The sequence below is a fragment of the Apteryx mantelli genome, chromosome 5, assembly GCF_036417845.1.
Source record: "Apteryx mantelli isolate bAptMan1 chromosome 5, bAptMan1.hap1, whole genome shotgun sequence".
Classification (NCBI taxonomy): domain Eukaryota; kingdom Metazoa; phylum Chordata; class Aves; order Apterygiformes; family Apterygidae; genus Apteryx; species Apteryx mantelli.
In genome coordinates, this window is record NC_089982.1 from 25,071,984 (window position 1) to 25,187,662 (window position 115,679).

General features: G+C 37.2%; 1 protein-coding gene across 10 annotated transcripts; it reads right to left on the reverse strand.

The window, feature by feature from the left end:
- Positions 1 to 6,429: 6,429 nt before the first annotated feature.
- On the reverse strand, positions 6,430 to 103,409 carry PRDM5 (PR/SET domain 5). 10 transcript variants are annotated; one of them, XR_010884365.1, is made up of 20 exons: positions 103,239 to 103,409; positions 97,768 to 97,851; positions 86,036 to 86,158; positions 73,317 to 73,500; positions 71,047 to 71,221; positions 69,718 to 69,810; positions 69,335 to 69,456; positions 65,394 to 65,473; positions 58,561 to 58,645; positions 57,089 to 57,246; positions 52,139 to 52,225; positions 50,563 to 50,656; positions 45,266 to 45,426; positions 41,181 to 41,274; positions 26,491 to 26,576; positions 20,860 to 20,979; positions 19,858 to 20,034; positions 19,609 to 19,732; positions 18,073 to 18,154; positions 13,296 to 13,407 (listed from the first exon to the last, which is right to left on the reverse strand). XR_010884365.1 is itself a non-coding variant. In XM_067297660.1 (17 exons), exons 1-17 carry the CDS (start codon positions 103,329 to 103,331, stop codon positions 6,860 to 6,862), a joined length of 1,989 nt encoding a protein of 662 aa, XP_067153761.1. In that variant the 5' UTR covers positions 103,332 to 103,409; the 3' UTR covers positions 6,430 to 6,859. The 10 variants fall into 10 exon arrangements, 6 of the variants coding, with proteins under 6 accessions (XP_067153761.1, XP_067153763.1, XP_067153764.1 ...); XR_010884364.1 differs by lacking the exon at positions 19,609 to 19,732; XR_010884366.1 differs by lacking the exons at positions 18,073 to 18,154; positions 19,609 to 19,732.
- Positions 103,410 to 115,679: the final 12,270 nt, after the last annotated feature.

A 115,679-nucleotide genomic window follows, 5' to 3' on the forward strand; every position in this document is an offset into this window, starting at 1 on the left:
AACAGGTTGCCCAGAGAGGTTGTGGAGTTTCCTTCTCTGGAGATATTCAAAACCCACCTGGCCGCGATCCTGTGCAACATGCTCTAGGTGACCCTGCTCGAGCAGGGGGGTTGGACTAGATGATCTCCAGAGGTCCCTTCCAACCTCAACCATTCTGTGATTCTGTGACACCTTCTTTTCTGAACCTTATGTTTGTTTCAGAAAGTGAAAAGGTCTCAATCTGTGGTTCTATTAAAATGTCTTCTCAGCTAAATCTAGTTTGTTGTATTTTTAAAGACAAACATTTCAACTCACTTCTAACTTACACTCAAGTGACTCTGTTGACTCAAAGAGGAACTGTTGTCCATCTACACTTACATTTGTTCTGAACTGGGTTCCTGATTACCAGGGCATCCTGTTAAGCAAAACCCTTAAGAATATAACTAAATCCTGGGATTTGCTTGAATTCCATTGATTTTAAGGAGTAGGCAGAGAATCAGACTTCAGAGCTCTAGAGAACCACAATCTCACCTTTTTAAGCTAGACTGTCTTTTATATATCTTATTAAAATGACAGTGTATGCATATGTATGCATATCTGTCTATGAAATGCTTGTGTGATCACATTGTTTCAAAAACCTAAGCAACAACTCTACTACTTTTCTTTTATTCGAACGGAAGAATAATGCCAAACAGCAGCTTTTCTATGGGCTAGCTGTTGGAAGGACCTCATGATCTGATGGACTAAACCCAAGATGTTGGCTTTTTCTTTCCTTCAGAAACATCCCATCTCAGATTTCTGTTGTACACAGCAAAAAAGTGATAGGTATCTAGATCATTTATCCAAATTAAATAGTTTCACTTTATACGTACCAGGCATTTCACGTACATTATTAACTTATACCACATAACTCACTTCTTAAAATCTTATTCCACTGAGGACACAGAAAGACCTAGAGCAACGAGAACCCTCTCAACATTCAGTTGATGCTGGTTACAACTGATCGTTGCATAGACAATGCAAAATGACTGTGTTAATCAGAATTTCATGACTGGTGAAACTGGTGAAAGCTCCTCTTTAAGACCATACTTCTTGATAACAAGCTCCTTGCACACTCCTACTGCACACTCATATCAAAGATTAACTGTCTTCAAGCTATAAAGCACTTGCCAGCACTTTCTAGAAGGGGCTACACACTCAGCATCAAAAGATATCACCCAATACATTTCTACCAATAAGTGAAACACTACATTGTTTTGGTTTTGTTCCTCCATTTTGCCATCTAGATTTTTCTGAGGTGATCAGGCCCAGGACACATGCAATGATGGAGATCCAATTATCAGGCAATGCCCCTTTCTTGCCTACCTCAGCTTGAATCCATGGAGAGAAATGACTCATCAAGCCTCTTTCCTTCTCTCTCCCACCTGTGACATGGGTGATTGTTTCCTCCTGGTTTCTTTCATCACTGGAGGGTGATGACAGTGTACATGTCATGCACAGCCTCTGATCACACTTCTGTTGTAATGTGAGACATAGCTGAGGTTAGCAGCTCAAAGATGAACGCTACTTCAACATAACAAATAGGGTATGGTGAAAGTGACACTTAGCATATCACCAAATGCTCTGCAAACACTGAGTTTGCTAGTATACCATTTGCCCATATTTACAGGATATTACAGATTCACTAACAGCTTACAAGAGAACGGGAAATAAAATAGATTTAAAAAACGGACAATAGCTATTTAACAAAATTAAGACTGGCAGTCCAAGGTTGAAATGTCAAACGAACGATTTTCCAAGTTGAAGAGACTGCTTATCAGTGACAGCTTTTCAGCTGTTACTGTGCATCCTTAAATTACTACATCTTCTTGATGTGCCATAGTATATATGAGATAAAAAAAAATAGGTTGACAGAATTCAAACATGTTCAATGAATACAGCTCTACAGCTATAATAATTATCATACTCTGAACTAGCACTGGCTTCCTGGGAAACTATTATCCACATTACATAGCCAAAAATTTATAGTCAGAGAAAATCACACCTATTCACAGCACTACCAATTACCTTTGGCCAGCAGAAGACAGTATTTGTATTGCCTCTGCCTAGGTTAGGGAGCTATTTGGGGCCTTTCAGCCTCTTTGCATCACCACCACCCTCCCCCTTCACCACAGGTATGTATGTGGGTGAATGTAGAGGAGTCTGCGCACTTCTGTTTCCTCAGAAGTTACTTGGCTATCTGTTCCTTATTTTTGGTAGAGAGAATTCCATTAAAAAACAACAGGCAGAGTGCAAATCTCACTGTGAGGAGAATTCCCGTACTTTTGTGCAATGAATATTTATATAACTGATTTTAAAATGTTTTAATATCACCTGAATATATACTGACAGCAGTACGCTGGACTCCTTCTTCCTTAAGAGTAATGCTTTAGAGGGAGTGATAATGCTATGTCTTTCAAACTATAATTCCCATGAGTGGCTGCCAACACAACTGACAGTTGAAGGTCCATTTGTGAATGATATTTAAACCAGACACAATAGACCAATGCATCTCAGATTACACTGCACAGAAGCCATGGCTTATAAAGCAGTATTTGAACCCCAGGCTGGACTACTGGATTTCAACTACAAAGGGCTGAAATCCTCCACTGGCACGTGTATGCCAGCACAATGACTTTCTTTATAAGGTGCCATGGTGCATGAAACAGAGAAGACAGCAACAGCAGGAGAAATTTCTTTCCCCTTCTAATTCAGAACAGTAAAAATGAAGGGGAAAAAAAAAAAAAAAGCTTTCAGCTTTAGATTCGGACAGTTCTTTTACTTCTCCCAGCCTTCAAGAAGGAAATATTTGTCTTTTCAGATAATAAGAAGGTTTTTCCTTGGTCAGAATACTCTTAATTTCTTCCCTAAAATTTGTGCATTTGCTGAAGTCATTGGTGGGAGGAAGGAAAGGAGGCAGAGAAAGTGGGGTTTGGGTTCTTTTTTGTTTTTTAATAAAGCTTGAGGTACCGAATCTAGCACTCAAACAACTCCACACAATAGTTTTATGATGTAATTTCTTCAGACCCTGAGAATAATTTGTATGATCACAAATTATGGCATCAGCTCTACAAAAAGTTAATTTTATGCACTGTGAACAGATCTTTGTAAGTTAAAATAAACTATAGTTAGAGGTCTTTGAAGAATAGTGGCATAGGTGCATATAAACACAAATTTAGAGCATAAAGGTTGCAATTTAAATCACAGACCAGAAACTTATATTCTTATAACAACATCACAAATTTACTCACAGAGCATACAAATACTCTGACTAAACTACGTACATATATTCAAATATAACAAAATAAAATGCCCAGTTCACGTGTTAACTTACCCTATTTTCTCCTTTTTCTTATTTCTGTTTAGGAGCTGCTGCTGCTGTAAACTAAAGGATAAATTAAGTCTGTCACAATCATACAGACAAAACAGATTTATAAAATATCATTTGTGCTTGCTAATGTTATCATATTAACGATTTGTAATAGCTTTTGGCTATATATCTGACCAGAACAGAAAGTGTAAGGAACAAGCGAGTTTGCAGCTGTTCCTAACATTAGCGATGGAGTTCTCTCCAAGAAGGGTTAACTGCAACAGAAAAATAAAGAGAACAAATCGAATGTTATGATCTGCAGAAAATTATACAATGCATGGAAAAAAATCACAGCCTTTTCAAATAGTTGGGTCTACATGTTATCTCAGTATTGACTATAGCTTTTCATGTCATCCTGCAAGGCATAACTTATTAAGGAAAAGTCAATATTTTAACTAAAGAAGATTTCTGTGACTTGCCATATTAAACAGTAAAGTGAAACAAACATATAAACACAAAAATCAGCATTTATCTTTTACCAGTAGGTTTCAATTTCCCATTTCTCAAAACTGGCTGAAGGGATTTTTCTCTGCCTTTTCCAAAGATCACACTGAGTGGGAGGCAGTTAATGGAAAGTTTTCCTCAAACTTTTTTAAAGAAAGCTATGATCAAATAGAAATATATTTCATAATGCTAAGTCTTTATTGCATATAAACTCAATTATACAGTTCACCATCATGAATCCAGTAATCTGGGTGACATTACTTCTCACTGCATGAAATAAAAGCACCTCTTGGAAAGAGCACAGCAGTTCTTGCAGTGAGAACACCTGCAGCTGCCAGGACAGGTGCTGGGTCTGTATTAGCTCAGGCACTGCTCTGTCACTGCTTTAGCTGGCAAGGTGAGTTCCTGGTGGACACGATTAGAAGAGTCACCACTTGGAACAAGGCTTCGATCTCCACATTATTTCCTGCACCGACTTCTTGTGTTTTCCATACAGGTCTTCAACCCACATGTTGACCCTGTCTATCCTTCGTTCTGTTGAAGGCATTAACAAGATCACAGATCCAGTTAGTTAAGGTGCCGCTATGGATTACATACAGCATGATTAATCTCAATACGTAAATTATAATTTATCCAGTAGTCATTTTAAAATAGGTAAATTCTCCTGTTCATGTACTGACTTTCAGCAGTTAGTGACTCTTCTCAAATACACTTCTCATTCCTGAACATTTAATAAAACTTCTTAGCAAAGATATTTGGGGAAAACTCTATGTAAAACACATACAATTACCCTTCGCCCCCTCCCCCCCTCCAAGGGATTTTGTTGTGTTTGGTGTTTTGGTGGGGGGGGAGGGGCGCTGTTTGTTTTTTGTTTTTTTAAGAGTACTGTCCCTCAAAAAGTGCTTAGAAAATTTTCACCTTTGAACTTTTTTCCTTTGTTTTTTTCCTGCTGTTCCCTATTATTTAGTTTGAATTGATTAGAGGGAAGAAGGAAAAATATAAAGAAAGAAAAGTAGAAGAAAATGTAATCTCAAATTTGCCATGACTAAATTCTTGCTTTTATTGTTGTCAAAACGGCAAAACAGAAAAAAGTCACCTTTGTAATGTTCCCAACACGTCAAAAAAAATCACCAATCTAATTCTCCTTGCAGATAATTAAGAATGTGTAGTTAAAAATCAAAATACCCCATGAGACATCTCAGTATATGGTACACATTGATTCTGCTACTTGAACAGTTTAACTTTATTAATTTTTATAATAATTGTAGCAATACATTAATTTAAAATTCTTTGGCCCTATAAGTATACTATTCTGATAAACTCTTTACCAAAAGCTCTCCAAAGAAGGAGAGGAAGCATATGAGATTCCAAACAGAAAGGAAGGAGGTTGAGGAAAAACCCTCATGTAGACCCTCTGAAATAGACCCTGTATTTACAATTACCCTCATTAGTGATAGGCTTTCTTTGGGTTCTGAGAGAAGTATAAAACATCATCTGCTTATTTTCTGGAAAAGTAATGGGTTTGGAATGAATTACTGCTGGGATCCAGTGTTGGGTCTCAAAATTGAACACATAACGTGTAGATGCCCATGCAGTAGAATGGGATCCAAACTACTGGTAGTGAAAGAAGTATAGGTTAAACACCAAATGTATCAATTGCTAGCCTCAGTTCCTCTAGGACTGAAAGTCTACCATGTGATAAACACATCAGTAGAAAGTCTACCAAGAAATAAACAGTAAGAATTATGCTGCTCACTTCAATGCAACTGGGCCCCTGTAGCAGTGCAGAAAGAAGCTGAATTTTTTTCACGTGAAAACTAGCAGAAGCAAGATGTGCTGTTACAAGTTCATTTTAAAAAACACTGAATGGTCCAAAATGAATGTAACATTGCAGTAATGACAAAGCCTTAATACAAACTGCAGATAACTCAGGAATTTCACATGCAATCACCCTTTTAAGTTACACTTTTAGTGTCCTTTTAGATAAAAATCTCTTAGTCATCTAATTGTGATACAAAGAGGACCTGTGGGAACTCTTTTTAAGAACTGTAGTAAATAACTCTTAATATGATATCTGAAAGAATTTGACTGTTCCTTAGTTGTAAAGCAGTATTTTTCCCAGTGCTCATTAACAGGAATAAGAAAACAAGGCTAATTAATCAGGATGAAAAAAACTAGGACGTCTGATTTGGCAGGAGGAAACACTCTGGAAACCAGCTGTTTACCAGGAAATCAAATACATGTTAACTAGACAACTGTAACTGCTCTGTAAGCCACTCTTAAAATTCCACTTGCCTTTCCAGTCACAATGACGAGTATGAATACAGTAGCTGAACTAAACTGCTCAAATTTTTCACTTCTGGCTTGTTTCATGTTACCAGAAGAAATTACATCCTTCTCAATGCTCATAGAGAAATTAAGGCAAAAGATTTCTGCAGCTTCTGTACCCATACCTTTTGGCATGCTGAGAACCAATTCAAGTCAAAAAGCTGTAAATAAAATGAGACAAAATTATGTTACAATAAAACATAGCATTAAGATCTGAATAAATACGCCTAGATGCAATCAGTAGTCAATCATAATGACAATAAATTCCGCACGGTTTCCAATTAAAGAATTTTTAATGGAGTCCTGAAGCTTAGATACAGAAATAGAGAGTTGCAGACAGCCAAGGGTTCAGTTGCAAAATGTCCAAACTTTCCAGGTAATGCCACCAATACCTATGTTTCTAAGGCTGCAAGTGAAGAGGTGAATTTTATTTAAACTTTTTTTTAATTAGGATAAAAGTGTCCCAAAGTTCTGTTATCTTCACCTTTTTATTTTCAAATTGATTTTTACTTCAGGTGATTTTTTTTTTTAATCCTCTAGTAGGATAAAAACAAAACAAAGCAGGAAAAATGATATGTGAATGCATTACAGTTGTTTCTCTTGACTGTGTTCACTAGTCAGGTGAGAAATCTGGAGTCTGTACATGTACAAATGGAGCACTTTGGAACACGAGAAATATTCTTCTTGCCCAAGCTGTAGTTAGCTGTCAGTTTCACCATGGACATTTTCCATGTGCACTTTGAGGTAATCGTTCCTTGTAAACTTCTTGTGGCAAAGCTGGCATTCTGCCATCGGGCGATTGGGGTTGTGAGTCAGCTTGTGTCGGATCAGCATTTTCTTCAGGCTGAAGGACAGATCACAAACCTAAGGCAGTTAAGACAAAAGAGCTTTTAAAACCTCAGTTGCATACAGTGCTAGTTATTTTACCTCACTGAGGCCACAGACACACATATTTGCAACACTTAATAAATGTATTAAGTCATTGGAAGAATAACTCCTTTACAGAATACTATGGATTATTAGTCTGTCTAGTATCTTTCAATGTCTTATGTTAAAAGTGGTACCACAGCCACAGGAAAAAAGAAAAAAAAAGAAAAAAAAGCTTCTTTCCTCAAAATATCAACACACTGAGGTGCCCTACTTGCATCAGCTTTTAAAAACACAGTATTCTATCTGGGATGCTGCAAAAATCATGACAAAACCACAAAACCTCTGCCAATTTGACCTCAAATGGAACGTTTCCTTCCTGACCTCCAGAAAGAGATCTGTGGGTGCCTAAAAAATCAGTTCACATTGCTCAGTTACGTGAGGGGAGGCGGGAGGGGAAGAGCAGCCATTTCTTCGGGGAAAAGAAGAGGAGTCACTTCTGAAGAGCAGACATTTCTTACACAAGTCCCTGTACCAAAGCCAAAGTGAAAAGTTAAGAATAGGTTCAGTCAAGAAACGTTAGAATGAAAAGTAAGAATGCAAATCTGTAGCCAAGATATCAAGTCATCTGAAATAGTGCAGTTACTGTCGCATTCAGCTTCCAGGTACATACTGTGTGCATGAATTTTCTTTTTCTTTTCTTTTTCTTTTTCTTTTTCTTTTTTTTAAGAAAGCATGCTCTTGATTTGACAAATGAAATAAGCAGTGCTCAAATAATTAGATAAAGAGGAACATCAACAGGCTTTGGATCTTAGAAGTCCAAGTTAATTTTAGACAAAAACATCTTCCATACAGAGGAAACTCAGAATTCAGCAGAATTGTTCATTGTTCATTCAGGACAATGAAGTTTTAAATTCATATTAGTATCAAACTTGCAATGAAAATGCTTGGTGATTACTCTCTGACTCCTTTTAAGAGAAAGACGGATCAATAGAGCAGACTATCCAAATAGATAATCTTGACCTGTAGTATGTATACTTTATGCCAATTAAGGCAAAACTGTACAATGTCCATAAAGAAAGAGGAAACAGCCAGAGGCAAGTTTTGTCCCCCAAATAATTTTCCCCCGGACATGAACACTGTATGTGCTGTTGCAATGGAACACTTCTGAATTTATGAGATGATGCAACACTGAGGACTTCCATACAGCAACTATAACTCACTTTTCTCCGTAAACTTACACCTAATTACCTCTCTCAGCCCCAAGCAACATATAGGCACCCTTTTACTATGCTACAGTGAAAGTTACTTACAGCATCCACTAGCCTCATCTTAACACTGCTTTTGTAAAGCACCATTTTCTATTCCTCTTTCACAGGACTCGCACAGTAAACTCATAACCTTTATTCAATCACAAGCACCACACTTGCTCACAAATCTCAGCATTTAAAAGCATCATCTATTTGTAAACACAGCATGTTTCCAGGAAGCCCATCATGGATATATACATATATAAAACGTGTGTTCTGTACATCTTACATACACCTCATAATTGCAATAACCAACATGAATACTGTCACAAATAGTATTCAAGATGTCAAATTGAACTTCCACTAAGCTGATTTCCAATAAATACCAATTGTACAGCAATAACTGCATATTATCATTGCAAAAGAGAAGGATAAATTGCTTACAGAAATACTCAAGGGACAGAAAATAAAAAGAGTCCATAGCACACACATTAAAATGTAGAATAGGATGGAAATGTCACAACTTAAGTCCATGAAACAAAAAGAACCACTCTAAGAGCCACTCAGAGCAAGCAGTGGGGAACAAAAAAGGGATTAAGAAACAGGGCAAATACAGCCTGAACCTTTTTCTGATAAATCCCCCCAGCCTTGGCAAATCAGTACTTTAGAAATTTCCTCAGTTAGAAGTTAAAATTGGATAGCTTTGTTTAAGCAGTTTTGGTGAAACTATAGCCTATGAATGTGTCTGATCTCTTTTCCAACCCATTTATACTTTTGGCTTCCATATTATCCTGATTAATTGTATGTTGTATGAAAAAAGTACTCTCTCTTCCTTGTTTTGAATGTGATGCTTCACGATTCCATATTTGTATCTTGTTCAAACACAAGAGCAAATGAACAGCAACTGTTCTCATGCAGAAGCCATTTTGCATCTCCGATTGTCCTTGTCATCCTGGAAGTTTCATATCATTTTTTAAAGATGGGATGAATATCTGCACATAGTATTCAAAATGCAGAAGCATTACTGTCTTGCACAGCAACACAAGGATGATCTACCTTTGATCTCGATTCTTTTCCTAATAAAACCTAATATTCTGCATTTTCTGATCAAAACCGAACACTGAGCTGACTTTTTCAGACAGTAAGTTCACAGTAGTTCCATCATCTCTTTCTTTAATAGTAATAACCTTTTTGTAGCTCATTGCATTTAAGTCTGTTTAAGGCATATAAGGCACCTAGCAGTAAATATCATCTCACATTTTATCATCCCTATTACTCAGCGTCACATGGTGCTATTGCTATCATTCATCATCAGTTTCAGGTAACCATACTGACTAACCAAACTTTGTCACCTTGCGATTCATTGCCCTTTCCACATCATTTACAAATGTTGAACAGCAAAGGCTCCAGCCAAAATCCCTGCACAATCCCCCTGTAACATCTTCTATTACAATATTCTTATCTTTTAACAGCTATTAACCCATAAGAAAATATTCCCATTTATCCCAAGACACTTTAGTTTCTTCAAGAGTTTTCAAAGACGCTGTCAAAAACTTTCTGAAAAATCTAAACACACTATATCAATGAGATTACTTTTCCCCACATTTTCACTGACTCCTTCAAAGGGCACTAACAAGTTTGGTGAAGCATGACTTTTCTCTGCATAGGCCAGACTGATTCCCTTCTATTTCAAAATGTTTGCATATTTACTAAGTGTTTTACTGATTTTTTCTACCAATTTACTCAAAACAGAAGCCAAATGTATTGCTCCTCAGTACCATGCACTCCTCCTAGATCCCTTTTTAAAAATTCTTACCACATTTGCCAACTTGTTTTTGTAATAAGACCATCTCAGGCAAGTAGCCAGCCAGACACTTCCCAGGTGTTTCTAAATCAGGGCATGCAATTCCAAAGCAATTCCTCTATTTTTAAAGTAAATGGCTTATAACAGTCATAAGAAACTTTTCTTTCATTTATAATGTTCATATAACAACTGGATTTAGTACAATGTGTCCTGCTTTTGCTTCAAGGCTCTAAAACATTCTACTACCTACCTTCTTCAAAAAGAACAGGGAAAGCATAGGATCATTATTTAAATATATGATACATCTTGTGCTGTGCTCATGCATAACAGTACTTTTTTTTTTTTTTTTTTAGGAGTTCACTTTGCATTTCAATTTTACAAGGCAGACGACGTTTTATGGATTTACAACCATCCTTGCTTATGTGCACTTGAACTCTAATCACTCTCTTCAAAATGATCAAAGTTTTGATGAAGGAGAGAGGATGAAGATAACCAACATTTAAAGGTAAGTGTAGGGTCAACTAAAGGCACCATGTAGGGAACATACTGCATTGGAAATAAACCAGGATAGGCAGTACCTGACCTTTCTGCCCCCAAAGAATAATCTGTTGTCTCTGAATTGACGTAAACAGCCTGGTCTTCAAAGAACAGAACACTAATATACTAACAAAAACAGTTGCGTTTCTGTTGAATTCACTTTCCTACACAGGTGATATATACTAGAAGATTCATCTTCTGATGAATCATCTTCTGCTGAAACATCATCTGGTAACATGCAATGTGAGAGACAGCTCTGAAGGAATGGTCTGCTCTGCCTAACATTTCCTATGCCTCTGGCATCCTCCAGACTGGAATTCAGTTGAGATAAAGAGTAATTATTGAAGAGAAACTTTCTGTGCTGTCCAACTATGTGTTACACAGGAGACCATTATAGGCACTTGGGCAACTGAGTAGTGTATGAATGAACAGTAAAGGCCAACTGCTGTGTGTCCAAACCCTGAAAAGCAGCAATCTCTGCAGTGTGCAGCTGGCAAAAGACAAGTGCTGAAGAGTAATTTTGGTGAAACAGGACATTAATCTAAAGTATAAAAAAATCTCCAGTAAGAGAAGGTACCTAGGAATTCTTAGAGAAAATACAGTTCCGAATAATGAGGAAAAGATAAATAGTCAAGCAGGAAAGTGAATTTACATGCCTCTCCTATTTTAAATTAAAGGAGGAAAAAAAGACCAAATATAACAAAACCCCCAAATTGGTCTCACAAAGCATATAGCAAATCTAAGACCAGACTAGTGACGTTACCTAAAACAGTGTGAGAAAAATTGTACTTAACTGCAAGCTAGCCAACAGCTGATAAACAGTACAGCAATCTTAAAGCTAGAAAGTTACTGACTATGATTTGGAATCAGAAGAATCCTCAGGTACTACCTACAGCCAGGCTGAGATTATTGCAAAAGAATATTGCAAATCTCCTGACTTGTACTTTAATAAAATTGCTACTATTGTATCTGAAATTATTCCTGAAATGAATATATTTTATTTTCAAAGAAATGTCACCAGAGTACTTTGTAAAAGTCAGATCAATTAATAGAACCTTGCAACTTTCATGCCAAATGGTTATTCTACTTTTGCATCTAATTTTGGAAATTTATGAACAAATTTACAACTGTTCAGACTGAGCCATCTAGGATATAACTGAAAACTGGAGGTCTTCTCAGGACTAATTTATGAAGAGCTAGACTCACAAAACAAAGAACTATACCAATTCTTACAACTGATGCCCTTCGCTAAACCCTTGACCAGCACCTTAAATTCTGGCAATTGATAATTCTGAATGACATTCTTTCCCAATAGTTTCTGCATATTTAGCCTTCCCACATACCCTTTAAAAGCTGTGAGATATACTGTATACAGGATGGGGCTTGCTAACTGCAAGGTACTTGGCAGTGATCTGTGAACTGTAATATGACATGCTGCATCTCACACTGCAAGCATATAAAGCATTAATGATTTCTTCACTGAACAATAAAAAACATATGAACAGATGCTGAAAAAAAACAGACCAGATTTCATTAAACAGAAACTGGAAATTCTGAATTCATATTTGAGTTACTCAACAGTAACAGAAGCATTCAGATTCCATGTAATGAATTAAATAACTTTTCCTGTATAGGCTAATCTCCAACCATTAACCTGTCATACAACTACAAGGGATCCCAATTGCCATGAATTCATACATTGCAACATCCAAATTGTATTAAGAATGGTGAAAATAACTCTTAAGGGATCTAAAACCATAAAATAAAAGTGTGTGCAATGCTCTTGGCAACTAAAAACGGTACATAAAATTCCCTGAATGGTCTTTCATTAGTTAGGCAATCAAAGACCGTAAGAGGTGCAACTTTATGCCACAGCCAAAAAGTGCAAGGACAATATTCTCATTGAAAATTAAGTCTTAATCCTGCACTGAAGTCAAGAAGACAAAGGGATAGATCAACTCACATCACACTGAAACGGCTTCTCTCCGGTGTGGGTTCGCATGTGCTCATCTAGGCCTCGCTTTTGACTGAAAGCCTTGTTGCACTCAGAACATTGGTACGGCTTTTCCTGTACGAAATGACAACAGTGAATGAAAGTGAGTGAAAGTGAGTCAACACAGAGCCCAAGTCATTAAGGGAGCGGAATTCCATGCTGGATGGTGCAAGTTTTATATTCTCTCTAAGGAATTACAGTCAGTGAAAACAACAGAAAATGAGTTTCAAATGATTAAGTGAAAGCTGGGAAAGCTGTGGCCTGACAGTTTCCACTTCAACACCACTTATGAATTAATTGTCTGTTCCAGTCTTTCAAACCCACCCATTTTGGGAGCCTGTTTTTCCATAACGTGAAAGGTACAAAAACATAACATTCCAATGCACTTTCCTTCATCCTCCATAAAAGCTTAAAGAAAAGTTAGATGTCTAAAAACCTCAGGCTTGTAAGCAGGTTTCCAAGCAGAGGGAGACGTGAGGGGAGGAAGTGGAGGGACAAGGAAAGCTTGTAGAAGAGAAAAACCTTACTTTGAAAAGTGGTGACAGAAGGTTAATCATATATTCATTGCAGAACCTCAAAAGTGGTGCAGATGGCAACCAAGCCATCTGTATTTTTATTAGAACTATTGGTTAGCAGCTACTGTAACACATGATGTTATAAGAGTTGCAAGCTCACTGACCTCAAATAAATAATTAGAGGTATGTATGGATAACCACTTATATAATGATTTTCTTCTTTTAAAGTTCTTCCTTAATATAGAAAGTTATACATAAGGTGTAATTCCTCCTTCATTCCACTAAAGTTATAAAAAACAACAGGGAAAAACACATTTAAACAGATTAATTAAATGTAAAATTTAATCTTACGGCATTGCACACTGTCTCCCTAAAGATTTTGATGCTCTAGAGGTACTGTTAAATTTTCAAAGTCAAATAACTATACTTCTTTCACACTACTTTTTTTCTGTGGTCTCTAATTCCATATTGCTTGAGTTCAAGAGATGTGTATTTTAGACAACAAAGTAAATAAGGTGGATTTTTTTTTACAAGATTAAATTAAAAGAAAGACTAAAAATCAATAGGCAATGAAAACGCTGCTTCCCTGAATTAACAAATAATAGGCATTATTCTTTATGATCTTTTGGGAGATACTGTGGGATCCAAGGATAAGTGGAAGTAAGAACTCGGGTTAGGTGTTGAAGCTATGAAGAAATTCTCTGGTTATCGTATGTCCCTATGGAGGGGACAACCAGGGCTCCATATATTGCTGAATCATGCCAGATACTCAGCATAAACCATACAAGTAATACAACGGACTCTTAATCAGTGCTGCACTGGGCTAAGTCCCAAGCTCTGTCTTTAGGGCAGCTCTTTGTAGTGTCCAGGGGTCTCAGCAGGAGTGAAGACTGGGCTCTGCATTTTGCAAGTCATTGTGGAGTGCCCTCGCAGGAGGTTTCCTAGAAAAGGCAGCATCATGGACACAAATGTCTCAACTTGTAGTGACAGGAATACTCTAGCCTGCCAGAACAAGGTCATAAGCTGTGCACATAGGGAAAAATATTTTTTCAGCAGTTTCAATTTTAGATGAGAGTAAGTTATGAGATAAAGTACATTTCAGTATGATGCAAGACAAATCTTTTTACTGACACAGGCTGAGTACACAGTGACCAGCTGTATATAATTAAAATGGTCTAAAGAGAAGCCAATAATGAGCTGTTCTGTGCAAGACTCTCCTTACTGAGCGTTTGTCTGCTTTGTGGCTTTTAATCATTATCTTAATTTTGTAATTTCCATGATCCTTCAATATAGAGGATAACAAAAATTTATTGTCAAACAATGATCTTTAAAAAATGATCACCTAAACTAAAAACTTTATGTCTAAGTGATTTTTGCTGGACTAAAACCTTCATAGAGCAGACCTGTAATTTTTAAGGAAATGTACGGACAACCCATATGAAAAGCAGGTTTCTGCAACACACCCTTAATTGGTTTTGCATTGTGGTTAACATAAGCCACATTTTCTATGAGTTCTCTGAAAACAATCTTTACTCTCTGTGTAGGTTGTTCCACAGAAAGTGCAAAGTAAAGTGTGTGATCTGTACATCTTAAACACCTATGAAAACATTCAGTATTGCAAACTGCACCAGCTGTACTTGCTTCCTTTTTACTGTCTTGTTCTACAAGGAACCGAAGAGTTAACTCTATTATAATTATCTTATCCATTTCAGAGTTAAATGAATGCCTCAGAGAGTTAAATGAATTCAGAGTTCAGTAATGCCTCAATTCCACTTTAGAGAAAGAGCTATAATAATCTCCGGGAAGCTAAAGTCACAAACCTGGGCTGGAATACCTTTCCCGAGGTTATATTCGGGTATTTGGTTGCTGTTATTTGTATTATTCTCTGTTGCAAAAAGGGCATCTAACCATCCTCTTGGCATTTATATTCGAATTCACATATGTAGTGCATGAAACATATCCAAAGCTGTCTTTGATCTAATTTTAGATCTCTTTACATCTGTATATTCCACTGACTTCAGCAGACGCAATTTTGATTCACATCAGACCCTTCTCCTCTCTCTCCACTAAGTTGCCTTCGTTCACATTCATGTCCATTACAGTAAAATCAGCAGAGTTGTCGGGGAAAAAACTTGGTCCTGAGTTTCTCTCAAGAGCTACAGGCTTTTGTTGGTTTCAAAGAAGACATCAACCTCAAAGACCAATTTCTTCAAAACAGAACATTCTGTGCTTTTTCTTTCCTCTTTCCATCCCCTGTCCCCTTTCCCCTCAAACTTAGTTTCCATTGCATTATACTAGTACTTGGAGAAGGCTACATTTGAAACACGGAAAAGAAGATGCCGGCTTGGCATAAACACCACTCCTGTACAGAAAATACAAATAAAAAGCCATAGCAACAAGTCTGAAAGACTATTAATGCCACTATAAAAAGACAATAGGTACATTGATGAGATTACAAGAAAGCTGGACAGATTTAAAACATGAAGCTAAGGAAAAAAACCTGCTAAATATCAACAAAACAGAAGGTCATTGGGAAGATCATGTATGTCTAACTTCAGAGGAGACTGCAACTGCTGGTACTATAAATCCATCCTCTGTTCAAAAAGCATCTGCCAGGCCATGGCTATGGTGACAGGAAAGCCAAAGGATTACATGTGTTTTCTTTTATTGATGATATAAGTGAGGAAGGGAGCAGGGAGAGTGAGAGAGACAGGATGTAGCTGATACTGAAGTGATTTAATATTATATTTTTAAGTAAATCAGTTATAAATAGAAATATGCAGATCGTGTTTTATAACCTTCTGGCCTCTAAGCTAAGAGCAGCCAACCCAGCTGGGACTCAGCACTCAGGAAGATGCTTGGCAATGGAACTGGCAGGCTAACTCCTAAGTTCCGGTCCTTGAAAAATTTTCGCTTCACTGTGTTAAAACATGAGAGGAATTCAACATTTTAACTGGTGTGACAAATAAAACGGTGCCTGCTCTCTAATACACACTTTCTCCTTGCCTTTGGATAGCTGAATCACAAACAACTACCTTGGATCCTACGCAAATAGTGCCTTGCATTAGAAAGCATCCAGAACAAGACCGATTCTCATGGACACTTAACGCCACCTTTAACAGATTGATAGACCATGTGTACAGGGTATGCTAACTATGGCAGATGGAAATACTTAAATGCAGAATATCTGAACTGCTAACTGCTGCTGCAGCTGCCTACATCTCCCCTAAGAAATATAAATACATTCCATGTATTAACTTAGGACTGGCATGCAGGGTTATTTGTGATAAACACGGTACAATTGATTACACAGGTCAAAACATGACTGATGTTGGTACAAGTATCTACAAATAGCCTTTTAAATATGAATTTGGAACTATTACACAGGCTCATCAGCAAAAGCAAAAAGAAAAACACCAGCTTGACACTACTGTCTCCAACAAACATAGTTCAAAATTCAAATAAATAAGAAAGAGTTAAGTTCTGGTAACTCATTCCAAGTTGGCAGGATCGAGTCAGCACTGGGTGAACCCATACTCAGGGGACCTTACTCTTTACTTTTTTGATTAAATTAATTTACTAAGTTGACTGCAGATTTACACTACTCAGAAAATAAGCTTGTTGACTACAGAAGCGTTATTCAATGATCCCTTTTGGCTTTAAGATTTTCATTGGCATACAGAGTAATTTAAAACCCCACAACTATCTAGGATCTAATCTTCTCTCTTATTATATTCATTTTTTAATTCCTACTGAATTCAGCAGATTTACTTCTGACTTATATCAGAGTTTCACATGGAATTGAGGGACAGTGGGGTAAGAAAGACAGCACAATACCTTCTAGAGTAAGGGCTGCTTATATAGATGATGTTTAAATTTACATTTCAGCCTTATAAAGACCATTAAGCTGATTAATATCAAGAAAACAATATCAGCAATATTTTCTGCTAGATAGCAACACACCCGCTGTTGAGAAGAGAGACCAATTTACTTAAGATCACAGATGGTGACAGTTAATGGAGTCCAGTTTTGTATTTAAGTGTGAAAAATATGAAAGAAGTAACAAGATGCTCTCTTAGTAATTGGAGGTTTTTTTGGAAGCTATGACAAGTGGCTCTCTCACAGACATAGGCCTACTTAAACGATCAGATTTGAATTAAATTATTGAAGTAATGTTGACGCAGAAAAACAAAAGTTGATGAAAATTTATAAGTCTACAGAAGTAGCAGGGTATTGAATCTTACAACAATTAAAATTCAATAAACAAGAGAAAGGCTGCTAATAAATCACTTTAGAAGTAAAAACTTTCAGACTTAAGAAGTAAAATATTTTTTAAAATATTTCCAGTGACTACAACAGGCACAGAAAGTTTCCTGCTGAAACAATTGTGAAAGGATTTTGGCAATTTTAAATAAAAATGACACTTTTGTTAAAAGTGTAAAAGTGTTTTTGTTAGAAAAGTTCACCATTATTTCAATTTGGGCTTTTCACTAGAAACCTGAAATTCTTATAAGAACATTTATAATGAATAAAGCATGAATCTTCACTGAAATGCCTGTCAGAAGAACTGCATTTCTTGAAAACTTCTAGGAAGTGCAGTAAATTGGACTTACTATACCAGTAACTTCCCATTTTCCACAGCAGTTCTGCCTATTTGCCACCAATAATTAATTGCAAAATTTTCTTTTTAACCATTGAAGTCATTTTTACCCCTAAGATTTAGTGAAGGAGGGTTATTTAATCAGCCATGATAAGAACTGAACACATGCTGATCTGTTCGTGAAAGAAGAACAATATCAATACAAAAAATGTTTTCCCTCTATCAGGGAAAGATGATCATCAGTCCACATTACATAAAAAAGAATGTGAAAAATATAGGTGCAGTGGGATTCAAACCTTCTATATTCTGTATACAAACAGAGATTTCACAAGCAAAGAAACCATACCACTGGCAAAATCATCATCTTCAGGTGGACAGATGTTTGGGAACTCACTTATGTCTCACCAATGGGGAAATATAGGGAGAATCTAATATTGAAAAAAAATTCAAAATTCAATCAACACCGCATATATTATTTCATAACAAACTGTCTTGTGCATAGAAGACCATATATTTTTATGGAGGGGGCAGGGAATGGCATGGTATGCTCTTTCTAGAACACATGATTTTTTTAAAGCTTTCTTAAACTCAAATAATCCCTAGGAAATACAGAACGAGGGAAATTATGACACAGTCTTCAATATTTTTCTTGCATTAAAGTTTTTTTTGTTCTTCTGGATTAAAAAATCCAGTTCCAAATGAGTGCTCTGAAGAGAGCTTTTCACTCAGGTCCAGGATGAGGACAGTTTGCTTCCCATACTATCCTGGCAAGCTAAAACACTGACTTGGAAGAAGAACCTTCGTAAAGGCTGTCTAGCTCCATGCTCATTCATTACTTATACTATTTCCAATGAATTCATTAATAAAAGTCCAAATTAACTCAGTCAGTTAACTCTTGCACATACTGCAGTCAGGCCTTGAGTCCTCAACTTCTAAGGATATCTTTACACCGAAGCCGCTCACGTGACTGTAGCCTGTGCAGACACTCAGTTGCTACTAAGAAACTAACTGTGGGATTAAGGAATTGAAGAGTAAGCTTCAAAATACACCCAATACTCAGGCCACTAGACCAGGCCAATCCTTGCATTATGGAGGCTGCACTGCTAAAGGTATCCAAGCTGCCTAGTTTAAAAGGAACTAGCAAGAATAAGAAGAAAAGCTTCTGAGACAGTATTGTGGGTATTGACAGCTTAAGTGTCCAGAAGCTACATAACATCAACAATCTATTAACCAGTTCCATGCAATATACATATATATAGGTAGCTATATAGGTAGATAGATATATCAATACTGGCCAAGCATTTCAAGTGTGGACAAATAAAGTTAGTTGCATAATTACAAAAATAGGTTTGGGGTTTGGGGAGAGGAAGGGGAGAGGGGAGTTGTTGTGGTGGGGTTTTTTTGTTTGTTTGTTTGTTTTTTTTAAATCAATGTATATCACTTGACCTGCTCTATTTCTTACAGAGTAGTCTCTGCACATTAGGCGTTTTTTTAAGCATGCTTAAACAGTGGCCTTTCAACCAGCAGAACTCAGATTTTTTAAACAAGCTACAAAAATGACATCTATTACACCTTCTAAGTATGAATATGAAAAATTTAATTCAAGTGATAAAAAAGCACTTGTAATGGCTTCTACTCTTACTGTTTTCCATCACTGCTATGTATAATCTGAAACTTAATGTAACAAAACTACATTTTCAGATGTAATGAAAACATTGATTTAACATCACAATAATTCTGGGCACATATATATATATGATTACTTTTAAAAACATTAACAATTATATTACAGTAAAATACAATAATTTTTTCTCCATGTTTAAGCTCAGAATATATAATATGGCAGGTGCTGAATAAAGCCTTAGGAAAAGCTGAAGTTTACTTCACTGTGAAGGTTGGAAATGTACATATATCTCTTCAAAGTTTTCATGGTTTGTAAATACATTTCATCAATAACTTCCATAAGTTTCTCATTTATGTTTCATTGAGCTGTTATATTTCTTCCTCTTCAGGGAAAAAAAAAAATCAAGCCATCACATCTACTTTTATAGAAGCAAATCAGCACTCAGGTGACATTTTAATACTAGGTAGTTGGTATTTTCTTACATTGTAAGTAGGGGTTTTGGCTTACCTTCTCTGTTTACTCCAGTGTTAGAGCTGACACCTGTGGCCACCCAGGTTGCACTCAGTTTAGCAGCTGCCAGACCTAAATCAACTTTCTACAATGGTTTTTCGAGCAGTCTTCCCTGATCCACAGGATCAGGTTTGGCACTTAATCCCACTGGTAAAATATATGTAGATTTCATCTCTGCAATGACATTTTCCTTGTTGAATGTCATATTATTACGTTTAAGCTACTTCACAATTTTCTGACCAAAAGACTGGAATGTTTTTTCGAGATATCTACAAGAATGGCCCATGAGAAAGGGTGCTATGGAAATGTTTTTTTCCACATTGATAGGCTTAATTGATTCAAAAATACTTTCTGGATTTATACTCTATTCTTTGAATAATTATGTTGCAGCAGGCATGCAAGAATAAACTTCAAAATAAAATGTAAGCGCAGGAAAGAATAAAGAAAGGAAAAAAATACAACACATTGTATTTTCCCATTACATAGTAATACATAGTGCTAAATCTTAAAATATTCAACTCTTAGAGATGATGCAGCAGAATATAGGTCCTTTGATATTTTATAATGAATTCTGTGTGCTATCTTAAATGTGTATTAAACTAAATTCTGAACCTCCTGTGAGCCAGGTATTCCAAATTCGAGATTCTCAATGACCCAATCCTTGATTGCAGGAACTGGTATAGTCACAGAGTGCTGGATTCATTGAACGAAAGCATTGCAAATGCTTCGCATTATCATTACATTACACAGATTTCTTATGTGGGGAAAAATGGGATATTATTTCAGTTTTCTAAGCAGCTATCCACAAGCATATGAAATGAAAAAGAAGTTACATTTCTTGTGCTAGGGAAGCCAGGAGATGCTGTTAATTAAGGACACCTGTCAGCTTTTGAGGTTCTATTTTTCTACCAAACCTTAAACACAAGTGAAAACTAACTCTATTTAGCATTATTTTTCAGCACAGCATGTATTAGAATACTGTCTTTTTCCTGATTTTACCTGACAGCTATAAACTGCCCTTTTAAGGAGAGCTGTGCACAGTCTGTCCTTTTCAGATGCTTGAAAGGGAAGAAAATCCTACTTAGGGATCTTGGATTCCAGGTGCTTCTTAAGTAAACTCTGAAAGGATATCAATAAAGGCAAGAGATAACAACATGGCGAAGCAACAAATCAGTCAGAATACCAAATATTACAGTTCATCATAATTTCAAGACTGAAAATTGCACAGTTTTCAAGAAGCTTCCATGCTTGTCTTACATTTGGCTAGTTTTGACCGGGAAGGAACCTGGATGGGCTGCGTTAGAACCAAAGGCAAGCTGAAACAGCACTAGAAACGGAAGGCCATCAAACCTTGATCCCTATCACAAACATCTTCAAGACCAGGAGCTTTCCTAAAAGCATCATTTCCACCTCTTTACATGTCACAATAGCCACAAACTGCCTCAGTACACATAGCAGACTCAAGATCTTGTGATCAAAGACCAGAAGCTCCCAAATGGCAATATATCTCCCAGCAAGAGAGTGGGAGTAATCAGGGCTTAGCCAAACTCTTGATCCCCTGCAAGCAGAAAGATGTCTTGATGATCCTTGGAAGTGGACAACTGGACAATATCCTACCATGACTCCCTTCTACAGAAGATGGAAGAGTCATTAACAATCTGGCATTTGGGGATTCTTCTTCTTGACTACAATGCTGGCAAACAGTTTAACCCTGGACATGTGGAATAAGACACAGTCAGGTCCAAAGAAGTCCACCTAATTTCCAGGACTGCTGGAAATAACAGTGGTAGCACACTCTAACAAACACCCTATTTCTAGTAGTGATTAGTATCAGAGGAATTTGACAAAAAAAGGAAAAAACAATACCCAATTTCCAGGAGATTCTGCTTGGCTCCTAAAAGTTGTTAGTACCTTCTCTGAATCATGAGATTAACTAATTCAGTAAAAAGTAAGGCTGGTGTAGCAATCACATGATAGGCAATACCCTTTCAATATTTTGTCCTGAAAAAACAGCAAATCAAACACCTGAAGAGAGAAATTGCTAGTCTGACTTTCTAGCTTTTCTTGTTCTTAGAACCAAGAGAAATATACCCTGGCAAATGCACTACACTTTTATTACCCAGTCTTTATTTTAGTCTTTGTTTAAATGGCCTAGGATCACAAAACAAGCTATAGTGAATTAGTATCACACTTAAGAGTTTCAAGTTATTCCTGCACAGGTATAATCTTTCTTCACTGGAAAAGTTCTTGCATAGTACAGTTAGCATACATTTACATTAGTCTTTTCATTCAGATTAGGAGCGCACTTTTGAAGCAAATCTCCCAAAATGTCCCCTTTTACTGTGCTTCAGCACACCTTTCAAAAACATTTTGGACTGCACAATGTGGATTCCTTTCCGACAAAATTAAACCAGAAGGTGTGTTCCAGGGAGCACTATTGTGCATTCAGTCTATAGGACCAGGCTACAGGTAATCTGCAGTAAAATCCTTGAAACACATACAGTATGAACATCGGATCCTCAGCACCAACTGTTTCACTCTACATATACTCCTACATAATGTATTGCATTACTTGTTAACATAGACATAGCCACAGGTTTCCAGAATGAAGCATCAGACCATGACTACCCTGAGCACCAGAGAGGTACTACAATGTGACTGGGTGCACTCTCTGCAAAATAAGACTTACACATGAATAGATCAGAATTTTCGCCTCAGCTGCTATTTCTCTTGGTTGAAGATCTAACTGCTCAAAGTGAGCAATACAGGTAATCAGAATTACCTACATGTATGTGAGGCTACCAACCTTTTAAGGTAAACCGCTTTAATCTCCTTAAGCCTTGATGACCTCTACAAAACTAGAGTAAGGGGAGAACCTGAACAAATGAGCAAGACTCCTGCTGAATCCTACCCCTCCCCTGTAACAGCGTCCTCCAGTCGGTAGCATACGCCTGCTTGAGAAGAATGAAACAGAAGTTAGGAGGAAAAAGAGTGAATACTTCAGACAATGACTACAGACCTGCCTGTTCCTAAACTACATGGCAGTAATTGTCAAAAGTTCTGCATCTCAGACAGTGGCAGAATTTGAACATTGTTACTGTCCCTGTGTTCAGAGAACCCTCAAGGCAAGTGGTCTTGATATTACAAAGCTATTTTATAACCGACATTAAGCAGTTTATTGTACTTAAGTCTTTCTTGTTTCCTGTATAATGATTTTCTGGATTTTCTTTACTTTTTTCTCTCTCTACATGCTAAGTTCAAAAATCTCACATAAACAACACCACACATACAAGGATCAATTATTTAAGTTTTTCAGTGTCTCTTAGTGAGATCTTGAATGACGACAGCTACATTCCCGACAAGCATCAAGCTACTATAAATATTAAATGAATATTCATACTTTTGCCAAACACTCAAGTGCTCTTGTAAATAATTTTTTCAATTTTCAGTAGTTTCTTCCCCACTTCTTTTCCTTCTTATTTCCTCCAAATACATCCAAACTCCTTTCACCACTCTGTTCTCTTTTATTTATGTATGAAATACACCACCTTAAATACATATTTATTTCCCTGTATTTGCACTAATATTTAGTCATTAGAACAATTAAACTAGAACTTATTATCCTATGATACTGTATGGACAATTCTCTGCAGAAGAACAGACTCATCATAACCATTCCCTCTGTCTTTAGTATCTGTCGAAGTTCACATTAAGCCTTGCAGATGTTAATAACATTTGTTAATACTGGTTATTTTTTTCTCTTTTTCTCCTATTAAGATACTAATTTTTAGCTATCCAGTTCTAAATACGGTGTTGAAGTGTGCAGAAGAGGGAAATTTGGAAGAAGCAAAATTATTAGCAACAGGCTTAGGTTCTCAAAACACACTAATAATGTTTTGATTCTTATTACTGCAAAGTAAAAAATATTTATTTGGGGATAAATGAATATAAAATGCCACTGACATGTAAATGAGCTTCACCGCGAAGCTTTGGAATGAAGAGTAGCACATAAACAGCATGAGAGCAAAAAGAATCAAAACCCCAAGCCAAGATCTCAAAATCATGTTGTACCTGCGTATTTTATTCATCTACCACAACTGTAAAGATTTCCAGTGACCTGCTTAACATACTCTCACACAGGAGAGAAAAAAAAAAAAAGTGAAATATGACCTGCTCATATCTAGATGATCACAGCACCTCAAGTACATGGAAAGCCTCATAATCACCTCTGGTGTGAACTAAGTTGTGTAGAAAATACCTCTTTTTTTTTTTTTGTAAGGATGATATTTTGACTAAAGACTACAATAGCACATTATCTGAGACAATTTATATCAAATTTTATCATGTTCTTATCACTACAGAATGTCTCTCTAATTATAATGCTTAAATATATTAACAAGAAATCGTCATTCTGTAAAATGCAGTTTCCTAACTCTTCCCTTTGCTATTGGCTGAATAACAAATCTGTTTGATTGAAGTGTTGTCCTGTCATTCATAACAAGTGTTTGAATGATTTTCTTTTTCATCCCATTCTCACACCAGTATAAGTCTTCAGTTTTTCCTTCTTTCAGCTCAACTTTATAAAAGCATTTTAGAGCCAGCTGGCAAATTTCAAAGATACTGTTTTCTGTGTTTACATATAACAGTGACAAAATGGAATAACATATGGGAATACATGTAAGCAGCAAGTTACATAAAAGAGATAGTAGCAAGCTGCCCGACAACAACAGTAAAAGAGCAAATTCTCTGCTAAGGTGTGCAGTTATGTTTCAGTGCATAGCTGAGAGCAAGAAACATAGCAAGACACTCCGCTAAAGAGCAACTCTTAAGTACTCTCTATTCATTGCAATTAAAATCTCTACTTTGAAATGACTTTAAGCACTCATAGATATGTTTGCCATCTAAAAAATAATTATCTGCACTATGTGGGTAATCAAGACTGACATATACACCTTCATTCTCAAGAAAAAAAACGTACAACCTTCTTCCACTGAAGTGTTGCATTTTGTAAGACTGTAGGATTTGCAGTCCTCCACTAAGTAAAGGCTATCAGTTAATTTGCTGCTGTTAAGCAATGAAGATAATGTTTGTAAAGTTCTCTAACCTCACTTACGAACATGCATTTTGGAACAAATTGTCACCTGGTGAAAAGCACTATAGTCAACAGAGATACATAAGCACAGGCACTGAAGGCCTGTTCTTACTGTTTTTCTCTCATTTTATCTACGGAGGATTTTTTGTACACTTATATTTTATGACAAATCCAGAAAAAATTAAACTTTACATTATTACAGACAGAGCTGATCCTCACTGATCACTCCTCCCACTCACAGCCATGTAGAACATATATGGTCATGAAATTTTTCCTGATGCAGCAACAGTAATGTGGGGCTACAGTAATAAAACAAAAGATTTTTTAGCACTTCTCGAAGTGATTTAACAGCTGGAAAGAGGGAGAAATAGCTAACATCATGGAACTAGCCATCTCCCAGTGAACCACCAGGAAGCATTACACAAACTACCAATTACTTCCAAACTAAAGTTTGGGGTATGATAGGTAACACTTTATCTATGACCCCCATAATACCCTGAAGACCTGGGTAGAATGGAAGAAACTTAAAGAACAGCTTTGAACTAAGTTTTTAATCTTTACTCAGTCAGCAGTAAGCTATTTCATGTGCATATTAGCATATGGAGACCACTAACTTCAATTCCACTTTCCCTATATCCTAACGGATAGGGAACATGATGGTGTGGCCTAAAGGCTGCCTTAACTTCTTCAAGCAGTTAAGAGCCCCCAAGGGATTACTGGTAGAGGCTATAATTTGCTTCTAACTTTTTCTTTTTTCCCCGATGGGGTGAATGGGGAAGCCAGAGGCAGGTAGGATAAAGAATGCTAGACTGGCTTTACTTTAGCTGGAGATTTCCCTTTACTAAGGGAATTCACAGCTGGCTGTTTAAAGGCAGCTTTCTGTCTCCTTGCTAGAAAGGAACAAGCAATAGTGGAGTAAGGCTGAGATCTCGCCTTTGTCCTCTAGTAAATGTACATACATGACAAGCCTTTTATTCTAAAATAAAGAACCTCTGTGATAACTGAGACTTGAAGTTCAAGAATCATCTTGGAGACATCTAAAACTTGCCTTTTATTTTGCCGTCACTTAATTCACCAAGTTGTTTTACAGCTTAATATTTGTCATCAGTTAATAAAGTACAGCCTCTACAAAAGCTCATGGTGACTGGATTTTAAGGAAACAGTAAAAAGCAAATCACTGGATATTCAGGTTTCAACAGTGAAGCCTTTATAGAATTGTTTTCTCACTGGAAGTTGCACACATTACTTATATCTATAGATAAACTTAGATTACAGGAAGAAATTAGTACTATTATTATTATTTTAACCTATAAGAAACTGAATAAATTAAAAATAGAAGGTCAGTAAGGGAGTCACAATTAGAATTTAACAGTTAATACCTAAAGTCTTTGCCTCTTGTTTTGAGGAGTATAACATATCTTGGTTGATGTAGCCTAATCTCTATATAAACAGCAGTTGTTTATTTTTCCCCACACACAATTCATAGACAAGTAACCATAAAAGCAAATAAACTACACTTACCCTTATGTAGGACTTACCCTTGTGTGAGTGCGAATATGCATCTTTAATCCATCATTCTTGCTGAAAGCTTTGTCACAGTAAGGACATTGGTAAGGACGCTCACCTGAAAGCAAGAAAAGTATCAGAATCTACTAATGCAGCCTTAGTACACGAAGGCCTCGCAGCATGTTATCTGTCAAACTGAGGTATATCTTTCTGACCTTGTCTTTATGCTCAGTTCAAATAAAAAGAAAGATCTGAGCACTAGTAAAATTACACAAAAATTCATGGCTGGATCAAAATATTACTCTTAGCTACTTGATTTTGTCCTAGCAAGGTATGAATACACACAGAGAGACATTAAAAAATACACTAACCTTTCCCTCCCACCCACAAACCACATTCTGTAGTGGCTTGCACATAGTCACTTTTATGGTTAGGCATTAACTGCTCCCAAATATTTCTCTTAATTCACATCTGGTCATTATTAGAGCCCTCTGGGTATCCAGAATCCAATTTAAACATAAAATACACTCTTTTTTAACGTTGTGTCTGACCTAAGTGTGTTAAAAGCTAGTTAATATCTTTCTATGAAAGTTTCAGCAACTTTTGTGTCATAATTTATGATTGAAATGAAAGCAGAAGGCTCCCAGCATCTCCCTTGCAGCATCTCATATCTTAAAGTTAGTTTAATGCTCCATTAAACTGGTGTCATTTAGCATTGATTTTGCTGATCTAACCAAACCCACATTAGTGTAATGGGAATACTGAGCCACGCACAACCATACAATGAAGAGTTTCTGAGCTAGTTCCATAATTTGTTAAAAGTTTTAAAGCTTTATAATTCCCCAAGGGCATTTTACTTTTGAACTTTTTAGGCAGTGTACCGGAATCTGACTCTAGTATCTACTCTTCCTGTATACAGAGCTTCAAGAACAAATATCAGATTGTTTCTATTTCAAAAACACAGTTCAACAAGTTAACATATAATAACTATTTTCCATGAACAAAATGGAATCTGTTCTACACAATCATATTGCTGAAGGGGTAACAAACCTTTATTTGAAAGTACAAGTTAAACAAAGCCCCTTCTACCAGTCAATGCTCAGAGTTCTGCCCATGAAAGAATCCTTGCATATATAGAGATATTTAGCATACTCTAAATGTCAGACAAACACTAATTAACACTGAAATTCAATCCCGGAAAATAGGTAAGCCAGTAAGATAATCTACATTTTACAGCTACGAAAACTTAAGACCTCTTTCACTGATAAGCCAAAGATCAGAGTGCAAGAGCGTCGCACTAACAGAGATCAGCATTTAAAGCTTCATGGTCCCTAATAACATGGACATTCATCTTGACTTGGAGAAAGGAAGCCTCATCCCTCTTCTCAGCTTTTCTTCAAATGAGGTGTTCCCTCCATGATTGCTCAGTGAACAGATACTGGATGTTTTGTTTCTTGGGAACAAAATGTCAAAGAATTGCAAAAAGTGGAGACTGCCTACAGAAACACTTCTTCAGAAGGACCCAACGTGAATTAAGTACAGCTGATACACTGGTAGTCACTGTCATACATAAAACTTCCATACAGTCACAGAGCATGCAGAGATTTGAGGGCAGTTGTCATTAGAGGATTACTCAAGCAGGGGATAAAAAACATTTTTTTTAGCAGAAGATTCTGCTCTTTTATTATTTAGATAAATCTGTTAATGACAGCAGCAAAAAAACTGCATAGTGAAGTACTTGTGAAATATGAATTTTTCCCTCTTGTACCCTGCCATCTCTCAGTAAGCAAAATTGTGTGAATTTGGCTTTTTTTGGACAATGACAATGATTACTGTGTCATAGTTGTGTTTTCAATGAGCCGCTTCACATCTGTTTGAAATGTGACATTATCTCTCATAACCCTTGCTGTCTTTAAACCATGCCTGCATCCTTCAAATACTCCAACAGTTGTCAGTGCTCAAACATTTAATTAATTCAGCTGACATTTTTATGTTTTAGGGCTTTTGAATGCAGAAAGCAAAGTTTTCAGTAGCTTGTAAGCAGATGAATGTTGACAAGTAGAGGTTGTACCCCCTTCTCCTCTTCTCTCTCCCCCCATCCCCAAATCTCTTTAAAGACAAAGTCTTCTGCGTTCAAGTGAAGGTTTTGAGTCTGTCTGAAATCTATTAACAATGTCCTTCAGAAATTAATCATGGAGATTATGATACTTGATGAATAAGGCCTCAACAGGTTTTGGCAGGTGCCAGTAGAGGGCAACACTATGACTTCAGATCAATATGTTATACCTGACCAAGACTGGCTTTGAGTAGCTATTTTGTACCACAGATTTGCAAAATTTTCCATTGTTCCAGAATTCTGGTTTACAATGTAACATAGGCTGTGAGCTCTGAGCTGACATTGATACCTGGTAACTTTGTATTTTTCTAAATTATACAACCAACTTCTCATGCCCTTGTGTTATTAGTAATTGTCAGTAAAACAACTTAAGGATGATCCCAAATAATTTCACTCTTGCTCTTATTTTTGGTTATTCTCTTTCAGCTAAACTTGTAGCCTGTAGTTTCCATGCCCAAAATATATGTAAGTGCCCTTGCACTTACATAAGCAAGTGCTTCTTTTGTGCTGTGAATCTTTTTTAAACGTATAACTTATCTTTCACCTCAAAGAGTTTTAGGGTTTTGCAAGATTAACTGTGGGCCATATAAGACAAATGTGTGCTTGCAACAGCCAAGTTCCTAGGATAAATTTCTTAGCCTCTTTGTAACCAGTCCAAAGATGAATTTGCGTCACTGTGTATGAAATATATGGATATTTATACACTTTCTTTGAATAAAAAATTATTTGTATTTTAAGATGAGCAAGAGTGAGACTCTCCTCATTTGACCTCAGCCATTTAAAAATAAGATGTCTGGTCTAAACTAGTTGTTCTGAATCTCACTGAAATCAAGGATGAAAGAAAGTTAGGATGAATTGCTCTCTGGAAAGGGCCTAACTTATTTGCCTGTCATAGAATGGAATGAACTGTCTTCCGTCAATGTCTCTTTTTCTCTATTTATTGTAGAAGGAGACTAGGCATCTAGTTCAGATTAGATGCCTAAACTTTTGGACAGCAAATTTTGACAAGATTAATACTATCCTACATGCTAACTTCTGTATCGCTGGTCAAAATTAATTTCTATTCTTGCTTTGGGCTAAACTAAGCAAACATTATTCATGCTACTAGTCAGCTGCTCATAAGAAGGACCCCAATTATAGATTGTTCAGTGAGACTACTTGGGAAGTAGGTGTTCCCCAATGGGAGTCTAACACAGTCTATCTCACTCTTAGTCCTACAAGATAAACATGAGCAGCAGTCCCTTTCTCTAATACTGCAATACGTAAACGGCATAAAACGACAAGAGAGAAAAACACAGACAGATTTGAAATAATGAATGTGAAATATATTCTTCCCACACATTTTCCATGGTTTGCTAAAGAGCAAAGTTTCATACAGGACTACTGCAATAGTCTAAAAATGAGAGGCTTTTGTACTATAAAGAAGAAGTGTCACTAAGAAAAACGGGAGAGCAAGTGCAATGTGATAAAAATTCTTAGGAAGGTAACATCACCCATCAGTGGTTTCACGTTTGTCTGCAATCAAGCAAAGACCATCAAAAATCAATTGTAAGCACTGGAATTCTAAACCAAGCTTCAGCTCAATTCACGCACAATATATACTCAGAGATTTCCAGATCTTCTCTGATCAGGAAAAGAATTGATCTGCTATGTTTGTGGAGAAGATTAAAAATAAGAATGACTAAGATGAGGAAATGACAGGGTGTTGCATTCTCTGATGACTGCTCAGGTCATGTATTTCTACCTATTTCTCTTGTCCCCACAAAAAGGAATTACTAAGCATCAAAAAAGAAAGCAAGCTATTTGCCCTATGACAAACTCAAATTTCTTCTAGATTTACTGATGGTCTCTATGCCTGATAACGTCATACTAAAGGAGGGAAGGCCTTGGGTAGACTCATTGATGCAAACAGGTACTGATTAACAGTTATGCTATTTGTACTCTGCACTTTCTGTTTGTTTGTTTGAAAGCAATAATAAATCCTTACCTGGGATATCATATTAAAGGGAATCAACTTATGGTCTTCTGAATATAATACCTTTTCTACTTCAGTCAATGGTAGGCTAAGTTTTCAAAAATGGTGTTATTTCACAAAGCAGTATTTTTTTAAATTTTGATTTATAACAAAGAAATATGGATACAGAGTGGGGGGTGAGGGGGAGAATCTTTTAACCTCCAAATACACTCCCAAGCCTTAATCCTGACACTTCACATTTGAAAAATATCTGAAAAAAGGTCTGACCTTCTTTGTTATTGCTTGCAACTCTGCCAGTAAACCACAGCTGAACAACAGGAACTGCACTCCTCGCTATGAACATTTCACCAGGCTTCCTACTTTAGTACAGTATCAACATCCAGTAGGCACATTAAGCACATCTTAATTTGACAGTCTGTCCAGTCAACACACCCAGAAGTAGTGTTGTGAATGCACCAAAAATAAGAACAATTTCTATCGTTAAAAATAGCAAAACATTCAAGTAACACAGTAGTAATAAATGCTATGATTATCCCCCAGTTACATCTGACTGTCACATCCCTGCTGTCCAAGAACAAATTGCTCAACACATTAATGGTCTTTCTGCACAAATATCTGCAAATAAGTAATCCTTAAATAAATTGCAGTGGATTTAATATAATTCAAAGTCTAGACATTCTACTTACAGATTTGATATGAATAAAAACAAAGCTTTTAACATAATAAAAATAAATTTAACCCTAATACAAGGATTAAAGCAATTCCATGATTGAAAACTATATGGGAACTTGATCTGAAAAGTAAGATGTCATGATAGAACTGATATTTCTTTTTTCAAGTGTTTACATATCTAGCTTGAGATTGTTCACAATACTTACTGGACCTTAATATAGCATAAAAAGTTAAATTTAAACACCAGATTCTTCCATTCCAGTTCAACTCAAAAAAACCCAACTTCCTCCAAGACACTTGCAATCAAAGGTGCAATAAGGCAATATTTACAGGGAGTTTGACATCTAGATTTCCCAAACTCCGATATCTCTGGGAGCAAAACAATTAAGAAACAAAATCAAATACTCATTATTAATTGCTCAAGATCTCCACTGCTATAGTCAGACATCTAAGAAAGAGGTGGAGACACAATAGTTCAAATTACTCATATGCGTTGCTATTTCCAAGATGTATTTTGCATTTCCTGTAGTCAATGACAGTTCTCAGTAGCTATTTAGCCACACACACACACACACACAAAAAAAAAAAAAAATCACAAAATCAGGTGGAAACCTGATATAAACACCAATCACCAATGTGATTACTTTTTTACCAATTTACCAATGTCATTACTTTGGAACAATGACCTCAAGTAAGATCAATGAAATACATACTTTACAGGTCATTAATACATTCCCATCAAATGAGACTAGGTGATTGCATTTTATGAACATGTAACAGAAAAGTCCTAACCTGAAGAGACTGCAAGAAGAGTCTGAAGAGAGCAACAGAAAGGGAAGCGGGCACAGAGAGGAGAGTCAAAAGCATGCAAAAGTATGAATCTGACGAACTATTACATTCAGCATAGGAAGCAGTCTCACAGAACTCTTTCAAACTATATATTGGCATTATTTCTACTTCATTCTGTTAAATTTGGAGTTAAATTTACCATCTCCATTTCCATGTGTCTTCCATTGTCACAGGTATGAAATTCTCAGTTGTGTATGTTAGCATTCATTTATGAATTATACAGCTTTCTGCATCTTTGTTGGAACTAAACTGATGTATTAAAGAATAAAGAATTTGAACTATACAGTGAAACTATCTTTTTTTTTTAATTTGTCTGTCTCAAGTGCTGGGTCATTTGGGGATTTAGCACAACAGGTCTAGGTCAACACTCACTGATATCAAAAAGACTTATCACAAACTGCACTGAACATCAGATCATGAAAAGGAATTATTTTCTTTCGTTTTAAGAAATTAATGGATAATTATGGCATTGTGGTCCCTGAAAATCTTCTACAGACCATTTGGCATCTTAGAAGATGATTTATAAATAAAAAAACCTGAATACATTTTTTTTAAGTCAATTTTCAGAAGGTTATGCTAAAGTACAACCCTGTTTAAACATCTAACCTGAGAGCATCCCAATATTGGTTCGAGGGGGAGAGTTGAAGAAGGGGAAATCCACCACCACAAACTCTGGTGAAAGGAAGACAGTTCTCCTGGGGAGGAATTTGGAAGCAAAAGGGCCATCTGGATCACACATGCAACACTCCATACCAGGTGATCAACAAGGCAGGGAAAGGGAACTGCAAGAGCCCTTTTTAGTCAGAGATAATCTGGGGTGATGACAGCACTCAACAGCAAGTAAGGATGGGCAAAAGGTTAACGGATAGGACAAAATTATAATCTGTGACATATGCTTTAGAACGTTATCTGTTCATATAGAGCATTTGACAACTTTACACATTTATCTTCTGCTGCTGTTGCTCCATATATGGAGCTCCCATCAAAGTAAAAAGAAAGTTTGTGCCCTTTACCATATAGAGATTCAGTTAGTGTGTTATACAAATATTTGCACAGCATCAAAGAAACACAAGTAAAATAAGATAGGCAGAACTGAATTTCTTCCAAATGAAATGAACTTCATAAGGAATTGAAATGAAGTTAAATAGGAATTTAAGGAGTCAGATGACTTCAACAGAACGTAAATTGGAAAATGCTAAAAAATGGATTATTGAGTAAAGATTAAATATTTACATTAAAAAAAAAATTTGGTAAATTACACCACCTGTGTGCTGTACAGCATGTCAAATAGACTTAGAGGAGACAGACATTTCTCTTCTTCAGAATTAGAAATTTTCTCCCTTGTGGAAGTGTCAGGTTTTTAGATACAGAGTAACATTTTCAAAAGTGTTTAGTATCGTAGGTCTCTTAAGCACTTTTATAATTTTAACGAGGGATTCTAGTAAGGGTAAATCATGGGACAGTGATCAAGAAGTCTGGCCAACTGCAGCAGCAAAATGCTCTCTGTCCAAGCCCCACCATTAATCTGGACTAGACAATAAACAGAGCGTTCTGCCCTGCACACAGCTCCAGCCTGCGTGCCTCATTTTCAACCATTAAAGTTACCACTCCAAATTTAGCAGTTTAGAAGGCACAGAAGTACCCACACAGGAATAGCTCCCTCAAGGCAAGAACTAAATAATGTCATGACTTGAAAGATAAAATACTTCTGGACTTCAGCTAAGACAAGATCCAGAAACACCAAATACACACGTAATTATATACTCCTAGTCAGCCAAATAAAGAAGTGAGATTCCTTGACTGGTCTGAGGAGAGTGGTCCTGCACAGGCTGTAACTGTTGCATGAGAGAAACGGAGGAACAGTACTCAGGTATGGGCCAGTTAGAGACATTTCTTACGCATTCTTCATTTTAACTGACATTCAAACTGGCAGACTTAAGGCAAGACATTATTTCTGCATTTGTTTTTCTTCACTGATGATTAATAACAGTAAGCCTGTGTATTGTGAATGCTTTCTAACTGAGATACAACACTTGTGTATTTTCCAGACACACGGGAGAACTAGGATTGCTTTTATGTGATTCAACCAAATGCATTTCCCATCCACTCCCAAGGGTCACATTTACCAAGAAAAAAAACTGAGTGCTATTCTTTTCAAAAGAAAAGAAATACAGATTGCTTTCACAAATTTTTTTAACCTCCTTTCTTGTAAGTACTTAGACATGCCTTATTCTTTGAGGCATGGAAGTGAAACTTTCATAGTTCAGAAGGTCTGTTTACCAGGAAGTACCTATCTGGTTTGACCTATAATCAAAATGTTTGTCCCATCTAGCCCATCACAAGCTTCATGATACAATGGTTTTACTTGTCTCTTACTGAAGGAACCATAAAGACTAGCAAGAGTCCTGCAAAATATAAAAGGTTATCTGAATTCTTATAGTGAAGTATGCACTACCATAATTAATTAGTTAGCCTCCCATCAGTTCTATAGTAGTATTAAAAATTTTAGTCACAAATAAAAACCCCACATGCTAACTTTAAAGAACAAAAAGGTTGATTCTTTGCATCTATCGGTGGAATGAAATGATTTTGTTTCCCCATGAAAGGAGCATTAAAACCTGCTACTTCAGTGAACCCAATGCTGAAACAAATCTTTTAAGCTATATACATTAATCAGTCAGTTAAGTGGTATAATTAATTTGATCTAAAGACGTCACCAGCATTCAAATAATCTATCCCTTATAAGAACATTTCTTCGTCATTCATGGAAGCAGACAACAAGAAGCTGACAGCTGCATGAAACTTCACAGGTACTTTTAAAGATTTAACTGTTGTCTCAAGATAAATAGGACAATGATATATAAACTGAAAGGTTTAGAAACGCAGAATCCTTACCTTTGAGGCCTTCTGCAAGCTTTTTTTTTTTTTTAGTTCAGTAGATAAAAGAGAGAGATTGTCTATAAGTTATTGAATAGAAAGAACTTATCTGTAGACATTAGCAAGCTGTTCATTGACTAGATACAGACACACTTTTGCACATACTTCATTGTGCTATGAGAGGAAGCTCCTTCAAGATTCCCTTTTATCTTTTTTTTTTTTTAAGTAGGAGAATATAAATAACTTGCAATGCAATTTGCCAGAAGATTTGCTAGACTGAGGAGCCCTGGATGTACATCTTTTCTTATGTGTACCAATGCACAGCTGCCTGTTAAGCTATTAAAATTTTGGAGACATATTTTTATACAGCAATAAACAGGAGTTACACTGTATATCAAGTCATGACTTTCTTCAACTATTTTAGTCTTTTATATTTATAGAGATGACAGAACTACTGTTAATACTCAAAGATTTTGATTATAACTCCACAATTAATATGTGGTTATTCAGAAGTTTTGACATGAGAATGATAAATTTGGATCTTAATTTTTACACAGCTGGGCTTTAAATATACATAAATTCCAAGTTCATCAAATCTTAGAAATGTAACCAAAATGGCAAAGTTCAGGCTATAATATTAGGTAGGAAGAGAAACATCTCAAGAAGGCAATCATCACCTAAAGCTATGTGGGATGAATATGGCAAAATGTTTTCACAAGCATATCAAAAAATATTTAATTGTGGAAGTGGAAACTGTGGGAAAAAGTAAGCTTAACTATATTGACATAAAGGATATAGAAGTCAAAGGTTTGAAGGCTTTTTACTATTTTAATGCAATTTCTTAGTATTTCCTTTTATTCATGTATATGGAAGTGAATTTAAAAAGAACTTTCTCAACTTTTTCTTAAAAAATAAGGATTTTTTTTCCACATAGCAGAGAGTATAATATGAAAGAACACCACATTAGGTCATAGCTTAACTAAAAAGGACATTAAATAAAAACATCAATATTTTTGGAAAATATTTAAGACAGATGTAAAGTCATAGTCATCTTATTGGCTTTGTATCAGGACCTTAACTAAGTGTGGTGGAAAAAGCAAAATAAGGTTATGCTTTCTTGTGTTTTAACCTATTTTTGTATGTATAAGCATTTTCTGAAAGACTTCTGTGATCATCAGTTGTCCCTCACTGGTTCCTAAACTATGTAATAGAGTGGGTAAAAGATGGCACAGAAAGGACAGAATTAGTCAAAACAGACTCAATTCTCTTACTCAAAAAAATGAACCTACAAATACAAACTACCTCACATCAACTTCCATTGTTCTACAACTTGATGTGCTCTATGCCAAAGACAGAAGGCATTTAGATATAACTAATTAGGAAAGTAACAATACAAGTATCAGACAGATAAAATGCACTGTTAATATATATTACATAGACACACACAAATACATATACAAACACACACAAGACAGCAATTAACAGATTTAAATACCTATGTATAAGGCAACTGCTAGGAAAGCACAAACCACAGCCAGCAACTGTTAACACTGAAAGTTGCTTGAAACTTTAGGCAAGTAATTAACCTTTTGGCCCACAGTTTTCAAGCCCCCAAAGCAGTCCACAGAATTTCTTTTACAATTTATGAACAAGCCATGGAATTTATATCACCGTCAGAGGATTCTTTTGCTGAATTAACCCCAGCTCCCTCTGACCCTAAGAAGCCATAAACCAACAGGGTACAGCAGAGGGAGAATGTGCTATAGTGTTTCAGCTGACCTACAGAGTGCTGTCTCTGTCATTGCAAGGCTGGAAACCCAGATGATGAATTACAGAACAATATGCTAGGTTCAGATACAAACATCAACGCCTCCCTCTACACATGCACATGCAGACATGTTCGCTCACCCCAAACCAGCTCAGTTTCTGCAAAAGGCCAAGTACTGTTAGGGCTCATTTACAGAGTCTTACTCTGAGATAAAGGAGGGAGGAAAATTGCTTATTGAGGAAGCATGCATACATCTGTGAGCAACAACATTTAAGACCTGGTGCTGTGTATTAAATAACAGCCAGAAGAGCCCATTTACATTGAGTTTCTCTTTTTGTATATGGATTATTAAGCATATCAAAAATACGATTCTAAAGCAGAACAAGAAGGATTTCCAAGAACCTTGGTGACCAGCTTTGTAAATGAAATCAATATATAAAATGATAAAAATTGATACACAAGTCTTATAAAAGAACTCGCTCTGGCTTTATTTTATGAATACAGAACAAAGCCTCTTTTAAGTCCCAAAAGTCTAGCTGAACATGCACACAGAAAATGGGACAACTCAAAAGTCTGAACCAGGACTCAAACCCAATCAGCTGTAACCACTAAGACATGAAGGTCTTTCCAATATTTACACTTATGTGTACCGTTTAGTTGCTCCTAAAGCAGAAGGCTTATTCACAAAGATGAATCACCTCATGAAAACAGGCAGTGGTTGGTTGCTTCACTTCTAGCTCATAAAGAAAAGTGATACTCAGAGGTCTGACCAAAAATAAAGGAGGGCATAGTTTTGAATTGATTAATTCAAAACCACAGCATTTAATGGATACCAAGAGCATGAAGTATTCAACATAGAATCATTTAGAAACCAAACCTCCATCACTGAATAAAATAAGCTTGTCACTCCATTGTTTGATGAGTTGAAGATTTCTCACTGTTCAGAAAATCCCTGAAAAGTTGTCAAGGATTTTCATGATGCAGTGAACTTTATTACTAAAAGCCATCAAATGAACATTCAACTTTTTTTGCAGATGACACAGATTCCCTTCAACAGCTATCCTTATTTTCTGAAATGAAGCAAGCTATCTCTCAGAAAGGGTTGCCTCACTCTGACCCATTGAATACATTAGCAAGGCACAACTTTTCCACATTGAGCAGTAATTTCCTCTGGTGGATTTGTCTGTGTTTATTACGACCGTGAACAACTTGGCTTAGGTCTTTAGTTACAACACAAGTCAAAAACACCTCCTCAGAGTGCAATATAATAATATTTTTCCCCTCCATATTTCATCAGGATAACCAAAAAACGATGAGGAATCATAAGAGAATGACATCGCAACCGACTGTGAAAATGTATTTAAGGTGATTCCCACAGTGAAGGATGTGAATTACAAAACTCTTCATTGAAAATGTGATCAACATCACAATAGTAACTGGACTGGAAGATGAAAGATTTGGACTTTATTTATCACAGGTCATTATAAATGAATTTAGCAAGCCATTATTCCTGAATGATAACTCTCTTTAAAAGGAGCATTTCTAGCTTTTAGATAAAGAGCTTTGAAAGTTTCCTTCCTTTTCTTCTCCAGTGCAACTCTTTCATAAACTGTTTTACAATATATATTCCATTAATTCCAACCTGTATCGTCCCTTTATCTTCTTCATCAGCTTCTCTCACCACATTTAATTCACAAGTGTACTTAAAATCCTGGTTGCCTTTCTACCTCAAATAAGTTCAAAATGCTTAGTTTACTGTTTCTGTTGTAATAATGGCTACAGACTTTGCAAGCCTTTATAGTCAATGCTAGAGGTCTTTAGCGTGCGATTTCATGAAACCCATCTTAGCCTAACTCCTAAATTTCAGAAAATCTGCCTAAGAACACTGAAACAGTAAATGTCACTGGTAGTGGCACATGTGTGAAAAGCATTTTCACTCAGACAGCTGTAACAACTTTTCCCCAAGAGCTATCTGCTCTATCAGCTTGAAAAACGAAGGCCTCTCTACTCTGTACAATGTAATGCCTAAAATCCATAACACACAGAAAGCATACCTCAAGTTTAAGAAAAAGATCTGTGAAATAAGAAAAAACAAAACCACTCCACTAGGAAAGGTAAAGAAGCAGACTCACATGCAACACACACTGCAATGTGAATCCAGAGATTCTAATGAAGAATTAGAGTAACATTCCGATATTCCTTTAGGCATTGGAAAATCTACAAGAAGTCCTAATTTTCATGAAAATCCAGTCTAGTATGTGAAAATACAGGAGAATTTAATGGCAACGTATTTCCTCATTGGATGGCAAAGTGAAGGTAAAGAAATATCCTTAATTAAAATAATAATATAACTTCAAAACCAAAGCTAATACAGTTTAGAAATTGAGATGGTCACATTCATAGAAGTGGACTGATGTGCTGAATGACCAACTAATAATGCTATCTAACTGCTTCCCTTTACTCCTGTCTACCTGATTCTTTGAAGCCAAGCCAAGGTGGGTAAGTGTCTGGTCCTTCTAAAGGACATAGCCCCCAAAGATTCTCCTAATCCTCATTCTACATGCTCTTCTATTTGTGCTCTTCTACACATCTTGTAGAAGTGATAGAAAAGACGACAGGGCAGAAGACTGAAGAGAAAGACACAGCAGGTGAGACTGTGCATGAAGGACTTGGAAAAGAGATGAGAAGGTGAAGTTGTAGAAGAAAGAGCAAGCAGAAAGAAGAGGAATGGACAGAAGAGAACTGCTGCATCGAGATTCTGTATCTTGCCAGCTTTGAACTTCAGTGCCTCTTGTGCCTATGATTATTGTATATAGTAACCATCTGAACAGAATCTCTATATACAGGCTTTTATGTATATATTTTTATACAGCTGCTCTGAGGGAAATATGCTCCAAACATGGAATTTAGCAAAGAACAAGAGCTGAAGACATAAATCAATTTTAGCCTTTTATCCTGACTGCAGGACCACTAAAATTGCTAGTGTCTGTGGCAGTCACATTCAAAATTGTCAAATATATAAAGCTAAAACAACTTTTAATCTTTACAGACTTTAGCTAAACAACGTAGAAAGCCAAATGATTAAAAACACCAATTCTGTCATCTCCCTGCAAACCAAATTTGTTTATGCAAAACTGAATGGAATATCATAGGAAGGCTATTTGTTAATTGATGCTTTGTCTGTCAAAACCAAATCTATACCCTTTTGCATCAGAGGCAAATTATCACAAAGCAGCCTCTTTCAGTTACGTGCCATTTATTTGAAATGAAAACATAAGCTCAGGTAAGTGAAACTGACCCACATGCCTAATTTATTTTCAGTGTGTTTACAGAAGTACATGATAGGGAAACAGTAGTACAATCTGGGTCATAACATAAAATAAGTTAAAAAACTCAGACCCAGGACTATTGCAACAGAAAACTAATTTTGAGTTAAAGTATACTTAAAGTAGAACATTCTAATCCGGGTAAGACACAGGCTGTGATAAAGTCAGAAGTTGCATCAATATGAAATTAGAGTTTCAAGACTTCGCAGAAGCCATACAGATGAATAAAGTCATAGCCAAAGATTCAAACTTATCTTCATTTCACCGACAACTGAAAAGGCCCAGATAAGAGCTTGTGATCTGGGTGGTGTTCTCATTTTTAGAGATTAATAAATAGGATCAGTGTTGCAAAACAGCACCTTATAATTTTGCAAACCCTTTCTCTAGTGGCTTAATAATGTTCAAATACTTCTTAAAAAAGCAAAAGTATCACTGTTAAAGTGGATCATCCCTTTATCTTCTGACAGGGCATCTATCATCTCTTTTTAACATTCTATAGGAATGAGAAATTACATGACCAATGAAGAAGCAGAACCAACGATGTCCTTACAGCAAAATTTTTCCTATGAACAGACAAAACATCAAACATCTTATTTCTGTTTTAACTGATATTTTTAGTTGAGAAATCACTGACACATATCTGTCAGCATACTTTTTTAAATACTTATTTTTATAGCATACTACAGTCAACATATGCACTATAGGGATTCCATCAATGTTTCAAGTCAATAAAGACAATTTCTATCTGCTTCATGTCACAGGAGCCGGTCTTCAGTGGGTAAAAATTGTCATGGCTCCACTGAAATCACTCAACCAAACAGAAACAGTTGGCAGGTTTTAGTTTTATGCAACCAAACACAAACCTAGCTTGATGCTTAGTAAGCAGTAAGTTCTCGTGAGCAAATAGAAGGATAACCTAACAGAATATTAACAAACTATCATTCATATATATTTATAGTTGAGAACAGAACATAGTTTTACACATAAAACACCTGAAAAAGATGGTGTATTAGGCCACTCTACCTTGTAAATTTGTATTTCTGCCTGTAGACAGATGAAGCAACTGTACACATACTTAGAGGTACCTTTCTATATATGCAGAAAAACATCTCTGCTTATCACAATAAATATCACTGTACCTGTATGGCTTCGAATATGAACTCTCAGTGTTCCATTGCTTGCAAACTTCTGTCCGCAATATGGGCAAATTTTCTCCTTTTCTCCTGTGTGAGTCTACATGGGGTGCAGAAAGACAGGAATGAAAGTTTCAGCATAGCTTTAAAGAAATGAAATACAGAACAGATTAACTATACTTGACTTTAGCCATTATTCTCTCCAACAACCGTTATGTATTTTATTCAATCACATCAGACAGAGATGCTAAGTAATTAACCATGGGTGTTCCTTCAATTCATTTCTAAAGTTTCTAAACTAATCTTCTTATTAACTGCGAAATAAACTGGCTTTTGAGCTCATCAGTTTACAGTTTCCTGAACAGTTACTATTACAAATGCCCAATTCATCTTTGTGTGTTTTCATAATTGCAAGAATAAGCCACCTATTTTCCAGTTTGATATCTGTTATAGCAGTTGCTAAACCAGTAAACAACAATTTCATTACCTAATAAAATTAACCTTAATAAATTAGACTATTATTTAAAAGCTTATAATTTTACAATTATAATTATAAATTTACAATTTATAATTTATTTCATTATTAAATGTAGTGGAAAGAGTTTTACACCATCTATTTTAACTTTTCCCATTGTAAAACAGGACCTGAACTGGAGCTTTAAAAGGTCTCTATGGAAATTTGTGCACATGATTTCTGAGACTGTCTCACAGGCATGAAACACAGCCATCCACTCATCTGATGTATGATAGACAGCAATCCTTCAGAGTGCAAATTTTCAGTCATTTCAGTCAATACAAATTGCATAATTGGATCCTGTCTGGTTTGCAATAAGTGCTAGAATCAGATTGCATATGCAGCATTGATAATGAGAAGCATACCAAATATTTGCAATTGTCACTAAGTCTAAATGATACACTGAATTTGTCTTCTGAAATTAAGTCTTTTAAGGCTAGAGTGACTTACTGTTATAAAAAGAATTATTTAAAAATGGAACAAAAACTGAATTTACCCATCCAACCTGTTCAGTCACTAGAAAGGTCACCTTGAAATAAAAGTTACATGTAGGGGTTCTCATCACTTTTCACACAGTACTTTAGACTCCCAATTCTGAAAAGAATTCACTGTGTTTTTAAGTGCATAATTGAAGGTAAGCGCTTACTTAATTTTTTCCCCTGTGAACATGGATACTTGCATTTAGAGGGGATATTAAGGTATACCTCAAATTAGCATACATAAGATTCTCTTCTTAGCGACAGTGATTACATATGAACAGATCGACAGTCACATTCAACAGTATCTAACCTCATAAAAAACTGAATTCGTACAAAAAACTGAATTACATACTGCGTAACTGCAATATATAAGGAAAAGGGAACTTGGTGTGTCTGGCCAGATTAATGTGTTTTTTGATAAAAGCAAAATAAGAACTATCATCTTAACTTATTTTCACTGTATTTGCATTTAACTTCTGTATTTGCCTACCCTAATTGACAAAAAAAAGTTTTACAAGAATATATTGTAATAAAACTATAAACAAATATAAGAAGACTTGAAAACTTTCAATAACTTCAAAGAACAAATTATCTTTCCATACGGAAAAGATGAACTTTCTAATACATTTATGCCAAATAACTAAAATGGGACTTCACTGCCCCCACAACAATTCCTATCTCCTGAATACCCTGAAACTCACTTTTCAGACTGAAGATTTATCAGCCTATTGAATAACTTGCCATTATGTCAGTGACTGCTTTTTTTAAGGTAAATTTTGGATTCTTTCATTCATGTTTGTTAACTTAATTAAAATGGGTAAGAAAAGTAATATTATTAAATGATATGTCCATCTGACAATTTGGGTTTCAAGCTTTCCATATGATTCTTTTTGGATAGGGAAATTTATTCTTATTTTTATGAATGACCTTGAACTGATATAGAATTCTTCATTCCATCATAAAAAAAACTCTTTTAACATGGTACATATTATGATGCAACTGAAGGAAAAATAATTGAGATACCATTTCAATATGGAAAGGACTTGCATAGTTTTCGCTCCCTGAGATTAGAGATGTTAATGTTAAATCCATCTTGATTACGATAGAGTTCTTTAAAAACCACTTATATATTTAACAGCAACACTGGGGGATACCAGACAGACAACTATTAATTTATTCCCAATAACCAAAAAACCCACAGGATTTCCAGGAGAAATACATTACTACTACAAGACTCACAAACATATAGCTAGTCCCAGTCTGACAGCAACACAAAGCAATAGTAATTACAATTAGGAAGGAATGTCAGAGAAAGAATAGGGATAAATGATAAATAGTAGCTGCTTCCCATTAAAATACATATACATGCTTGTATATTGACATTTTTAACTTTGCCTTTATTAATGCCCAATAGTAATTCATGCTAAATATTTAAAAAAGGATTCTGAGGAACAGAAGTTTAAAGATTTATGCAGAGCTTGTCAATAACTCAAAGTAACATTTATAATTTTTGGATCTTAGGATCCATCTTGGCAAGATTCCTCATAAAGAAAGTTAATCTGAAATCAATATATAAGTACTAAAGGCTGGGTCTGTCACTCAAGTGATTAACACAAGTAGACAGAGGTCAAAAGTTTCTGTGCCTGAAAAGCTGCCCATTTTTTTCCAAACAAATCAGTTGGTCTAACAAAAGATATTATCGCTTCCTCCGATTCTTGTTTCCCAAGAAAATAAAGAATCAGAAAAAAATCACCAGTTTATTTTGTGGACCCTTTATTTTTGAGTTCCTTAGACCAACATATCTGGGGCTAAAAGAGAAACATGCTTTAAAATTCCTTATTCTAAAAGTAACAGAAGAGAAGGGAGGAAGTGCGTCCCATAATGTGAAGTTCTCTAACTGTATTGCAGCAAAATTCAATTGATTTCACAGGCCAAAGAATAACTGATGAATCAGACTATTTGAATCTCAGTCATTTTACAGTACATGTAGTGAGGTCTACAAACAAGGTAACCCCATATCATTCTAGTTTGTCTAAGGTAAAGGTGGAATTCTTCCACCAGATCTACCTGGGAGGAAACACCTCTTCGTTACACAGCAATGTCACACAATCACAGGAAACTGTTCTCCAGCTACTGTAATTATTTAGTAACTTAATGCATATTAAACATGAGACAAGCTGCATTTATAACAAACAGAAGACAAAGATAAACAGCAAACACACTAACATACATTTAGTGAATGACTGAGACTTTTAAAGGACCACAGAAGAAACTGAAGCAACTTTTTTCCTAGTTGGTCCCATTGCTTTTTGCGATCTGTAATCATGTGTTAAAAGATCAAGCACACATTAAGGAGACAGCGCTGTCCATTAAACTAGAGAATTCAGTTGTCTGATATCTGCCAATAACTTGATCTAGGCTCCAAAGACGTGTTAGTTCCAACATCTATTAGACATGGTAAGGTTGGAGAGATGTTACAAGACTCTCTTATATTTTATCCTCAATTCCAAATACAGGTTTATATTATAATGCACAGTGCTTACCATAATCACGCACACAAAATATTGTACATAAGTACCACAGTTTGCACTCAGTTATTTTACAGGAATATATGAAGTACATGACCAAAAATACACGCATTATGTTTTTCGACAAACTCTCACATTCTGCATTTGGTGGCAACACCTGAGCTGATTTGTTCCTGATTCAGTTATTTTCCTTGCATTTCTCTCCTAGTAACATCTACTTAAATCTTACCTGTGAGCAGGCTGTTTCTTCTAAAGTTGACCCCAATGCCACTCTGGAGATTGGTATATAGGCATGTGGTAAGGGCAGCGCAGCAAGTCCCATCTGCTACCTGCCTGATGTTGAAGTACTTACACAGGACTTATACATATTTATCCCCTACAAAATCTGGGTGCCATCAATAACCCTGCTATAATATAACTCTGTAATAAGCATTTTAGGATGTTATGTACTATCGCAGTTTTCTAATGAAAAGCCAGAAATACAGAAGCATCCGGGGATTTTATGTTTAGTCACAATCTTACGGACATACAAGGAATGAAAATGAAAATGAAAGAACTGATTCTACTCACTTTCTTATGACTTTTCAGGACAGAGGGTGTCACAAAAGCTTTGTCACAGAGATCACACTTATATTTCTTATGACCATCATGTACAACTTGAATATGAACATTTAATGTGTCCTTTCTTTTGAAGGTAGCATCACAGTGATCACACTTGAAGGTCCTCTCACCTTATAAAAATAAAAATTGAGGTTTAAAGATACCAACTTTTTGTGGCAATCACGTTAATGCTATTTGTTTCAGAAAAATGAACAAATGTGGCAAAAGGAGACAAAGGAAGAGCTGGGTCCTGAGAACAGAAAGAGAAAGAATACCACATCAGGTAAAAAAAAGTCATTAGGGAATTAAGAAAGTGGAACATAGTCATGACAATAAAATAGTCACAAATGTGAGATTAAACTCTACAGCCAAAGATGAAATGGAATTTTAAATGGCTGCCAGTAGAAAGAAGCACATGTTTTTCCAGCACCTAGTCACAAAAAAAAAAAAAGATGAAATAGTTTTCATCCTTTGAAACCTAAGTGATAAGAGGTATCTTCCTCAATTTAAAAGAAGGCTCAAAGCAAGAAATACTGACTTTGAGTAAACTATCTAATTCACTTCAGCAAAGGCAAACTCAGAGGAGGAAGATAAAATTCTAAGTGCTATACCAGTGCTATTGTTCAACCTATGGCAATGTGGTTGAAGGTTATGAAAGAGGCAAGATTAATATTATCAGTTGTTTTAAACTACAACAAAGTATGTAAGGGAAGGGAAGAAACATATTGTGCAAAGCTGCATAAATTTTTTCAGAGGGGAAAAAAAAACAAAGAACAAAAAAGTCAAGACAGATGATCCTGGAGAGAAATCATTACAGTGAACCTTCTCTTCACCACGATCATAAATGCAAAGAGCAGCTCTTCACTTTTAATTGTTAACTACTATATCAAGATTACAAGTTAAACATCTGTAAAATGGTAGTCATTCAGAAATCAAGGATGCTTAAGGTATCTCCAGAACCACACCCAGTATAAACTGGAAATCAGGTGCCCATATCCTAAAATACTTTCCAAACAATTGCATTACAAAGAAGGATCACCAAAATCTAAGGATTATCCTCCACCACTCATTTTTCAGGGCAGAGATCTGATCTATAGTCTCCTGATCCATACGAATAAGATAAAAGTTTCTATAAGTATAGGCTACTTTTTCCAGTAGAAAGGATACACACACAGAGCTAAACTCATGTTCTTGATACAACTCATTGGAGGATAAAACCGTCCTTGTCCTGGTGTTAGTCCAAAGGCCAATATGAATGAAATTGATTTCTGTAAGCTACATATTAAAGCTCATCTGATACTACATATACAGGCACTGAAAAAAAATTTTTATTACATGTTATACATGCAATACATATAAGTGAAGCTTATGGTGCCCACAAAAAAACAATGGTGCCCAAATACACATGAACATTCTCAACCCTATGAAAAAAGAGTTTCTATCTCCTACAAATCAACCTTAAAAACACTTGAAATCTCTCATTTACTTTTGGTTTGGAAAAAAAAAAACAGTTTTGTCTTGGACAACACAAGAAGAATATGCTTTAAAGGTATTAGAGCGCAGGTTGCCTTATTCCCTCAATACTTCAGTCTATCTATTAGGAAGAAGAATTTTCAAGGTCAACAGGGATGCATTTTAATATGCTATTATGTGGCAGTTTAACACTGATACTGCTTCTAACTGCTTAGTGAATCTCTTCAGCCCTAGTCTTGGGAACATGTGACTACTGTGCTAGCTGGAAGTGAAGTCATTACTATTTTCCCTAAAGTAACGTGCAAGTTTCTACTGCTTCAACAAAGGAAAAAAAATTCCAGTCATTTCTTTTAAAAGTTACTTTTTATAAGAACTTCTATGCTTTACGAAACTTTTTATTTTAATTGACCTTTTTTTCCCCTCTCTTTTCTTTCTCTTACAGAAAATAATTAATCATAGAATACTGCAGGAAAAAATACAGCTCATGTAATATATTTCATGGTACCTCACTGCTGTGATAAACGACAGCCAGATTTCAGAGAATAAATGCAAGAACATGTCTGCTTCTTAGAATATGTCATTGCCAAGAAACAAGTTTTTTCTAGTGACTTTGGTGGTTAACAGTAACTGTGAAAGTTACCAAATAAATCTTTTATATCAATAAATAAGCAATGAAGAAAGTATTTCTCTATTTTCAGTCAACAGGTGTGCATTGCTCTAGATTAAGAGGTTTGTTACAAAATTGTTACCAAATACAGAGAATATATATGTATGTACATATATTTTATATATGTGTATACATACATACACGTATTTTATATATATATACACATATATGTGTGTATATACAGATGCACACACACATATATATGTTCTCTCCTCAGGCCTGGGCATTCTAGAGAATGGAAGTAAACAAGGAAGTGCATCGTCAACTTCAGTTCTTATCACACCAGGAAGGAGGGAAACTTTCTCGGAGTGCTTGACATGAAATATCTTCAAATCAGTATATGCCTCCAAAGAGGGAAGCAGAGCACAGACATAATATACCCTGTAGTGCTCTCCTCCAGAAATACAAATCATAACGTGAATGTCTTTCCTGGGATTGGTTTTAACTATTTCATTGCTGTGCCTTCCTTATCACAAAAAACATAATGAAAAATAGGACTACTTGCGCTTCATTTGAAATGAGCAATCTCCAGTGCCCACTTTTGCTGACCCTGTAAAAGGAACTAATTAATATTTCTCTTAATATCAAACATTCTGCTCGTAGATTTTTGCTCTGGAAAGCAAATACCTGAAAAGGTTGATGTCCTTCTCAGCAGACACAATCTTGTTCATGCATATCTCCACAATCCTACATAACTGAATGACCAAAGCAAAGCTGCTTAGGGCTTTTCATTCTTTTTGGCCTGGTTGCTTACAACCACATGAGCCAGTATTAGCCAAATTTGAGCTATCATACATTCCTTCCTAAACACCACTGCTGAGACTAAAGGGGCATTGCCGGTATTGCCAGTGGCATAATTAGAACATAGAACCTAATATTAGCAGCAGCAGCGTGGCTAACAGAAAAGGCTGGGCAGACTCTCAGAAGACAAGTTAAGTTTACACAGCTAGAACCTGGGGAAAAAAAGGGATTGGGGTGGTTTTGATTTCTCAATTAAGCATATTTGATCTTGAATTTTGAAAACTATATCCATGATGCCTTTTCCAATTTCAACAGCTGAAAAGTGAGCTTTATAAAATATACTGTTCTTTCCAGTAAATTAGGTTTGTAAAATAAATTTTAAGTTATTCTACATCATTCTGCAGCGTGCCTATTCCTAAAACAATGTTTTTGAAAGTTTGGGATGTCATTTTAAAGGAATACATGATGCAGACTGAATTTCAATTTTTCCTAGAGTTTTCAAGATTCACAAAATTTTTTCTTTCCCACAGCACAAAACTGTAAGCCAGCTAAACACATCTGGACATTGTTTTGTTTCTCTCCTTTCTATAAAACAACAAGTATATTTTAGTTCTATGAGAGGAACTATCATCCAGCTGTAGCACGACAATGCCTAAGATTCTGAGTTATTTCAAGTATGAGAAACTCATTATCATGGCAATACAACCTGTCAGTCTCAGAGTTAGGTCATGAGGGGAAAAGTTATGCATTTCTTCACCTGGAACACAAGCCCTTGGCAGACTACAGCAGAGCCCCTTGTTTTAATCACAGTCTTGACCTGAAAACTGTTTATTCTTCAGTTCATTCTCGTAATGACTTTCACTTTGCTATTGCTCTGTCAACACTTCTTTTATAAAAGGACTACACATAAGGAAAATGAGGGGCTGCAGTATGACCATATAAGCTTTTTGCTCCACATTCTGCTATATTATGGCCTACTGTCAAGTTGGTTTGTTTTTTTTCCCCAAAATAAGAATAAAAACTAGCTTTAAAAATCTGCCCTGTGGGAAGATTTGATTTAATAAAAATGCCAAATATTATTGTTTTAATGCTTTGACTCATTTTGGAGATATTTTTAGCTAAGATGGCAGAAGAAGAAATCACTTTCAAGCATCTACTCTGTACCTCAACAAAATGTCTGCTTCTGCACCAAGGAAGACTGAGAAGACAGAATGTCTGTGCCACTGCAGTTCACGGCCTGATATATTAATATTTGCTTAATCAGTGATCATTCAGAAACAGCTAAATCTGCCACAAGTCACAAGCCCTACTCAAAGCCCTCAAATTTCCTGAGCTTCCATCCTTCTGAAAAACAAGTCAAAACATATGTTTTTCGAGAGACCATTATCAAGGCCTACACTTCCGGGTATGCTTCTGGGTATGAGAAATTACTGGTTTTGGACATTCTGCAAATGAAAAAGTCCATCTATACATGCATGGTGCACTGAAATACACACACTGAACAGGATTTCAATATTTTTATTACATCATTGGATATAGATTTTACAAAATTCAGTATAAAATTCATGAAACTGCAGAACCAAACGCTCTGCTCTAATAATTTATCTATCAGAAATACTGACACACTGGACAAAAAAAGGAAAGTTTATTTTTTGAAATTGCACCAGTGTAAATATTCCCAAAATCAATGCACTGTCTTCACAGCTACAGGGATTTTAGATCATGAATAAGTTCTAAAATTTAAATGGCTGACATCCACATCATTGCATGGAAATTTAGGGCTCTTTTAATACTAAAGACAGAGTTCCACAGAAAATAAATCCTACTACCACCTAAAAGCAAGGAAAGAGCACATCTCCAAAACTTCTAAAGGAGAAAGAACCTTGAAACAGTGAATTAAGAAACAATATAGAGTGTCAGAAGCAAGTTACTCACGAGGAAAAAAGGGCACAGCATTTCTCTAGGCTGCTACTCCTATTCTATTGTCAGGAAGCACTATCTTATGGCTGAGCCTGGCTTAGGAGACATATTATCAGTTCCAAGCTGTAAAACAGATTACCTACAAAAGCTGAGTAAGCCACCTAGTTCTCTTTGCTTCCATTTCTCCTTCCTTAAAATTATGATAATACTATCAAGAAATCCTTTGTCAACAGACCTCAAACCATCACTAGATTTTCTAAAGTAAATTTGGATTTGCAGTTAAGTGTATTTAAAGACCAGGTTTGAATTTGGCTCTGAATTTTCTAACTCCCAGGGTTTAGAGATGAATTTTAATATTACTGTAACATAGCAAGTTGCATATTGGAGCAAGGTGCCATATGTCTACCTTTCTCAGTCAAATATGAGAACTCAGAAAGTTCTTTTTCCCCTCTGAGTTAGCACTTACTGTTATGAATTAGTAGATGTCTTTGTAGAGAGAATGGGGTTCGGAACAAAGCCTTGCATTCTTCACACTGGAATGGTCTCTCTTCAGAATGGGTCTGCAGATGAAAGACAACATGTCAGAGGAGAGGATCAAGGAAATCTATTAACTGTGGCTGTTACAGTAATTACAGCTAATTTTCCAAACTGGATTCAGGAGGGGATATCATAGCAATATGAAATATCAGGGGAGAAAGAATTAAAACAATCATCATTCTGTCTTTATCTGGAACCCTGAAACTCAACATAGCAGCTACTCAATACATATATCATCCAAGTCCTCAGAAGGGTTATATGGAGGGTGCATGTAAATAGAAACAAAAGTACAGAATAACTGGGAGGAAAACTGCATGCTCAGTTTTATTGCTTCATCAGTACTAATATTTGCCTTCACTACTTAGTAATACTAATAAATGCCTTAAAATTTAATGCATATACACAAAACCCCGTAATTTTTCTCAGCTGATTTTAAAGGTAAAACTGACCTGATTATCTCAAGGGAGCAATTTAAAATTCATCAAATACAATTTCTCAAATCATGAGACTAGTCTTACACATCCACATCTCAGCTTCATGCATTTAAAAAAAGGAAAGAAGAAAAAAAAAACCCAGAAGCATCAGAATTGGGATTTTTGTTTGCTGCAGTAAAAATTCACCATAGCCAACAAATAGCCTCATCAAAGCCATAAATAAGACAGAAAGCTAAGCTTGGATGAATCTTGCAAACACGCTGCACAGTTGCTGGAGCAGATTTCTGGAGCTTGTGAAAGATCCAACTTCTACTTCCATAAATTTCAAAGCACTTTCACTGTTTCACAGTGTTATTAAATATTATCCCACTATAGACAGTAAATTAATCTATACAATTTGTTATCTACCCAATTTCTACTCTTTTTCAAAGAAAAGCAAGTTTTTAAAGCATCAGTGTCTGAATACTGTATTAGCTTACAAGGACCTTAAGTAAAACCTGCAGCGTCAAGGGGAGAAGGGGAGGGACAGTGTATTTTACAGTATGTAAGGATTATGTTAATAACAAAATTATGTAAATTAGTTAATTTTGTAGCCTAAGGGTAATTATTAGCATTGTATACAAGTGTCTAATCTATTTCTGTTTAGGGTAGAAAAGTTCATAATACCGTAAGACACTTATAGCTGTCCCTTAAACTGGGGAGAAAAAAGGAGCAGTGGGAAGTCAGCATAATTACTTAGATGTAGACTCAGGATCTTGAACCCAGATTGATTTTAATCCAAATGTCCTCTCAAAACAATACCAAAACATTAGTGTACTTGCAATGGGATATAGAGGCTTTGGATTCAAAGTCAGTTCCTTGTCCCCAGCCAGAGTCACTTAGAGCAAAAAGACAACTGGACCACTGTCAAACATGTGGAGTATGTTACATGTCATATAAAATGTGCCAACTATTTCAGTCCAGCTCATAGAGGTTCACATTGCAGTTTGTGTTAGTTGACACCCTGCTTGGCAGTCTCAGCAGTCAGGCCAAGGATTGACAGGACATGAAGAGACTGAACTACCTTCTCACCTCAATAGGTGGTTCCTCCAGAACAGGGTTGAGACATATTGACGAGACACTGTGGGGAAGCTCGCAGTGCTGCTGTCTGTGCTGTACCTGTTCTGTGGATAAATAGAAGGGTTCAGTCTCTAGGGCTGTCAATCTGGCACCTTTCACGAGCGCAAAATTCATGTTGTTTATTTCAAAAACGCCCTGTTTTAGAACACTCACCACTTGAGTGACAGCTCTGAAGAGCACAGTGATTCATACCGAATTCATTCTTAGCATCCCCTTGTCAGTTCTTTTAATCTTTTGACCAAAATACAAGCATTCATCTGCATTCCTTAAGTTCATTAAAGAGACAAATGCCTAACTAGTTGTACCAACATTCAAGGGTACACAGATATCCCAAATCCTCTCCCACTTTTCTGAACGGTCCGGAACGAAGTTAGGTCTATTTCAAAAACCCATGTAAATCTTAAGGAGGAGCAATATCCCCCAAACAAACATATTAGTTCTCATACTGTGCTCTTTTGAACCACTTATAGGTTCCAGATCAGAGAGGGCTTCCAATTCAATCAGAGCAGGGGCTGAAAATTTCAGCTGTCAAGGCATGTCCCATCGGTAAAGCACTTTGAGATGCATGAATCAACACCACCATCACATCTTTTCACAATCCTACGTTCAGTTACACAAGCTAGGGATCAGCTATGAACAGCACGTTTATTCTACAGAAATCCAAATTGCAAACGTGAGCTAGTATATTTGCTGTGCTTAAATTAGATGTTAAGATTCAGCTAATCAGGTTACTAGAAACTACTAAAAGAGATGTTATGTTATACGGAATATTCAAGCAATCTGCTATATAACAGGGTATGTCCATATCTGACAGTGGGTACACAGTACACACACAAACTAGGTTTCGAGTTTTAAGCTACATATTTAATACACACACAGCAATATAAACAAAGCAATGGACTACTCTACACTTGTAAGATGATATGTCCAATTTCATTCTCCAATAAGTGCCCCACCAGCAACATGCCAAATGCAGTGGGCTGCTCTTAATTTGAATATGATAGAATAGATTGCAGTCACTCTCCTGTGAGGCACCCTCTAGAGTTGGCCTTCGCTCAAATAAGACAAAGCAGCCACTACAAAAGTTTGCAGCATCTAAATTCAAAAGGAAGGCAATCAAAAGTGAGCTGCACTCACTATTTTAGGGCCTGATTCAGAGAGGAATATAAGCAGTATGCAATGCCAACAGTGCAGTTAGTTTCAATAACTTGATGTTCTGCAGCTGAATAGAAGCTTTAGACATTTTTCTACACTATTCAAAGCTTTTTCTGTGAGTCAGTGCTGGGCTTAGCCTTGAACTATATTAAATGTTTGGATACAGTACTGAAATCTTTTGTAAGTGTAGTAGCAAGAGAAAGATTCTATCTACATCGAGAAAATATCATTACATTTTTTTTCTGTTATTGCTTCACCAGACATTTCCACCAGACTGGGACATGGAAAATAAAACACAAACTAAGAACGCATGTTTTTACTGCTGTCTCCTCTAGAGCAGGTCTATACTGTTGAATGAACTGTTTCACTGTTAAAATGCCAGTAAGGCCATAAACAACAGTAAAAACAAAAAATCCTTCTGGATATACACATTTCCCACTATTTATGTATTCACTAGGCAGAAAACCACAACTTATCAGTTCCATTTGTCTACAAAAACATAACCACATATCTTCTTTAAATTCTTTTTCTCTTAAAGATTTGAACACAGAGCAATTACTTTCTTTTTAATTTTCATGTTTTCTATCAGGCAACCACTGATTACGTCCACAGTATTTTGAAAGGTACAGAAATTCTAGACACTGGAGTAGGCTCATTTGGAAACAGTGCAGGCATTAGCATCAGGCATCAAAAACTCCATACAGAATGAAGTGTCATGCCACAAAGAACCTACACCTCTAACTCTTCAAGGTTTGCTGATGCCTAATTTTAGAAGGATTCAGTGCACTTTTTGAACAGTAGCATGAATAAAGCATCTGAGGATGCATCTAATGGCAGCCTTTCTTACCACAGCATTTCTGGAAGTTCAAATCCAACCTAAGGCTACTCATTCCCAGTAGAGAAGCTGAGGGAATGCAATTTTTACAATTCAGTATTCTCCCCAGGACCAAATAACCCTAGATTAACTGTAAACCCTTTAAAATCCTGTGTCTGCTGACCTACTTCTGCTCACCGGTCATACCATCATATTTTATTTTCTGAATGCATGCTATACACACAGCAACAAAGGAGCAGATGGAACAAAATCTCTCTTCTCTCCTGTACAGAAGTAATATGCATTAAATAGCACAGAATATGCACTTTAATTCAGTCTAGCCTAGATGAAAGCTGACTAGTTTTATCTGTAGCACAATTCAATACTATGCATACCTCTTAATTTCAGATACTATTCTCTTCCCTTGACACACAAATGGAACTACATTTTTGGTCACTTAGTCGTTTAGTCCAAGCTTTTTCAAGATATCTGAGCTAGTTCCGCATTGCATAATAGTTTTCAGCGCTGACATCTCCAAGCGTGTGCCAGAGCAAGTTCATAGACGCACCCACACAGAGCAGCGCAGTACTCATATGCAGAAGCAGTGTATCAGAGTGGTAGCACAGCAGAACTAGTGCTTCCTGACTCTCAGGTCTGTAACTATAATGGCTTAGTCAGTGCTAGGTTACTGTTCCTGACACAATGCACCACTGAACACAGCAAAACTCACTGCCTATCTCCCAGTGAAAGCCAATGAAATGTGATGACCTAATCTCCTTCTGCCCCTTTGAAACGCCCCAACAACAGCCCACATCCGAGAGATGTTTAAAAATATGTGTTGTGGGAGCCAAGTTTCATTTTTACTCTGATACTTCCAACACAAAATCAGATTAAATATCCTCCCTAAAGGAATCACAGAAAAAAGAACAACAGGTTTCCCTCTACAACACAGAATAAAATTCAAAGTCATAAAACTTACACCCTGTTTCTTATTATTAATAAACTCACACTCTTCCACCCTAGTAATGGTATAGCCCTCTCAAAATCATGGCACTTAAAACTACTTTGGCATCCCAAACTATGACATCCTTAACTTATTCCTTATAATTGGTCTTGTGCATACAAATCCATATTCCATTCCAAAATCTACTACATCTCCTTGTTTTACCTTCATTAAAGGTACATTGCTGGATTGCAGATGAGAGAGCCAACAGTGTCAAACTCTGGCACGTAGTTATGCTAGGCAGTATCTTTGAAATCTCTCTATAATCAATGGAGAGATAGGTGTCTCCAAAAAGCAGTTCAGAAGATCTATCTTGGCCCCTTTCTCTTAGGCTCATCTCCTCATTCAGCCTGTGAAATTAGAAACCTAAATGTGGATGGGTGAATATTCCCTGCTGTTTTGGTAAACCTTACGTAAACACAGGAATAAGATTCTTTCATTACCAGACAGGGTTGATTTACAGCCAGTACTACATGCAAATAGATTCAGAAAAAAGGTATTCCAAAATGCTTTAAATTATTCTTTTGACAAAAATTAGATACTTGCTGAACCAGTCTAAATTTAATATTTCTCCCAGCAAGTAGAGTCTCTAATCCTTGTCAGATACTGCAAGGTTTTTTTCATGCAATCCTTGCTTATGCTAGTGGTACTGCTGCTTTGAACACAGAATTGGGTCAAAGTGTTTATTCATAATTCATACTTAATCCTGAAGTCCATTCTCAGCCAAAACTCCCTATCAGCCATCAATTGCAAATTAACATAAGGAAACATTACATTTATTCACTTAAGATATAGAAGCATCTTTCCAGATAATATTTTAGATATTTTCAATTAGCCTATACCGAATTGGCAAGATTCTGCCTCATGTTTTTAATAGTCTAATACATAAGATACAATCACAGCATATATGGGAGCTAGTCTCGTCTTTCAGTAGGCTTCTGCATGTTTTCTGTTTTAGGCAGTCATCACTGCTTCATCCTACAAGAGGTGTTATTACTACTCTCATATGAGTTATAGCTGAAAGTGCAAGAGATGGTGCAAAGGTCCTGTGCCAAATTCCCAGATGCCATATAACATGAGCCAGACTGTGTAAGACCTGTAAGTATGGCTATATCAGTTTCCTCAAAGAGGAGGGAAGGGGAAGAGAAAAAAAGAAAAAAAAACAAGAAGGAAGGGAAGGGAAGGGAAGGGAAGGGAAGGGAAGGGAAGGGAAGGGAAGGGAAGGGAAGGGAAGGGAAGGGAAAAGAGTTCCAAATACTGCACAGGAAATCCGACAGATAATATTTTTGCAGTCTTGTAATTCTGAAACAGCAGTCATCTGTGCAGCCTTGCCATTGAAAATGTAACCCCTGGTTAAAAGTAATTGCAGGTATTACAGAAATTAGGCCAGGGAGACTTGAGCTTTAAATCAACAGAAGCAGAGCACCCCTTCATGAGTATATTTCTCAAGTAATGTGTCTTCTGACACTGTTGTAATGTGTTAACACTACCCAGTGCAAATCCAGTATTGTTTGAAAGCAGCTCCTGCTAAGTCCAACAGTTAGGAATGACTGCAACAGGACTATACTTAGTTTCATTCGAAGACAGTATTTTTTAAAGAACAAAAAATTTGAAGACATTTTAGATCTGTTAAAATTTAACTTGATAACCTAATATTAAAAAATTCATAAAAATTAAAATTGGGATTTATGTGATGCTTTTAGTGAAGAAACTGTGGTTTGCTTTTGCCTGTTTCACTTTTTTTAATAATAGAATTCATTTAGTATCTTGAGATTTTAATTATAACAAAGAACACTAGAAAATACATTTTCTAAAACTTTAATCCCATGTTTATAAGCATGCCAGAGCTTAATGATCAACCATTTAAAAGAAAAATAGCTGCAAATCTGAGGCTGGCAGACCTGTAAACAACAACAGCAGAGTGTTTTACCTTCTTGTGATTCTTGTAAACATTTCTGTGGGCAAATCCCTTTCCACAAAGCTTGCATTTATAAGGTTTATCTTCACTGTGTATTATTTTGTGTGCAGTCACTTGATCAAGTCGTTTGAAGGACTTATTGCAAACCTCGCAGGTGTAGGGGCGTTTTTCTGCAGAAAATGAGTGGGGGACATTTAATCTCCTGTTTATACAGGGGGAGAAGATGAAAGGCAGAGACAGTCATCTCCTCAGAGAGATTTCTGCAATTAAGTCAACCCAATTAAGATTAAACCAATTAGAAAGACATCTAATGCCCTTTATGTTAGACAGTTAAGTCACTTCACAAAAGATGAGCCATGGTGTATCTCAAGAAATTGGCACATTCTTTGCAATAATCATTGCTAAAACTAAATTCTGATTAATTAGCTTAAATCAAAAGAGAATGACTTCAAAGAAGAAAACCCTGTTTCCAGATTACAAATGTGAAAGAGGGCATGACAGTTTAAATGTTTTAAAACTTAATTAACAATATACATATTAGCTTCCAAAACCAAAAGTTGCTATGCAAAAAGCCTTTATGCTTCAGCTGGTGACTGCAACTTTACTCCATTAATGCTCATTCAAAAGTGTCAAAAGCAAGCTAACAGCCTCTGAGATAAAGCTTATGTCACGAGAAACAAGTTTTCAGTGTGGACTGATAACAAGAAAATACTTCAATTACAAGCCTGTGCAGCTGTAAAAACCTGCATTTTTTAAATGTTAATGTATTTGACAGAACAATGTTTGTGTTTCCACTGTGTTGGTTGATGTTTCTAATCACTGGTGCAAGTCAAAGAAATGCTAGATTCCAGTGATCACAAATTCTGGCCAAGCCAATTTGTGTCCTGCTGCCAAACCTGCAGACAGAGGTCACTCCTGCTCATGGTGACCTGTTCTAGCAGAGGACAGGCACGATGAAACATTTATGTGCGGCCTATGGAATAGTGAGGAATATGAGCTGCTTTTCTCTGACTGGAAGCTCTGTGCTTATGAGTCCACTAAAAAAAGAAAAAGTCTAAATGTTTCCCCCTTCATCACAGATCTCTGGCTGACACCTTACCCCAGCTCCCATTCTCTCCTCTTCAACATGAAATTTCACTCACTAGTCCTTCTCCTCCTCCATAAACCAAGCAGCAACCTTTTTCCCCATCCCCATAAAACTGACATATTCTGCACCAGCTAGCATGAAAGAATAGCTTGACAAAGCAGCAACGGGAAGAAGACTACAGCATTACATATGGATTTTCTAAAGGCTTAAAAATGATAGCTTAGATGGTTTCTCCTTGGAACCTGAGATTTGCTTGAATGGCCGAGGACAATGCAGAATACATCAAGCCTTCTATAAGAAAATAATTTGGGAAAAAAATTCAGTATACATGAAATATATATACATATATACATGCACACATATACACAGGTTTGTCTGTGTTATTTTTGCATTTTACCTGAATGAGTTATCATATGGCGTTTTAGTTGATTAGCTGAGATAAATTTCTTGTCACATTCCTGACATTCAAAGATCTCATGAACCTGCAAAATGAGTGTTTAATGATAATTAAATACGTGTCCCAAACAAGATCACACTTCTTAAATACACAGAAATTCTCTAACAGACTCTAATTATTTCTTAGCCAGTAGCTATACTAATATTAATGGATATACTGTGATTTCTCCCCTACTACTCCCCTGCTGAACAACAGTATGTCTCAAAAAATAAATATTCATAATTCCAAACAAAAATATATCACTAAAGCACTATTCAGAAACAAAACTTGTGCAAATTCATAATATTAGATTAATTTAAAATATCATTAATATGGAAGCGTAAAACAGAAATACCTTTTGGGAACATTTTGTTCACGGAAATTAGATGATATAAGTAAAAACAATAACACAATAACTACCTCATAACAACTGTAATATTTTTAAAAACAAGCACTATCAAGTTCTATTAGAATTTACCTCTACTCATAAAATACAATCCAATTAATTACCATTGTGATTTTAAAACAAATTATACTCCATCAAACCACTTAGGGACACTTTTATTTTGAATTTAACAGGTCTTGATTTCATTCGGTTCAGTGCATTTCCACTTCCAGAAAAAACACATACACATAAAGCTTGCATGTGAATGCAACAAGCTGTATATATACCGGTGCAGCTGGCAACTATGTGCCCTTTACTGTGAGTTAGGAATATGGCAAAAATCACATTCCTAACAAAAGTCAAAGTCAGCATAACTACATCAGCAATAGCAATTATTTCACTGTTATCATTATTTAACCTGGGAAAGAGAGACAATTCATGTAGCAATGGAACTTTGTAGGATGTCAAACTCTTTCCAGAGTAAGACAAGACATCATTACAGGTCAATTACTGTTTCTTTTAGCTCAAAGGTTTTTGGAGGTAAGACACCAGAGGGGCAGCATTCTCTCTGAAACTGCAAACACAGTAAGAATGAGCAAGATTTTCAACATCACATTACAAAGTCATCAAGGACAAAATGTCTCCAATAGTTAGAAGCAGAGTTAAGAACTGCAACTTCTGATATCCAGTTGAAAAAAAAATCCTGTGTTATTTATTGTTCCCAAAAAAACAGAATTTACATACAGTGCTCAAGCACATATCCCGACTACCATCCACCTTCCCCTCCGTATTACATTTGCCTTCTGCAGCCTCAGCTCAGCCTAGTCACATTTCAGCCTTTTGGAACTGCAACCTTAGACCGCAAAACTACCAAGCAGAGATGATGTCTCATAAAGTGTTTGTGGAGAGTGCTACAGACTTTATATACAAGAGACTAGCAGCTAAAAAAAATTAATATCAAAGGTTCAACACAGTACACTAATGTAACACATATTTGGGGACACCACAATAAAAGCGTTCAACTAGAGACTTCCACCTAAACAACAACAAAAAACAAAACCCCAAAGAAATTCTCCATGAGAATTTTGTCTCACAACTTCTGCTTCACCATATTTTTGTGCTGCTCCTCCCAAACTAACTTTAAAGCAAATTACATGTTTTAACAAACTAGAGAGAGGTTATGGCACTTCCTAAAGCCTCTGCACACTTGTACACTTTTGACAGTCATGCTTAGCCAAATGCCTAACCAGAATCAGGTGGTAAACTCAAATTAAGATCATTCATTCTAAATATCATGTTTATGCAGCTTCATTTCAAATTAATTTCTTCTATATGTATAAACAAACTACCACTCTATCCCTTCCCAATGATCTTGATTTTGACTTAAATTTTTGACTGAAATTTATATAATTCAGCTACCAACTACTATCAGAATACCCCCTACCCCAATTATTTGAAGCAACTTTTCAAATATTCTTAAGTCTAATATTTAATGTATCAGAACACAGATTGTGCTTTAACTCTGTACATCCATCCGACTTCAACTTATGCATATTGTTTATGAAAAAGCCTCACTGGATTTACTTGCGTTCAGATACAGACTTGTGTGCATGTGCATTAGATAGAAACAGCTATCAAACATATATTCTATAACTGGCACTCTAATCAGTAATAAAAATATAGCAAATATTATGAATAAACATATTTGAAGGAATTTTCATTTTAAGGAAACTTGTCAAGTAACACATTTTATGAGTTAGTATTAGTACAGTATGCAAAGTCATTCAGTCTGGAGTACCAAAGACAAGTGCTTGCATAGTAATTTATTTCTATTACAAAATTATACCCATTAGGGGGCTGTAGCAGTTATCAACATAAACCTCAGTTACATGAAAGTTAAAACATAATTGTTGCATAGGGCTTTGAAGAGCTACAACTTCAGAATACAATTTGCTAAAGAACAAGAACCTGAAAAAGATCAACGTATGTTCAGATAAATATACTCCTTCACTTAAAGGGCTGACAATCTTACAATCTTCATGATGTCTATTAAAAAGCAAAAGGTCATTAAAAAAATTTGAGGGGTGAAACAGACCTAAAACTTCTAAGACACAAGACACTCATAATCAGCTTTTCCAATAAACTAGTTTGAACTTCACTTTTCCACTCCAAGAACTTGATCAGACCATGTGTGTTGGAAGGCAGTGCTTCAGGAGAGCAAGGGTATCAGAATATTGTATCCAACCAAAATTAATCTATGATTGTGACAATTTAAAAATGATATATTGAAATTTGCTTTCCCCTACATTTCTATGGCTGTCATACTGACCATGACAAATGAATATTACACAGTAATACAAAAAGCTGCCTAGTTGAACAAAAAGGGGCAGAAAAAATACCCAGGAACACATGGAACTGGCAGGTGAGCATAGGTGATGTTTAAAACTGGCTCATCTCACCACAGTTTACAGGAAGTCCCTCTTTATAACAAAGGGAGAACAGCAAATTGAGAAGGAATCAACAAACTTTCATAAACAAAATCTCTCAGCCTCTTGGACAAAATAACAAGTAGGATCCTTCTTGGTTCTGCCGTTTCCATGCTAGCAGACTGCTACAGCTTGCCCCTTAAAGGAGTATCTTACAGATTCATCTAAAAAATCCTCTTGTTCACAGATCCACTAGTGCAATAAAGCAACCAAGCCTTACTAGCAAAGTCCAATCCTATATTTTATACAGGTGTTTGTTTTACAACATTTTCCAAAGTCAAAAACTTCACTGTGCTCGAAACTGTCCTCAAACTTTTGTCTTGGCAGGAGGATTAGCTATACTACCATTGAAAAGACCAGTCTAGAGTAAAAGTTGGAATATTTCTCACCCTGTAGCTATACAGTCAGAAAAGAGACTCATCCCTGGTCTACCTACATGTGCTAAAAATGTAGCACTATCAATTCTGACTGCAGCATCATTCTGGGAAAGAAACCAGCAACATTGAGATTTGGGGCTTGTTCAGGGCTTTCTTCCCTTTCCACATACGGAACCACAGAGCCTCCATGGAGATCCGTGGCAGACTGTGTTATTCAAGCATATATCCTGACTTTTAAGTTTTAGCTTCTGTGAACAATTCAAGTTCAAAATATGAGAGACCTGTGTTCCAAGGTATGAAAGGAACCCTTTAGCAACCGTAAGTCTCAAGAAAGACAACACTGTCCTTGCTTGCTTGCACAGTTATTATTGTTGAATGATTGAGTTATACATTCTACTTAAACTTCAGAACCTAGCATCAGACAAGAATTTAGGTGGTGTTTTATTTGCTCTGGCAGGAGACAGCACAAACCAATAGAAAGGAGATTTTACAACAAACCTTTTCATTTTACTACCCAGTCTTCTGTAAGCTCCTGTACAGCATTTTCTGAACAGTGTCTGCTGGGGTTTTATATTATTTATACTTCCATATTACTTAGCAGCCCAAGTCATGGATTAGTATAACTATCGAATAAAAGGATGTCACTTTACAGTTGGAGAATAAGACAAAAGAGAACATATGGATATAGACAGAAAGATACTGCTCACCGTTACAAGCAATGATGCCAGTGGATTAGCATCATAATTGTTGTCAAATTTTTGCAGGCATCATGCAGAAGGAGGGTTGTATCAGCATAAATGGTTTTGGAAATCAACTAGAAAGTCAAAATGCAGATGACACTATGCTGGGTAGGGCTGTAATCACTAAGGAAGACAGGATCAGAATCCAAAATGATTTCTACACTCTGAATGAAGTTCAAAAACTCTCAACATTTAGGAAAGAAATCAAATACCACAAATACCACATGAAGAACAACAGCCTACATACAACCACTACAGAAAATAATAATGAATTTCAAAGGAAATATGAATAACTAGTGGTATGCTGCTGCTAAAAAAAGCCACTGACATTCTGAGATATATTAACAGATTTACCTTCTGTAAAACACAGGACAATCATTCCACTCTGCTTGGCACTACTGAGGGCTCAGTTAAGCAACGCTGCTCTGATTTAGGCAGCAGACTTCAAGAAGCATACAGATGAACTGGAGAGAATCCATAAGAGGAAAATGCTTACAAAAAGAAATAGTAGTTTGGAAAAAAAAAGATGCATGAAGGAAGGTTGAGGTAATTGTGTTTGTACAGTCTAGGAAAGACAAAGGGAGTTCACAACAGTTTTGCAATATGCTAATGTGTTATAAAGAAGACAGCGATTACTTTTTTCCTCGACATTCTCTGTGATAGGACAAAGAGCAATTGACTCAATTTGCAGTAAAGAAGATTTAAGCCATCAGAAAAATACCCTAACAGTGGACTAAAAAGCACATTCAAAAAAATATCGTGGTACTAAACTTGAAAGTCAGAATTCAAAATGATACCTACAGAGGTAGTAGAATTTTCTTCATTGGAACTTTTTACAAGATGAGACAGCATATATCTAGGATGATTTGGGTATATACTTACTCCCCTCTGTGAAACAGTATGGGCTAGAAAACCTCCTGAGGTCTCTCCAGCCCTACATTTATTTGAATTTATTGTGATAAAGAAAAAAACAGCAAGTGGTGCCAGCAAACATTCGTGTGGTAAAAGCAACAGGTTAGAAAAGGATAAGACTAATAGACAGAGGATGATGACAGCAGAGTTAAATTGTGAATTGCTGAGAAAGGGCTTATATTTACAAACTTAAGGCAGAAGCAATCTACAAGACATAAAAAGCAAAAAATCTGTTTAAATCAAAGATGACATGAAGGTTCCAGGTCTGAATAATAAACTCACAGAGAAAGAAGGTAAACAGGGTGGCAACAGGAGGGATTAAGAGATGCGTTTACTCTCCGAAGGGACTGTCAGTTTTCCCTCTTTCTGTTTTCCTGCTGCTCAGGCTTATTTTCTGTTATCTCATATACCTTACCTCCCTATTTCCTAGTTTTATTTCTTTACATTGACATTTTTGGCTTCTCTCTTTCCTTCATGTTTCATCTATTCCTTTCTCATTCTTTCTACTCCCAGTCTAAATATTTTTGGTGATGTTGGTGATTGCTTCCTGCCCCCCTATCCCCCAAAAGCACAACAGTTCAAATACCCAGAAAGCATGAGTCCTATATGCAACTCCCTTCACTATCTGATGTAGATTTGTGAATCCGGAACACCAATTTTCTGGATATTTTAAAGGAGGAAGCAAGCAAGAAGATATAAAGTTTTATGCATAAAATGTTCAAGGTGGCTCTTAATGTAAGTGCTCAAGCTACCTACCAATCAATGCCACCGGTACAGCCTGTTAATTTGTGTCCTAGTGTCTGCACAGAATGGCAACTCCTGACACAAAAAAAATTTTCATAAAATGGACACACTTAAAAACTATGATATTTTGCATTTTAAGGGTCACCGTAAGGTGCACTGATGTTTAAGAACTGTGATAAACTGTGGCAAGGCATACTATGATTTGGTCTGAGGATTAACAAAGCATAGGTCTGTTAGCCAAGAAATGCAGGGCATATTATTACAAGCAAGAAAAATAAAAAAAGAAAAAGGAGGGGCCCCACCATTCCCTTCGCAACAACGTGTTTTAATTGATAACATCTATATCCTCACTGGATTCAGATTATAACCAGGGCATTATTAAAGACTCACAGTTAATCTGATAAACAGTACAATGTAGGTTTTTGTAAAAACAGATCTCCCAGGTTTTAGTGATTTATCAAATTAATCTTGCAGGGACTTCCTTTGGGTATAACGGATTCAGAATTTCATACTCATAGTCTATCTGTATTTCTATATGAATCCCCTAATTTCCAATAGATGCTTTTCAAACTATTAACTCTTCCTATTCTAGTTATAAAAGATTATGTACAAAACAAGAAAGAAAGAAGACAATGAAACTTTCTTTTTTGGGAGCCAATTTCTATACTACTACATAACTAAATTGCAAATAACACCCTTACTGTTACATGCAAAGTATTAAGAAAGATTGACTGCATTTTGCACATAAATTGAAGGCTCATGAATCGTACATTGAATTTGTACATGAATTGAAGGCTATTTTACTGTCTGCATTATCATATGAGTATATAACATACTTTTATGTTTAGCTTACTGTTTAATGATGCAGGTAAAGAACAGCAGGCAACCTTGGCTTAGCCTGGGAATGCACAAATGATACAAAAACATTTTTATATTTGGTAAAAGATGCCCTAAAATTACAGGAAGATTTTTGGTTTAAAAAATTGTGATTACAAAAATAAATTCACATAGTAAAAGACACTGGTTTTGTAACCATGGAAAAGATTACCCAAAGTTTAGCATTACATGAACTTTCAAGCGACCTAGGCACCACAGTCTTACATCTTAGTGAAGTCAAAGCCTGCTGTGAGTTAGCCTTCATCTTACTGACCTTTCGATGCTCTTGGAGATTTGTTGCTGAGGAACATTTCTTATTGCACACTGAACACATCAGCTTCTTCCTAGAATTTCCTGAAACAGACACAAAATACCGGCAACATCTTAAAAAGGAAGTGCTAAGAAAGAATCTAAATATTTCCACTGAGTTCATGATTTTTCACAGGTCATTTGACTGACACCAGATTTTTACATTTGTACCCCATCTTCAAAGTATTGGGTATCAGGAGTTCTCTGTGGGTGTCCAACAAACCAGTTACTGATGGAATGTAAATCACAAAAAGTAGAGCAATAAAGAAAGCAAACCTTAAAACAGATATTATCACATGTTCACAATCAATTATGAAGAGCACAATACACTTCAACACTAAGAACAATTCACTTTAGAACTGAGTAGTTTATTTCATCCAGAAACCAATACATCTGTATCTTCAAAAACATCATGCTAGAGGTTTAACAGAATCATTCCTGACAGGAATTAGTGCAGCAATGACAAAAAAGATCCTATACTGAAGTCAAAACCACTGTTTCTCATTTTTCTTTATTTAGAAAGCATTAAGCATTCAACTGTATAAAATAATACATCATTAATGCTCTTTTAATTTAATAAGATAGGGAATTTGTATTAGCACCAGATGAAGAATTCGAATCTAGTCTATAATGTAAATTACAAACCAAACTGAAGGTCAGCTACCAGATGTATTTTCCTTCCTCTTCACAGTTGCTTTAAAAAGTGACAGAGCATTTAATTGGGTTTGTCTGTTATTTACCATGGTTTCAAATTCATTTTAGTGCCCCACAAAGCTATTTTATTAGAGGCAAAGACATCACTAACCTAATTCTTTGTTTATAACCACGTGTCCATGCAAGGTATTTCCTCGCTTTTGTAAAGGACATTCATATTACACTAAAAAGGGACATAGAGCCAAAAACGAGACAAGTATTGCTTAGTCAAAGCAAAAAGGAAGTATGGAACATAAAACTCATGAGATGGCTTCCAGCTCAATATTTCAGACTCAGAGCACCCTATATCGTTCCTGTTTTTGCTCTCCTAAAGAATTAATATTTATGTTGATTTTGATTATTTTGTTTTCCAATTTTTTTCTTGGGAGTAATTTTTTTTTTCTCTGAAAAAGAGTCTGGCCTTATTTTGTCTTCCCTCAAAAATATTAAATTTAACTAAATAATGTTAATGACAATCCCTCTCTCCATTTATTTATTTTAGTACTAAAAAAAGGCTTGTAAGATCTCATGTGCTACTTTAGACTATAAATTACAACATATATATAGACAAAATAACCAAATAAAGATGGTTAACACGGCTGGTCTTGAGAGCTCTCAACCGAAGATGCCTCAGGAAAGCACACAGTGCACTCAAAATTTTGGTTCATGAAGTAGAAAAGAGACAAAGCCAACAAATGTGACTGCAACAAGTCAGTTTGTGTACTGAATTCTCACTCACAGACAATCAAAAGGAAATCACTGAGTGGCTCCTGAGACTGCAAAAGGAGAAGTCATCCAGGACCATCAGCAATTGTCCTGAACAAGGGGTCTGGTCTTCCTAGCCCCTTTACACATGCAACTACGTAGACCTGCTGACTCAGATCTCTGCTCATTTAAGAACACCAATGCTATGCTTTATTACATCTTGTTAGTTAGCACACAACGTGAGCAGATTAGTCACTTTATATTCCTTTGGTTTCTAACATAAAAGGCAAAAAAAAATAGGGGTTTTTGCCAATTCCAATTATACTACATGTCCTTCCAATTGGTGCTTTTTCCATTTATTGATGTCAAGAGAGCGTACACAAATGTTAGCACTGTAATTCCATAAAGAGCCTTTAATGTAAATGTAAACATTGCTGCTTTTGTAAAAGTAATTTCTTATGCAAAGACATTATCTTCCAAATGGCACTGGTAAGAAGACTTATTTAAATATATTATTTACCTTGTCAAAATAAAATTGTGTGTTAAAAGTTGTAGGAAAATATGTAACTACATTTTGCTAAAAGATGTTGAAATGACTTCTAATCTCAAATGACCCATAGAGGCCTGTAACTAAACACACAAACATTTCTTAGCCCTCAGGGACTACATTTAGCAAAACATGTCTTAATCTTCAGTGTTTCCATCTGCTGAAGATTGAGTAGGATAAAACTAAAGCAGCTAAGCTAGAAAATAAAGGCTACATATTTCATAGCGATACACCACAGCCTGTTGTTAATGGAGGAACTTGTATAGAATGTTATTACTTTCCAGATCATCTTAATAAGTCCACAGTTTTACTTCCAAATCAAGAATGGTATTTCCGATAAACATTTTCTACGAAGATATGAAAGAATCTAACAGCAGGCTTTAAGAACACATAGGATTTAAAAGACTTTGAATGTAAACTCAGTACACTCAGCTTAGGTCATACTGTCACAATGGATCGGAGGAGTGAAAAAATAATAATCTTGAGGAAAGCTGCCCATGTGCAGGGAGCAGACTGTGAAAGCAGTATACAAAATATTCTTCCTACTACAGCATATCCAGTCAATCAGTTCTTCAGTATTTAGATTTGTAGTAGGAAAAAGTACTTAACCTCACATCTGCATTTGCTGTTATAAAACTCATGATAAGCATCAGCATATAATTACATACATGTAAATACAGAAATACACTTAGTACTTTAATATACCAGAGGATTAATGAGAGCTTTTCAGAAGAGAGGGAGGTGACAGTGAATATTAAGTATGATGATCTTTCTATGCCTCTCTTCTTAGCTTTGTGTAACAGGCAACACAGGTGAGAATCCCCTTCACTTTCCCTTGCCAGGTAACACAGGGCATGAAGGAATTCTAGAGCTGTCCCTCAATTGCAGTAGGTTGTTTTCCTTCCTGCACTAATACCAGCTGTGATACGTATGACTTCCACGAGGCAAAATAAAACCTCTGCTCACTGTGCAGGCAGGAAAAAAGATGTCCTTCATGTGTCTACTCCCAGCCATGCCTGAAGTGGTCATACAAGAGAGGAACTGCAGAAGTTTTACACCTCTACATAACCGACCAAAGTTGAGCCTAAACAAAACAATGCTCACAAATGAGAAAAAATGTTACTGATATTGGGAAAAAATAAATAAATAAATAAACGAGAGAGATAATCTCTTACAAGAATGGTTATGGAAGGATTTCTGCATGCTGTAAGAGTCTGGCAGAAGAAAAGCTTCATGTAACGAAAACTTTACAAAGCATCACAGTGCTCTCATCATTAACTAAAGACTGTTTTCTTTGCTCTCTGGTATTCTGCTGTCCCCACACATACTGATCTTCCATTGACACTGAGAGGGAACATGCAGAGAGAGCAGAATGCCAGAACTGAGATCTGCATTGTGGACCTGAGAGAAGCGTTTTGCCCTTTCATGAAAACAGAGTGAAGTTTGATTGAAAACTATTGATTCGCAGTGCAAAGATATAAAAACGCTAGGGTCTAAAGGGACTAGCGGATTGTCTGGTCTGGCTTCCTGCACAACAGAGGCTATAGAATTTCATGCAATACCCTCATCAAGCCTAATCGTTTGTGAAGCATGTCTTCCAGAAAGACATCCCATTGTGTCCTGAAAATATCAAAAGATCAAGAACTCACCACTTCCTGTGGCAGTCTGCGCCAATGGTTAATTTTCCTCACTGCTGAAATGTTGTGCTTTATCTATTATTTGCCTAGTTTAAACTTCCCTGGATTCCTATTACACCTTCTGCAGCAGACCAATGAGTCATCTGGTATACAGTAATTTCTCCCTGGGGGAGAAGGAATACTTACTCTTATAGGTAGTTACTTCTTAGTTTTCTTTTTGATACAAATGAATCCATTAAAAAGGAAATCAAAGACAATGTACGTATCAGGATGATTCTTTGTTTGTTTGTTCGGTTTTTGAAGAAACATTAAACTGTTTCTTACCACTGTGAACATTTTCCTTATGTTTTTTCAGGGCATCCTTACTCTTGAACCTCTTCCCGCAGCTATCTGCCTTGCATATGAATCTGGCATCCCCTCTGCACGCCTCCTTGTGCTGTTCATAACTATATGGGATAACCATCAAAGAAAAATAATACATGAAGCAATATCTACAGAAATCAAACACATAGCAAGCACTCTGAGCTTAACACATGCTACAATGCAGAGTTCCAAGGCCACCTCATGCATTACTTACAGCAAATAGGAATGAAAGCATTTGACTTCTTTCACTGTTAGGATTCACACAAACTAACAAGCTTGAAAGCTAACATGCAAAGGGAGGCCAGCAATGATATGACAGCAGTCCAGTAACTCAGACACAAAACCTCGATTCTGAGCTGAAGGAAGTATTGCAAACAGAGCACTGAAAACTTCTTGAAGAGTCTCCTGGGTTGATATTCTCTGTGCACTGAAGTACACTAAAAAAATAAAAAATAAAAAAATAAGGGAGACATTCTGCAATTTACACAAGATCGCAGTAGCTAAAAATGCAGATCCAGTTCTACAAATATTTAAGTAAATAAGCAATCTAATTAATGCTTGAAGTATCCTGGAATTTAGTGGGACTAATCACATGCATAAACAGCAAAAGTTGGGGCCATACTACTGTATTCTTCGTCAGATGAATTTTGCATGATGTAAAGATATATCTAATTAGCCATACAGCACAAATCCAAATCCTACCACAGACCAGAAGAAACAAACATATTTTCAACAGAAAATATTTAATTACCATCACCAAATACTTCTCTGCCAATATAATTTTATTTTATTTACTTCCATGAAAGAACAAAGAGCTTATAAAGAGCTAATAGTTTTAGGACTCATAACATTATTCAAATATAAGAAACAGATAAATTCATTACAGCAACAGTCTTAATTGCATTCTATGCAATATGAGTCTGTTCTTTCCTGATATGAGAGAATTAGATTAAATGGAGTACTATATATAATTAAATGTATAATAAAAAGTAATATATCCATTTAGTTACAAGCACAAAATATATAAACAACAAAAAACAAAATCAATTATATTTGTCTATGAAAGTATAGTGCAAGGTATACGGCTTTAATGACAAAATTGCATTATTTACACTATCAGGGACAGAGTAAAAAAAAAAAGCTCTTAAATTTCCCATCTTTCATGTTTGTATCTTTTTTTGTTCTTCATCCAATATTTAATTAAGCCAATATGAAGCACAGTTTTTCTTTTCTTTGTTTTTTCATATTATCACCTTTTTCTTTCAAATCTTACTCAAATTCTGCAATGACACCCACAGCTAGAGTGCCATTTCCTAAATTATCAAATAGTCCACTAATACAGACCAATGGTTCTGCACCAAACAATAGCTCTGATCTGCTCTACAATGTATGATTTAAAAAGATAAAATATTTGTTGCATTTCTGTAATTCAAACTGAGGTCTCCAAGAAATACAGGAAGTCAACATATTAAAAAGATGAATGTAATGAACAAATTACAAGTGACTAATTCAAATAGTAAAGGTAGTGGAATCTATTGTACCTCTCAGCCTCATAAGTATTACGGAGTGGGTTCAAATACATAGGCAAAAAAAATTAAAGCTAAAATTGTGATTAAGCCAGGAGAAATTAATAATTTAAAGGATCACTGAAAAGCATTCTTGTTCCTACTCACTGTCTCTGCAGAGCTTGTTTAACAGGGAATTTCTTTCCACAGTTTCGGCACTTAAATTCCTTCTCTTCACTGGGTTTTTGGTGCAATGTCTGAAGATGTTCAGCTAGGATCTCCTGGCTGGCAAAACTGGATTCACAGTTTGGGCATGCATGGTCCTCTTTACAGCTGAGGGGATCTGCATGATTGGAGGAGAAGGAGAAAACAGTGAAGGAATAGTATCCATGGAATATATTGGTTACATTAAGAAATACTCTCTGCCAAAAACAGATTATGCAAAATGCATCATAAAATTCATGACAGACATTGCCTCTTAATGGATTATCCACACAAAATGCCAGCAGGTAAAGGATAAATATTTAACGCTAATACCTTAAGCAAACTGTGCTCTTTCTTACTTATGGCATCTCACCAATAATAAAGAGTTCTCGAGCACATTTCTGCCCACAGATATGCCTGTGCAATCTTACTCTCTTCAACAGAGGTTTCAAGACATCTTGATATACAATGAAGTTCCAACTCCAGTTGATTCTCCTGCTGTTATGCAGACTATTGCAATGGTAGCAGGAGTAGAAAGCAGCATCAGCATAGACTGTTTAGATACAACACAGAGATATTTGTCTGCATCAGTGATTTTAGACTTGCTTTGAACAGGGATGTAAAACAGAAGTACATTACAAGCAAATACTGTTATAAGCAGAGACAAAAGCTTCAGATAAACTACGTTTTCGTTCCAGGTAACTGCCTCACATTTCAAGTTAAGAGAAAAATAATTTTTGTAAAGTTATTGCTAAATAGATTTTATAAAAGAAGCAGCAAATATAGAATATAAACAAACATAGCTTAGCATGATCACTACCACTTCCCAGAATGGCACAATATTATGATTAAATCAAGGTTCCAAGTGAGGATGATTCAAAATATCAATGAGTACAGGTTTGCAAATCATCCAACTACTGCAAGACACTTGAAGCAACCCCTGAAGTTCATATAAGAAATAACTACTTTGTATTAGTTCTATATTCAGATATTAAAAGGAAAACTGACATTATGTAATACCTCTTAGCTACTGTTCCAGCTGAAAAAGCACCAGATTAACCAGTGAAGGACAATAGTGCCCATTCTGGTTTTAGGGTATGACACTGTGGCCTGATGCAGTGGGCAACAGATGTACCACACTTCCTCTAAACAAGCAAGTTCAGGGTCACCACGCACCACTAACTTCTCAGCCATATGATCTAGCCTGCATACACCCCTCTCTGTCAGAGAAGCCACTCTGTTGCAGGTACCCAGACCAGACCATTTACTATAGATTTACATCACCCAGGAAAAGTTTCTTCTTCCTAAAGGAAGATGCTTTGTTAACTGAAAATAATTATACATAATTACACATTATATATGCAAAAACTTGACTCATTTCCATTACCTTCATGCCTTGAACCAGTCTTTCTTACAGAAAGAAGTACACTTACAACCTTGCATATTTCTGAAATCACCTTTTCTCCTTTCTTACATACAAATACTAAACGTGTTACTCTCTGGTCAATACATACTACACAGGCCTTGACAGATTTTTCTTTTTAATCTTACTAGCCAATCTGCAGTATTATATTTTCGATTGTCTCACAGTTTTAATGTGGAGATCTTCTGCATTTCCATGCCCCTGTGTGCATCAGAACGAATTTTACTGCTGCCTCAGGAGGGGCAGCAGATGCTATTTCTTCTTTCCAAATAGCCTATCTTGCTGTGTTAATTACCACCAGTTTTATCAAAAATGGATGCAAAGTATTAAGATGGATGTGATTTAGGCTGGTAGTCTAAACTGATCATCCCGGCTGTAAATTCACCACAGTACTTCAGGTCACCTATTTTTTCTTAGACATCTTACCTTAGGATTGGCTGAACTACTTTATGGAGAGGTTTACTTCTCATCACTTATGACAGAGGGAACCTACCCCTCTCAGATCAAAAACCTAGCTTTCATAAGGCTATAGTCAGGTGAGATGAAATTCATCATTAGTTTAAAAATTAATGATAACTTGTCACAAAATGTAGGCTCACTTACTGACTCTCAGTAACTCACAGGAGTTGCTTCCCCATACTAGGCAAAAAGAACCTCAACCCAAAGCAAATCAATGAGGTACAAAGTCATACAAGAGCTCAAACTACACTTGAGGGCCCTTCCAATTCCCCTATAGTATAAAGTTGGTGTTCTCTTTCTTCATTACTACTTTTAAGCTCTCAATTTACCTTATTTTTCACATATTGCTCACCTGCACTTTTTTCACCAACTGACTGCACTTCTTTACTGTTGCTACTGTCTTCATCTTCCTGGATAACAGTGACTTCTTCCTCCTCCTCTTCCTCTTCTTCCATGTCACTGTCCAAGTAGCCGATCAGAAGTTCTGTGTCTGTTTCAATATCTTCCACAGCCAGATAGAAAATGTTTTCCCCTTCCTGTTGCAAAACATAGAATGACTGATTATGAGTATGAATGACTGAATGTATGACAAAATGACTGTATGAATGACTGACTGAGTATGAATGAATGACTATATCAGAAAATGTAAAATCTAGAGCTAAATTTGGAACCCTGAACTAATACTAGCTCTCAACTATGGAAGGGCTGGCTCTATTTCTCAGGGAGCACAAAGTTGGAATAGCCCTTCTGAGACTTCTTTCCTAGTGTGGCTGCACAGATAAAGTGCCCTTGTATTCTGGTGTTCTGGAAATATGCCCTCTGCCTCACCTGTGAGGCTTTTACAATTTGTGCTGTAGCCTAGACCAAGGACGAAGTGGTGTTAAGGTACTCCCCTCATGGCACTCCCTGCCTGACAAGAACTTCAGAGCTGGAAAATGAAACATTCAAGTATTAGAAAAATAACAAAACTTAAGTAACCAATACAGCCTTAGCTCTGTCCCCTACTGGCTGTGTGGCTTACATATTGTCGGGGGGGGGGGGGGGGTTCTGTTTGGTTCGTTGGGTTTTGGGGTTTTTTTTCCTTAGAAGATTCACAGACTTCTTCTTGAACAGACTTTCAACCCTCGTCAGCACCTTCACTACCAAGTTGACAGGCACCTCTCTATAACACATATTCAAATGTCAAAACCCTCTGCAGGTTTAAATCAGTGCAGAGATGCAGATCCATAGAAGGTAGAGGATACAGCCCAGATCCTGCATGAGAGGACAGAGTAGGGAACAATAAGGCCCAAAACCTTCTCCACAATGAATAAATAAGCTTCCAAATAGATACATAAGCTAACAACTTTGTCTTTGAAAATGTTTAAAGTTACTGGGGGGAGGGAAGGAAGCTAATTTAACAAAAGCAGCTGTCTCCTAAACTGATATATAGAGCTGCTTTTTTTGCCATATGTGAACCAAGTGGTTTGGGTACTACCCAAAGCACCAAAAGCAGACTCATGCTTACATAATGAAGACTTCCAAGTACTGTCATAAATCTTAAAGCTCATCTGATTAACATCCAGGAAAGTTAACTGAAGCTTCTTTACAGTACATCTAGCCATATATTTTGTAACAAGCTTCATAGCACAAGGACAAGATAATGATTTTTAATTTTTGTAAAATACTAAGATTAATTTAAAACTGTCAACAAGGATGTAGTATTCCTCATGCTTTGGAAGGTCTGTAATGTATTACACAAGTTACTGTCACACAACAGTGAAACCTATTTAATTCAACAGACTCGGCAGCAGCTGCAGCCTTCAAGGACCCACCGCTTTTCTGTCCTTATCTCAATGACAGCGTTTGAAAACAAAACTAATTATGCATTTTCTTCAAGATATACTCTGCAGTCCAGATAACTATCAGCATGCCATCCTAACTTTTGCTTACATCTAAGAGTTGCTGTTTTTCATATGCCTCTCTCAAGAGTTTCAGAGAACTTTAATTTACTACAGTCTAAATTCAAACCAAATCATCTGCAACTCTAATCTGAGAAAAGGTAAAAGGTCTTCCTACATTCATTCTCCACTTAGGCTAAAACCACTGGGGGAAACCTCCTATATATCACCATACAGGACCAACAACCTTACTCTAAAAGCCTGGCAACCTTATGTTAGCATGTAGAAGCAAATAGCTATTATGGGTTTGAAACAAGAAAAAAATTGAGTATACCATGTGAAAATAAAGTCTCAAACTTACTAATTAAAGAACCAATTAGTGCACCTTTCAATTAGTTTACACATGACGTATCTTACACTGCACAGTAAATCTGGGGGAATAGCAACCCATTCAGGTTATTCCCTGAAGGTTCACCTAGACCAAGTATGTGTATCCCAACAGCCAAGCTCTTATCAATACTACTGCATCTTCACCATCTCTGCACTTCTCCAAGTATATTCAGGGCATATCTCACAGCTCTTTGTGCTAAAAGGTGTCCTGGTTCTTTCCCATTTGTGTACTTTTGGTTCATAATAAGATTAACGGAAAAAGTACTACATGGCCCTCAATGCTTCACCAATCTTAGCTGCACTTTCATTGAAAAGGATTTACTTTGGGTTCCAATCCAAACTAAAACAGTTCAAGTACACTCCTCCTCCATGGCTAATTCGTTTGGCTTTTTCAGCTATGCTAATTGTCAGGTATTCAAAGCACTAATTAGTTCAGATACACACCCACTGCCACAGCTCCGCAGGCAGCCTTTTCAGTGAAACAAATGGAAGTGATCCAGAAACCACAAATAAAGGAATTTAAATCTTCCCCTCCACCTATGGCCAGCAGCACCTGCATGAAGTGCATTTATCTACATGCCTGAAGACACAGACACAGTGAATATAGTAAAAAATCTTTCAGATAATCTAATAACCCTCCCATTCACTAAGAACACACCTGCAGCTGTTCTGTCTGCCCATCTAGTTAGGCCATACTGGTCAATTTGTTAACAATGTTCATCCGCTGTAGGCCACAATGGTCCTTGGGGGGAAATTCATAGTGTTGGCTGGCATTAGGACCTCCCTTCCACCTTCCCTTGCCCTATTCCTCGTTTGCTATTCCACGTTGTTTCTCTCACCCCCTTCCTTGATTGTCTCCCTTTATACTGTGGGTCATTGACCCTCCCAGCAAATGCAGTTTTCTTGTTCAAATAACTCTTGCTGTTCCATTTTTGCTCAGCTACAAGTACTTCTCCCATTCAGAGTCTTGCCTTTTCCATACAGCTACACACCTTCATGTGTGTGCTTTGGAAGACAGGAAGTTGGCAGGGAACATGGGCCAAGGAGTGTCAACAGCCCACCACAAGGTTGGAAGGGCACCATCACTCTCCGAATACACTGTTTCATCCAAAAACTTAAGACAGATAGGTGACTTCTGAAAGCTGAAAAGAAGAGGAGGATGAGGCAGATAGCCTTGTCTTACTTGAGAAAGCAGAGGGCTTTTCCATCCTCCAGGACTTAGCTGGCTGCAACCAGGCCTTCCTAATCCTTACCAAGTTTCCTCCTGCAGTAACAACGTCTGCTCTTAAAGCCCTCATCTGGCTTCCCTTCACACGTGGTTTCCCGGCAGCAAGCAAACTCTTCAGCCTACCTGTTCTCCTGCCAGCTCTCCTTTGCTTGCTCTCCAAGCAAGCATACTATTCCCCTTCCTCACTGAGCTTTGCCTGCAGCTCCAAGGTGCCATGTTCAAGTCCTGTAAGGGTAGAAACTGCTATCCACGAAATTTATGGGGATATCTTAGGAACTGTGGCAGGAGAAGTCAAAGCCACCAGCTCTGGCACAGGAAAGGTCAAAAAGGGCATGCAGTGCCAGGAAAGACATCATCAGAATAAAGATGTCTTCTCAACAGTGAAAGCAGATCAGGTGCCGCTGGGCATGAGTGGGTGAAGCAAGCTAGCCTTAGAGATGTGCAGCTGGGGACCAAGCAACTCCTGCTTCTCCAAGCAAGTAAGGAGAAACAGAGGACAAAAAAACTGGGGGAAGCTTTTCTGTTTTCACAATAGTTATGTACATTGAGAAGGGCACCACTGTTTAAGCACATCTCCCTGTCCCACTCAACCTGTCCCTGGGTGTTGCAGCATGTTTGTAGCTCTCATCGGCCAGGAAGCAGAGGGATCCTGGAAAGACTTCTCTTCAAAAACTGGAACACACGTGTATAGTGGAGACATTCAGCCCAGGGGCCCAGGCTAAATCTAAACTGCAGTATAACACCCACATACAAAGTAGACAAAAGGACCCTCAGCTCTGATCAACTAATCTACTGCTATCTTGCTGTATATTGCTTGTTATGGTAAAAAACTTTGAGATGTGAACCTGAATTAAACAGAATACTAGGTTAAATTAGTATGGTAATTCCAACATTCTCCTCACATCTTTATGCTATATCACAGTTTTTAGTGATAGCTTCTGGGGAAAGTTAGAATACTTTTCCAGCTGAACATTCAGTACTGTGATAGATTTCTTTCTTCTTTGGTTACAATTATTATCTTACATTACATCGGAAGCCATCTCTTTCAGTCTTCCATCTGCAGCAGAATGTATTTTACCACAGTAATAATGCTACATACCCAATCATGCAGTAAAACTCCTTGGGAATTTGAATGATGTGTACAATAGCCATACAAACGAGAGCTGCTGAATTCTCTTCTGTCAAAAATGGTTCCCCATATCCCTCACTGTACAGTTTAAGTTTAGGACACATTTTCCAATCTTTCAGCTCAAAAATTAAATAGTTTTGGTTTCTTTCATCCTTATTTTGTGCCCCTGCTCCCTTTATTTTCCGGCTAGTGAAAAAGAGAAACAAGAAGCAAAAAAAGAAGAAACATTAATAAAAAATATATGTATAGAACTTATTTTTAAAATGGTATCTTCTCACAGATCTTAATCTTAAAGCCCAAAAAAAAAAATTCCTTACTGAAGATGCATGTTTTTTACCTTACAAAAAATCAGCATCATGCAAAAAGACTGAAGATGAAATCCATATACAGGAACAGGTTCTACTTTTGACATGGAAGTTCAGACAACCAGGCCTGAAAAATTTTTTAGTTTCTTTCTTGTTAGTACTATGTACAAGCCATCTGACAGGAATATGGTACACCTCTTGTGGACTCATTACAGCCACTTCCCATTTGTCAGATCACTTTTGCATGCCACCATCCATTTTCTAAATATACCACTCTTTTAGAAATATCTTGCAGGCATTTTAACATACTGCCACAACTGCATGTACCGCCATGACTGCATGGCTTCTGACAGAAAATCTGGATCATGCAAGAAAGTGGGAGCGCAAAAAATGTAATTCCAGCGAGATCACCATTCTGATGTCTCCATGGAGAAGCACTAAAACTTTTGATTCTTCTTCTTGATGAAAGCTTTTGTTGTGAAAAGTGAAACCCATTTTCTTCCTCCTTCCCAGGGGAGGTTGGTGTCAGCAGCATTGTAATGGCATGTGTTCTGTACATGCCCAGTATGGCACTCTTTCCGTAGAAGTTAATAAATCTATAATATCCTGAACTGAGACAGTGCAACTTAGGCACTAGAGATCCTCTTGGAAAATCTGTGGATCCTCATTCAGAGGCTCTGTGGAACACGCAAAGCATCAATTAAAAAAAGTTTATTTTCATTTGCTTAGATTTGAATAATTTGTTAACATCCTCTTTTTCTTATCTATAAGATTCCTCACTTAAGTTACAACTTCTTCTTTGATACATGCTCTCTTGAACTATTCTGCTACATCCTAGTACACTGTCTCCCATAACATCCTCGTAGACAAACTCAGGAAGTGTGGGTTAGATGAGTGGACAGTGAGGTGGATTGAGAACTGGCTGAATGGCAGAGCTCAGAGAGTTGTGATCAGTGGCACAGAGTCTAGTTGGAGGCCTGTAGCTAGCGGTGTCCCCCAGGGGTCAGTACTGGCTCCAGTCTTGTTCAACTTCTTCATCAATGACCTGGATGAAGGGACAGAGTGCACCCTCAGCAAGTTTGCTGATGATACAAAACTGGGAGGAGTGGCGGATACGCCAGAGGGCTGTGCTGCCATTCAGAGAGACCTGGACAAGCTGGAGAGGTGGGCAGAGAGGAACCTCATGAAGTTCAACAAAGGCAAGTGCAGGGTCCTGCACCTGGGGAGGAATAACCCCATGCACCAGTACAGGTTGGGGGTTGACCTGCTGGAAAGCAGCTCTGCCGAGAAGGACCTGGGAGTGCTGGTGGACACCAAGTTAACCATGAGGCAGCAATGTGTCCTTGTGGCCAAGAAGGCCAATGGTATCCTGGGGTGCATCAGGAAGAGTGTTGCCAGCAGGTCGAGGGAGGTGATTCTCCCCCTCTCCTCAGCCCTGGTGAGGCCACATCTGGAGTACTGTGTCCACTTCTGGGATCCCCAGTACAAGAGGGATGTGGCACTACTGGAGCAAGTCCAGCGAAGGGCTACAAAGATGATTAGGGGACTGGAGCATCTCTCTTATGAGGAAAGACTGAGAGAGCTGGGCCTGTTTAGCCTGGAGAAGAGAAGGCTGAGAGGAGATCTTATCAATGTGTACAAGTATCTGAAGGGAGGGTGTCGAGAGAATGGGACCAGACTCTTTTCAGTGGTGCCCAGCGACAGGACGCGAGGCAACGGGCACAAACTGAAACACAGACGCTTCCATCTGAACATGAGGAAAAACTTCTTCACTGTGAGGGTGACAGAGCACTGGAACAGGTTGCCCAGAGAGGTTGTGGAGTCTCCTTCTCTGGAGATATTCAAAACGCGCCGGGATGCAATCCTGTGCAATGTGCTCTAAGTGACCCTGCTTGAGCAGGGGGGTTGGACTAGATGATCTCCAGAGGTCCCTTCCAACCTCAGCGATTCTGTGATTCTGTAGTTAGAGAATACTGCTTTCAGTATACATCTGTTTCAAAGGGTGTTGATCATTCTAGCAGTAATAACGATTCTCATTCCATTCTTTATTTCTAAAATGTGGCAGGAGCGAGCCTGCATTCTTTTCTGCTTTTTGAGAAGACGTAGTTTTCAATTTCTTTCCCTTTTTCAAATCAAACAAGGAGGAAGCCAACACCACAGGGATTAGCTTCTGCTTCGGATCTAAATCCCAATTTTCCCCAAAGTTTAGGGATGTCTGAATTTAGCATTCCATTCCAAATCTATCTTTAATTAAAATATCATTTTACTGATTTAAGAAACGCTGGCTTATTAAAACCTAAAAGCATATAAAACATGCACAGAAGTTCAGACCTGTGACTTTTGCTGCCAAAACCAACCATCAAAGTCAACAACTGAACAAGCTTTCAACAGCAGTGAACCAACCTGCATGGCACCATACCCTCCAGGAGAGGCCAAGCATCCTCTCCTCTGTTGACTTGCAAGTCTACACACATGTGGTTGCTCAACACCTCCACAAACTGCTTAGCATGTTTGCAACTAAGCAACTTAACCAGATCCATAGCCTATCAAATGCATTGAAAAGACTTCCACTGATATCAGCAATGACATCATTCCCCATACAGAACTGGAATATTTGAAGCTACACATGGGGGTAGCATGAGAAGGATCTAGTCACCACTCTTTACATCAGCTTAGTGTAAGAGAGCCTAAAATCAGGTATGAGATGCATTTAAATTCAAGAAAAACATTTTTCCTGTAATCTCAGTGCTGAAAAGAGCTTTGAAGGATTTCACTCACAGTTCCTAGACATTACTAAGGTTCCTATTGCAAAAATTGAAAGTGCAGCAGGTATAGTTTAAGAAACCTCATGGAGAAAATATGTATTTTATTCTTCAGAATTGAATTCTTCAGTAAGAGAGTATCTGAACAGCACTAGTATGTACTCAACAACAGATAAATGTGCATCACCTGGAATTAAATCATTCTTTTTCCTACAAAAAAATTGAAGAATCAAGCAGATGTTCTCATTCTCTCCTCTGAGCATACAGGGTGCTAACAACTATGATGGTTTAACTATGTACATTGCATAACAAGTTAATCTTTCCTTTGTAGTGAGCAAGCCACCAGTAAATTTCACAAACTCACAAAACTATCTTGTAATATGTAAATTTAATAAACAGCTTAACACAGTTTGTCCTTGCTTTCCCTGTGTCTTCTCCCCTTACTCTTGCCTGCTAGGTGGAGATAGCCCAGTTTTGCTATATTTATTATAGTGCTGTCTCTCACATACTAATCTTCTTCCATTACATTTGCGAAGTATGATTTTAAATCACTCCACCACTTCACAGTAAATATCCTCTTTCACATTAACTTTTGCTATTCCATTATTCTAACTCACGGTATTCTGACTTACACCAGACCATCTTGATGTCTGCTTACGAATGAAAGAGCATTTGAATTTAAAGCTCTAGCTGGCTGCGATTCTGTTTATAAAACAGTTTGGATCTTAACCACAACAGGATCTTTGTTGCATAGTAATCTCCAGCAAAGAGTGTTTAATAAAATTACAACTGACAAACAGATAAACATATGCATTCAGGATTAAAGAATATTGAAAATATAATACTCTAAAAACTGAAAAACAGCTCCTGCAGGATTTTTTGATAGGAGCCATTTCCTTTTGATTATGACAAATACAATACATTTTTGCTACATATCAGGAATCATATTTATAAGCAAATTGTTAGGAATGGCCCAGGGCAAAAGAGATTACAATTCATACAGTCTCTGTTAATGCAGGAGTTGTAATTTTACAGCTACATGAAATATAATAGAGGATTAACTCATTCAATTGCCACTGGAAATAAGTTAGATGAGCCTCCAGCAATTCAGCTGTGCAAAATATTCAGAAAAACAATCAGTACATATGCAGGCACCCTCCAACATTTCAGTGCATTTCTAGTGGTCACATACCAATATTAATTACAGAACAGCTGTTAAAAACACTTTCCATGTGTTGTAAGTGAAAGAATACCCAAACATCACAACTCCACGCTAGAACTGTGACATAATTCAGAGTCCAGAACACTCACCACAACAACAGCAACAGCCTTCACCTGAACTAGCCTTTATTAAATATGTAACATCACAGCAAAATGCTTCTTAAAAAAAAACAAAACAAACAAAAAAAACACTCATGCGCTACAAGTTGCCTTTTCACCACCGGAAGCATTTTGTACAGGACTTAAGTATGATCTTTGGATACAATTAACCTAAGATGAACTATTCATATTTTCCAGCCAATCCCAGGATGCGGTTTACTTTATTTATGTACATGCATTTACATCCACTTCATCTTCTTTTTAACTGAATGCCACACACTAGGTAGCAAACAGTGAACTGATGACCAATCACTTTATTTTGGATACAAGATTATGATGTTTATCACTACTGCAGTAACACAGTCAGGTTTGGAGGTGTTCTCAGAGTAGACCAAAATGCTCCCATTGCAGTGTTTGGAGACTGGAAAGAAAATTAGTGGGAAAGAGGATTAGTCAAATTAGTACTAGTGAGAAGGAAGGAGGGAGTCATTTAGCTTCTATTCACATTTTTGTATACATAAAGTCTCATAGAAAATTTCAAAAGGGCAGCTGTTAAGCACACAACCAGGGTTAAGTTCTTAAGCATTCTTTGAACAGACTTAGGACAACCAGGGGATCCCTTTGTTCTACAGCTGTGGTTTATTTTATTTTGGTTGGTTTGCTAAAAGAATAGCAGAGCTTTAGGATTTACATCTCAATCTATTAACATGGGATCAAACCCTGCAAAGACATATGGGCATATTTATCTTTACTGAACACAAGTAGAACCTATTCATGTTATGTGTAATTAAATACGTGTGTGTGTGTGTGTGTGTGTGTATAGCATCAAGATTACTCCCATAGATCACTCACAATTTGGTAAGTGATTATTGATCATATTAAAAGAGAGAGAGAGAATTTAGTAAATCCTTGTTTGTTTTCTGAAGTTTGCCTTTCCTATACCTTTCATTATTTTGTATATGTCGATCATGTTTACTCTATTTTTCCTTTTAACTTATTCAGTCTTTTTTTCTATGGAAGCTTTAATAGGGCTCTAACATTCTTGCCGTTTTTTTAAACCATCCTGTAACTCCACTTTGATCCTTTAAAAAGCATGCAAAAAGCACTAAGCACATTCTAAGTAAGGAATAATATTATGCAGTGTAGCTATATTAAGAGTTTAATATATTAATCTTTTCATTTCTTTATTTAAATAATTATTTTCATTATCTGGAAGAAAAAAGAAAACCTGGCACACACTGGACATTCCATTAAGACTTCTATGCAGAAGTTCAGGTCATTTTACTGTTTTTATTTAAAATGCAATAATGAACATGAATTGTTCACACTGCTGCCTCTTGTGAACCTTACTTTGCATTTGCTAACACTGATTGTAATTTGCTATCACACTACCTATTCACTGATAACAATATGCATTTGACAATGCCAAGGACTCCTAATCATGTACCAGGTCTTTGCATATTTGGTACTGTAAGAAGGACAAAACATTTCTCCACAGAACTTACTAGGTAAGCCTTGATATAACAGAGAGATAAAGACACAAGGAAAAACACACAGAAATAATTGCATAGGCAGCAGTCACACTAAATTAACCATTGACTTGTCATAGACATCCTGGAAAAGCATAATGAAGCAGTCATTCATTCAGTGTTGACAAGAGTTTTTGCTACATGGATGAACAGTGAACACTCTTTCTTATTTGTTATTCAAAATTCATATGTAACCAGATGTGAAGACCTAAAGAGTCTGAATCAAAGATAAGATCCTAGAATACAGGCCCAAAGGATAAGTCGATGCTGCTGCTGTCCATAATGATCTGAAACAGGGGCCAACAACAGTAACAGGGGTCAAAGAAAGTATTAGTGGCTACACTGCAGTCATGTTCAGCCAGTAATCTGTGATGGGATGTCAGAAATAGGCCAAGGTTTTAATTTGGAAGCAGACAGATTTGTCTGGAAGAAAGAAGTAGTTCTCAGGTTTCTACAGAGATCATTCTTGAATTTTTATTTGTGCATCAGATCACCTGGAGAAAAGCTGGAGACATGCACCACAAACTGACATTCAATAGAACTGGAGCTTTGGAAAGCAGGAGAGGCAAATCAAGCAAGGGTTGGCAGCTAACCAGTCAAATTTCTTAATGCAGTACCATAACTATTGGTAGCAGTCACTACTCTGACAAAGGAAGAAACACCACGGAGAAGAGATGTGGTAGGAAATAAATCAGTGGAATGGAAATCACAGCAAGGTTCACAACTGGAACATGGAGAGGGAGGCCAATATGAGGTCAGAGGGGGAACCAGCAAGAGTAAACTTACTGGGCAGTGCTTGCTTAAAATCCAAATAAGCAAACAGTCCCTTTGGTGAACAGGAGGTTTAAGGAGTTGGACAGGTCATCAACACAAAAATTGAATTTACCAGTGCTGAGTGTAATAAATTATGAACTGAGGAGAAGGAGAGGGGAGCAGGAGTAATCCATCAGAAGAGAACTACATGCTGAAGCTTTACAAATATATTTTTTCTATATAATATTTTTAAATAAAGATTTTGTTCCGTTTTATTTCATCTGAAAAGAACTTTCTTTTCTTGGCAAAGCAAAAATCTAAATATACTGTTTGACCCCCCAAAACATAAGTTTCTTTTAATTCTTTTGTCAAAGATTTGCAGGTAAATCTTGGAAAAAGTCATCTCAAAATGAAAAAGCAGAATAATAATTTTAAGACATGCTGATAAATATTTCCCCTTTTCTCAATTTTCCCCTTTTTAATGGAAAAAAATGCCAAAAAAATAGTTTCAATTTGCTAAGTATGCATTTGGAGCAAAAAATGTAACATAGCTATGCGACTGTGAAACTGAGCTGTTGAGAATAAATATGCAGACAGCTCATTTCTTTCATAAGCTCTGAAAGTGCAATACTTAACTAAAAAAGTATCACAGTCTTTGTTACTGTTCTGGGAAGTCACAGAATGCTTACAGAAAATGAGAGATTAAACAGACTAAGACTCTTCAGCTTGAAAAAAGAGCTGTCTAATAAGATGGAAAGGATATAATAGGGTTCTGTAAAAATCAAGGCCAGCATAAAAATATGAACACGAAGTAACTATTCACTGTCATACAAGGATTAAGGGGAATCAAGTGAAATTAAGAGGTTGATAAAAGAAAAACAGAAACATTTTTCAAGTAATGTGTAATCAAAACAGTGGAAGTCATTACCATTGAATGCCATTTTTACATTACCATGTAAAAATAAACTGTCTGGATAAATTCATATCTGTAGCTAAGACTAGAAAAAAAATTTTTTAATTAACTTATTCTCAAGCACTGCCTGATCAATCTAACAGATAATTAAATCCTTCAATTCTCTCCTGTTTTCTACTAGAATATTTTATTTTAAGCATCATGGTTGTTTTCAAACTTGTTACACTTTTATAATAAATTTTAAACTAATTACAAAGCAGAGACATGATTCTGCCTTCCTCACACCTAAATTCATATTTGAGTTTGACAAGGAACACAACTAGCCTTCTAAATGCTTCACTAGTCCTGATTCAACTAAGTGCATAGCTATATTTTTAATTTCCACCATGAAAATAACCCAACTGGATTCAGGCAGACGTTTAACAACCTGGCTGAATCAGGCTGTAGTGAGAAAATTAAACTGTTGTTGCAGTATGAACAAAGTATTCTGTAAATGATTTTTTTTAATACAAACTGTTCATTTTACTATAAACCAGCAGACATAGTAGTGAATTAGGAATTCCATACATGAAATTAAGTGATTCAGTGTAATTCCGTAACAGTGGATTAATGCAAACGTTTCAAAGATAATCAAATTCTAAATAAGGACCTCTTCAGTCCTTCATCTTATTAATGTCTTATTTTTGGTATCACATTTAAGCACAAGAGTTCATTTTCAATAAGAAAGGTGGGGAAGGGAAAGCAGCTTGGTTGCTGCGGTTCTCATATTCTGCAATTTTACTGCAAGAAATAAAGACTAAATAGGAGAACAAATTATTAAATTAGTAACACGAAGCAGATGGTAGGAATCCACCAAAATTACCTGGATGGCCGCCAGGTTCTTTTGTTCCTGTGACGGAGCCTCATGGACAAACCGCAGCCAATTAGAATGGCGTGGATTGCTTGCATCCAAGATATAAAGGACTTCACCTTTACTCCCACGAACCTGAAACATTAACAAGAATAGGCAAAATTAAAACTGTTTACAGTACCCACCAAACGCAAGTATTTGCAGACACACACAAACACATAAAACATTAAGACATGTTGGTGCTCAGCAGGTGAATCTTGAATTCAACAGGTACTCCCAGCTATGGTGCCCATTCGCCTTTTTCTATAAGCACATTTACCTCAGAATAGGCAGGCAACTCATAAATCCAGCAACTGGTGTCAGTTTCCTTTATTGAAGTCACTCTTTTCTTAGTCTTTTCCTTATTAATTATTTATGTCTGCTTTATGACTGACTCCTGGATCTCCCCAATCCATTTGTATGATTATTAGTGCTCATGTTCTTTCCTCCCCCTTTTTCCTTCAAATCCTCCTTTCCATATGATCTTGCCAGAAACTGATAAAATCTGAGGTCCTTTTCCCTTCCAAACCTATCATCCCTCTTTCAGTTTTCCTGAGTTCTCCTCCTTCACATGTTTTGATGCCAGCATTTTACTCCTACAGTCTACCTAGTTCTTTCTCCTCATGCCCTCTTGTCTGTTATCATTCAGTCTGTCTCTCATTCCTTCCCAAGTTTGAAGGTCACCTGCTTCCAATTCCTTTTCCCTTCCTCACAACTCACTATGATTGTCCCATCTTCCTTCTCCAAAATACTGTCCAAGAGTGGACCATTTTCTTCTGTAACGTACATGCGTTCTCCAAGTTGCTCATCAACTTACTGTGCCGTGTTTCTCTTCTACTGACACTTCAGACAATACCAGCAATTACTTTCTGCTAAATATAAGGGATAGGACTTTCTCTGATCTCATACTATTTCAACCACCATTTATTTCCAAGACCAATGAGTTCAGGCTCTTCCTCCTGAGTTTCCATATTCCTGCAATCACCCATTTCCATGTTTGCATCTTTGCAAACAAGATCTTTGACTTGATAATTCTTCATCCTTTACTTTCTTTTTCAGACTTTGTATTCTTCCAGAATAGCTTGTCCTTTGCCCATTATATTCTCTCTCCAAAGAACCCTATTCCCCTCTACTGCCAATTCCCAAATCTAGCTATTTCTATAAAGTTTCACCACCTCCAGAAGCATCTCAGCTTTAACCAACAACCATTACAAACAGCATATGTCCAAATCTGAACTCATCTTTTCCACTATCTTTGTTTGCAGCTTCCCTCTTCTGTAATTATACCAATTTCTCAACCAGCTTCCAAGCCCAACACGAATTAACAGCTCTCTGCCTCTATTGCTATCCCATTACTCTGTCAGTAAAACCTGTTTTTTTCTTCTTTATCACCAAATAGATCTTTTCTTCTTCATCCAAATTCCAAATCCAGTAAATATGCTTTCATTGCTGTTACCTCTTACTGCTCCAGTGACAACCTTATCCTTCCCAGAAACTTATAAACCACTCTTTGAAAACTACATTCCTCATTTCTATTTCAAGTCTTCTATGGTTTTCTGGTCCTTTAGCACTTCATCAGATTCTTTAGATCCAGGACCAATATAATTGTATTTACCTATTCTATATCTCCTATTTTACTGCTCATTAAGACATCTTTCATATATACATCTTCAAAGGGAGTTTAAATATGTAGCCCCAATGAATATCAGTCACTCTTAAACTATGCGTGGCTGAAATTTTACCAGAATATGAGATGATTTCAGCAACAGGAAATTAGCATACTATGTAGGTGAAGGGCTGTAAATTATTTAGCATGGGAAACAAACATATTTGGGTTTTGTCCACTAAGTGAAGAAACCACTTTAAAAAACCACCCTGTAGAACTGAAAAAAGCTGTAAGCATCACAAACTTAACTAATAAGTGAGGCATTCCACACTTTACACTCCAGAACACCAATGGCAGTAGAACCTACCTTTCCAAAGAATATTGACTAATAGTTGTACCACCAGCTGAAGCAAATTGTCCAATATTTCTCTGCTAGCCACTATTTTGAAGAAAGAATTCCACAAACAAGAGATATTATCCTCATATGAGGAACTTCTGGATATCATTACAGATCCACAGCATTTTTAGGACTGTGCCCAAATTTCAGCTTACATAGACAAAATGCAAATACTAGAAATAGAAACTTAGTTTTAACCAAGTCTTTCTTCTCTCTCAAAACACAAAGAAATACCACTGACAAAACATAGCTGCCACTTTTGCCACATAAAAAATGTTTTTTTGTAATAGTATATCTGTTAAATCTCCTCTGAGATAGAGGATACAAAGCTATGAAAGAAGATCACATTGCAGCACTATTATTCCCTATGATTCATTTATATAAGGAACATATTTTCTTTATTTGTCAACAAGAAGTGTCCACTGTAGGTATTTTCTAAGAACTAGGGATTTCCCCTATGAAAGACCAAAATTAGATTGTCATCATGGCTTTGCATTTAAGTTGCTCACATTCTTGCTGTATTTGTTTCTAATAGATGCACTATCACGTTTTCTGTATGACTGCTTAAATTACCTAAACTTTTAAGATACTGATAGAAGGAAAAACTGTATTCCATTACAATAATATCTGATGACAGCATGTTGTTCTCAGATTAAAACAAAAAACTTACCGTAATTCTGCAAATAAAATTCTTCAAAATTTATTACTGTCCTTCCAAGGAAGATGTTCTATCTTAAGAGGGACACATCATGAAAAGCTGCCAATAATTTAAACTTTAAAAGTTTACTTTCAAACACCCGGATTAACCATATACCACAGTGAACAGTGTCAAACCTATATATTTAAATGTAAGTTTTGATCTGGAAATAATATTATCTTACACTATTCCATTTGGAAATAATGCCAAGTCATTACTGGAACTGTTAGTTCCCCTAGGAATACGAGCAAAATGAATGCAATCAAACCATAAAAGAAAGCTCCAAATTCACATAGAAATGCATGCTAATGGTATATTTACCCCCTGAAAAGGCCCATCAAGTATTACAGATGTGCTGCATTGATTACACTGTAATAATCATCTAGTTCTAAATATGCAACCTGCCCAGCAGAACATCACTTTTGGTGATAATGGTTAACAGTGCAGATTAACATCTTTGAGTAACTGAAGTCAAGCTAATGGCTTTGTGATTCAGCAACACCTACCCAAAGCATAGGTTAGAGAGACCCACCATGCAGGTCCTGCAAAGGTTTTCATCAGTTCTTGACTTAGGTTGCAAAGGGAAACAATCAAGATCCTATTATAAAACTGTATGTTCCACAACCTTTCTTTTCATCTATTCTTCTTCATTTGCTTAACCCTGAAGTTTTATCAGAAGAATTTATATTCATCTCAATGCTACACAGTCATCTCAGTTGTGCCTTCTCAGTATCTGCCTACCCATTAAGAGGTATCAATATACAGCAAAGACTTAACACATAAGGAAACTATTGACAAAAAGATACAATAAATCCCTTGAAGACGTGTTATATTTTCTATTGCTTTTTTCACCTCGTAAAGAAATAATGCTACATTAAATACACAGATGTGAAGAATGAAAAGTCACAAAAAATATAGTTAAAAACACTGTACTTAACCTAGACTAGATTGGCAACATTTACCCACTTATTTTCTCACTGGCTGGCTGAATAGGCTTCTGTGAGTTCCCTAAATGCACAGCTGATCTTTGAGCATCATGGTAATGATTCTCAAACTCTAGCAATAAAAAAAAATTTTAAACAAACAAAAAGACCATTTGCTTTGCAAATATATTTCTCAAACTGAAAGCCAGTACAAGGTAATAATGGTGGTTAAATAAGGCTGGGCTGTACATTTTCAGTTTAAAATAAGTGTATCTAAATATCATCCATATCAAATTATTACTACATTGAAATGAAATTTGGAGTATGTCCCAAAGGATGCTCTCTCCAATAACAGTCCACTAGAATCCTTAATCATCTCCTTGCCTTACGGTGTGATCATGTAACAAGAGAATCAGTTCAGTTAGGAAATACACCAACAAATACAAGCTAAAATGCTTAAGCCTGGCTCTGCTTGTAAATCTGTTCAGATATCCAGGGAGACAGGATCAAAGATTTTGTCACTCAGACAGATGTTGGACTGCAGGCACCCACAATTCTGCTAGCCACAGCAACAAGAAATTTTCCCTCTCACATTCATCATCACTGACACTGGAAAACATGAGAAACGTACTCTGTAGCCTCAATATCTCCTCCCAACCATGGCAGTTGCACCAGCTATAAAGCAAGGAAGAATACAAGATTAATGCGTAAGATACTGCAACTTACCTCTCTACCCCACAGAGCTAGGATGCAGCAAGTAGGTTTCTGGAGCAGCACAGCCAATTCTACATCTTAAATCAGCTAAGGTTTCCTGGCTTTTTTGTTTCAGAAAATCTTCTTTTACAAGGATGCACGTTACCACTTACCCCACACAAGGCCTGGAGAACTAAGCAAGAGTCATTCTGCAAGAAAACTTCCAGTCCTCTCCCAAGGGACTCCTTTCCAATCGCTCAACTGCTCCATCAGGAATCTTCAGGACAACCTGCCCACCACAACTATTGCTGGCAGGAAATTGCAGAAAACGAAGAATACTTTTGTGTATCACACCCTAAAGTAAAAAACCTTTAAGGAAGCTTTTCTTAAAGCATCTGCAAGCCAATTATTGCATTTTCCCCAAATATCAATCTGAATTGTTATAAATTTTTATAAATAGCTTTAAAATACTTAAAGACAGAAGATTTTTACAGGATTGAAGTTCCCTGATAACTTTGTGAAGTGGGATCAATTTTATAATGCTAGTGAACATATTTCTATTTAAAAACTGTGAAATTTGAACATCCCACCTGTCTACATGACTAATTCAAAGCTTGAATGTTATTTTCCCATTTTCTATACAGTTGTTATTGCCTAAACTCAGAAAAATCATTCAGCTGGCTTGAGGTGCATTTTTTTAAAACAAGCAAGCTACAGTGATTAATCCAGAAAGGATTTTTTAAGTTATTTCAACAATGCCTGAACTCAGCACAGAACTATTTCAAATTGGTTTTCTAAGACAAAACTAGAAATGCTCTTAAGTCTCATGAGACCCCTGCTAAACATTTAATGATTTAATTATCCACATAAATAAACCAAGACCTAGAAGGATTGTATGATGGTCTATGGTTAACATGGGAAATAAATGAAAGAGCTAGAAATGGAGCTCAAAGTCTACCCACAACTAGATCATATCATAGCACAAGATTTTAGGTTTCTTTAAACCAGGAGACAGGACCTCATCCCTATTTCTCTAAATAAAAGGGCAAATCCACAAAAGTTGAGGCTGTCTGTTGCCATTCAGCAGAAAGCACATACTATACTAGTCTAGTCCCAAGGCCCTTTGGATCATCGTGGCAGAGATACTTCCGTAGCTTCAGTAATCAAGGGGGATGAGTTGGAGTGTTTGCAGCCAGGGACTGATGTGACTAGAAATGCACTGTCACCTTTGATTTCCCAGGCCAAATAATTAAGTAGCAATTCACTTCAGATTTAAGTATAGGCAGCCTTTGGCATGAACCTAGAACAAGGCTCAAATCCATGCCTGAGAATCCATAGCAAGACATTTCCAGTATTTGGTCAACCACTACAATTCAACAGCTAAAATGCATACAGATATCCAAAGCATGCACCAGAACACCTCAAATTGAGTGCACCTTAGAGTTATCTTACTGAGACTTAACACAAAAGGTATTCTGGGACTGTTCAGCCTGGAGAAGAGAAGGCTCAGGGTGGATCTTATCAATGTTTACAAATATCTTATGGGAGGGTGTAAAGAGGATGGAGCCAAGCTCTTCTTCAGTGGTGTCCAGTAACAGGACGAGACACAATGGACTCAAATTGAAACGCAGGAAATTCCATCTGGACATCAGAAAACACTTCTTCACTGTGAGGGTGGTTGAACTCTGTAACAGGTTGCCCAGAGAGGTTGTGGAGTCTCCATCCTTGGAGATACTCAAAAACCAACTGGACACGGTCCTGGGCAACCTACTGTAGCTGACCCTGCTTGAACAGGGGGTTGGACCAGATGATCTCCAGAGGTCCCTGCCAACCCCAACTATTATGTGATTCTGTGGTGTTACTGACTTAACTTAGCCAAATATCTATACAGTAAGATAAAACACCTGACATTCACTGTTATCTCCCCGCAAAGGAAGTTTTGCCTCAAGATCAACCAGGATATCACTGAATTATGCCACACTTTAACAAATGCCATATCACTGTAATAGGGGAAAAAAAGAGCCCCTAGCCACTGTATAAGCTACCAGATGAAACTCTACAGAGGTCTAAATAATGCATAATGCAATACCCATCAACAGCATGCATTACTTCATTTACTAGCCTTTTACCCTGCAATAAAATTGTCTCCAGATTTTCAAAATACCTCCAAAGCTGTCATGTATTTTGGTATGCTACTTAAAAATGCTCGTGAGTGCAATTGCAAACACTCTGCCATGCACACCTGGCAAGAGAAGAAGAAAGAAAAAAAAGCTTCACTGAAAATGAGCAGATGGTTATCTTTGCTGAAGGCAGTAAACACACTGCTTGCTCTCTGGAATCCATTTTCTAAACATTTATAAATCTAAATAATAATGTTCATTCAAACAACCATGTAAAGAAAAGCACTGTTTTCTGCATTCCAATTTTTTTGATTAGCTGAAAACATCATTTTTATTGTTAATACTATAAAACAACTAGATGCAATATTTCCGCATCCTGAATTTCACAGACCTCCCTCAGAGTTCACTGCAGAACATTTTAATATTGCTGCAGAAGATATTAAAATAACACTTGAAAAATGAGACAGAGAGGACAACTTCCACTTTTCTTCAGCTAAAATACAGAGCAACAGTTATTTGTATTAATGAAGCTAACTAGTACATGACGGTATTTGACCCTTTTAGAGACAGAATCGTTCAGAAAGCTCATTCTTAAAACTTGTGCAAATATTTTGTAGAGCTTTCACAAGAAGGATTGACCTCCACATTCACTGTGAAAGATACCCATATCTCCATAAACAAATTGTGTTTGATCTTCTATAACAAGTTCAAATTAGAATACTAGCACCTCAACCTATCAGCACGCACTTTTTAATATCTTGAAGAAACCACATAACCGAAGATGTGAGGCTAACATTCTCCATCACCTTCAGAAGTAATTTCTTTCAAGTCCTAAAGATATCATCAGGACCAAAAGATCATTGTTGTGTTCCTTTCAATGGCCAAAAGTCACTAAAGCTAACACAAAATCATAGGCTTAACATGAATAAAGATGACTAAATCAAGCTTTAAAATAGTTCATCAGTAGAACTTAGCTACATAAACTGTGATGAGAAATATTAATTACTACTCTGGACACCCATACATTCCCACTGGGAGGTACTTTAACTAGGAAGCAAACTTGCAACTGAGACAGGGGAAAGCCACTGGAAATTCCACCATCAATATCTAAGTGTATGTTTGCCAAAGTTGTTTTAAAAGCAACTTGCTTTCAAATGCATCCAGATGCACTTGTCTGAGAAATGAGAAAAAATTTTTGAAAATTAAACAAAGATCTACACAAAAGTATTAAAAACAAACAATTTTAAATGTAAATATAACCTAAAGGGTAAGGACCGCTAAGCTAATCTTCATTTAGAAAAAATAAAGACTACTTTGCTAATGTAATATCAGAAATTTGGTGCTTAATCTTCAGAATAAACACATAAAATTCTTCAAATTAACATTTTCTTTATCATGAAATATAGGACATACTTCAGCTCAATGTCTTGTATGTAAAAGCCTTCCTATACCAGAACCACATATTTTACTAGCAAGGTCCCCTCCAAAAAACCCCAGCAACAACACAAAAACTCCATTAATGTAAAATGCTTGATTTCTCATACCCCAGTCTTACATGTAAGGGCTCTGATCTAAAGCTGGCCGAAGCCAACACTAGGCTTTCCACCGACTTCGCTGGTTTTCAGGGAGGTTTGTATAACTGAAAACAATTGTCACTGCAAAAATATTGAGCATTAAGTAGTAGAAACATAACTTCATTTCATTTTCTAATATAAATAAACGCGAGCATTATCTTCCATAGAAAGACTGATTTCTAGCGTGTTTCTGTTCTTCTCATATTTAATTTATAGCAATGAAGAAAACACAACCTTGGCAGATAGACAGAAACCACACCTGAAATATGCAACATTCAGTGTTACACAGCGTAGCGTGTGCCATCTTATCCTGGCCAACATTTCTTCGTGGTATAACAAGGTATTTGAACAAGGACCAAGTCTTTCCAGTCCTCCTCATTTTAACATTTGCCAAAGTCATCACTAGAAGTATATGCTTGCTGCAATCCAATAGTATTGAAATTAATGCCACTTTCTTGGTTTGGGACAATAAAGAAAAATTCAACACATATCTTCCCTTCACAGCCTGAAGAAAACAATAAATCTTAGCAGCCTCCAGAGGCAAAAACTTCTGTGAAATTTAATGCCTAAGGAATATTCTGTTCTTGCCTCAAAGCACTTGCTCTTCCTTCAAATACACATAAATTTAAAATTGCTAGCCCAAGTATAATACTAATACAGATTAACAAGGCAGTATTTAGTCGAGGTACTTGTGGGACACTAAAAATCAAGAACAAACTCTCAAATCATCACCAGAACTAGCTGCACGCTTAACATTAAACACCCAATTCAGTCCATCAGATAACAGTGACAAAAAAAAGAGAGAAACCCAAAGTCAGTCGGACATTTTGCTGGCTTTTTAAATTATTATTCCTGATTATATTGTAACCGAAGTTTTTTTCATTCACATCACTTGCAAATATAAAATTTAAGCAGGTAACTCTTTACAAAGACAACAGCAAGATCAAGGATGCTTTTGTTTCAATCCTCTAGAGTCTCTTGAATTAGCAAGTGTAAACCTTTGATGCCTTCAAAACTATGCAAGTTATAAGCAGACTAATGGCATTCTGCTACATTTAATTTAATCACAAACTCTAACGTTCTCAGAACTTTATTTAACAAAATCACTGGACACAAATAAACCTCGTAAAACTGCTTCTAAGTTACATGTTTTCCACAAGACCAAAAAAATCGTAATGGATACAATTCTGTCTCAGTATAACCTCTTAAAGATGCCAGCTCACAGTGCTGGTCTCAGAGAAAAAGGAATAGTTTGATAACAAAAGACCACATCACAGACCACTAGCTACTCTGTACAACTAGAAATGCATGTGGCAAATTTCCTTACAGAAGACTGTTCCAAAAAATTGAAGCTGAGATCGTAGGCATCACATGCCAAGAATATATTGTTCCATCAATGTTCATTCTTACTTGACCCATGAAAATGTAAAACCTCTACTTCTTAGCCTTCTTTCTAAAGGTGTCCTCTCTGAAAATGAACATTTTTGACTGCCATCAGACAGTGAGATCAGGCTTTACTGTACCTTCATCCAATAGTCATCAAAATAGTTATTTTTAATATATTTGGTACAGCTGAATACGCACAAACTTGGCTAGTTGCTATGACTGCCTCCCACAGTCTCTGGAATAATCACTCACTTGGACTGTTCAACTTCTTTTTACCTCCTGCATTCCTGGTCTCGATTTTCAACCTAAGACTACTCTCAGCATGATTTAAATTACATTATAAAGACTGTGTTCAGATCAACTTCAGTAAACATGAAGAAGTTGGGTTCAAACATTCAGGAAGTTGTAAAATTTGGTATGCAGGAATCTTTTCAAGGCTCTCAAAACTAGGTTACAATAAGATATTATGAAAAGGTCTTAGAACAGCTCATAAAAAAATAATTTTCTGGTTTGCTGTTGATGGGGTCACATTAGTGTCAACAGTAAATACGTGTATTTGACTTTTATTTTCTGCCGTATAAAGAACAGACAAATTCCATTTAATCATCAGCAATGAGGCATTTGGAAAATCATATGGCTTTCCTAGCAACATAAATTAAAAGACCTTCTCAGTGCTATAATCCACCCACCACCCATCCTAAAATCCTTGTTCTAATATTTTATTATTAACTATCCTAGTTCAAATATTTTATTGATTTAAAATAACCTGCAGAAGCCTCATGAAAAGGAAAGTGAGCCAGGGCATACTAACATGTACTGTATTCTGCAAACATTCATAAAAAAAGCACATTGTATCATTTTGTTTTCAGCTGAGAACAAAGACAATGAAACAAGTTTCTCTGAGTATGTAACTAAAGTAGACAGCGAAAGGACAAGTCCGCACCTCCTTTGTGGGAGTGGACATTTTGGGCACACCCCTCAGATTAGAAAGAAAAAAAGGCAAAATGAAAAAGGAGCGATTGATTCAAAGGGAAGGGGGGAAAAAAAGGAGCAAAGATTCATAGACTTGAGTAAACAATCATCTAGGAATATTCTGTACACCATTACTGGATTTAAATTGAGTTTGGGTTTAATGACATGGGCTTTTAACATTCTTTCACAAATCGTTCCACTATGTAGAATCTATTTTTAGCTGTGCTAAGACCATGTCAATATTGTGCTCTCTTTATAAGCAGTTCAGTGATGTTAATGCTAGAGGTTTTTTCAAATAAACATTTCTCTTGTAATAAAGATACAGATAGTGCTTTAAGAAAGAAGTAAAATACAAGCCTTTTTGCACAGTGCCACACAACTTACATTTCAGTCACCTTTTCACCTCTAACCTCAGAAAGTGGAAGGAGTGGGAATTGAGTCTCCTGCTCTCAGTAAAAAACAGGAGTAAATATGCTTTTGATGGAAACTGTCTGAAAAAAGAATAAACGCTACAGGGAATTCTGTTCACAGAACTACAGCAGAAAAGAAAGGTTGGAAAGACAGAATAGAAGCACTAAAAATCAGGTGTTTAGAAGAAGTTGCAAAGTTTTCTTATTGCAAGTATTTTTCAGTCAGGACGTCATCTCTTCAACTGGTAAATGCAGACAGAATTTTGCTATAGGTAAACACGGCTATGACAGAGAAATTGGCATGGGTTAAGGTCCTGATTACAAGGTCTAGCACATGAACTGCTGTTTCTGTCCAACACATATGAGAGTTTTAGAACAGTCCTGAAATTCCCTATGCCTTCATCTGCTCAGAGCACCAGCTTTTTATTCTGCTAAAGAATCTTACACCTATTCACTGCATTATGAATGTTATAAGAATGTAAAAATTTCGCTTATACAACTGTTAAACCCTTGCACAAGTGTCACAGCAGGGAATGTTCTATTTTATAGTTGGGGGAACCTATGATCTGACATCTGTCAGTCACCATAAATGAGTATCTCAGTAACATCAATAATTATCTTTCTGTATTAAAATTTTAATCATTTTAACTATTTTCATATGTTCACTATCTTTTCATAACGTTAGTATATTTTTTTATTTTTCTCAACTTGATGTTTTTCACACTTCATTGCTTAGAAACTATCATTTGTTATTTCTTTACCCTTTTAAAGAAGTCAGTTTACCCTCAAAAAAACATACTCTGAAATGACCAATAAGTACAAAATCTAGCTACAGTTCCTTTAGCTATGAAAAAAGGATTTATTATAGTAATGACTTAATTCTGGGAAAACTTTTTACTAGGTGTGATGTCACTTTGGACTACTCACCTCCCACATGAGCCTGCAGTCTGTTTTCTCATCCAGTTCCTGAGGCATTCGCTTCTCCCCTGCAAAGGGGCCAAATTTTTCACCCTATGGAATGATTAGAAAAGAGAATAAATTGAATGATTATAAAATAGAATGAGCTAGTGAAGAAGGCAAGTGATATACCAAACTACAGCAAAGGTATCAATTTTAGCTTCAAATGGAAAAGAACAATTTTCTTGTCTTACTCCTGTCTTCCAAAAAGGTGCACACCCTTGAGGATTCAACTTCAAGTTCAGGCACCACTTTTCAAATTTGTTTACTTTTTGACCTATAAACAGTTATAGGCAGCAGTATATAGCAACATGATTTTCGTAAGGCTTTCCAATTCTTTTCATTGCCTTGCGCATCTCTTAGAATCGCACCGTTCTGCTACATATTTATTTTCCTTGTGGCAAACAGCATTTTTCTTTATTTTAAATAAGGCTGAAATTTACAAATCAAATTTCCTGCGTCTTCTTGCAAGTTTTTCAGGAGGCATTTTGCAATAGCCATCCTACTAAAATGTAAAGTATTTGGCAACCACAAAGTTTACATTAGATTTACTTGAAAGATTCTTTGCAACACTATTTTTTGAAGTGCCACAAATCAAAACACTGAATAGCTTCGAGGTTTTGAACATACTGAGAGATTCATTTAAAAAAGCAGGGAGTATGCACGTGTCTATGAATTAATCAAACCTTCATAAACAAAATTAAAATGTTATACCACCTGCTAGTCATAACACATGCTGTGAAAGCATCCATTGATATGGTCTTCCAAAAGCTTGGTTTTCTGGGGGTGTTTCCTTCACAGACATCACATTAGCAGCAGGCTGAATTAATTAATTAGGACTTTCTTCTTACATAGGCCTAACTTTTTTCTCTCTGTGTCTTTACCTGCAGTGACAAACCCTACAAACTGAAATGCAGAATGCTATTTTCCTTTAGGCAGCAATCAGATTGAAAAACTCTACGCACTTGACGGCATTACAGATTATAACTATATGATAAAAATTAGGGTTTTTCTTTCCAAATATAGTATTTTGGCTAATAAAAATATCGACCTTGTCTACATGTCCATTCCCCCAGGCACACTCCATATCCCAGAAGCAGCCTGCTATACAGTCTCCCAGTTCCCTAGTGTTAACAAATTGCCTCTTGGTAGAGGAGAGAGGAAGAAGGGGAATGGAAAACTTCCAGGATGATTCCTCTTAGAGACAATCAAGCAAATAAAAAATCCTGGTATTTAAAACTAAACCTGAAGTATGCAAGAGGTAATAAACAAAAGAAAAGAAAATTGGAATTGTACAAGGAGGTAAAAACTCAGGACCAACTTTTTTAAATGTGCACAAGGAATACTGCATTGAAAAGACCAGCAAAAAAGAAGGCAGAAAGACAAGAACAGCAGAAGACAACAACTGGAGCCTGGAGTAGCAATGGAGATGCAAAAGTAGGCAAACAGCAACAATGAAACCTGGCACTGTGGGGCTTCATGTCCCTCACTTCTCACTGATCTCCATACCAAATTTCATCATTTTGCTAATCAAATGAGACAAAGTTTTCTCTCCTGCCAGCTCCACAAAGCCTGGGATTTGATATCCAAACTGAAATTTCCTCCTTCTTTCATCTCATTGATAACAAAGGTGAAACTAGGCCAACGCAATTAAGTGTTTGCAGCTCTCAGTGTTCTCAGCTTATACTGAGAACCAGCAAACACACTGCTATCTAATAGGGGCCACGCAGACATTACATTGGAGACGATTTGTCACACAGTTTGCTTAGGTTAAGGTTGAGGAGTAGACGAGGTGGTGGCACAGAAGTTCTCCCCTGGAAATGAATGGCCCTATCTAGCTGCAGTAAAGGGTAGGTATGCCAGTTCCCAAAGAGCTCTTCTCCCCCTTCTGGGGAAGGGGAGACAGCAAAGACACCTCCTGCCAGGCTGAACTGGCTTCTTCCATTCACTTGAAAAGCACAAAGTAGTTTTGGTGCAACAAGGAAAGCAGCTCACTGCAACTGCTGAGCTCTAAGGGAGGGTGTAATTACATCTGCAGAACCTCTCATTACTCACAGCAATTACCAAGAAGAAAAGAAACTTGTTTCACTATAATCTAGATTAGCTCTGTAGAAAGAAAAAAACTCTATGAAGTTAATACAGAAATCATTTGAAGACATAATGAATAAGGAACCTGAAAAAGCTAGTCTCCCATAGTTGCTTTTTTAACAGCAGAACAACACTTTTTCAGTGGGTACAAAGAGGTGAATTATCTTCCTGAAGTACTTCGAAGGTTTCCACAATCCTCACCTCAGTAATACTTTCATCCTTACAATCCAAAGGATCCCCAGATACCTTACAAAGCATCTACAAGATTAACTTTACCCATCACTGAAGCACATATCACCTCTGAGCAAAACACAACAACAGCTTAATAGTGCATACTGACTCAAAACAAGAAATACCATGTTATTCCTACCCTGACTGCTCCAAACCAATAAATTTCTACTGCAATATGTTTAAGACCCTCTAGAAGTTCAAAACAATGGCAAAAGCAAATGGCAAGACATCCACCTCCAATGAGAAGTGATTGTAACACCAAGAGTAGGTGATTCAGACTTGCAAACATTTTTTAAAGCTTGTCAAATTTGAATAGAAAACAGAAATTAGAGACCACTAAACCTCATGTCTTGCAACACAAAGGTCCACGGTGATAGGTGTATAAGTCTATTCATTTAGCCTTTCAGAGGACTTTCTTCAGATCTACATATGCATTTACTAGTCCTAGTTAATAGACACGCTGTCATACACCAACACATATTGATCAAACCACACTAAGACTTCACTTTTCTCTAAAATCAATAAAACTGAGGTATGCAACCTAGTCTAGAGTCAACAACAAAAATTATTCAAGATACAAAGGACACATCACTCAAACGTCAAAAAAGCTGCTTTCAAGAGCTGCTTTCAAGAAAGCAGCAGTGACTAATCTTGTTCCAGTCCCAGCAAACATGGAAGAATGTAGTAGCTCTCTCTGATAATTATACCAGGAGTCTTATGATACTGGTGCTGTAACCAAAGGCCAGCTGTTAAAGAAAAGAAATTACACAAGAATCACAGCTTTTGTTAAGGTAACAAAACAGAGAAGTTTCCACCTTTTATGATTACAGACAAAAGCTTGAAAACATGGCATAATGCCTGAAGGCACAAAAGCAGATGGCAGACAACAGCAGTTCAAAACATATGATTAACAAAACTTTGCTAATATCGTAATCTTCAGAGGCCTACTTCATGATTCCTTAACGTTTGGAGAGTTGTTACTGCAATTCCTGATTATAAGATTATCTGAAATCTTTTACTTTCAATAAAGACAATTGCAGTTGTGTGTTAACAATAGAGAGAAAATGGTGCAGTATTTGCTACTCAGGAACATAGATCTTATTTCACAATTAGTGTCATATTCAACATCTTCTCCCAACCCAAGCTCCAAGGAATTATTTAACAGTGTAGTAGTGCTGCTTCACTACTGGACAGGAGGAAATGGTGAGAGCACTTCAGATTTGATTTTAATTTTCACAGGAAAGAGCAGCACAGAGTCTATTTATAACCAATGTGTCAACTGTGTTATTTACACATCCATCATTCTTTGAACAGCTGTGGTCCCATACAATGCTTATGCCTCCAAGTGTTTTCAGGAAAACCTGTTCCAACCAGGGCCCAGTTCCCCCACAGCAATGCAAGAACTGGTTCCTCATCCTACTGAGAGTAAAGTCTGCCTGTCGGTCACATACTTCTGACCAGGGCGCTGTATAACGAAATTGTCTGCGCTACCAGGACAGAGGATTCACTCCCAAACAAAAGCCAAGTCCATAACAGACACTGTCACTACATACTCCTAATAGGGACAAACCTCATAATTACAACTGCCTCTGCCTTTCCCTTCTATGTCCCAAATGCATTCCAGGTTATACTTGCAACATCACAGTTTTACTGGGATATCCTGTATGAGGAGCTCACAGGTAGATTTCTTCTCTCACATCCTTGACCAAAGAGCTATGCTGGCCAAAGCTGACAGCATATACCTTGCCCATACATAAATATAGTTCAAAAGCATCATTAGGTGACATCTGCAGCACAGAAGAACTCAGGCAAGAATAAATAGGCTCTATTTTTCCTTGTGCACAGCTCTAAAAGTTCAATTTACAACAATATAAAGGAAGGGAGACTCAGATTCTGAAATCTGCATTGACATTCAGAATTGATATTAGTATGCAGGTGACGATTCCAGTGAGCTTTACTCTGTTTTGGAGAGCCCGGGAATTAACGCATGCTAGTAGTCTAAAATCATCTCCGATGTGTGAACTCCCAAAGTTTTCAAATAAAAGTTCTGAACCTCAGTGGAGGAAATTTAAGCCAACTGATAATAAGCCTGGCTTTCTCCTCTCCCATTAACTCCCAGGCTCCTTAAAGGTGAGATGCCCCAAAAGCAAGGTATCTTAGCCTTGTGGATGAAACGACATCACAATTACAAGGCAGCCCTCTGAAACCAGTCAGAGCCAAAAGTGGGACAAGGATGCAAAGCAAAATATATAAAACAACTAGAGGTTTATATTAATGCAGAAGAATTTAAGGTATGCCTTTAGCTGTTTGAGTAAGCTGCTCAAACAAGCTGCCTGAATAATTATAAGTAACTGGAATTTTAGATAATCAAGAGATTTTCAATTCAATTAGAAAGTGTCAAGGGACATAACTTGTTTGGAGCAAGAGAGATTTACAGATAATTGCAGTTCAGCGGCATCACCTCTTTCACAGGCCCGGTTTTACTATCCGGAAACGATGAATTAAATCGCCCACCCTGTCATGCTCTAGGAGCGGCCAAGTGACAGCAGCCTGCGAGGGACAGACGGGTAACTGCACCGCAGAGGTGCATTTTGGTCTGCAGCACGGCGAGAATCAGGAAGGCAGCCCTACCCAGAGGAGCTTTTCCCCCTCAAAACAAAGCAAGAAACACGGATAAAACTAAAAATGAAAGAACGGGGGGGAGGGGGGGAGCCCCAGAGACACAATCTCCACCCGCCCCACGGGGCGCTGGGCGGCGCGGCCGGGCCTGCGGGCGGTGGCGCAGCGGCCCGCTGCCCCCCCACCGCCCCCATGCCCCTTCGCCGCCCCGGCCCGACGCCGGGAGGCTCCGTTTGATCCGGGAAGGGTGGCGGGCGGTGCCTCCCCCGAGGAGAGGGAGACCGGCCGGGCGGACGGAAGCGGAGGCAGCGCCGACAAAGCGGGGCTGAAGAGAAGTTTGAGCGCGGCCGCCGGCGAGGGGCGAAGGAGCCGCCCCACTCTCCTGTGATACGTGGCAGCGGCTCCCCGCCGCGCAGCGCCGGGCCGGGCCGGGCGGCCCTGGCCCCGCTCGCCCAACGGCCGAGCGCGCGGCGCGGCGGCGGGGGAGGGGGGCGGTCACCCACCTTTTTCACTCTCCGGGCCGTATAGAGCCCCATCCCGTCCTGCACTTTTGACGACTTCAGGGAAAACCTGTCCGGCACGTACATGCCCAGCATTTTCCACTGACTCAGGGCCGCTGCCTGCTACCGGGAAGAAAGATTACTGGGGACTTCCATTGCACCGGGAGCGAGCGAGGCAGGGGGGAGGCAGGAAGAGGGGCTGGCTGCGGGGCTTTCCCTGCTCCTGAGGAGGAGGGGAGGAGCCAGGCAGCCTGCGAGGTGCCCGCCACGGCCGGCGGTGGGGGGCTGCGCCGCCCAGGGCGGGCGGCCGGGCCGGGGCGGCTGCAGGGGGCGCTCGAGCCCCGCGGGGCAGCGACCGTTAGCGGCGGTTGCAAGGGGGGGAAGGGCAGAGCGGGGCTGAGCGTTCGAGGGGCACGCGAGCCCCGCGGGGCAGCGACCGTTAGCGGCGGTTGCAGTGGGGGCGGGGCGGGGCTGAGCGTTCGAGGGCCGCGCGCCTGAGGGCGGTTGGGCGGCCGTTTCGTGCGACGCTGGGTTTAAACTGCTGCGGGCGATGTTGCTGTGAGCATCGTGAGTAAAATAGAAGCCCTTTAAGGCGTCCGCTGCCGAGGGTGTTGAGGTCTGGTGCTGAAGACGAACCACGGGTACTAGAAGGGGCGGCCTCTCGTTGTGTCTGTTGCCACTGAACTAAGAAGCAGTGCACTGTGGAGAGGGGAGAAGAGGAGCAGGAGAGCGCTTTCCTCACCCATGAATTAGATTACATTTCCAGAGTAATTAGCTCTTCCTCACCTGCCCGGGGCCTTGTGACACAGTATTGTTTTGATGATCAGCCTTTATCAGCATCTGGGCTTTTTAGTCTGGTTTCTGCACTGCTGTAACATACAGGCAGGTGTGAAAGGAGAGAGGTAAGCTGACAGTGGTAGGGCTCAGACTTGAACCATGGAGTTGATCGTGAAGCCTGGCAGACGCACCTGGGCTTCACTCGGGCACAGAAATCATAAATCGTGATTATTGTTTCAGATCAATTGCATTCTAATCCAGTATCCTGTTGGCAATAGCTGAAATTTCCTACCCATAGGCAGACATCTTGGGAAGAGTAAAAAAGTGGCTAATCATGTAGAAAATTCCCTTTGTTTACTTTCCAGTGTCCTTATTCATTGTGCACAGTATTGCCATTTTGTGGTTAATACCTGCAGAGTCATGCTGTAGATATCATATGGCTTTTAAAAGATTTAACGGAGGTAATATATAGGTATAAATGTGTGGTGGTGGGGTATGTGTATACTGCTGCATGATGTCGTTCAATACATGAGTGATAGCAGCAGTAAGTTAGACATTGCCCCCCCTTTGACAAGAAAAGTGGAAGAAAGGCTGAATCAAACAATTATGGTTGGAAGAATAACTTTGGGAATAAAAACAGACACACAAGTTTTAAGCCTAGATTGACAGCCCAGACAGTTTCATTAAAAAGTTCTCAAAAATGAGTATCTATGTAAATCAATAAGAATTCTAACAACTCTAACAATTTTAAAAATTCTAACAATTTAAATGTAATAAATTTAAATAAATCTAATTTTAAATTCTAACAATTTTAAAAACCTACATTGCACAGAAAGGAGTTAAGTTACCTGGGCCTACGGTTTCAGTTTTAAGAGTAATAGCAAAATTTAACTATTCTGTTAATTAGGATCCAGCCCCAAAGCTCCCAGATGCATAACTGAGCATACTTAAATATTTTTCTAGACTAGAATGCTTTCTTGCATTGCAGCCAATGTGTTTTAATAAATATAAGAATGTCACAATCACTTTCCCTTGCTTTGACCTTTTCCAACAGCTATATTTTAAAATTAATTTCCACTTTACAATGGCCTAAGTATTTCTTTCTTAAAAAAAAAAGTTGGCTTTTTTTTTTTAAACTTAAAATACTGGGGCTAGTGAGAACAGTAAAGATCAGATCAGACTTGAAACAGTGCTTCATTTGCACCTTATAAGACTACATTTAACTTCACAGAACAGAAATAGTACAGCATAATTTGCAATGCATTTACATGTTTGTTTTTAAGTCCTTGAGGTAGGTATGATTAAATTATTTCCATTTATAAACTTCATCCGTTAGTATTTCAACACGAAGTGCAGTTAGACGTATCTCATTCAGGTAAAGCAAAATAGGAAAGATGCTAGTGTTGGACAAAACACAGAAGCCAGTCTCTCCATTTTTGGTGTAACAGGTGTTGTCACATTAATAGGACATTTACAACTGCCTGGTCACCTGTACCAGGATTTTTTGGGGAGTTAATTAGTCAGCCATTGACCATAAGGTGTTATAAATTAGCTTCAGGTGTTGTTGGTACTTGTCCTTTCTGATTCATAAAATGGCCACTGGGGAGGATAAACTCAGCTTTATTGAGCATAAAGTTGACAACTGCTGTTAGAGCAGACATTTATGTTACAGAGCTGTTCCATTTTGTCATATCTGCAGTTGCAAGGAAGTTGAGGCCTCAGAGATCCAAATTAAATTTATTGGACAGAAAAAGATGAAAGACATTGTATCACACTAGATGTATGCTGATCACCAGTGAAGGACAAGAGTGGAGCACTGTAAGTTTCAACATAACTCTCAGTTTTGTATTTGGTACATAACATGGGTGTGTATAGCCTGCTGTGGTCTTCTGTCATGAAGATACTTGATTTCAGAAGATGCCTATGCCAGCAAAGTCTTCAGCTGAGGATGCAGCATACACCAGCAAAAGATGCTACCTTGCTGGTATTGCTAAGTCATCTCCAAAATGACCAACTGACCCAGTGAATACATAGTTTGTTACCATAGCTGCACCTACACCAGGGTTTGCTGCATAGCTGGCAGCAACCTGGGAGCATGAAGTCATGCCATGCAACAACTATGCTGACAGAACAACTCATTGCTGACCCAGTCTCAGACTCACAGACCATAAAAATCCTAGTACCCAGGCATAAAGAAATACAAACAGCTGTCAGATAACATGGAACAGCTCAATAGCTTTATATTCCTCAATACAAGCTCCATTGAACAAATTAAGGGAGAACAGTTTGTCAGCCCATTTCCAGAGTAGCATGCCTTTGTGTGCACCCTCCAAAACCACTCTTATCAAGAAGTTTTTAGCCTCTGTATTACGATTCACATTGTCCCATTGATTTATTTTCAGAAAGTCACTGCCAAGCATGAAAATATCTTTGCACTAAATATCTCAGTAGGTAGTGTCTATCTTGTACAGTTAAATCACCAACCTTCCCCATGCCTAATGGCCTTCTTTCTTCAACTTCCCTGCTAAGCAACAGAAACACCTGCCAACATCATTTTCTTTGCTCTGTTTTCAAGTATTGTTTTCTTGGCACATGTACTAAAACAGGTGCAATCGAGGGGAGGGAGAACCAGCCCAGGAATGTTTGCATTCACAGAACAACCAGCTTCATCGCCAAGAGGTAGAGCATTCAGTGTGGCTTAACTAAACTGACGGGTGGCAGCCATGCTCTAAAACAACATCTGAAAAACTGGTTTGTGTGCACAACTCAGACAAAACATCACATGCAGAAGCCACAGTCACCCAGAGAAAACCTAAATGACTGGTCTGAGTCTCTTTAGCCCCGATTAATGAGAACAGAGTTTCTATAGTGTTATTCAGGGGAGCTGATCTACCACAGCTGGGCTGAACAGCAGTAGATGATGTTCCATGAACAGGAGGAAAGTAGCTTTGATACCTACACAAAATAAGGTTATTAGTTCATATAATTAAGAATAGGCATACCAAGTAAGGTCCTGCAAGAATTTCAAAGATCAATTGTCTCTGTGGGCATAGTCCTGAGAAAATGGACTGTAATAGAATCCAGTTTTGAATGGAGTCTGAACATGAAAACACACACATTTTACTTAGTGTTTTAAACTGAAATTAATCCAGAGTATTAAAACAAAACACAGTTGAAATGCCAGGATGAAATACACAGAAAAGGGAAAAATATTAGTTTCATTGTGAAATCTTTAAATAAAAAAACAAACAAAAAAAACAACCACACACAGATTTGCCTGAAAACTCCATAAACGCTTCCTTCTTCCTGAGGGAACACAGAGTTTGTAAGGAAATGTGAAAGTGGATGAATTTCACATGTTCAGTTTCACTGCACAGTGACATTACATATGGCATGTACATGAGCATATTCACTATTTTAGATACACAAAATACATTGCAATTAACCCAACCTGGTCCCTTAAAGACTTCTTAAACTTACTGCCAGCCACTGAACAGGTCTCAGATAGAGAGGTCATTTTCCTTTCCTTTTTTTCCCCCCTTTCCTTTTTAAGATAAAGGAAAAGTTGCTTGCACCAGGCCAGCACAGGACTTGTGGAAAAGTCTTAGAGAAAAGTTCCATCAGTGTTTTCCCAGTTGCTACTATGATTTTGCAGGGGTTGCTAGTTCATTAGAGTTTTAATTATTTCATGTACATAATTGTACTGCATTTTGTTTCCTAGTGTTATTTGGGTAACATCACTTTTGTATTTTTAACTAGCTCTGCATATGTCAGTTGCTATTTACAAAATATAACTGCAGAAATATGGAAAGAAATACAAGCATCATGGGGACAGCTGGATTGGGTTTTCATTGGCAAACTCTTTAAGTAAAAATGCTTTGATAGTTTTAGCACTGGTTCCAATTGAATCAGTCAGATGAATCGTTGGGGACCAAAAAAAAATTTGGGAAACATACCTCACTAGAACAAGACATTCAGAATTAATATATTAGAGAGAGAAAAGAAACAAAGAAACGAGCAAACAAGCATTTTTTGTGGTAACCTTAGCCAGATAACACAGTATGTAAAGAAAGAATAATGCAGCACAAGTAACAAAGAAAGGCATAATGTACAGTTTGAACTATTATAAACTTAACACAAAGAAATCCTAATCCTTGTGAGTTTGATACTTGTAATTCCTAAGATTCATTAACTTGTTGCCAGAGTCTTTGGAGAGGTCCCTTCTTCCATTTTCTTACCTCTAAAATAAAGGTACCTTTATATTTATATGGTAGATGCATATTCATCTTATTTTGCAGCCAAACTACTCCAAACTAACCTAACAGAGAATAACCCTCATATCTGGCTTTCTTGTTACTCTGCTTTCTTTTTCCTAAGTGGTTTGGTCATACAGCGAGTTAATTTTGCCTCGGTTACTGTAGTGCCATAAAGCTTTCTGTGACTTATCTTAGAGTATACCAACAGTCTGCACAATGCCAAACAGTTGAGAAAGCTCACACCCCTCAAAGAACAAACATTCTGAGGTATAACTCCTTTGTAATCTAGCACAGAGAGAAACTGGACATGTAAGGCCACTGTTTTTATGTTGCTCTGTAGCTAGTTGTTTATAACTACATGAAACATTAAGGAGAAACACAAGGGCATCAAGCAACCTTCAAATTTAAAGTCTAATAGACAGTGTCAGAAACCACTTATATAACATCCTTGGAAAGAGAAAAGTCACTTTGGAGGTATTTTCAGGAGAAAACTCTCATGCAGTCATGGAAGCTGCTACATCCCAAATGAAATTCCATGGAAGGAAGCCATGTGTAGTGACAAGCAAAATTACAGGAATTATTTGTCTGGAGTTCTAATGCTTGTTGCAACATCATACCAGAAGCACGATATGGTTCTCCCTCCATCCCAGGAACATTTAATTAAGGGTCATACTTAATAAGTTAGCATGTCAAAATATAACTAGAAACAGAAAGACTTAAGGCAGAATCAGTGGCTGGCCTGTTTACTTCTGGAATCTTGAAGATGAAGTATCCCACAGCTTAGAAATAAAATCTGTTCTCCAGAAGAAGGGATAGCTTTTCATAGCTAATCCATTGTTTAGATGGCATAGTATCATCCTTAAAAGTTTTCAGGGACTTCACATTTCTTTCTTCCCCTCCCCCTGCCCCTCAAGGCAGCTGGAATGAAATCAGAGGCAAATGCTCTTTTATCCTTTTAATTGTTCCTTGCAGCCTTCAATATTAGAGTATTAGTTGTTGCTGCAACTATAGCGATCCCAGAATTTGGTTCTGACATCCAACTGAAATCCCAGAAGGGATGTTGTTCATGATAACGGTTTCCCCCCCCACATCCCCAGCCTACATTTATAAGATTAATAAAGTTTGCAGCTATGTTTTGAAAACTTCTCTCCTGTATCTGTGTACCTCCTTTCCAATCTCATCCGCTTCCTTCTAATCTGGTAAGAACAGGACCAGCACTTTAAACACAATCCTTGGCTAACCTGGTATATACCCCATTTGCAAGACACTTCAAATATTGTCAGCCTACCTCCTTACACGTGTGTATCTGCACTTTTCCAGTGTGCAAATAATGTTTAGCTTTGGCAGGTATTCAAGGGTTTCAGTCAGATAGCTCCCTGGAATTTGACAAGCCAGTTTCTCTGACTGGGTACAAGGTCATTAACTTTGTATGGGATCATTGTTGTTTTTCATGGCAGACTATTTTCCAAACCTTCTACACTGCAGTGTATCTGTCTGGAGCAAGACAGAAAAAAGGCTTTGCACTATCCCACTTTGCATTTGAGCTTTCAGGAAGCCAGCATTTTAGCTTGTGTAATGATAGAACTGGAGGGGAAGATGGGAAGAGGAATATGGGCCTCTCAATTTTTTGTTCTTTTCTCAGTTATACAGAGTTCAGCCTAAAAATATTTGAGTTTTTCTTGACTCCTTCCCTCAAAGAAACAGGCAAATATATATGGGAAGAATCCTCCTCTTCTTTAAAGCCAATAGCAGCAGCTTTGGTAGACAACACTGACAAGCTGAATATGATATCATATTGCTATAACCAAAACAGCATGCCAGTGCATGCAGACATACTGGTTCTTCAATTGTTCCTGAAAAACAATCCAAGTATAATACCCTTAAATGAAATATTTAGAAACAGAAACATCAAATTAATTAGCAGAGTTTTGTAAGAGCTACGTATGCCTTTAGAGTCTGCCCTGCTTTGAGGACAATGGCACCCTTGCTATTAGTAATTACCAGGCACAGTGGCTGTATTTTGAGATTCAGCATCTTATTGCTTGATAAACTTCTGAAGGCACACTGATACTAAGGTGTTAGAGGGACCCACCAAAATGTAATAAGGGATCCTAGCAAAGTAGTAGTCCTTACAAAAACTCAGCTTGTCTGCCAATACATGTCTTCCTAATCAAGATCTGCTAGACTTAATTGACCATTTCACATGAATGGTTCATGTGAAAAGTTCTCCAATCAACTGAGCTGCCATTTGAAGCAGAGCTGTCATGAGAAAGCCAGCAGCTGAGAGATACTGCAAATACCTTCATATTCTCAATATCATTTTACATTAATATGGCGAAAAACATCTTCAGTTAGCATGAACCAGCATAGTAGCAGTGCCTATTGGCAGCTGAACCTCCTTAAGCCAGCTTAGATGCAACTCGGACTTAAAAATGTCAATGAAAAAAGACAATCCTTCTCTCCATTGAACACAGTAATTCAGCAACCCATCCTCCCCTAGCAATACACAAAATAGGCACCTTCTGAAAACTGACACAAGATGAATGGAAGAGCTGTGATCAAGAAAATCCTGTAAACTAGGGATATGAGAAAGATATTTTTCCATCATGTTTGTTGCAGTCTTGTCTAAGAACTAATAATTTTTCTAGGTGGCACATTTTCTTGCCCCACCAGAGAGCTCACAGTCTAAACAGCAGATACCAGTCAGGGAAGGGAATAGGGTTAACAGTGCAATAGCAGTAAATGTCACACCAGCTCAAGTGCTTTGAGAAGGGGAAGGGAGGTTATTCACAGAGGGATAAACTCAGTGGGTAGGAAGCACTCATTCAGAGGACAGAATGAAGCTGGGACTGGGGAGAGGTGTCAAGAAGGGAGATAAGGGCAGCAGGTGTAGATTAAAGCGTAGGGAAAGAAAGAACAAGGGAGGGAAAGAACTGGAGCAAGGAATCCATTAGCTCTGTTCCCAGAGGTTCACTTATAACATTTTCAAGTTTTCTAACTTTCCTAGGTCTTTGCTGTGGCTGTTTCTTCAGCTGTTTCTACTGGATGAAGCCTTTCACTGATTCTTTTTGTGAAACCTTACTTCCCATGGCAGCATGTGCTGTAGAGTGGGCACTGTTAACACAGCCCCAGCATTGCTGCAGAGAAATTACACAGTTCTGGCCCCCAGAAGAGCACTCGTGGAGATGTTTCTCCAGCTGCTATGTGACAGCCTGCTCCATCTACTATTGTGGTTGCTACCACTTCCAATAACTTAATTACAGTGGCTGTTTTTCCCCAGCTGTGCCATCTAGGTAGTCTTTGCAAAGTCAGTTAAATTTTTGCTTTAGGTGTCATTAAACAACCTTATATATTAAAAGTGCACTTAAGCTGTAAGCATGGAATCAGCTACTAAAATAAGTGTATTTGCAAGGGAAAAAGTAAAACTTGAGGGTTTTTTTTCCCCCCCAGTTCTCTCTCAAAGATATTTAGGTCAAAAACCAGGACAGCATGGTAAACTGATAGGCTAGCATCCTACAGGCATCTTCCAAGTTCCAAATAAATGTAACAATTACTCAGTTCTTTTGTCTCCTGTTACTACTTTTTTTCCTGAGTTGGGTTCCTTCTGTCCTTACAGTACAAGCAAGTATTTAAAAAAAAAGTGCGATCATTTCAGGCGACAAGCAGAGAAGGTCACACAAAGGGCCTTTTGCATCTCCCACATATCTTTAGGCAACATTTTGTCCCAAGGAGACTTGATTACTTTTCTCTGTCTGGTGATGATAGAACAGGACAGTTATACACAGAGAACCTGGAACAGATTGTGTTGACATGGACTCAACCTAAACCATATGTTACACTACTGATTAGAAACCTCAGTCTCAGATTGAAGACAATCTACTTTCCTAAACAATTAAACAAGCCTTTTGTAAATATGACAGCAAGCCCCTTCTACTCAGTGTCTCAGGTTTTTTCCAGTTCTAACAGTGTTTATTTTGTCTGTGTTTTCTGGTGATCTGAAAAACCTAAAGTTATTCTTTCCCTAATGTACTTTGATTTGCTTGGGAAAATTCCTTCTGAAGCTATTTTTAAGGACTGCTTTCTTTTTGTGGCTTGTTTTTTTTTTTCTAAACCAATTATTTCAAAGCTTTTTGAATTCAGTAAGCATTTCAGCCTAAAAGTTATTTCCCCACTAAAGCTTTCTTCCAATCAACGCATAGTTGAATTTTTTTGGCTTTTCTGTAAACCAATACAGATTTCTTGTGTTGTCATACTCAAGGTCATGCAAGGCAGTATATGGTAGGGTTAGTGTTTAACTTATGTCTCTTTGTTTACATACAGAGTAGTTACTGTCAGTTTTCTTCTCAGATATTTGAAGTCCTGGGAGTTAGCCTCTAGGATCCCAAGGTTAAGACGATTCTCCTTCCCCTTTAAAAATATTAAAATCCATTTATGTTTGCCTTTCCATTCTCAAGCTGACTGCATATTATTTTTTCACTCCTGTTGTTTCACAGGTTCTTAAACTAGGGTTTGAAAAAGCTTACGACAGAATTTAAGTGAATTAGTACTAGATTTAGCTAGTAACTCAGGTTTCATAGTTCTATTTTAAGTAATGATCATTTAATTAATCCATGTCACACAGACCTGAAGGAAGCATAGTATGACTGTAGTAAGTTTTTTGCCACTGTCTCATGTGACAATTTCATGTAAACAATATAGAGAAGAAGCCTAAAGAGCTAGTAGAAAACGATTAAAAAATCTTAAGTACTCTGAGTAGCAGTAACTCAAAATAGGAGGATACTACTTGGGTCTGACCTGAGCCCTGTAGTATTTATATTTTAATCCTGACAAATTGGAGACGTGATCTGAAAAAACAGGTTGCAGTTCAATAATGAAGAGCTCTTATAGCTGAAATGCATCGGCAACAGGAATAGAAAACAACGCAATTGCTTAAGTAGCACCTCTTTAAAAAGATTTGGAAGCTGTAGTAGGTCATAAACTGGAGTCAAAGTTATTTTGCTGTTGTGAAAATGTCAAATATGCTCTTGTTTATACATCCCAGCACAAAAGACTGCAAGATAAAATCTTCAGTATTAGTTAAGCCTCAGCTGGAGAACTAGATTAATTTTGAGGCATCATGTTTCTAGAAAGAAGTGGGACAGCTGCCAAATAATTGCCAGCATGTCTTTGTCAACAACAAATCACATCAAGTATATCTAATTTCTTTTATGGCAGTTACAGGCCTTATGGACAAAGTAGAAGTAAAGCCTGGATGACAGCAGTAGGCATTGATCATAAGTCTAATAAACATGGTCTCAAAAGAAAGATTGAAGATACTCAAGTGTTTAGTCCAGAGAAAGGAAGACTTCAAATGCATTAGAACTTACTTTAAATAAAACCAGGAAAAACTTTAAATGCCCACTATGGATATGACTAGAATGAACACAAACTGAAGCAAGTCAGAATTCAGACATTGCAAATATTTTCTAAGTGTCTCGCACACACTGCCCAGGGAGGTCACAGAGCTTTCATCAACAGAGGTCTTTAAGAATAGCTTAGGCAAGAGTATGAAGTGACATAGGTATAGCTCATGCTTGACAAAGTCCTACAGCAGTTGATTTCCTGAGGTCTTTTCCAGCCATTTCTTGTGATTCTATAAATTTAGAGAGAGATGCATGAAAAGTGATGGTATGCTAAGAGATAAAGTATTGGAACAGAGATAACAAGTTCAAGGTAGTTTTCCCTGATGCTTTTGAAGCATTGAGCTCAAGTGAATTACATAGTTTATGTAAAATCACAGGCCGCGATTAGAGCCCTTTATTGGCTGAGCCTGTAGTATTTCAGAGAGTCTGTGGAAACAGTTTCACCTCATTAACTCAGTGCTGTCATATGTAGAGCATTCTAAGCCAGGCAGAAAACAGGAATTTTTCTAGGTATATAAACTTTACAGTTTACTTACTACTTACACTCTTCTGTGGAACACATCTGTGCCTAAGACTCCCTATTGCATAATAGAAAACAAGTATTTTCTTGTTACACCCTTAGCTTCAAAGGCCATTCACAGTCACAGGCCTACATGCTAGGCCTGGGAGTGTCAGAGACTGGTGTCCATGCCACCCAACAGGGACATTAGAGAGGGACCTCAGACCCCAGCTGTCCACCTACTCTGATTTGACTTTGTTTCTTTTTCTAACCCCCTGTTGTTGGTGTCAGTTGATCAGCTTTAACTGGAAAGAAGAAAAAGAATTTTTAGCCCTCATAACTCTAGCAGTTTGCATAGGTTCAAACGGCTACTCTACTCACTGATGTAAACAGAGTCTGTTGAAGGTTATTACATTCATAGAAGCTGTATCTGGCTAAGAAAGTTTCCATGTCTGAAATACTTGGAGGCTAGACAAGTACCCAAGGCAACACTGTGCACACCTGCCCCAGCCTTAAAATTTCCTGCTTTTGGACACAGCCATGGAGTGACTCCTGGTATAGTCGCATGCTATGCCCTGATGTAAAGGAACCCATAAAAACATGAATATGGAGGACCTTGGAAACTCAGAAATTAGAGCACAAAAAATTAATATTTTTAAACATTCTGTGTAAGCCATCTCCATTATTTTCTTCAGTGGCAGGAACTGGCATAATCACTTTATACTGTAGCAAAAGAACTTCTGGTCCCTATTCTTAAGAATCCTAACAGTGTGTTCCACCACTCAGTGATATCCTGTTTCTGCTTGAGTGCTATTTCCTATACTGATCTCGCCCACCCTGTTTTTTCTGTCAGCCCCTTCAGGATCAACCCTCCCTTTTTTCTTCATTAATGGAAAGTGACTTTCCAGATCCACCTTCTCCCTGGAGAGCTACTTCCTTCAATCCTAACCATTTACATACATGCCCCATCACATAAAGGTCATACCTTCTCAGGCCCCATTTCCCATTAGACTTTGCATTGAGTTGATCACATGCTCCTTCTGGGAACAATAAGTCTTAAATTTACCTACTTCCTCTCCTACTTGCAGCTTAAGATTGAGAGGGATCTTCACACAACACAAGCTTTGTCACCAGGCTGATTCCTAGTCTGCACAACTATTGATATTTGTTGAAAAACACATAGAAATTAAGCTCCCTTTCAGTACCTGCTGTAGGCCCATCATTTAACTCACCACATTTGGCAATCCAACCACACAATAAATTCTTTATAAAACCTTGAAAGAGCTTTAATGCTGTGAAGTATTTTTCCACTGTTTCTGAACAGGACAGGGAAGCTGGAACACTGTGTTGGGTTTTCCTGTAGCAGGAAGACAGCTGACTATACTGTACTATGAACTTACAGTGGTTTTGTTAATATTATAGCAGATGGATGATGACTTTCATTACTGACCTCTACCTTTCATGTCTGCCATGTGGTGTTGGATATTCAGACTTTCAACCCCTTTTACTT

Coding starts and splice junctions, on each gene's coding strand:
- PRDM5 (XM_067297660.1), bottom strand. CDS start 103,331: ATGCTGGGCATGTACGTGCCGGACAGGTTTTCCCTGAAGTCGTCAAAA. Junction 57,247..58,560: donor CCATATGATAACTCATTCAG/GTAAAATGCAAA, acceptor CATTTTCTGCAG/AAAAACGCCCCTACACCTGC. Junction 50,657..52,138: donor TGGAGGAACCACCTATTGAG/GTGAGAAGGTAG, acceptor TTTCATCTGCAG/ACCCATTCTGAAGAGAGACC.